General features: G+C 33.2%; 14 protein-coding genes, 2 long non-coding RNA genes and 1 pseudogene across 24 annotated transcripts; 13 read left to right on the top strand and 4 right to left on the bottom strand.

Annotated features, from left to right (window-relative positions):
* The first annotated feature begins 9,710 nt into the window (after positions 1-9,710).
* LOC108207627 (protein LONGIFOLIA 1) lies at positions 9,711-13,645 on the top strand. 2 transcript variants are annotated; one of them, XM_017378069.2, is made up of 4 exons: positions 9,711-9,989; positions 10,075-11,349; positions 11,591-11,834; positions 12,572-13,645. In XM_017378069.2, the coding sequence occupies exons 1-4, from the start codon at positions 9,858-9,860 to the stop codon at positions 13,153-13,155; spliced, it is 2,235 nt and encodes a 744-aa protein (XP_017233558.1). In that variant the 5' UTR covers positions 9,711-9,857; the 3' UTR covers positions 13,156-13,645. The 2 variants fall into 2 exon arrangements, with proteins under 2 accessions (XP_017233558.1, XP_017233554.1); XM_017378065.2 differs by having other exon boundaries at positions 11,591-11,843.
* A 2,839-nt stretch (positions 13,646-16,484) lies between these two features.
* On the top strand, positions 16,485-19,786 carry LOC108207566 (probable histone H2A variant 1). Its single transcript, XM_017378005.2, has 3 exons — positions 16,485-16,639; positions 16,784-16,934; positions 19,316-19,786. Exons 2-3 carry the CDS (start codon positions 16,806-16,808, stop codon positions 19,610-19,612), a joined length of 426 nt encoding a protein of 141 aa, XP_017233494.1. The 5' UTR covers positions 16,485-16,639; positions 16,784-16,805; the 3' UTR covers positions 19,613-19,786.
* LOC135148199 (uncharacterized) lies at positions 18,038-19,336 on the bottom strand. The gene is made up of 2 exons (XR_010286101.1): positions 19,077-19,336; positions 18,038-18,371 (listed from the first exon to the last, which is right to left on the bottom strand). It is a non-coding gene; the product is annotated as an uncharacterized LOC135148199 (long non-coding RNA).
* A 1,235-nt stretch (positions 19,787-21,021) lies between the features above and the next one.
* On the top strand, positions 21,022-25,877 carry LOC108204167 (pyruvate kinase isozyme A, chloroplastic-like). The gene is made up of 6 exons (XM_017373484.2): positions 21,022-21,733; positions 22,406-22,496; positions 22,584-22,777; positions 23,190-23,311; positions 23,594-24,072; positions 25,388-25,877. Exons 1-6 carry the CDS (start codon positions 21,194-21,196, stop codon positions 25,693-25,695), a joined length of 1,734 nt encoding a protein of 577 aa, XP_017228973.1. The 5' UTR covers positions 21,022-21,193; the 3' UTR covers positions 25,696-25,877.
* A 1,436-nt stretch (positions 25,878-27,313) lies between these two features.
* LOC108222226 (uncharacterized) lies at positions 27,314-35,805 on the top strand (annotated as a pseudogene).
* Positions 35,806-35,908: 103 nt separating this feature from the next.
* Positions 35,909-41,116, bottom strand: LOC108204171 (tryptophan synthase alpha chain). Its single transcript, XM_017373488.2, has 9 exons — positions 40,788-41,116; positions 39,387-39,533; positions 39,236-39,301; positions 38,867-38,975; positions 38,528-38,604; positions 37,568-37,645; positions 36,548-36,625; positions 36,234-36,293; positions 35,909-36,145 (listed from the first exon to the last, which is right to left on the bottom strand). The coding sequence occupies exons 1-9, from the start codon at positions 41,028-41,030 to the stop codon at positions 36,014-36,016; spliced, it is 990 nt and encodes a 329-aa protein (XP_017228977.1). The 5' UTR covers positions 41,031-41,116; the 3' UTR covers positions 35,909-36,013.
* A 3,618-nt stretch (positions 41,117-44,734) lies between these two features.
* Positions 44,735-49,892, top strand: LOC108204020 (transcription factor UNE12). The gene is made up of 6 exons (XM_017373282.2): positions 44,735-45,070; positions 45,282-45,380; positions 47,880-47,945; positions 48,241-48,306; positions 49,091-49,168; positions 49,247-49,892. Exons 1-6 carry the CDS (start codon positions 44,849-44,851, stop codon positions 49,457-49,459), a joined length of 744 nt encoding a protein of 247 aa, XP_017228771.1. The 5' UTR covers positions 44,735-44,848; the 3' UTR covers positions 49,460-49,892.
* Positions 49,893-50,435: 543 nt separating this feature from the next.
* On the top strand, positions 50,436-55,247 carry LOC108204017 (protein OSB1, mitochondrial). Of its 2 annotated transcripts, none has more exons than XM_017373273.2 (5): positions 50,436-50,929; positions 52,686-52,824; positions 52,953-53,028; positions 53,119-53,225; positions 54,953-55,247. In XM_017373273.2, the coding sequence occupies exons 1-5, from the start codon at positions 50,523-50,525 to the stop codon at positions 55,136-55,138; spliced, it is 915 nt and encodes a 304-aa protein (XP_017228762.2). In that variant the 5' UTR covers positions 50,436-50,522; the 3' UTR covers positions 55,139-55,247. The 2 variants fall into 2 exon arrangements, with proteins under 2 accessions (XP_017228762.2, XP_063938459.1); XM_064082389.1 differs by having other exon boundaries at positions 53,116-53,225.
* An 847-nt stretch (positions 55,248-56,094) lies between these two features.
* On the bottom strand, positions 56,095-57,400 carry LOC108204025 (auxin-induced protein 22D-like). Its single transcript, XM_017373289.2, has 3 exons — positions 56,994-57,400; positions 56,663-56,865; positions 56,095-56,550 (listed from the first exon to the last, which is right to left on the bottom strand). Exons 1-3 carry the CDS (start codon positions 57,161-57,163, stop codon positions 56,378-56,380), a joined length of 546 nt encoding a protein of 181 aa, XP_017228778.1. The 5' UTR covers positions 57,164-57,400; the 3' UTR covers positions 56,095-56,377.
* Positions 57,401-63,968: 6,568 nt separating this feature from the next.
* Positions 63,969-65,499, top strand: LOC135150173 (pectinesterase 1-like). The gene is made up of 3 exons (XM_064086317.1): positions 63,969-64,660; positions 64,761-65,206; positions 65,340-65,499. The coding sequence occupies exons 1-3, from the start codon at positions 64,163-64,165 to the stop codon at positions 65,497-65,499; spliced, it is 1,104 nt and encodes a 367-aa protein (XP_063942387.1). The 5' UTR covers positions 63,969-64,162.
* A 2,279-nt stretch (positions 65,500-67,778) lies between these two features.
* LOC108205391 (U3 small nucleolar RNA-associated protein 18 homolog) lies at positions 67,779-69,960 on the top strand. The gene is made up of 2 exons (XM_017375334.2): positions 67,779-67,919; positions 68,048-69,960. Exon 2 carries the CDS (start codon positions 68,057-68,059, stop codon positions 69,746-69,748), a length of 1,692 nt encoding a protein of 563 aa, XP_017230823.1. The 5' UTR covers positions 67,779-67,919; positions 68,048-68,056; the 3' UTR covers positions 69,749-69,960.
* Positions 69,961-72,441: 2,481 nt separating this feature from the next.
* On the top strand, positions 72,442-76,755 carry LOC108222218 (glutamate receptor 2.8). The gene is made up of 5 exons (XM_017396138.2): positions 72,442-72,807; positions 73,703-75,021; positions 75,126-75,438; positions 75,536-75,942; positions 76,049-76,755. Exons 1-5 carry the CDS (start codon positions 72,528-72,530, stop codon positions 76,553-76,555), a joined length of 2,826 nt encoding a protein of 941 aa, XP_017251627.2. The 5' UTR covers positions 72,442-72,527; the 3' UTR covers positions 76,556-76,755.
* A 310-nt stretch (positions 76,756-77,065) lies between these two features.
* Positions 77,066-80,645, bottom strand: LOC108213912 (uncharacterized). 2 transcript variants are annotated; one of them, XR_010286088.1, is made up of 8 exons: positions 80,301-80,635; positions 80,082-80,177; positions 79,900-79,987; positions 78,785-78,869; positions 78,639-78,702; positions 78,472-78,561; positions 77,157-77,401; positions 77,066-77,126 (listed from the first exon to the last, which is right to left on the bottom strand). XR_010286088.1 is itself a non-coding variant. In XM_017385699.2 (7 exons), exons 1-7 carry the CDS (start codon positions 80,409-80,411, stop codon positions 77,354-77,356), a joined length of 582 nt encoding a protein of 193 aa, XP_017241188.1. In that variant the 5' UTR covers positions 80,412-80,645; the 3' UTR covers positions 77,066-77,353. The 2 variants fall into 2 exon arrangements, 1 of the variants encoding a protein (XP_017241188.1); XM_017385699.2 differs by having other exon boundaries at positions 77,066-77,401; positions 80,301-80,645.
* Positions 80,646-83,023: 2,378 nt separating this feature from the next.
* LOC108205316 (uncharacterized) lies at positions 83,024-88,614 on the top strand. 5 transcript variants are annotated; one of them, XR_001803925.2, is made up of 11 exons: positions 83,024-83,238; positions 83,771-84,001; positions 84,162-84,361; positions 84,526-84,876; positions 84,973-85,173; positions 85,365-85,435; positions 86,148-86,284; positions 86,885-87,227; positions 87,497-87,637; positions 88,027-88,212; positions 88,335-88,614. XR_001803925.2 is itself a non-coding variant. In XM_064082376.1 (9 exons), the coding sequence occupies exons 2-8, from the start codon at positions 83,860-83,862 to the stop codon at positions 87,220-87,222; spliced, it is 1,440 nt and encodes a 479-aa protein (XP_063938446.1). In that variant the 5' UTR covers positions 83,024-83,238; positions 83,836-83,859; the 3' UTR covers positions 87,223-87,227; positions 87,497-87,844. The 5 variants fall into 5 exon arrangements, 3 of the variants coding, with proteins under 3 accessions (XP_063938446.1, XP_017230724.1, XP_017230723.1); XR_001803927.2 differs by lacking the exon at positions 87,497-87,637; XM_064082376.1 differs by lacking the exons at positions 88,027-88,212; positions 88,335-88,614 and having other exon boundaries at positions 83,836-84,001; positions 87,497-87,844.
* A 6,057-nt stretch (positions 88,615-94,671) lies between these two features.
* LOC108196780 (LOB domain-containing protein 29) lies at positions 94,672-95,973 on the top strand. Its single transcript, XM_017364218.2, has 2 exons — positions 94,672-95,144; positions 95,419-95,973. Exons 1-2 carry the CDS (start codon positions 94,866-94,868, stop codon positions 95,869-95,871), a joined length of 732 nt encoding a protein of 243 aa, XP_017219707.1. The 5' UTR covers positions 94,672-94,865; the 3' UTR covers positions 95,872-95,973.
* A 13,034-nt stretch (positions 95,974-109,007) lies between these two features.
* On the top strand, positions 109,008-111,797 carry LOC108210203 (uncharacterized). Of its 2 annotated transcripts, none has more exons than XM_017381507.2 (5): positions 109,008-109,163; positions 109,242-109,328; positions 110,220-110,423; positions 110,905-111,276; positions 111,590-111,797. In XM_017381507.2, the coding sequence occupies exons 1-5, from the start codon at positions 109,131-109,133 to the stop codon at positions 111,662-111,664; spliced, it is 771 nt and encodes a 256-aa protein (XP_017236996.1). In that variant the 5' UTR covers positions 109,008-109,130; the 3' UTR covers positions 111,665-111,797. The 2 variants fall into 2 exon arrangements, with proteins under 2 accessions (XP_017236996.1, XP_017236988.1); XM_017381499.2 differs by having other exon boundaries at positions 111,587-111,797.
* Positions 111,798-112,404: 607 nt separating this feature from the next.
* LOC135148185 (uncharacterized) lies at positions 112,405-115,082 on the top strand. The gene is made up of 2 exons (XR_010286076.1): positions 112,405-114,206; positions 114,289-115,082. It is a non-coding gene; the product is annotated as an uncharacterized LOC135148185 (long non-coding RNA).
* Positions 115,083-129,713: the final 14,631 nt, after the last annotated feature.

The following is a 129,713-nucleotide window of genomic DNA, read 5'->3' as shown; positions in this document are numbered from 1 at the left end:
CAAGAGAGACACTTGTCCTTTGCTCCCTAATACCAAGATGATGACTCATCTTCATCAGCCTATAAAAGGGGAAAGAAGAAGAAATAAAAGGGGGACAAAATAAAATGAGAAAAAGACACTGTGATGGCTACGGAAGGAGATGGAATTCTGGGCACCATCAGTTGGCGCCGCCGCCGGGGATCGACATGCTAACCTGGTATTACACACCACTATGTTATGACGACCTCACTGAAATTAACTTGCAGTACCATAACAACATCTAGGTACAAATTAAGCTAGAAATGAACCTTTGATCGTGTAGTCACTAGGCCATGATAATTAATATCGTGAGCATCACTATACCATGTCTCGAGAAAGGCCTCGTCGTCCTGCGTCCCATGCCAAACTGTAAGTATGATATCTTCCTAACCAACCAATCCATACCACTTTGAAGCCAGACAACTATCAGCCTTTCTTTAGTAAACCAGAAAAGCTAGGTCTTCCACGTCGGATCCTAATTATGCTCTAAATGGTTTAATTAGCCCCTGTAGTTTCCCACCTTTACTTTAACATAACGATCAAGGATTCCATTCACACCCATAGCGGGAAGATCTCCAGCTTTCACCACATCGACATACAAGTAAGGTGATTTTACTCTTTACGTAGTTCATTTTCCTTATTTCTTTCGTTGTTTCTTTCTCCATGCACATATTTTATTAGTTGCATTGCCTGCAATATTTTTTGTATATATAACAATCACGATATTTATCATAAGCATAGCGGGCTCTTACACAAAACTCGAATTTTATATTATTACGGCCAACCTTGCTGATACAAGCTTCCTGTTACATGTATTTATCTGCACATGCTTTTTCTTTTGTTCTTGTTGTGGGTGTATTATTTTTTTTGTTATGGTCGTATAGTTTCTGTCAACATTAATCTTACTCATCACACTGCAGTCACGGTTTTAATTTGTTGCTTGCTGTTGCTGTAGTGTGTGCGTTTTTTTTTTTTTACTATTGCTAGTTGCTTATTTTGGCGCTTGGTTATTCCATAACACATATTAATTTGACCTCTTATGCACTCAGTAGTTTTACAACCATTTTGTCATGTGTTAAGAATATACATACTTCGTTAGAAGCTACATGGCACTACAGTCTACAAGTTGATGACACTGCAGTCCATAAGTTTAGGTCAAAGGGTTTCATAAGACAGCTCGGAGGGTTCTTACGGCATGCTGTTAGTCTAGGAGCTTTCACATGAAGACCTAATGAAGAGGGGCACATGACATTTGCTTAAATAATCTCGTAGGTTGTGAAGTTGTAGCCCGTGTAGGAGATGTTTTGCCAAGTTATAGGCTAGCCAGCTTTAAACCTTTCGGTGCATCGTAAAGACGTAATCCTGTAGTATTATATATCATGGCAGTATGGATGTGAGAGTTTGTAAGGAGTAATGACAGGTTAGCTTTGGAGTTACGCAGGGATTAGTTCCAAAATGCATGCACTGTAGGGCAACAATGCCGTAGGAAACATGCTTCCCGTAGCCGTATTTCATCGTAGGCTTTTAAACCAAACTGCAATAACGTTACAACCAGAACAAAACTTATATTTCAAAAAAAATAATAAATATATTTGTACTCACTAGGCTAGCTACAGCCTTTGTTGTCTCACCAGAGCTACAGCTCTTTTTCCTCTATCCTTTATATATTCATGTATAAACTGTTTACATGATAGGTTTTGATCAAATTTATTTTGATTAACTACTATACATATACATGAACCGTATAAATAAACACACCTTTTATATGAAAAGGTTACACTATATATTTGATAAATAAGTAAGAGCTTTTACACAAAAGAGCTTCAGCTCTCGCTCACTTTTCTATCTTTCACCTCGGTATATATTCTAGCATAAATGGGCGGCTTTATTTATAAGCTTTAATGTAGTACTGGACATCGTGCATTACATAATCTGTTATTTATTACAAGTCTAAAACTATCAACTATTCAAACTGTGTTATATTTGTCACCTTCGCATATATTCAGGTATAGAAGTTTAGTTTACTACATGCATACATAGTCTTTCATCCGCACTATATATCCTCTTATAAACATGTCCAGAACCCCGCTGTCCCAGCTTGTTATCATCCGAAAAGTCGTTGGCACCACCTGCGAAGTAATACATAAGTTGTAATATTAACCACTTTTAGAAGCCTTCTTTAAAATAATAATTCAACCCAATTTACGACCAATTTGCGTAAAATATTATACGTGCCTATTACATAAATAACTGAACTAATAACTAATTCTAATTATGAGTTGCAGCAAAAAAATTCACAGCTCACTTCAGAAAAAACAATCCCCTGGTCATGCTTATTTGACTTTCTTGCCGACTACGTGGTCACATAACACATTTGTTTACTCCCTCCGTCCCGGTCAATAGTATACATTGGGGGACGGGGGCGCGACACGGACTTTAATGCTTCAATATAGTATAGTTCTATAAATTATTTTCATTTATACTTTTATACAGAAAAAGAAAATCTTAAAAATAAGTTGTAGAACTATGTTTTATAAGTGCCTTAAAAAGCGTGTCGAGCAGTGAAAAAGAAACGTATACAATTGACTGGGACAGAGGGAGTAAATATCATTCGTGGTTATTAATTGCTTCTTTTATAGTCGCATTCGTTATAATTATGTTCATGTAGTTATTGTCGAGCTCATATTTTTCATACTTCGCTAGCACCTTTTGTCCAGCATATGTACATTTCTCACACAAACACATAGGTCAATTTTATAGCTTTGTCTTAGATATTTATCCGCCTTTTATCCTCCTGGACAGTATTTTTGCATACCTATCATTTATACTGCGGTTAGCGTTGGGTCATTTATACTCTTAATACATTTTTATTGTGTCACTATATAATATTTTTTTTTAAATAGTCTATTTAATATTATATATGATTATTTTTATTAGATCACCACATAGTCTTGAAATCATTGATGTTATTTGTGTTAATCACAACTCATTCCTAACTATATGGCAGTTATGCCCCTTGCATGCTATCACATATTTCGTTCATCGCATTATTTTTTATGAATATGCTAAAATCCTAGGGGCATCCTACGCCAACATAAGTAGCATTGTTTCATGCTACGGCTACGGATTATCAAAACCCTAGGGGCATCCTACGCCAACATAAGTAGCATTGTTTCATGCTACGGCTACGGATTATCAAAACCCTAGGGGCATCCTACGCCAACATAAGTAGCATTATTTCATGCTACGGCTACGGATTATCAAAACTCTAGGGGCATCCTACGCCAACATAAGTAGCATTGTTTCATGCTACGGCTACGGATTATCAAAATCCTACGGGCATCCTACGCCAACATATGTAGCATTATTTCATGCTACGACTACGGATCACTAAAAAATCTAGGCATCCTACACAAACATATGTAACATCAATTACTGTCACGACTATGAATTAATTAAATTTCTATAGATCCCTCAATCATACATGTAGCACCAATTATTACTACGACAAACTAGAACTAGCTAGATTGCTATTTAGCAAAGTTAAAATATTAATTATGTGCACATAACATTAAAAATATTATAGATATGAAATTAGTTACTATATTACGACATTATAAATTTAATGCTACTGCCACGTCCTATTATTGTCCCATGTGTGCACCACTACTTTATATCACCATTTATGTCTATATATTATAATGTGATCATCACCCAGTATATTTGATTATTGCTTTTACTGTCAAGTTTTACAGTCACTTAGCAATTACTAGCTAACATTGGACATGTACCTGCTCTCTTGTCTTTTGCAACCCGGACTTCTTTATAATTTTCATTGCTGTTACACAGTTACACTTACCATTGTTTCGAACTAATATGTCGCCACCAGGTTTGAAAGCCAGTCTAGTTACACTGCTGCCAGCATAATTTTACGTGCGTTTACATTTAGTTCTCTGTGTATTTTATGCATTTTTCCACCTCGCTGATTCATTATAACACAAACATTTAACTTATATATTGAGATTGTGTACCTTGCTGTTAGTCAGAATCAAAAATAAATACTAGTAAATATTAACCATGAAGAAATCGAGTCAATAAGAAAAATTGATACAGGTTACTGTAACATACTAAAATAAGATAATGATTGTAAATCAAGCAACATATAGAACCATTTTCACTGCCATGCCATCTCCCTTCTTTTACGCGAGTCAGGTCCCCTGAAGGAAACCCTCTCGCTATGGCATCAAAATCTGTCCTACGGCAAACTCGTGTTCCTTATTACATGCATTCTTTATAGTTTTTTACGGCACACACCGTCCCTACAGCCCTACGGCATTACTGTCTTAAGAGGCTATGCGCAATACAGTAGCTAACTTGAAGATGTGAGGAAAAACATAATTTCTCCGTTCTTCTAAAAGCCTACGAATAAGAGGTTATTACTTTGCACATGCTTGTAAGTGATCCTAACAAGAAAATAAAAGGCTATATACATACTCATTCGAGCAGCTAATAGTGTTAATGAATCCATCGAGGCACCAGCTCGCAGAACCGAAGGCCAGAGAATACATCACCTAGTGCGACAACGACAATGAAGCTACTATAGAGCCTAAGGGGCAATAAAAGATACTAATTAACTATTTAGCAGAGTCCATCGAGAAGAACAAAGCATCCATATCCCATAACTATAGTCGAAAAGTCTTTATTCTTACATTCTTACTTCCAGTATCAATTCTCAATCATCCCGCATGCCCCCTGAGAGTCTATGCGCTTCTTTGTATACAAAGCTTCCTAGAGAAAGCTTTTATACATAAAGGGCTTCAGCTTTTTTCTTTGCACTCTACAGTTCTTTTCACTCGATGTAATGATAAATGCAATACAGAAACACACTACTTATAGACTATAGAATACAACCTAACATCATGTCATACATCACTCTTCATATTTATTATAGCCAGCTCTGCATGACCCTTTCACTCCTCATAGTCTGAGGCTCAGAGCTTCCTGTAGTTTCTTTAGGCTTTGAACAAAAACCAGAAGGCTGCTGCATGTCCTACTATTGGATGCCTGAGGACCCCTAAAGGGGCACCTCCTCATCCAAGGGGCATCTGATGGCTCGTAAAACCGTAGGCTCCCGGTACAGCAGCATTCCTTACAGCTCTTTAATATCCTACGGCAGATTGGTCCCTGCAGTTCCTCCCGCAAGCTTACTCCTCACAACACCTGCCGCAACCCCATGTTCCTACAGCAGCCATGTCACCTCCTTGTCACCTCCTCATCACCTCTTCGTCACCTGCTTCCACTTAGTCATTCCATATTTTACGGAATACTCGCCACCTGTCATCCTAACCTTTCCTTGTCACCTATTCTACATCTACAAGAGAGACACTTGTCCTTTGCTCCCTAATACCAAGATGATGACTCATCTTCATCAGCCTATAAAAGGGGAAAGAAGAAGAAATAAAAGGGGGACAAAATAAAATGAGAAAAAGACACTGTGATGGCTACGGAAGGAGATGGAATTCTGGGCACCATCAAATTAGTTAAAAATAAATTCTCGATTCAACAGCACGGTTCGGATTGATTTGAATCGGTTTGGTCGGTTTCGTCTAACCGTGTATACTTCAGGATGCACTGATGCAGTATACTACGCTAAAATAGCAAGACAAAAAAGGGATAAAGCGAAGGCATGTTAGCACGTGAAGGTGAGCATGCAGGCAACGGGAAGCCCATGGCTTTTGGCAGTAAAACGCTTCCCAAGCAAAGTGGGAAACACAAAGTCACAAACAAACGCTCTCCCTTTCTTTCACTGCATGCATTCTTCCCATATATTCTATTGTAGTATTATTAATCTATTACTCTCACACGAATATATTATGCACATCCACCACCATTAACACAGAGGACCGTTGAGTTCTTTTAACCATGCAAAGTTGCATGACCTTGTTTCAAAACTGCATCTACAACTCTTCTGCACAAAATCTTTTTTCTATTTAGATATGTTTGATATTAGCAGTTTTTTCTATAAATAGATAAAAGAGATTTTATCATCAAACTTGTCAAAATTATTAATATTTTAATATTACAATCAAAATATGTCAATATCAAAGATTTTTTTAAATAATTGTTATCTGATTTTATGACAATATTTTTATGGCATAATAATTTTGAACAATATTCGCGGAGTTTAAGCTAAAATCTTTGGGATCTTTTTGGGTGAAGAAGATAGCTCTGAGAAATTTTGTGGTATAGAAAATGAAAAGAATAGACAAGAATAGACTTCTCAATTTTTAATTAATATAAATAATGTGGTAGGCATTCTTTATGTTTGCGGATAAAGAACTTGACACATATTTTAAAATTCTAAGTATTTTATAAATTATTTTAAATCATTTTGACTAAAATTATATATCAAATTATTACATAAAATTAGTTTTAAAAAAAAGTGAAATTATAGTTTTTATATATTTAAATATATATCGAACAAATTGTAAATAAATTGTTGTCCTGTATGGTAGTATAGTTTTAATATGAAAAATATGAGGAAATAATTCCAGCTATATATATATATTGCAGGAAAAACCATATCCGGCATGGTTTAAAACTTGTGCATCTAAGAGGTTTCACTCAATCTGGTTTGCTCAAGTGAAATGCATAGTAAAACGCAGAGGCAATCGTAAATTTTGAACTAAGGGGACTCATCAAAGACTGTACATCATAAAATATTTAGCACATACGCTCACAAATCTATCTATAATATTAAATCTCATAGTGGGCAGTGCAAGAGGACAAATTGCCCCAATTGCTTAGAGATAGCGGGGGGATGCAGATGCAGTCAAGATATAGATTAACATATTAAGGAATGTGTGTGCAGCAGAAGAGAAAAGAACAAGAGAGTCGGTGAGAGATAGAACATGGGAGCTTCAGGTTGGAGGCTGTGCATATCAATCTTCTTACCCAGTACCTTGGAACTTGTGTCTTTTTGGACCACCATTGCCATCCTACTCATTTCTACTTGTATTATTGTACGGAAAATACTTGGTGCACATAATTGTGTACAAAACCATGTACATAATGACATGTGGCAGATTTTAATTGGATGGCCCCCTGCATTTACACCAATCATCCCAATTAAAACCCACCACACACTTGCCACATCATTATGTACAAATTTTCTGTATACAATTATGTGCACCTAGCACTACTCTTATCGTACTACTGCTTCATTATTACTCGTATGTATGTCTACTCTACAGTTTTTATGCTTCGTTTTCTTTGCAGTCACTAGTCAGATCAAATAAGTGCTCCAAGTACGTTTCATTTTCATTCATAAACTTAAAAGGGTACTTCTCTAAACCCTCATGTCCGGAAACCTGTTTGGCTCATGCATAGCCAGTGATTTCGGTTAATGAAAATTAGAATTTATGATCTCTGTGTTTGGTGTTTGAATTATCCGATCCATGTATTGATATTTAAATTGATGATTTTGCTATATAAAATGATAATCTCTTTTATTTTAATCTGGTAAGTGAATCATTCATTCATTTCATACTATATAGGATATGATTTTCATATCTTCATTCTCGTATTTTTCATTTCTGATTTTCATTCTCACGTAATATCTCAGAAGAATTCGTACCATAAAGGAGAAAGGGATGAATGCATTTTTAACTTTTATTAAAGCATAACATATTTTTTCAGAAACCGAATTACGTTTGAAACACAAGCACATAAAGTCGAAATTTATTTTATGTAACAACTTCGTTTCTTCACATGATATAGCCAGAAGAGACGAACCAGAATTGAACACATGACAAGAGATACCAAGAACAATGATGCAGCAAGAACTATATATGCGTGTGCAGAAGTTAGGAGCTTGAGAGTCATAATGAAAGCTGAGGCACGGGAGCAAAGGTCTGAGATGCATGCATTATGCATGGATTTGATGAGCGTAACAGTAGTGATGCACATGGCTCACTGAGTCAGTAACTGTAGAAGGGCTACTATGTATGGAAATGAAGCTACTTATGCACACTCATCATCAACTTCTTGACTACTGTTTCATCGTCTTCTTCGCTTCTTTTCAAGCTGCACTGAATTCAATATATGCAATTATGCAGCATGCATGTGAGCACTATCAATGTGTGATAATTATCTTGGTTACATCACTTTCACTTAACAGTCGTCCTTTGTAAAACATAGTAAACCAATTCAACTTTCAGCTACTGATAAAAAAACATTTTGGCACAAAATAAAAAAACACTATATATATGATTTAGCTAAGCTCATCCTTGATATATTGATCTTATATCTGTACTTATGATCGGTTCATATTTTTTTGGAATGAGATTCGGTTATATTACTTGATCAAAATTAATAGAGTTTGATAACCTGCACATTACATATCATTACATACTCAACATGACTGTTGACGACTTTACGAGTGAGCACAACGTAGATTAGAAGAGAAATGGAACCATTAATCTTATATTATATAATAACTAATTATATTTAGAAATTTAATAGTTTAGTTATTAACTTTTTATTGAGGGATTATCTATTAAATCCAAATCATGTCATATATAATATTAATAAATGAGAACTCTGAATGAATAATATTGTGGTGCATTTCTTAAATCGAAAATCAATTTTCCGAATAACTGAAATTTTCCGAATCAACATGTATAACAATTGGTTTTATAAATTGCAGGACGCTATGTTCTACAATATATTTAATATGCCCTGCGATTTATAAAATTAATTGTTGTATGCACATTGATTACGTTGTAGGATGTTTAAAAATATTGTGAAACAAAAATAAATAAATTTAAAAATAAAAAACTATATTTTATAGAATTTTAAAAAATGAAGATTTCAAGACTCTAAAAAGTGAGGACTCTAAAAAAACTTTACTCTAATTCCCCTGGACGTAACTAATTTATGAACACATTGCTGATACTTCAAAACATTTCATGCAACACTTGCACAGTGTTAAGTTAGTTTCAGCGAAACAGACATTCAGCAATGACACCATGACAGTATATGTTTCCATTTCACAAGCCACAGCGACACAAACCAACCCCTCCATTTCACCAAAGCAGCTGCAGCATTTTTACTTTTGTTTACATCCAATTTTGTAGTCAGTCAGTCACCTTAAACCACTTGGACCTGGTCAAACCTATTTATTCCCTCACTTTACTCCCCCCTCGTGATTCTCTTTTCTTCTGTAACCCCCGCATTAAATTACAACACTTGTGAAATCCGTAAAGTTAAAAGGGTTTGTCTAGTGTGTGCCCATGGGCACATGCTAAGCACAAACATTTATAAAATTGGAGGGTTTTGATTGGTGTGGTTGGTGTAATTACAGGGGGGGTCCACCATTATCAAAAGGGATGAGCCAATAGAAACCCTCCAAACTCATAAATTTTGGTGCTTAGTGTGTGCCCATGGGCACACCATAGAAAAACCGAAGTTAAAATATATCACCCAAGGGCATTATGGTAAATGAGTCAACAGTCTTCGTTCAATGTTTCGCAATTCAAGAAGCTTAGTCCACTGACACAAAATATCATCTAGCCTGCAGCTACAGTCCGCGAGGTTAATCATTTCCGTGAATTCCCACTTTTACCCTCGGAACTTGCATGCGATTTTATTTTAGTGTTGGGATTATGAAAGAGTAAAAAGCCTAACTAGACTCTCGCACTTATTATAGCCTCTTTTAAAGAGCGTAAAGCGGGAGTTTAGCCAAACGTTATGTGCGCTGTCAAAATACTCTGCTTAATATAGTGTGCGAGACCGTTTCTTCGGTTTGAGAGAGAAGTCGCCGAAATAGTCGTCGGAAAATGTCGACGGCAGTCGCAAAGGATCGGAATGCGGAGAATCAGATAGTCAAACAAACGGGATGTATGGCTGGTTTCTTCAAGCTTTTTGACCGCCACCAATTCTTATCCGCCAAACGCCTACCTGCACCAAAGGTGATACGAGAGTCTTGTGCACTTTTATTACGATAATTGAGATGTTTTGTTTTCTAAAATTATGTATGTGTATTTTTTTTTGCAGGATGTTGATGATTCGGATTCTGAGTTTGTTGCATCTGCTTCAATGAAGAAACCGGAGAAGACGAGAACACTGACATTTCCGAGCGCGGAGGTCTATAGACTTATTGAGCCACGTTCACCGGTGGTTGTTTCATCAAGGCCGGTAGAAATTCCACCGAAGTCACCGATTCCTGTTCAAATTTTTGAGATGAATGAAGGCGGAAAGAACTCGTGGAAGTTCTCTCCGAGGCTCTCACTCGATAGTAGAGCTGCATTTGATGCAGCCAAAGGTAGCCTTTACCGCAAAGAGGCGGAGAGAAATTCGTCGGATGATAACAGCCGAAGATCAACAAGCGTCATTGCTAAGCTAATGGGAATCGAGCCGATGCCTAATTCATCTTCATACGAACCAATCACGAAGCATGTTGAGCTACAAAGATCTGCATCAGAGTCCAGAGCTTCGCGAGAGATTTTTCAGTCGAGGCTAATTGAGAGTAACAGCAGTGACGAATTGAAAGTGAAGCAAAGGAATTATGTGTCGAATGATGACAACAATGCAGTTAATACTGAGAAGTTTGTTACGAGGTCTAATCAGAAGCGAAACTCTAAATCTCCGCAGCAACGGAAAAGCTTCTACAATGCTGCGGATATCTTTCCAGAGCCGAATCAGAAGTTGTCAATTTATGGCGAGATCGAAAGACGGTTGAAGATGAAAGGAATTGATGAACCAATGAAGGATCTAGAAACATTGAAGCAAATTCTCGAGGCTATGCAACTAAAAGGCCTATTGCATACTAAGCCTGTTGCGCCAGTCAGAAACAAAGATGAGGTTCGTGGTTGGAATTATTCAAGTTCTTCTGAACCGAAGTCTCCTATTGTACTGATGAAGCCTAATCGACGAGTCGGTCAGGAATCACCGCCAAGAATCCGATCAAAATCAGATAACCGGCAAGGCGTTTCATCAGTGAGTCCAAGGCCTCAACGGCAAAGCATTGATCGAAATGCGACTAGTCCAATTAGAGGTAGATCTAATTCACTAGTGAAGACAAAGCCATTGAGTATTGAAACCCCGAGGCGAGTGAATGAATCTGTAAATTCACGTAGAGTTTCACCTGTTAGTTCTCCGAGAAGAAATGTAGCAGATCAAACGGTCTCAAATAGATCTCCGCGAAACAGGAGGCCAGTGGCTCAATCTCATCCCAAGGATAAGAATAAAAATTCGGTGACTGTTGAAGATGAATCTTCGTCGAGCATTTCTGAAAGTACTGTTAGTACACCTTCTCATACTGATACTGAGGTAATTTTATTACAATGTCCTTACATAATTTTCTGTTTCCGCAAGTGGTTAAGTATAAAACTAGTCTATAGTTCAAATGATTTGTATGACTGAGACCGATGATTTGTATAATTGTGACGATAAATTGTACTAGTGTGACATGTTACTATAACAAGCCGTGATTAGTATATTGTAGCTGATTTACGTTTTTCATATTGTTACATTAGTTTTATTTTCGGCTAATTGTTTTCGGGGTTTGCAGAGATGTAAAAGAGAGTATACAGAAGGAAGGAGATTGTTAAATCGATGTGATAAGCTGTTAAACAGCATAGCAGAAATGAATGCAAGCGAGTCACAGCTGAGTCCAGTGTTAAAGAGCATAGCAGATATGAATGCAAGTGAGTCACAGCCGAGTCCAGTGTCGGTACTTGACTCATCGTTTTACAAGGATGACCCGTGTTCACCTTCACCTTCACCTGTCATGAAGCGAAGCATTAGCTTTCCAGGTACAGTAGGTAGCATTCGCAACTATCACTATCAAATTCAACTCCATTGCATTTTTGTTAGCTAGATTTTGTTACTACTTTGGCGTTATTTCACTCAGTTTGGCCTGGTTGACTGATAAGTAGCTACCAGCTTTAGCCCCCTCTATTTACCTATTAGGTATCTTGTCTGCTGTCGCTTTCCGTGAGCATTATTCTCTCCAGAAAAATTAAATGTACTCTATAACCTATCAACTATCAAGGAAGTGTTATGTATTGAATAAGATAAAATTTTGTGGCATTTTTCTAGATTTTTTTGAGCAGGTAACATGTTTTCGAATGCATTATGTGTTGCTGATGTTGGGCTTCAAACTATGATACTGATCTTTGTTTTTGTTACCAGCTTATCTCGTATTTTTCAACTTAAGTTTTACTCTTAATGTTACTCTTTTGAATCTCCTAGATATTGTATTCTGAGTGTAAAAAAACACACAACATAATTAAGTGATGTGTCCTGCTTGGTATGTTCTGAAATTGCTGGCATTTGGCAGTCCATACATAATTACGATGAATGTCTGAGTTCTGTATAATTTTCTAGAAACTTTGTCGTAAATATTTTTGACTTCTTTCTGGAAAACTGATGAATGCTATGCTTTCCTGTAAATTTAAAATTCTAATGATAGTTTAAGTTAAGTGTGTCATATTCTGCATTTTCTGAAAATGACCCAATTTACTGAGAAATTGTATTTGGGATGAAACAGTTGGGCTGGAGGAAGAAACAGGGAGCCCTGATTTTTCATCTGTCCAGTCTAAATGTGAAGATGAATTTGATTACTCTGATTTAATATATGTCTCCCGGATCCTTAAAGCTTGGACTTATGCTTCTGAAGAAGCCAGCAATCACATCTTCGTACACCTTGAAAAGCAGCATTATTTAAAATGCAAAGACAGCACCAAGTTGTCAAATCTCCAAAGGCGACTCATTTTCGATACTGTTACAGAAATTATGAAGCGCTACAGAGACTTCCCACCGTGGAAATCCTTTTCAACGAAAACCTGGCAAACTTCACAGCCATCATTGCAACAGATTTCATTGGAAATTCGAAAACTTAAAGAGCATCAATCATCAGATGACCTCTTTGAGGTAATCTGTGGGGTGCTGAAGAAAGACCTTGCTGGAGACGCGAGCAACGGATGGGGAGATTGCGCCATAGAGATGTCGGACGCTGTATTGGATATTGAACGCCTAATATTTAAAGATTTAGTTGGAGAATCAATCCGAGATCTTGCAGAATTATCTGCCAAAAGCACATACTTGGCTCCTCGTAGAAAGTTGGTGTTCTAAATTTAACAATTAGGCGGAAATAACACGAGCTCCATTGTGTGTAGAATTATTCTTAGGCCAGTTTTCGTTTTTATCACCAAATCAATTCTATTTTTCTCTATCATCTCAACTTGCTTGCTTTTCTATTCAAGGCATCCTGGTGCAATGCTTTCCGCAATTGTCTTTGGTTTACATTGTCCATGAGGCTGCTCGAAACACATACCATGTTGGTTCAAAACTGCACACCTCCTGTGGCTCTTGCTGCTCCTAGGCTCAAAAGATATCAACAATGTAAGTGTAAGCTTAGGTCTTTGTTTACCCTTCAATCATGAAGATCAGAGGGGTCAACGTGCTTCCTGTGTTTTTAGCTTCTTATATATCATTGTATTTTGCCATGTTCCCATAATTCATATTCCAGTAGAGAAAAGTCTGAAATAGTGTAGGGATGCAAAAGCATACAGCTGTGGTCCTTGTGGATGAAAATCTAAAATCTTTTCCTTCACCTCTTTCACTTCTTGTCTTCTTTCCTGGCCCTCTTATGCAATTATATGTTTGTTTGTCTTGGCGACTAAGTGATCACGCTGTAAGAAATCAATGATGCAGCAAGAACAGTTTCAAATTGGAAGGGAACATGATTATAGCCAAACACTTGATTGGAGAAGTGAACTATATAGACAGTAATGCTTGTTTTCTGGCACAAACACATGCAGATGTTATCTAGTATTTACACAGCAAGATCATAATTTAGCTGTTTTTCGGAGGTCAGTCGAGACTGAAGTCTAGTTTTGTGACGTAGTATTGATTTAAACCGCATACCCTCGTTAAAATACTGTGTGTGCATCTAATCGAGCCTACTCTTCCTGTGCATTACCCTGTTCAAGGACAATGAGCGGTACGAAAGAGTGATGGGAGTTTGATATTTTTTCCAAAGAATGTTCCAAGCTCTACTGCTACTTTAAAGTCTTTCTCATCTGCTGTCCAGCTGCTTGTTCTATTGAATATATTGAGTATGACGAGGGTGGCCCATAAAGATGTTAGGATCAACAGATTTTATTTTATTTTTTTGCTGCCAGATACTTTTTTGTCAACACATTCTATTCCAGTGTTATTATTTGCCATATTATCTATCTTGAGCTATTTGTCCAGCTTGATTGAAGATTCTATCATGAAAATTTCATGTGCTTTTGCCGCAACTGCAATAGTAAAATTACCCCACACGGGCCATATTTATATAGATTTAATTGACAAATTTATATTATTGTGTTCTTTTATATAAATCTTTTGATTTTAAACGTAATTTTAAGAGTGTTGTGTATATTTAAAATTGGTATTTTCTTAAAAAGAATTTAGATAAAAATATTTAGATTATTATTTTATTTAAATAAAAAATTTACACAAATATTAATATATATTATCATACAGGATGAACCAATTTTACGGACCTCATCTTAAATTAATGCAAATACTAATTATAAATAGCATATATGAAATATCTCACATGGAATATGTATACGTTAAAGATGTTGTTAATACATTAAAGGTGACTCCACTGAAAGTACCATTGGATGCTCATCTAGTCCTAATCAAAATCAAGCTTTGCCTAATCCTCATCCTTATCAGCAATTTCTGGGGAAACTCATATATCTGACAGTTACAAGGCCAGATATCAATTATGTTGTGCATATTTTGACAGTTTGGCCCAATTTATGCATAGTCCTACTGATGTTCATATGCAAGCTGCAAAAAGATTGTTGAGGTACTTGGCTGGTACCTGCAATCAATGGTTATTACTTGCTTCTTCATCTGCTGCTGAGTTGACTGCATTTTCTAAATCAGATTGGGCTAGATGTCCATTTACTAGGAGGTCCACTACTGGATTTTGTTTGCTTCTTGGAAAATCACCAATATCATGGAAAAGTAAAAAGTAAACAGTGGTGGCTAGGAGTTCAGCTGAAGCAGAGTATAGAGCAATAGCTCATACTGCAGGTGAGCTCACTTGGATGGCTGCATTGCCGAAAGATATGGGACTGCATCTTCCTCCTGCTGTTCTTCATTATGATAATGTGATTTCTATTTCAACTGCAGCAAATCCTGTGCAACATGAACAAACGAAGCATATTGAGCTTGATTGTCACTATATTCGTGACAAGGTGCATTCTGGAAAAATTGTCACAAAATATGTGCCTTCTGATTCTCAATTAGCAGATCTTCTTACTAAGCCAATCTCTGTCAAGCAACATCAGTGCTTGAGGGGGAGTATTACAGGGCTAGTAAGGTCATTAAGTGTAATCAGTAGGGAATGAAGTGTAAATGAACATTGAGTTTGTTACATTTTTGTTACAGAGTAGAGTGAAGCTACATGGCCTATATAAAAGCTACAAAACTGCTCATAGCAGTTAACACAAACTTTTATAGTAAATCATTTTGCAAGCTTGATTACATAACAGACAAAAGAAACAAATAAATTCTAAATAATTTAAAGACGTTCCTTTGGATAGTAAATTGGTAAATTTTCATCGAAGGTTTTCGTTTGTTACTCTGGAGGATCGCATCCGCGTCTTTATATATTTGGTCACAAATATATAATCATAAAATTATTAAAATTAAATCGCTATCACTTTTAAAATAAAATTTAAAAAGTGAAATTATCAAATTTCAAATAAGATATTATAACTCTGTATCTTTAATATTATACATGTATAATATAATAAATATAATGACTATATTTAACAAAAAAAATTATAAGAAAGTAATATATATATATATATATATATATATATATATATAATATTCAAAATTAACAGATACATTTTATTAAGATTTTAAATTTAAGATCTAATTTTATTTTATTTTTTGTCAGGAATTTAAAATCTAATTTATTTAGTACAAAAATAGAGATAGTAGAATAATATTCACTTGGGCTCAACTCAGCAACCCAAATCATGACGGGCCTGAGGGTATTTTGGGTCAAATGACTCAGATCCAAGGCCACTTTTAGTCTATTAGAGCATCTCCAAGGGTCTTATTTATATTTGTTAGCTATAATATGATATATAGATAATCATCTAAAATTATAGCTAAGAGGTTCTAGTTTCACTCCAATGGTATTATGTATAATTATATTATCTAAAATTATACATAATAGCTTTAGATGTTTTACAAATGTAGCAACCCCAATTTTAGTTATCTATATTTTTTTCTAAGGAGTCATGGTTGGAGTGTAGAATTTTTACCTATTATCTAAAATGTGCCACATAGATGCCATGTAGGTGCCACATAAACAATTTTACCTAAGAGGTCTAATGCCTTGGAGTTGCTCTTACAACCTTTCTAAATGTCTGATATCCAAAATTACATCTTTCCGCGCAAATCGACCCGCCAGTTAGGAACCCAAAAAATCAAAATTCAAAACCAAAGTAAAAATAAGACAACCGAAGTACCTAACTTAGTTCCAGATCTAAATTCACTCTCTCTCCTTGTACTCCTTGTCTCGTCAATCTACCAGGTTCTCTCTATCTCTCTAACACATACATAGAAATTGTTTAAATCCATAAATAACTCCTCTAAAAATTTTAACTTCATCCTTTTCATTAGAGTGGGGCTTAATTTAACAGATTTCAGCTTTTTTTTCTTGTACATGTTGGTTTAGTTTTTGATTTTGCGTCGAAGAAATGGCGGGAAAGGGTGGCAAGGGGCTTGTTGCAGGAAAAACCACGGCAGCAGCTGCCGCGGCCGCGGCTAACAAGGAGAAGGATATCAAGAAGAGGCCTACTTCTCGTTCCTCTCGTGCTGGTCTTCAGGTAAACACATAAATCTCTGTATGTATCCAGTGCAATTGTTTGTATAATTTTTTTAAATTAATCATTTATGTGCAATTTATTATTCGATTGTTACAGTTTAATTTGTCACCTTTGTTGTACATGCACCTGAATTTTCTAAATGTCAAGTTAAGCAAATGTAAAATGTCCTAAAACATTTACTTAATGATGATTTGCTGTCATGTACAATTATTATTTTATAATTTTAACTGTTAATAAAATTAAAAATTATCCATGGCTTATTTATTATCTGCTAAATTATACAAAGATATGTTGATAAAATGAAATTGTTTTTGCAGGTCAGATCTAGAATTTATTTATTTTGCCGGGACCATAGTAGCATAAGTTCTTTGTTTACTACAGATACAAAACGCCCTTCTTTCTGCTTGCTAGATACTGTACTTATTATTCTATATAAGACAGCCCCCATGCCCGTGACCTATTGAATTTTAAATTTTTGGGACCAGTGGTTTTAATTCAGAGTGCTTCTGCTGTAAAGTGTCAGTAAGTGCATTGACATAAATGTTTTTCAAAATGGTAATTTTCTTTTAACCTGCATGCTTTGATTTTGGTTTAAAAAATGCTTTAATGGTATCATATTACTTCTCAAAAGTGCGGGTTAAGGCCAATGACCACCGAAGCGCACCCATTGAGCTTTGCTTTTCTGAATTGCAAAATAATGGGAACTTTATTGTAAATGGGTGTTTTTGTTATATGTGAACATGATTTCGAAAGGTATTTTATTTTTTTTGACTTGTCTTAAAACCCAATACTACTAGTCTAGACTTTTAGTCATATTCACGCTCTGAAAAACCTAGCCTTGTCAATCAATCATTACAAATCCTCAATAAAGCACCAGTAATTCCCAACGTCTTTAAATCTTCAATGCACACAAAAGTGGATCATCTAAAACGGCAAATAATTGATGAGATTGAGGATGAGGAGATTCAATTTGCGCAGAATAAGCGTCTTGATCCCCGTTTTTGATGATGATTTTCATTATTTGAAAGTGAATAAGATATTGATGCATGAATATGAATTATATCCACTTCTTAATATTATTTAGTAGTTAGAACTATGCCTAGTTTTTCTTTTGATATTATAGATTGTGCTTAAGCTATAAGTCACCTCTTACACTTTGCTGTAGTTTTGGCCTTTAAAACACTTCTGCTGGTTATATATTAAGAATTAGCATAGTTTTCTGCATAAATTGGCAAATTGCTATGCTACATAATGCGAAAGTTCAAACAAAGGACTTCAGTTTTGCATTTGCTGGTGACAAATAGGTGTTCAGCATTCTGTGAATGTATGCTGTGTTTTACCAAAGAGGGCTGGAATGTTTTTCTTTGCTGGTGCAACACTTTCAGATTCCATTTCAAATAATAAAAGAGAAACATTTGGCTATTGACCAATGACCACCTGTGTTACTCCGACTCGCCGGAGTTGGCGACCGTACCCGTGTCGACACGACACGACACGGGACACGACACGGGATATGGGGCGGATTCGTCCATTGAAAATCCGACACTTCTTCTCCGTCGCCGGAAAAGTTAAAGGTCGTCGGAGCAATTTAAATCAAAACTCGTCAGAGACAAGTCACGTTTTGAGGAGAGGCGAGAAGATATTAAAGATCAAGAAGAAGAAGAATGAAGAAGAAGAAGTCTGAAGGAGATGAAGAGAAAAATGGAATGAAGAAGACGATGTGGAATTGTGGATGTATATGCGTGTATACAAAGCTGTACAGTACTCTATTAAATATTATAATGTATGTGGACTTGATTTAGTCCACATCCATTTTGAATATAATGAAGGGAACCAGCTGGCATCAAGTCTGTACTGTTAAAAAGGGTTTACTTTTTTCTTTTTGTAGAAAATGGGTTTACTTTTCACGTTACACTTATTTTTCGAATAAATAGTTTATTTTAAAAATATATAATATATTTTTAATTACTTATAACCTATAAAAAATATAATAATATTTAAAATTTGCCGTGTCCCCGTACCCGTGTCTGAAATTTGGACGGTGTCCCCGTGTCCTAAATTTTCGAGATTAACGAATCTGACACTCGGATATGTGTCGTGTCGGACACTCCGAACCCGAGTCTGAGTAACATAGATGACCACTACAATACTCATTTCAGAGGCTGAGAGGCACATAATTTTGTTTGCCTGTAATGATCAGCTTTCGGATTCAAATTTATATTAGCTATGTTATTGCTCTAAAGGACATGTTCTAGATGTTATTAATTCCATCAACTAGTCTTCTTCATCACATTTCTAAATAAGTTGATTTTTATTTGGATTGTTGCTTTCTGCTATTAATACTTTGCTAACTTGATTTGTTTCTTTGAATCTGAGTTTAGTTTCCAGTTGGTCGTATTCATCGTCATCTCAAAACAAGAACTTCTGCACATGGGCGTGTAGGTGCCACTGCTGCTGTGTACTCAGCTGCAATTCTCGAGTACCTTACAGCAGAGGTTCTTGAGCTAGCTGGAAATGCGAGTAAAGATCTGAAGGTGAAGAGGATTACGCCAAGGCATCTACAGCTGGCTATTCGTGGGGATGAGGAGCTTGACACACTCATTAAAGGTACCATTGCTGGAGGAGGTGTGATCCCTCATATTCACAAGTCCCTCATTAACAAAGCCACCAAAGAGTAAGTGAATTTGATCGTTTATTTGAACAGAAGTCTGACTCGAGACTTGTTTTAACATTTAAAGACAATTTCTAGGTTAATGTAGTTTGTTTGAAAGATTGTTGTAGTGTATATTTAGTTTCTTTATCTGAATTGTTTTCAGGGCACTTGTTCTTGTAAAAGATTATTATTTTGTGTCCTTAACCGCGTCTTTATTAATATCTTATCTCTTAATATTAGATTGATTGGGGGAAAAAATTCTTAATCAGTCTTTCAAATAAATTTGAAATAAAATCCTGGTTATTTATTGTGTTTAATATAACAGAACTAAAACTAATGAATTGAGCATCTTTAGAATGTACGATATGTAGTTTGCATTGATTCAAAAATAAATATTCTAAATATACGATCAATACTCTTAAAATTGTGTGTAAAAAAGACAAACATAATCCGTCTGAAAACACAGGGAGCAGTCGGAGCACCAGTTATCATCGTATATTCCATCAAAGATGAAAGCATTTGACATTTTTACAGAATTTGGCCATTTACTACTAGCCAACTGGAAGCTATACATGATAAAATAACAATGGAACAAGGAATATCCAATATAATATCCTGCATTTCTTGGCCTTAGTTAATGATTTTTTACCATGAAAACAAGACAGTCCCAAACAATTGTAATGGATTGTATGTTTAAATTTTTATTAAAAAAAATATTAAAAAACCATTATGAAAGTATAGTTTATAAGAGTCACTGCATATATAGTGAACGTAAATAACAGGTTGGGATGGAGGGACGAGTGAGCAGTGACCTAAATGAAAGTTTTTTATTAGTTCAGTGAGTTGACTACAAGTCAAATCTAGTTTTCTGATCCATTTACAAGCTTTATGAGTTGCATGATCCAATTGCAAGTTATTCATGAATTCAGTGATCAGTATATTAAACTGCATTCTACTAATTTAAAAAAAAAAGAAGAAACCCGTTTATAAAGATCTATTCTGATTTCAAAAACCTCCTATGACCTTTCTTCTCAATTATAAATGATAAAATCATCCATCATAATACATAGAAAATAATAACTTTGAAAACAATACAAGAAAAGAAATGTGGCAACATTTTTTGATACGCCGAAGCGATGAAAAAGAAACATATCCAACAAGCTGCGCAATTTATACACGTTTAACTAAATCCCTAAATCAAGAAAGTGAAAGAAGACTGTCAACCAAAAATATAAAAATACCCAAACTAGAATTTTACCTCATCTATCAAAAAATACCCGTTTGGGTTGGACCGGAACTAAAGCCATGTGCTGAAGCATATTCCTGAGTTGGAATGTTACTGATATCTACCGCCACAAATTCTATGAGTGTGCACAAAAAGGACACGTCATGTGGGGGCAGCCTCTGAATTTACAGCTTCAACGAACTACTTGCCGACTGGGCTTTACATTCATCTTTGGTCCAAACCACATGTCCTACCAAGCACTACCAACCATAATATACTCCAAAACCCAAACCCTCGTTTAACTACTCTCTCTCTCTCGGTCTCTCTCTCGCTTAAACCTCTTCCCGCCGTCGGCCGGAAACACATTACTCTCCGGCGACAATGGCGGCGCAATCCCTCCGTTTCTCACTCTCTCTCATCTCTCCAACACCAACAACCAAACAAACCCAAGCGAGCCTCATCTCTCCAAAACCCTACTTCCGCATTTCGAAACCCATCAAATACTCTCCGATCCGTTCAGAACTCTCGGCGCCGGCAACCAAGCCGTTAGTTTCTAACGGCGCGGTGGTTCTCAAGCCAAGCGCCAATGACCTAGAGCTAGGCCCAGTAATTGAGATTGATCGAGTGGTCGAGAGTGATTTGAAAGAGAATGGGTTTCGAGGGACTCGAAAGACCAAGATTGTGTGTACTATTGGACCGGCTACGTGTGAAATTGAGGATATTGAGGCGCTAGCGGTGGGAGGAATGAATGTGGCTAGGCTTAATATGTGTCATGGTACTCATGAGTGGCATAGGAGTGTGATTGAGAAAATTAGGAGGCTTAATGAGGAGAAAGGCTTCGGTGTTTCGATTATGATGGACACGCAAGGGAGTGAGATTCATATGGGTGATCTTGGCGGTGCTTCTGCCGCTAAAGTTGAGGTAGTTTTTCGCTAATTACATAATGTATAATTTTATGTCTAGGTGTGTGCGAAATTCCAATTAATGATTGGACTTACCTAAAATTAGACTATTGTGAGGAAAATGTGGGGAGGGGGCAAATGTCGTATTGACACTTGGACTATATTCTGTTTGGAGGACTGAAATGAAATATTGTTAACAAAATTTGTGTCGAAAACAATGATGCAAGATGGGAGAGTGTACACATATATGATCTGATTTATGAAGAAAATTTTCAGGAGTAGGTTTGAGGCTTTTATTTCAAATTTGTGGGTTTGAGTTTTTACTGTATATCATTACTATATTACCTGCAAAAAACAAAACAGAACAAATGTATTCATCTACAGTTAAGCCCTGAATAGCCTCGGTACGGGCAATTTTTGAATTTATCAATATTATTAATTTATTGAGATTGTATTGGGACCAAAAATATATATTAACTAATCGAGGTTCTACTGTAATTTTATTACTCCCAACCAAAGGGGGAATTAGTCTATCTTTCTTGCCCCTTTGGTTTACTGTGCTGAAGTATGACAGATATTAGATATTATACAACATATATATATGGTCACATCTATATTTGATAAAAGTTATTACATTCGAAATCTTCGCTTGTAAAACAATAACTCTTATTGGTATTTTTGAATTTTACAGCATGGTGATGTATGGACATTTACTGTGAGATCCTACGAGTCAGAATTGCCTGAACGCACTGTTAGTGTCAATTATGATGGGTTTGCTGAAGGTATAATATTTTGCGTGTCTCAATATATTTGGTATGCTTGACATTGCGTAGTTGTTAGTGAATATCTTGCTTGATTGATTGTCACAGATGTGTATATTGGTGATGAACTCATTGTGGATGGTGGAATGGCAAGGTTTGAAGTGATTCAAAAGATTGGGCCTGATGTCAAGTGCCTGTGTACAGACCCTGGATTGTTGTTGCCACGCGCTAACCTTACTTTCTGGAGGGATGGGAGACTGGTTCAAGAGCGTAATGCCATGTTGCCAACAATTTCTGCCAAGGTTTGTGGATTTACATGATTACATCTATAAGTTGGTAGAATGTATCTTTTTAATAAAATGTCACTTGTATGTTTTTTAAAATGAAGTGGTGGTTCTGCTGTACTGCCTTGTACATTTTCTCAGAAGTTTTAAAAAAGAATGTACCATTTAAGGCGTGACAAAAAGCATTTCTTTCAACTTTTCGAAGTCCAGCCCTGTTACTTCTTTTGTCTTCTCATCTTTAGTTTAAAATGAGATCTTTCGTACCTTTGAATTAATAGGAGTAGTTAACATGCATTGGTTAATACTTGTATTGGTGAATTTTATTCAGATTTTATAAGATAAAAAGATGATCACTTGCATATGCTTAAATTCGAATATTTTTACTCGGTCATGATGAAAATGTATAATATCAATGTTCCATTTGTTACAGGATTGGCTAGATATTGATTTTGGAATATCAGAAGGTGTTGATTTCATTGCAGTGTCTTTTGTCAAGTCTTCTGAAGTGATTAATCACTTAAAGAAATATCTTGCTGCAAACCCGAATGATAGGTAGGTAGTTTCTTGCTGACCTGTAAACTACTAACATAGCATATGTGCTGCTTAACATTTTTTTTAATCTTTTAAACTCTACTTATGGCTGATATTGTATTTATTAAGTATACTATGAGATTCATAAATGTGGTTTTTTAGGTGATAATGCAATCTGTGAGCCAATTAGACTAGTATGGATGACATTATAGATATTATTGGATTGCAAATGACCCTTATATCTACAAGTATCACTAACCTACGAAAGAATGCTGTGATTTTTATTTTTTTGTCGTGCTGCAGTGGCACTTATGTAATTTCGAAGATCGAGAATGTTGACTCTTTAAAGAACTTGGACACTATAATAGAGGCATCTGATGGAGTTATGGTAGCAAGGGGAGACCTTGGTGCTCAAATACCCTTGGAACAAGTACCATCAGTACAAAAGAAGATTGTTGAGATGTGCAGGGAGCTGAATAAACCCGTTATTGTTGCCTCGCAGTTGCTTGAATCTATGATTGAGTACCCAATTCCTACAAGAGCGGAGGTTGCTGATGTTACAGAAGTAATCAAGCAACAAGCAGATGCTTTAATGCTTTCGGGTGAGTCGGCCATGGGTATGTACCCATTTAAAGCATTATCTGTGCTAAGAAGTATTAGTTTGAGAATTGAAAAGTGGTGGAGGGAGGAGAACTGTCACAGGCCTCGCAAACTTCCGACTGCTACCTTTACTTCCCCAAATATTGTAACAAATGAGTTATGCACTGCTGCCGCCAGCATGGGTAAGTTTCTATGCATCTGCTTCTTAAAATAAACTTATATGTCATCCATTCTAAAAAACATGGCCGCATTTATTTTTTAGGTCCTTTTTCTGTTATAGAAATCCACTTCGAGAATTATAAAGATCATGGTTTAAAATGATAGTGTCCTAAAGTTTAGTGCTATAGTTTCAGTATTATGTCACTTTACTCATACTCCCATCCTTGCATCATTATAAGTCCTGACATGTCTTAACTCAGTCCTGTTTCCATAAACCTATTAATTTAAATACCTGATATGTTTAAATGTTTTGGTGGTTACTTGCTTTATTAATAATCAAGTAATCATCTGATTGAAATGCTTAATTTTGGTGCATGATGATCCTTTCGTCGTCTTACTCATTTCTAAAGATAGAGAAATTAAACAAAAGTAAATTATTGAAGTAAATTTTTAGATGAGTACCAAAGTTTTTTTAGGAGGAAAGTGAAAGTTGGGATATGATAAGGAATGACAACTCGTCAAGAATCCGTGAAAAGAAAGTGGGTTATTTATGAACTCATATATTTCGTTCTAATGTATCAAGTGAATGACTAACATATTCTGGTTTCACTTGAATCATTTGACACAATGTTAGGTACAAACGTATAAATTTATATAAAGTTGGCATTGAATTAAATGTTTTCTAGTTAAATTCCATGACACACATATAGCCGCGACTTGACGTGGACTTGTCCATAAAGCAAAATGATGATAAATTATCATATAATTAAAGGAAAAAAATTGCTAATATCATCTTATATTTTTAATTTTCTTTTTATTTTATCATCATTTTGCATTTTGCCTTGTGGACAATTGAACGTCAAATCCTAGTCAAATCTATGTCATGAAGTTTAACGGAAAACATTTGTTTTAATGTCAACTTTATATAAACTTAGCTAAGTTGTCCTAATTTTGTATCAAATGACACCAAAAATTTACCCATGATACATTTGATAGATTAGAACGAAATAAGCGAGTTGGTTGATAATCAACCCTCTAAAAAAACTGGTAGTTTTCGAATTGTTGAAAGATGGTGACAAATTTTCAAGAACTGTGGTTCTCTCCAATTCTTCCCACTTATGAGAACTGAGAAGATTGTTTCTGCGCTTTTCTCGTCTCATAAGAAAGGAGGGAGCTCGTCTGAAGAATAATATATAAGATTTTGGTTTATTTGCCTCTTAAATTAAAAGTGTGGAACACAAGACTAATCTTGATTGTTTAAATGTCATTTTTATGAAGAGAGATGATAAATAATTTTTTCACACCTTTTGCTGATAATGAGTATATTGGACTTTTCAGCCAACAAATTGGGAGCAGATGCACTGTTTGTTTATACAAAATCAGGATATATGGCCTCTCTCCTTTCACAGTGTCGACCTGACTGCCCAATCTTTGCATTTACGCCCTCAGTATCTGCGAGGAGGCGCATGAATCTGCAGTGGGGACTTGTACCTTTTTGCCTTAATTTCCCCGAGGATGATGACAGCACCCTTAAGAAGACTTTTGCTTTTCTAAAGGCAAGAGGGATGATCAAACCTGGTGATAAAATAATATCAGTATCGGATAAGCTGCAATCAATTCAAGTTGTAAATGTTCCCCGAGAATAGAAGCCGTTTTTAGCACTGTTTCGATAGGGAGGTCTGTTCGTACGTTAGAGTGCAATCCTATGTTAGGAAAGGTAATTACCATTTTTTTAACTGCATAATCTATATGAGATGGTGTAGTTGCGAGTTGGAACCCTTGTTTGAATGAGAAAAATAGCAAGCTAGAAGAGATGTTTCCAAGTTAACGCACATGTATTTTGGGGATGAAGTAGGGCTTTTCACCCCGTCTTGTATTTAGGGATGGCAGTTTTACCCGACCCGATGGATACCCGACCCGTTCCGACCCGATTGGGTCTACCCGAACCCGATTTTTTTGGATCTGGATCTGGGTCTTATTTTTAGACCCGAAAGAGTTTGGATCTGGATCTGGATCTCAGGTATTCCGAACCGAGACCCGACCCGAAACCCGAAACCCGATTTAAACCCGATCCGAACCCGAAACCCGATAAAAACCCGATGCAAATATTATATATATATATATATATATATATATATATATATGTATATATATTATGTTTAATGTAAAGTATATATATTGAAATACTATGAATTATAAGGTATATATGAATATTAACATTTTACTTAATTTTATATGCCCAATATAGAATTTATATTCATTTCATTAATATTTTTCTCAATTATTGTGCATTCAAAAATGTAAATATAATAAAAATATAAAATATAAATGATAAGTTGAATGATTGTATACAATTAAGTTACATGTTTCACGTGTTTATTATACTAAACGATACTTGTAAAAGCCTTTTTTATATTCCTAAATTTAAAAAAATCAATCATCACAATTTTTTTATAGATTTATAATTTTTTTTTAAGACCCGAATTAGACCCGGACCCGAACCGAAACCCGAAAAAACCCGATGGATCGGATCTGGATCTTCATTTTCTAGACCCGGACCCGGACCCGAACCGACCCGAAATATAATGGATCGGGTCTGGATCTCAAGAAACCCGACCCGACCCGTTGCCATCCCTACTTGTATTATAGGTTGCAGGCTTGCAGCTTTAAATCATTCATTAGATTTGGATTTTCAAATATATTATTAAATTAGCAAAAATCCCTTCACACTTGAATTGTATTCTCACCATGGATGCGTTGATATTCAAATATATTATTAAATATGCAAAATTCCTTCACACTCTGATTTTATTTTCACCATGGATGCCTTTATAGTTTATATGTGAGTACTGAGTACCACTATATCAGTCGTTAAAGTTTGGACTAAATTTTGCATTACAGCCAATAATTTGCATTTTACTTTTGTTGATCAGTTTGTGTAAAAAAAAAAAGTACTTTTAAGAAATCAGTGAGAAAGAAATTGTAAGTAGAAAATATTAACTTTTCTTTACAACTTTTATTTTTTTCCAACACTATGATAACTTACTCTTTTTGACGATCCCACTATCTTTGTCCTTTTGTGTAGAACATATTTTAATATTTTTATAAAATATAATTTCATAAGTTGTATTTGAAATATTTTTGTTTAGGAAAAAAAAAGTTTAAAATAATTTATGAGCCGGGTTATAAAAGAAGACAATTGTGACTAAAAGAATTGAGAATTGTAGTTATAAAAGATTTTAGTTGTATCTTTGCAACTTCCTGTAAAGGGCACGAATCTCCAGTTGCACAAACAAAGTAAGCACACAAGTCCAGTTAAACCCCAACAAGAAGAAACTACTAGACGAGAGATTCCTAACCGTGAGCTACCGTCATTGCTCTTCTTCATGCCCTTGTGTCTACACAATGCAATCAGAGCGAGTAGCTTTTTACATAAATGCACCTCTGCATTTTCAAGAATTAAGATATTATACCATTGATGAAGATAATCACCTGGGTTTTTGCCGTGTTTCTAGTTTTGCCGTCTTTATTCCGAACCGGGGCATCTTCGATTCTTGATTTCCGGCAAGCGTATGTATCCTACTTCTGCATTTTATGCCATTGAATGTGGTTATGATTCGCGCGTGCGTGTAGATTTATAGTTTTTGTCATGCAAAAGAAATCACTTTATTGTGCAGAAATAAAAATAATTTTATTAGAAAAAGTATAATTTGAAGGGAAAAAAACTCAGTAATTTTCTTACATAATACAGCATGCATGCATATTATGTTGGTTGAGTGGAATGCTAGTAGGTGTTGGGAGAGTCTAATTTAGTTCATCTTTCTCTATTTGCAAGTAGTCTAGTACTGAGAATATTTCTATCATTTCACTTTATGTTGAACATTGATGTACTTGTATCTTTCTGGTAAATTGTTTGGAGGTATCATTTTGTAAACTCTTGAAAAAATCTAACAGTGATTTGGATCGTCAATCAACAGCCAACACTTTATAAACTTTTTTGGCTGCAATTTAGGCCTTTAATAATAATAATCATCATCGTCTATTATGTATTTATGTTTATATCGCATCTGGGAAGGTATTCAGAACTGTCTGTCTTTTGTATGTTGCTTATATTTGTAGCCAAGGCAAACTATTTACCCAATAAAGATACAAACATATTTGATTGTCTCGATGGCAATACTATAACAAGTCACAGCAGAAAATGATCCGTATTACATTTCTGTTATGTACGAAGTCTTGATATTGAATAAAAATAGTTCTAACATCTTGATGTTCCGCGCAACTACCTAAACATGGGAGTACAACACTTAAAGTATTATTGTATTCCTGCTACCTGTCTTGCAGGTTTCCTATTGTAGAACCAGATTCTGGTCATACAAAACTTCGTCTTGCAAGGGCAGGACTGGAAGCAATCGAGAGGATAACGACTCCTGTTGCAGCTGTTGCTGTAAGCTTGTAGATACTAGTCATCAGTGTTATTTAGTTGTTTTCTGAGCCAAGACTCAGGATTTCACATTTTTTCCCTTACTGCATTTCTTGAGCAATTGAGCTGTTTTAGAGCTAGTTATATTAAATCACTGTAGAACCTTAAGTACAAGTTCAGTTTATTTTACTTTAAGTAGTCCTTATAGCCAAAAGAAAATACTTAGCATCATCTTCTTCTTACCAGTGCTATCCATCTTTCTCTAAGGTCCTCATCTTCTTCTTACCAGTGCTATCCTTCTTTCTCTAAGGTCCTGATAGCGAGTCCTTTTTTCGTGTTTCCAATCAGGAATGCTTAACTATGACTAAATTTTACATGTTTGGCGCTAAAAATTGAAATTTCACTCTGTAGTTACATACATTAAGGGTAAACAGAACTAAAGTATATCATCTTTGTGCATGGAGTGCACAAAATGTACAAACACAGGCAATACAATCAATACACAAGTGCTTAAACCAATAATTAGCATATCTGTTATTTATTATGCTTTATTATAACAAAGAGCAGCTAGCATTTAAGCGTCACAGTCAGAGGGAGGGAGAACGAAGTATTATTTATTAATTTTCTTGTAAGGGGTGTTCTTCACATCGTAGTTTATTTGCAACAGGTTATTGGCCCATATCGTTCTGGAAAATCATTTTTGCTTAATCAGCTTCTCTCTCTTTCTTGTGATGAAGGTGTGACATTCTTTCTATTTTCTCAAACTTACTTATTATTAACTTTATACTGTTAACTTTTGATGTATCTGTTTCGTAGGCAGTAATGCACAATGTCTTAAAATTTGGTTTCTGATTTGAAGGTTTTGGTGTTGGGCACATGCGTGACACAAAAACTAAAGGTAGATCCAGAATTATTACAACACGATATATCTACACAATCTTTCTTTGCATAATCAATGACGTGTTCTAGTTGTTTCCACAGGGATATGGGTATGGGGGATCCCTATTGAGCTAGTTATTAATGGAGTGAAAACTTCTGTATTTTACCTAGACACGGAAGGTTTTGAGAGTATTGGGAAATCTAATGTATATGACGACAGGTGATCTTCAAGTGACAAAGTAGTCCTTGATGTGCCTTTTAAAGGGATTTAATGTTGGGTCTTACTTTCTTTTGGTTTGGCATTGCAGGATATTTGCTCTGTCAACAGTTCTGAGTTCTGTGCTTGTCTATAATCTGCCCGAGATGGTTTGTTACTCTTCCCATTACATACTTCCATCCAACTCCCTATAACCCCTCTACTAATTTTACACTACAAATAATCGGCTGGGTTATGAAGGGTTATAAAATAAGATTATTTTCTGGACAACCTGGGATATACTCCCTCCGTCCCGTTGGATTGTTAACATCACTTTTTGGCACGCTTTTTAAGACCTCTATAAAATATAGTTGCATGAGGTTTTTTTTTATAAAAAAAATTCTGAATAAAAGTTTGATGTTTAAACTTTTATTCAGAAAAAAAATAAATTAAAAAAACATTATAGAACTATACTTTATAAGAGCCTCAAAATGCGTGCAAACAGTGAACGTTAACAACCCGGTGGGACGGAGGGAGTATTATTCTACGGAAACTAAGTGGTGATATTGCTCATGTGATTCGATATTAATGGTGGAAATTAAAAAAGTCGAGATCCATAATCATGCAGGTGGCATAGATTTTTAAAGACACTAACTACTAACTAGTATGTTTCAGATGACAATTTTTAGCGTTAAGACTACACTAATAACAAGTAACAGCATACGATAACTATCATGTTCAGATATGCCCAGAGACGGAGGGAAGGGGGGGTATGGGGTGGCCTTGGCCCCCCCAAAACCTTCCCCAAGCCCTTATATATAATCAATTTATATGATTCAAATTCATAATTTGTGGTATTTAGCCCCCCCAAAACTCATAATTTTGTAATATTTTGTCCTTAAAATTTTTTTAGTAAAATTTCGCCCCCCCGGAAATTTTTTCTGGTTCCGTCCCTGGATATGCCTACACATATTAAGTCTGTCACGAGATGTCTTTGGAAAAGGTGTTGAAGGGATAGGAAAGAACAGTCGAGCTTAAAATTGAAGTACCTAACAGAAAATTTTTACCAATATTTTTTGTGCTGAAGAATAATGAATGAGTCAAAGTGTGTTGTAATGTTGTTAACAACCAAGGCAACTGGACAGAATGTATATAAACAATTTAACTTCCTTTTTTGTACCTTAGCTTAAGATGGCAGTCTCTTCAAGTGATTTCAACATTGAACATGTCACCTCTTCATTTAATTGGAATAAGAAAGGAACAAATCCCTTCTTTATTATCTCAAATACCCGATGATGAAATTTTTAATGACAAAAAATCCTATGGAGCTCATTAGCAAGCGATGCATTATCCCACAAATACACATATCCTAGAGTAGGTGGTAGTTGAGGGATGCCCAATGAAGCACAGGTGTTCTTACCTGTAGCTGTTCTAGAATGCTGATCACCTTACGCATTATTGCACTTGGAAACATTTCAAAGATATTCACTTGTTTCTTTGTTAATTCTTTAGATTCGTGAAGCAGATATATCTCGGTTGTCATTTGCGGTAGAGCTTGCCGAAGAGTTCTATGGAAGGTCTTGCATAACAAACTCGTTTTTGCTCATATATGCATTGTAGTTATATATTTCGTTTACAGACCCATGTTCTTTTTGCCTGACAATGACTTGTTTAATGTTTTTGCATATATATGATTGTGACAAGCAGAGTAAAGGTAATTCCCGATTCATTCTATCAGTTTTCACCAAATAGAGATATATTATCCTGTTTCATGAGATTTGTTGGATTATATTTCTCGCAGGGGCAAGATATTGCCTTTGAACCAGCTAACCTCCTGTGGCTTATACAACGCGACTTTCTACGTAAGATTAAAGTAATTGCATAAAATTGTTACCAGTAAGCATTCACAGTAGCATCCAGGTTTTAGGGTTGTTGATTTTGTGATTCTTGGTTCTTGTCAGGATCCAAGGGGACCCTGAATTATTTGTTGTAAAAATTGTTTGTCAAAGAGCGGTTGCTGTAGCGCTGTCAACCTCGTTCCAATATCGTGTAGTGAAAAATATAAACAAACATTATAAAACAAAGATACTTCACTGTTTGAGCCCAACAATATTATGCATTAATTTCTGAGCAAAATTTTGCATATTAATATTTTACTTGTGACTTGTCATTTTTAAAATGTCAGTCCTTTGTTAATCTGACCATAGTCTACATCTATTTATTTTTTATGATTAAAATTTTAAGAGAACCAACATGTTACAGCTTGTGCCTCCAGTACTGTCTGTAAGTTATATCATCCTTTTAATGCACCTTCCATCAACTTTTTAGTGCACCCATGATCAAATTTTGCAACATATGAAGTTTGATCTATTTGCTGGCATTATACAGAAGGAAAATCTGTGAATGAAATGGTAGAAGAAGCTCTTAAACATGTCCCTAATTCAGATGGTTAGCTTTTCCCACCTATTGTATGTTAGTGTGAGGTATGCCTAGTATCAGTATTACAGAACAACAATTGTGCTTATGGGTGCTTGTCTTTACTGCAGGTGATAAAAATATTGATAAGGTATAATTCTCTCTGGAAACGTAAAATATCATGATATTTCCTGATAAACCACTTATTTTGGCATTAGGTTAACCAAATCCGTGATTCTTTAGCTATCATGGGGGGCAACAGTACAGCGTTCAGCTTACCTCAGGTTTGGGTTTGCCTTCTTCCTATGTTATTCTTTTTCTTTTTATTGTGTACTGAGGTATCGTACTATCAGGGCTGAGTATAATAATGTTTCAACATTCTATGGAGAGAGATTTATTTGGTGCTAACTGCTATGATATGTACTGAACATAATTCCCTTATATTCCAGATGTATGCTTTGGAATCGAGATCTGTCTTGCCGTGTTACTGTAACATTTTTTCTTAATAATAAAAATAAATGGAGAAGGGTTAAAGCATCTTCCTTTTATCACACAAACAAATACTATGTGAATATATAGTACTAAGAGCTCTTATATTGTTTTACCATGAACGGAATATCTAATAGTTCCATCATCAGAAATTGTTTTATTCCTAAAACCATGCTTTAATCAATCTTAATTAACTTAATGGAATATGTTATATGGAAGCGATTTTTGCAGTACCAAGTTTTCTGATGAAAACTTTCTAAATCATTTCAGTTAAAAAAAATTGTGAGCTTCACTTACATTTGATAGACTAATAGTCTAATAATACATGCAATGACGAGACTAAATTTTCTTAAATGTAATCTTGCAGTATGCAGTGGCAAAGTTATGTTGATTTTCATAAATGCATTACTTCAGTTTCTAGTTACTCGTTATTGATCTAATAGCATTAATCTAAACTTCTGCCAGCCTCACCTCCAGCGAACAAAATTATGTGAGATGAATGATCATGAGCTTGACCCAGATTATATTATGAAGCGAGAACAATTGAAGGAACTTGTTGCATCTATTATACGTCCAAAGATTGTGCAGGCCAAACCTTTAAACGGAAAGGACTTTGTCCTTTTCCTGGAACAGGTGGATTGTTTGATGTTTTTTTCATCTGGCCATTAACAATATTTATAATGATACAGCCTCTTAATGTAGTACAGAGTATTTTAACTTTGTTAGTTTTGTGATGGAATTAAACTTACTGGTGGTGACTTGAGCAGGAGACCAGATAACTTGGGTTTCTATATTTGCAGCCAGATAATTCTTGATGGTGATAGTGTATGTCTGTGAATATACCAGGGCAATGAGATTATCAGATTGCTAATTACTGAACAAATTTGTTTAATGTTGGTTATTTTATTTTTTATGGGCTAAAAGTTGTTGGTTTACTGGTGCATCTCATGCTTTGATTTTTGTACTTATAATTCAAGTTAGTTGATATGAGGCTATAAATACACTATTTTCTGCAGTTATTTGAGATAGTAGATTTTTTTATTTTTTTTTGACAGAAATTTGAGATAGTAGATGATTAGTATTTGTTAGGGATATATTATATGATCATGGGAAGTACCAGAGATACTAATAGAAGATTTTGTTCCCTACTATCCTTTCAAATTATCATTATTACTTTCAGTTTAAATATTTTGTGCTGTACATTTTTACTTGATTGTTAAAGATATTTTCTAGATTCTTGAAGCTTTAAATGAAGGAGAGATCCCTTCAGCTGGTTCTCTAGTAGAGGTTTTTAACAAGGACATCCTGGAGCGAAGCCTGAAATTGTACAACAATGGGATGGTTAAAATAATTTTACCTCTCTCTGAGGAAGCTTTTGACATAGCTCATGAAGGTTTAAGAGAAGTAGCAATAAAGGCTTTTGAGGAGCAACATTTTGGTCGTCGTCATGCTAATAAATCAATTGAAAAACTTCACTACGAAATTGATAAGGTATTCGCTGCCTAAACCTAGTTACAGTAATGAAACCATTGTTGCTTATAAATATCTCTATGCAGGTGCATAGGAATTTCATCTTGGCAAATGAATACAAATCTTCGAAATTGTGTGAGGGACTATACATCAGATGTGAGGAATATATGGACAAACTTCAAGTCCTCAGACTTCCGTCAATGGCAAAGTTCAATGCAGGGTTCCACCAATGCAACCAGAGTTTTGAAAAGGAATGTGTTGGTCCATCTAAAACAATCTATGAAAAACGGATGATAAAGGTTGTATACTGACCTATTTTCATCCATTTTATTCGTCTGTCAATATAATCCGTGTGTGTGATCCAAGGTCTACATACTTATTTTGTTTGTGCATTCACACATTTCTGTAGATGATGGGAAAATCAAAGTCTCTATTTATCAAAGAATATAATCACCGTCTCTTTAACTGGCTGGTGGCCTTCTCTCTTGTCATGGTTGTGGTGGGGCGGTTTATCATAAAGTTTGTTTTGGTTGAGATTGGAGCATGGATACTCTTTATCTTCTTAGAGACCTACACCAGGATGTTTTGGTCGGCAGAGTCCCTTTACTACAACCCGGTTTGGCAATTTGTTGTGGCGACTTGGGAGACCATTGTTTATGGTCCTATCCTTGATTTGGACAGGTACTAATTTCATTGTTTTCCTGCATTCTTATATCATTAGTCGAAGCAAATCGATAGCCTTACTTGGTGTTCATACGTGTGGTTCTATATTTTTTTTTAATAAAAATATTCGCAGCTTAGCAAAAACTAGGGAAAGCTTTCTGTATGAATTTTATTACCATCTGTATTGCCCGTTAATCATATAGGACTGTATGAGTTAATTTTGCACATCATATGTAGTGGTTAATTAGCAGAAAGAAGAGTATCCGGATATTAGGTGTTGGTCCTCACTATCACAAATTTCAAAAAAAAAGGTCCCAAATACAATTGTTGAAGAAGATGTCTATGATATATCCCTTTGCAATCCAAAATACTACTAGATTGTGCGGTGTTTATCCTCTTTCCTTTTCTTTTTTTTTTTGTCATATCCTCTTTCCTTTCTTAACACTACACGATCTCACGTTTTAAGACCCTAAACACTATTTCATGTATTGTTTTACTCCTAAAAAGTCGATCCGTGTTATGTTTTGGGGTGATTTTTAAGCCTAAACACAATACGATCTAGCTTTTTCTACCAAAAATCAAAACACTGGATTACCCGGTGTTAATAAATGATATGGACATTACTTGTGGAAATCGTGACACATGGGACATTTTCTCTTATCATACGTCTTACATGAGATTTTGGACTTGTGTATTCCTATTAGAGTACTTGCAATGTAACCTAGACTGGGAATGTTGGTTGAGTGTTTTACTGTGTTATTTTTTGTTCAAACAGATGGGCTATGCATGTCTGCATCATAGTATTGCTACTGGTGCTTTACTGGAGATGTTATGGAAGGTGGAAACACAGTTCACACTGGTCGCTACCTATGTATACCAATCTTAAAGCTCTACGGAGATCAGAATAGATGGATCGTCTTATGAACTCTGATGAGCACTAAGCTGTAACATCTAGCATCTAAATTGAGCATTTCTCTTGCACGCATAACATGCTGCCAACCCGCCATGCTGGCTTAGCAAGAAGTTGAGTATAATACCCAGGTTCAGATCAGCAAAGAACTGGTGATACACAATTCTATCAAATTCCTGCAATTCAAGTAGAAGATTTAGGGATATGTATCAGTGTGTTCAAAATCCACCATATATTCGGTAATAATGTAATATACTTCCTAATGGGGTCTGAAATGAAAGACCAAGCTTAAGAGGTCTGGATTATCCGCATCGAGAAATATATTCGGATTCCAAACAACCTAGAGAAAACACTGCCCTTCTCATGGACTGATGATGAATGTTGTCAAAAACATTTCAGAGTCAACCCACATAATTAATCAACATCCAAAATTTCAGCTTGCAATCTTTATTTGATCGGATTTCAGATGTAAAATAGTTTTACAAATTTTATGAGAGTTCATCCAGATTCTACAGCTTATCAAATCAATGCAGATTTCAGGGACTTGGTAAAGACTTCCAACTCTTTTAGTACTTCAGAAGGTTCTGCCTCCGCCAGCAATTTTACTATTGCGCTGCCAACAATAACACCATCCGCTCCCCACCCTGCTACCTGCATACAATTTATTTATAAAGAATTAAAAATTATCTCTGAATTTTGGCAATTTCAAGAGCCTTGTTATACAGAACTGGAGACCAACCTGCTTCACATGCTCTGGTTTTGATATGCCAAAACCAACTGCCACCGGCTTATTTGTTGCCTGTCAAAGGATAATATGGTATCTCAATCATGTCACTAATATATAGCAGTTTATCTCGCTTAATCAAGTGACTTCAAAATTTAGGATAATGGCTATATCACATTGTTCATATCTTGATGCTGAAGGAAACTTGAACAACAAATGAACCAACTGTTAATTAAGTAGGCATATCAAACATTTTTTATAATTCTGAAAAAAGATTTTTGTTATAAAAATGGATGGATCTCATCAAAGCATCACTTTGAAAGACAAACCTCTTTAATTTCCTGTAGCAGACTCTGAACCTTTGCACTTACAGATCCCCGAGCACCAGTGACTCCAATTGAGCTCACCTATGATACAAAATTACATTAATAACTACAATCAGCAACCACCAAAATAGAAAACAGAAACAAAAGACTTTTCAGAGTGGCAAGTTTAAAACGTAGGTTTTTCATTATTTTGGAAAAAAATGATGTTTATTACTCTATTGCCTGGCCTTCTGCTTCCGGAATTAATAGGCTAATTACTTCCTTCAATACCTTTTTTTCAAAAGTATTCTCATTGGTATAACTTTGACGAAGTGACCGTAAGCAACAAAGATGGAATGAATATATTTCATGGCACATAAGTAGGGATTAGTGAGCTCAGTAGCATGATATAGTTTGAGTGATACAAGATTTTTCTACAGATATTTGTTATTGAGTTTATCCTTTTATTCTAAGTCTTTTGCATAGATCATTTTTTTTTTTTTACAATGATGTTAATATTTGTTTGCAGGAAAAAAGTAATTAATTGGAAGGATTATAGCTTCAAAATGTCATTCAAAGTTGGTTTTGCATTATAAAATGGGTTTTTCGGGCTGCACCTGCAAGCTACATTGGGCCATAACTCGAGTTCTAGAAGTCCAATTTAGGCCATTCAATAGTCTAGGAAAACTTAAGAAATTAGCTTTTAACCAAGAATGGGCTCAACATAATAGGAATTATATGTCCAGATACAGAGGAGTAACAGCTAGCTTGAATTCTTTCTAGAATCCTATTTGATTTAGGAAGCTTTCTGGTATTCTCCAAAAACCTTTAAATACTTGTATACAATAAGGGGACCTAAAGTCTTTTGGTGATTTTGGCTTCAGATGATTCATCGGCATTACTTAGTGATAATGTTACTTTAGAAAACGAATCTGTGAGAAGTAAAACATAATTATTAAAAAAAACAAAAAACTTACAATTAAGAACACTAAAACCCCCCCGGAAAGGTCTCATATGGCACATCTATACTGAATGTAAACTTACCAGATATACAAATCCTTCTGAAACTTCCACAATCTTTTCCATTCTATCTTTAGGGGTTGTTGGTGTTGTGAGGAGTACCTTTATAACAAGAAAAGACAATACATGAGAGAGGGCAGTATATCAACAAATCTACAAATCTGCATATTATATAGACTGTAGAGGTCTCATATCATAGTACCTAGGAGTTCATGTAAATTGGATCTTGTCTACGGAGACGCGGAGACTCGATAATGGCATTACAAATCTTTTTTTTTTTTTATTTTCTTAAATAAATTGAAATATTTAAAGATCAAGCTGTGTAACCTACAAACTTAGGCAGACTGCAGCCACCGTGTAGTTAAGTTGATTCAGGAGAGACAGCTCAACAAGTAGATGATGCTAGTGAGTGACCAGTCGTAAACATTAATATGGTTAAACTATGCTTACAATCAAGCATGACAAAGAATAGAAGCCAACATCTAAAACACCTAAAAGAAGAAACCAATTTTCCTTTTTACGTTGTGCATTAACAATATTTGGATTAAAATGGGTGCCAGAGCTAATGAGTATAAAAGTAAACAAAAGCATGAAATGCAAATAAATAAAAAATAAAATTCTACGAGTGCAGTAGTGCTAGTGAGTGTTTTACCAGTTTTCACATGTAGATGTCTCATTAACGTAAAATTGTACTGTGTTAATTTAGAATAAAACACTATATAGATTAGTAATGGTTAAAGGAAGTATCCAATCCTCTATTATAGGTGGATAAATATCATCATATGTGTACTTAAGACACAGTGCCAGAGCACGTAAGTAGAACAACATACAATACCACCTAAGATGAAAGTTGATTCTCCTGAAACTAAATTGCTAGAAGATGCGGGACACACTAACAATTATTAAAACAACTTTAACTAATTGAAAATACTCTCTTTACACAGCAACACATCATCCAGATAAACTTTAGGGCTAGAAACCTACCAATTCAATATGATGTTTCAGAGCTTCAGATCTCAAGATCTCAGTTTCTTCCAGTGGGACATCTGGAACCACAAGCCCTGGAAACAATGTTTCATTATATTAAAAAAGAGAAGGTAAGTCATATTTTAACAAAACCTGGGTACCTAGACAATTATTAGACATTGCCTTCATATTTTTTATAAACATGAAGGTTATGATCCAAAACACCAAGTAAAGAACCTTTTCTTTGCAAAGTTGACCCACCTCACCTCACCCCAGCATAGTTTGTCTTTCAAAAAACATACAAGCCCACTAAAGTTGCAAAATCAAGAAAAGGAGCAGGGAATATGAATTTATTACCATGTACTCCGGCATCTTTCACAGTAGTCATGAACTTCTCAACACCCCGTTTCAGTATAGGGTTATAATATGTAAATAGTGCGATTGGACAAGATAGTTGAGGCACTACCTGTTGATATACTTAATCAATATAATGTTACATTCCATCATTGATAATTACAAAAAAAAAGAGGATTTTATTGGATGCATTAAAAAAATATACGGATTGCCAATATTGTGTTGATTGTTTAACCAATATATCCTTTTTGACTGCTTGACTTACAAACACAACATCATCATCTATATTGTATAATGTTAAACAGGTCTACAGGAATATGAAGGTTATGGGGAAAACAAAAGTATGAAAAGGAATATAAGCAGTGTCCCTACCTCTCTCAACATTGAGATGATTGCATCAAAGTTGGTACCTTTTGCAAGTGACCGTGTGGCAGCCGCCTAAGAACAAAAAAAACATTAAAGTGTCGGGTAAAGATATTTGAGACAGTGTAGATATGAAGCATTATGAATTATATTTACAAACCTGGATAACTGGACCATCTGCCAACGGGTCAGAATAGGGCACACCCAATTCTATAATGTCACACCCACAGGAATCCAACACCTTAAGTACCTCTGCTGTGGTTGCTAGGTCTGGATCGCCAGCAGTGATGAATGGGATTAGTGCTACCTTTGCATCAGAGATATACACATCAGATCAACACTTGACAGCAAATTGTCTTAACCAAGTTATAAGATAACAGCTTGACGAAACATAAATTTAGATAAAACATTCCGCAACAAAATAAACTCGACACGCTAAACAGTCTACCAAACTGGGAAATATATTCCCTTCGTTGTCCAATCCCAAAATCAAGTATACAGTTTCTAAAGTCCGAGTGCAAAACCATATTGAGGGTTATGCAGATTTTAGTAAAAAAAACTGAAATCAATCTGCAGAGTGCAGGGTCTCTAGTACTGCTTTCTGAGCTCAAGTTACAGTCTTCATTTATCTACCTCAAAAGGATGTATATTGTAATTCAACATAGTGTAAGTGATGCTAAGTCTAATAACTACAGTCTGTTGGTCTGTTACTGTATAACAGCCTTGCATATTCCCGTTTCTTTACTATTTTTTTCCAAGACCATTACAAAAAGAAACATATCATTAGAAATTCCTTTGAAAGACACTTATGTAATTATACAACATATCATTAGAAATTCCTTTGATAGACACTTATGTTGTGTTTGGTTGGGGAGAATGGAATGGAATGAGTAAAATTACTTGGAACTAATAGAGATAGGAGGGAAGTTTTGAAATAAATTTAAGTGAGTGCAAAATTGCTATGATGAGATTTGAGAAGAAATTGAGGGTAGGAGAGAATGGAGCATTCCATCTCAAATTGAAGGTATGATCTCTAGCATATAATGTAAGGAATGAAATGGGAGAAGGAATGAAATTTGTTAACAATTTCTCATAATATAGTTCATTTTTCATTCCATTCTTTCCGGAATCATTCACCCCAACCAAACACAACATTATGTAATTATACAACATATCATTAGAAATTCCTTTATAAACAGTCTAAAGCATTTTCCACCATAAACAAAAAAAATTAAAACGAAAACGAAAAACAAAGAGAGAAAAGATTAGAGCCATCTCTTCACTACAATCATGACTCTGCAGAAGACCTACATCCATCCTAATAATTTCCCATATACCCCTCTTGGGGATGAATTTCTTCATTAAGCTGTTTTCCGAGGCTTTTCGACATTTTAGATAAAATGCAATCAGAAAAACATACAAACAAGGCGGCCGAACAGTGGACTTATATTGGACTAAACAAGAGCTGACTATAAAATTAGGCATAACAAAACCCTAAACAATTAAATTATCTAAAACACGAATAATCAATACACAAACATAAACGTAATTATACGCTTACTTTTCCTTGTTGCTTTAATCTGGCGAAAGTTTCGGAGAGTCCAACAGTGCTGCTTCCGACTGAAGTGCTAAGAGCGGCCATGGGAGGCTTGTAAGATTTGGAGATGATAGATACAACAGAATGAGAATGGTTGTAAGTATAATTGGGGCAAAACAAGCTGGATTGATTGTGACGAAACAAATTGGATTGATTGTGGTTTAGGCTGAGAAATGGACTTGTATTTGCTTTCAGAGCAAAGGCCATTTTATCCCTCTGTTTTGGTCTTTTACCAACTCTTGTCTCTTTCAATTCACTTGGAATTCAACTGTGAGAATTGAACTTATAATCCTGGAGCCTGGAGGCTGAGCTGTTGGAGTTTATAACGGTTAATTCGGTAAATTTGATTCGGATTATAAAGATTTTTGGAGATAATAGTTTGTAACTTATAAATCCAGTATTATTGAAAACGTTAAAATTCGATAACATTTTCATAAAAGCATATAAGATTATGGTATTCAATTAACTTTTTTATATATTGAAACACTAATGATTCAAAAATTGATTTTCTTTTTTGCTATAGTGGTACTCAAGGGAGATGATCCCACATAAACAATTATTGTGAAAAATTTATAAATTGTAAAATATCATGAAAAGTAAAAATTCCCTATGTACACAATAAAAAATTTAGTATATTCTCTTTTTGTTATTAAGATAGTCCAAGTGATTAAGGACTTGGCTCCGGGAGATTTCCAAAAAGGAGATATTCAAAATATTCAATTAGAAGACTCTAAATCATATTAGAAAAGAGTTTGAGACCGGACTCATATTATATTTACTCTGTTTCTTATTTCATTATGTTTTTTTGACATTGTTTGACATACATTTTAAGACGCATATAAAACATAATTTCATAATTTTTTTTGTAATTTTTCTTTTTTGTGTAAAAGTTTAGATAGTAAATTATTATTCTGATGAAAAAAAATTCGAAATAATTTATCAAACTATATTTTATGAGAGTAGTAGAATGCGTGTCGAGCCCCCGTCCCTCAATGTAAATAATTGAAGGGGACGGAGGGCGTATTATTTTTCTAATAAAATATTATATTTTTTCATAATTTTATTTGTCAATTATTTTAAGTTGATGGATTGTACATTTCTAAGTAATGATTCGTCAAAATTAAGTTTTGCGGAGTCTACAAAATTTAGAAATACTGAATCCCAAGATTTGGACCGTCCATACAAGTCTAATCTCACTGTCAATATTAAGTTATATATATCATTTAACCTGTATTTTTTTCTAGATAGGTTTAATTGCATGTATATTAACAAAAAATTTATACTATTTCAGTCATATTCAAAGAACATTTACGTAGTATCCCCGTTTTCAGTGATATTTCTTAATTATTTTATATTCCACTCATCTGATTGAATTGTTAGCAAACTTTTTTGTTGTTGAAATAATATAATCAAACATGATATGTCTCGTGTTTTTCTAGTCAAAAAAAAAAACATGATATGTCTCGTAATTAATCAATCGCTCACAAACACTCAAATACGTGTGCATTCACCAACATATCTCGACCTAAATAGATGGTTTCAATTTAAATCACGGAATAAGAGAGGTTGTAGGACAACAAACAAATGTCAATTTATTTAACATTATGCATGTCTCATATAATTTGTAACTGTTTTGTTATATCCAGAGACACGGGATTGTTTTTTAGTATTTTTAAACATATATGATTACGTAATACATACAAAACAAGAATCTAATGTATTTTTTTGTTAGTACGAAACTATATCAATAATAACCACAATTTTAGTATTTATTCATAATCTAATGGTGGAATTAGTCTTCAGAGACTTTAACATTTTGCATATATCAAGAAACCCCGCAAGATTTGGTTCAGCTGGTTAAAGAGGGGACTCTCTTGGTCACAAGTTCGACTCCCGAAGGGGTAGAATTGGTGATTATGCCTCCGAGATCAGAACATGCCGCTTAAGTGCGGTTTATCTTGGTTCACGTTTGCAGGCTATTGCGTGAGCTCGTGGCAGCTGCGGGTTCCTACGTTAAAAAATAAAAGGAAAAAGAAATCCAATCATTATTTGTCATACCGAAATTCATTAAACTTGGCAATGATACATGTATGTTGATTAGTTAAAAAAAAATGCTTAGTGGTTGATTAGTTAAAAAAAAAAATGCTTAGTGGTTATATGTGAGAAATTACTTAATGCGAAAAATAACTTTTAATTAATGTGTTTGGATAATAATTTTGATATTTACAATTTATCAAGTATAAAAAGTTATTAGTATAACTATAAATTATTTTTAGAGTGGTTCTATACATTTTTGTGAAATTAAATTTCAAAATAAAAAACAAGTCATTAAAAAAGGTTATGATTTTCAACTTTTCAGATTTTGTCTTATAAGTGTGAAATTGATTTATAAATTATTTATAAGCCAAAATTTAGAAAAAAAGCCAAACAGGCCGATGGGTTTTTCCCCTGCAGAGAGTGGTTCATTTTACCTTTAAACGGGCAATAACATCTGAGAAAGCTGTAATGAACAGGTTTTTAGTTTTACTCATACTTTAACTAACTGAATAACCTAAATTCTGATGAGATGTTTCACAAAAGAGTCAATGGTTAATTAGACATCCAATAGTTTGCTAATATTTGAACAATGTCGTTTCTGTCGGTACCTTGGCAGATTATTTGGAATGTAAATTTTCATTTCTTTGATATTTCAGAACATAAAGATTCAGTTCTAGGCTCTTTAAATAATTACGATTGCTCTTTGATGGCACCACTTAATTGACTCGATCACTTCCATAGCTTTTAAAGATTATATTCAGAGTGAAATGGTAATGCTCGCCTCTGATCATAAGAATCCAGTATCTGAGAATGGAAATAAACCAGTGTGGTGCCGCGGTGGTGTGAGATAAATGCAGATGCTCCCAAAAGTTTGGTAGACCGCGACCTTATTGATCTTTATATCCTTGTTCAAGCACGTCGAAAACAGAGGTAAAATAGAACGGACTAGTTCCTGGAGATGTAATGTGAGAATCCGCAAGTATGTAGGTTCCATGGCCTGTACGGACACAGGTAAAGAAAGAGGTTTAATTTATAGTTCATTGGTAGTACTAAATTACTAATGCAAATTCGTTTGGTGCCCCGAGAAAATTTAAAAAATATATAGGCGAGTACAATTTTTTTCCTTATTAGTTTTTCTGCAATTCCTTGTGCACTAGACTTCATTTTGGTATTAGAACTGAACGATGAAGGTGACAATATTAAAGAGCACTGTACTGTTCTATTGTTGCTCCATTAGGTGATCTGCATATTCTGATTTGTTCTGCAGCTTCATTCAGCATATCCTCCCAACATTAAACCCAAGCGGGGAATGTTTCCAAATTCATGACTCCGTTTCTGGTTCAGGTCATGGATTTAAATTTCTTAATAAGATCTGATCTTGAAAAAATTCTGTTGCTTTGCATTAAGAACTTTTTCATTTCCTCATACTTGGTTGTTCCACATTGTTGCGAGAGCTTTATGCACTGGGTACGATCTTCGGTTAGCTCTCTTCCAATAAGATGCAGACAGCAAAAGACCATACTAATTCAACTCTGCTAAGTAGTACCCAGGAACGTATCATCACATAAACAATTTGACTCAAATTTAAAGCTGTAATGTTCCACCATATGTCCACTCTTTAGCCTTCATCCAAAGAATAAACAACATACGACCAAAGTCCAGCTAATTTTTTTAATATCAAGATGGTCACTCCTTAATTATTGGCTAGTCAAATGAGGAATCAACAAGTCCATGAAAATGATACTACAAACAACTCCTCACTAAAACAAAGTCAAACAATATGACGCGAAACTGATGTCAGCAACCGTCATCAAGGGTAATTCCGTAAATAAACAAAAAGCAAGAACTTTTACTATAAAAATGAGTTTTACGTATACAAGTAGAAAACCAGCATTCCGCTTTTTTCGACAACCATCACCACCATCATTTCTTCCTCTCACTCTCTCACTAGCTTTCTCTCTCTATACGTATATCTTGTAGCTACATGCATGGCTGACCATGCCGCCGGCGACGACTTTCTCGATCAAATCCTGGGGTTTCCATCTGACGCCGGAGCTCTTGTTCCCAGCTTGGCGGGGAACCAGTCGTCATCATCGCCGATGATGCTGCAGCTCAACTCCGCCGGCGGCGGCGTTGGGTTGATGAATGCATCGGGAAGTGTGAAAATCTTTCCTGATCATGTTGTTAATGATACTCGACTCTCTTCCTCCGTAAGTACTATAATATTTTATGATACAGTGGCGAAACCACAATTTTTAGTTAAAAATCAGTAGAAAATATATTTTAGGCCTCAATTCTTTAATTTGAAAACTTATCAAAACTTGATTTTAATCCCGTTTCAGAAAGATAAGTTCTAATCTCGATAAATGAATAAAATTTTGATGTATTTATATTTTATTTGTGGAGGTTTAACTTTTCTAGGGTTTCCAAGCTCAGTCAATGCCGCATCCACATGGCAGTGGCCAGAAAAAGAGAGCTAAACGAGGCCAAGCTACAGATCCACACAGTATTGCTGAGAGGGTACCTTGTCCTATTGGTTTAAGTTTTTTCTTAATAATTTAGCGGCATAAATTAATTACGGATTTTCTATTGTCTGCCCATGAGTAGGCACTAACAAGTACTACTTTTTACGTTTTAGATTTTTATTGGCTTCAATTGCATTAATAATGATGACTCCATATACAAAATCTTCACCAATCAAAATCTTGAACGCAAGTAAAAAATAGTTGTTAGTGGTCACACATTGGAAAGACCGAATGAATTATTGTTTTGAGAACTCTGTAGTAACATGGGTGGAGAGTAGCTCAGTAGCAGAGCTATCCCGCAAAATATAATTCTGGAGTTACCCATAGATTTATTCTTCTCTGAAAACAGGCCCGCCAGGGGAAGGCAACGGCGGCTGGGCCCAAATTTTGAAATATTACAAACACATCCAATTTTACATATTATGTGATCAAATCTATTTAGTTCATTCTTATGTTGATTTTATAATTAAATCTAGGACTTGCAGATTAGAGCTCCTGTCTTTCGGTTCGTCTTAGGCCCCAAATGCTTTGGAAAGGCCCTGCAGTACTAACAATGCGGCAGAATTTTGATTACTCTTTCTGCTCATTAATTTTATTAGATGTAAATTGGATTGAGCATGGGAACACTAGATATGGGTAAACCGTATAACTAAGATCCATCATATATAAGTAATTAGTATGGATGTAATTTCTATTAAATTTTAAAATAAAACATTCCTCATTGTGGTTCAGTGACGTGAGCATGGTTCTCTGTTTCATCAGACTAGGCACTGGAAAAAAAAAAATCTGCTACGGGATATTGCCATCTATCTAGAGTGTAGACATAATTGTAAGACTTGTAAACGGGTTAAACTTGTAAGAGGCTATTAAGGATCTTGGTTAGTGAGTGCCTGCACTATTAAATTCCTAAGGAATTTACTGATTTTGAAATTTGTAAGCATCCATGTGTTATCTATTTTCTCATTTTTAATTAAAAGTCTGTAAATGCTCAAAGATATCGTACATGAATTATAAAATTAGGTATAAGTATATAAGTTACGACGACATTTTTTTTTTGCTAATTGATGACACACGCACACCCAAAAATTGAACTCCTGACCTCCTGCAAGGGGGTATCAGAGCTCAACCACCGCACTAACACCTTGTTGGCTAAGTTATGACAACATCCCTTGCATTTTTCCATATATTTGTTTCTGTTTTCTTATCTCAATGTTGCCCAACTTTATATATTCCTACTTTGTCTCTCAATCCATAGTTGGTTTAGAAAGTCAGGACCACGCTCACCTATTCCCTATGGCCTATTGTAAGATAGATCAATTACTCGTTAATGAATTTTCAGCTTCAAATGACAGAAATGTCAATATCTGAGTGCATTTAGTGCGTTATCATGTATCAGAAGATTAAGAAGCATACTTCTTGAAGCTTGTTGCTAACGGTATTGAAACGTATCTGGTGGATTTGGTGCCTTTTTTTCAATTCTAGGAAGAGGTGTTGATTTTCTACTACGAACTACACTCCAACCTCCCAAATAATTATCTGAAAGAATTTTATTGATGGATCCAGAAGATGTCTTAGCAAAGAAAAGTGACTTTAATAAAGTCGAGTTTATTTGTAGTTCACAAATGAAAGAATTGGTAGGAAGATTTAATGTCAAAAACATGGGTGCCCTACTTTTGAATTTTTTTGAACACTGTGGGAATCGTCATAATGTTGAGGAAGTTGTGTCAGTCTGAATTATGGAGAACTTCTTTTTGAAGTATATAAGACTTGAGGTACTAAAGGGTGAGAATGAAGATGCTTGGATTTTACCGGGGAAGAGTATGTTAAAAAGTTTAAAGAGAATGGTGATGAGAATTTTAGCTACTTATAAGTGATGCATACATTGACCAAGAACAAAATACTATAGGAATGACTCCTGATAATGATTATGGAACTGTAGTTCGCATTAGAAAATCAAAACGTCCATCTAGATTGAGAAAAGGGTATCAAAGCCACAAGTGACTCTTACTTTTTCCCCTGTTGTAGCAACTAGCAAGCTTCAGAAGGTATTTTTATCTTTTGATATTTGATAATGCTTTTAGCATATCTCTTATTTGAAGTTGTATATTCAGTAATTATTGGTACATTTATTTTATAAAGGGGAATAGGTGATCATAGTTCTGACTTTCTAAACCAACTTTGGATTAAGAAACAAGGTTGGAAAGGAGGATGATAACGAAGGTTATTCCGAAACTTTGAGATAAAACAGCAGAAACATATTAGAAAATGCTAGAGATTGCTGTTGTAAGTGTTGCACCTACACAAGAGATGAATAAGTAATTCATTAGGATATTTACGCACTGGAATAAAGGAGATATTACTCAGTTCAGACTTCAGATTGTTAGAATTAATTTATTTGTTGACTTCTAAATTCGATTTCTGAGCTCCGTTAATGCATCTCCTTATACATCGCAATACTATCATGATTCATGATCTAGTATTTCTCTTGCCACAGTTACGCAGGGAGAGAATTGCAGAAAGAATTAGGGCACTGCAAGAATTGGTTCCTGGTGTAAATAAGGTTCGTATCTTATCTCTTTAGACTTTCATGATCGTTTTTCAGTCTCCCTAGATTTCTAAATGAACTACTTGCACCATCATAGCTTTCAAGTAAGACCTGGCCTCTTAACGCATACACACTCACGTGTTTTTTTGGTTTACCAGAAGTATAATAAAAACCTTTAGATTTTTCAAGCTAGTATTTTTTTTATCCTTGTTCATCTGTATTAGATTTGTGGTATACCTTTTGAACATGCATTTCTAACTTCCATAAAAATTAAATTGATAAAGATAATTATCATTTCATTTCTTTGCAGACTGACAGAGCTACCATGCTTGACGAGATTGTGAATTACGTTAAGTTCCTAAGGCTTCAAGTGAAGGTAAAATGGTCCACTGCTCTTTGTAATTAGATTACACTGTAGTATTCTTGTCAGTAATTTATAAGCATGCCAGAGCAGATCAAGGCATTACGCATTAGTTAATAGCATTAAAATGATTTGTCTCTGTCTTCTATGTTTTAAATGCATAAATATATGTGCTTGAAAACTCAAATCATGTAGTATATAGTTATTTCTTATTATGTAACTGTATTAAAATTTGGCATAGCACATTAAACATAGCTCCAATATGAGGCCACTAGTCTTTAGTATTAATTCACTTTCAGAAATGGTTCTTTGTTGATTCTGAACATTTTTGTTTTGTCAGAGTATTGACTAATTAAGTAATTATGTCTTGTAACATGGCCATTATTCATCTTTATTTTATTCCATTGTCTCTACGGAAGGTCATGGGTTGGTCCTTATACATTATATCTGATATCAAGGTTTTATCTAAGATTGTTAAACTGCTTGGTTTTTTATACGGCCCAAGACGTGGAGCAATTCAAAATTGTCTGCAAGTGTTATTTAGCATCTTGCATCTAGGATCATAGTTTTTGTGTTTAAAATTCCATAGTCTCTTGCCTCTTTCATATTTTCCCAAGTATGCCAGTGGACATTACAAGGTAGTGGCTGCTCATACCTTGGGGGAAAAAATGACATTTTCACCGCGTGACTGCTTTGCTGATGACTGAAACAGAGATGTTATCTTGATTCAATTGGTCACTGTATGGACGACTTTCCTTGCTTAATGTTCGTAGCTAGACTTAATTTGTTTACTTTGCAGGTGTTGAGCATGAGTAGACTAGGTGGTGCTAGTGCCGTAGCACCACTCGTGACTGATATCCCAATCTCTTCGATCGAGGTAACAAGATGTTTGAATTGCTGTGAAAAATTATTCTTTCACTTATTTTTCTTGATCAGTGTGAAGGTCTATGTGCAGGAAGAAGTCGGTGAAGATCAAAGAAACCAACCACTATGGGAGAAATGGTCAAATGATGGCACAGAGCGGCAAGTAGCTAAGCTCATGGAAGAAAATCTTGGAGCTGCTATGCAGTTTCTTCAATCTAAGGCACTGTGCATTATGCCTATTTCTCTTGCTTCAGCAATCTACCACACACAACCTCCAGACTCCACAGTCCACCCCTCTTGTTAACCCCGAAAGTGATCATCATTCTTAAACCTCAAATGACAACATCTCTTTGGGCATGTAACTAAAACCTCTTAATACCAACATTTTAGCAGTTTAGCTACGGTGTTTCAGACACTCTGTCACTTGCAATCACAGTCAGGTCCCTTTCAAATCCCTTAAACTTATTATTAAGGTAAGGTTGTCAACCCTTTCAAAGCTTCTTTGGAAGGTTCTACTTCTAGTTTCAGTGATGGGCAGTGTAATGAACTAATGACCACCGCACTTTGATCGTGGAAAGTAGCTCCTATTTTTCACTTATTGGATAATGGGGTACTGCGGTCCTTCTAAAAGGTCGTAAATACTTGTGTAAGTGTATTATTGTTTGAAACCAAATGTAGCAAGGATTAACGGATTGAAAAAATATTGTTGGAGAGGATACAGACTATGAACTTATGCATTTGTTTAAATGGTTGCACGTTTAGAACCGAGTTGATTCAAGAAATTGAAGAGAAAATAAGTGTAAGGAACGCATTGTACAAATACTATGAATGCACATTCGTTTAGTAACAAGAAAAGATGATTAAAGAGAGAATATGAAGAACTAATATTTATAATATATATTTAAAAATAACTTAAAAATCTCTTGGACATGCTTTAACATATCATCCTCAAGTTAAGTTGAGAGCTTCAACAAAATCAAGAATAAAGAATATAACCATGAATCTGCATTTTTTGACTTTTATTAATATAAATATTATGAATCGAACTTTTTGATAAAAGCACAAAACAAGAATCGGATAATTGAAAATAACTAACCTATTTTTAGATCTTATCAAGTTATCGTCACCAAAAATGTGGAATACTATGGGCGTTAACAGACGGCTAAAAATTAAAATAATTTTTTTTTTGTCAGGAAAAATCAAAATAATTTTGATTTTTAATAGTTGGGATTTGGAAGCATTACAATTCTTTATGGGCCGATATGGCACAAAATAAAAACATTTAGATCCAGACCTATTAAAAAAAGACCCGACCCAAAAGCACCTCCTTTCTCCTCTCCCTCGGCAAGAACATCAAGAAACCATCAATGGCTGCGCTACACCAAACAGTGGTGTTAGCCAAGACTCCTCTCCAGTGGGCCCCCAAACTAACCCACAACACCTCTCTCCTTTTCTTACTCAACTCCAGAACAAACAGACATCATCAGTTCCCGCGCAAAACCTTAACATGTTCCAACCAATACAGCAGCAACAGTGGGAGTACTAGTAGCCACGACAACATTAATAACGGACAGTACTATGAGTACGAGAGACACGCGGCGCAGACGACACAGTTCTCGAGGCCAACAGAGATAGAGTGGAGGAAGGAGTTGTGTAATAGTGTGCAGCTGATTGGGAATGTGGGGACACCTGTTCAGATTAAGAATCTTAGTTCTGGGAAAGTGGTTGCTTGGTCTAGACTTGCTGTTAGAAAATCTCCTACGGATACTGCTTGGTATTCTTTCTTGTCTTGCTTTTCGGTTCTTTTTGTTAAGACACAACTTGATTAACTTGAATATGGTCTGAAATGTGAATGTTTTATTGAAAGTTTGTTGCTTTGTTATTTTTATGCGTTTAATTTTACTGGATATGTTGTGAACTTGTCCGAAATTCGGTGTTGGCAAGTCTAGTTTTTTTTAATTTTGTGTATGAGGCTTATATATTAAGTGGTGCTATGTAGATATGATTAATTTTAGGTATAGATGTTGGTTGGTTGGTTATGTTGTGACTGCTACTCAGAAACTTGATGCTTCAGAGCTGATTACGTTATGTGTTGTGTTGTTGAAGATAGAAGAGTGGAGTCTATGTTATTTTAATACAGGGGTTAGAGGTCGATTTGTTTCAGTTACCGGAAAAAAAAACAGATGTGTGATCAAGGGATATTAAAACTGAGTTCCGGACTTGTAGGCTATGGCTTGATCAAGGGAACCTACTAGGGTGGTAGTAAATGTGAGTCTTGACTGGAAATTGCCACAATTTATCTACCTCAACATCTGTGTAATCTATATATGTACCTGATGAAACTTAGGTAAACCTTAGCGGTTGTCTGAATAGATTGTTATGGGAGAATTAGCAGTTGAGTTGTGGTTGGAGGATAATTGCTATTTCAATGCTTAACCTACCAACCTGTTCTCGAATTTCCAATAAGAAAGGAATTTTAAGGACTTGCTTTTGCTTCCTCCTGACTCTTTTAGGGAGAGAAACAGAAGTATGGGTAGGATTTTAGAACAACTTTATCTACTTTCCAAATATTCTCGCTTTCTCTCCGAGCCCGTGCTAGCTTATTCTAAACATCTAGTCATGTAAAAAATTATGTGTTAGTTTTGAGATCTTCAATTTTCTTCTGTGCAATCATTTTAATTGTTTGAATATCAACAACTTGAGTCATATACTTATTCTTCATCAATGCTTCAATTGTGTAGCACAAAGTCTTTCATATATGTTTTCCTGGACATTTGCAACTATAAGCACACAATTACAGAAGTGGTTAAAATGATCTTGTTGATTCCTAGGTTTAAAATTAAATAGTAACCACAAAAAAGGATAAGTGTGTTCACTAGCCCTTAAATTATTATTTTGCTGGCTGCTTCGCTGCTGATTGTAGCGTCTCCTCTTGTACCTTACTAAGAGCATCTCCAAGGGTAGAGAGCCTTATAATATCCATGTGGCACAAGTTATAGAGAAATTGCAAAAAAAAAATTTATTTCTTCCCGTTTAGCTAAATTTTAGATAACCGCATTTCATTGGCTATATCTGTTGAACCACTATTCCCCTTGGTTAAAATTTTAGCTATTCATTATTATAGCTAACCCCATTGAAGTATCCACAGTTCCCCTTGGGTAAAATTTTAGCTAATCATTATTTTAGCCAACAACCAGTGAAGATGATCCAACCAGGTGAGTCATTTCTAAGTTCTACTTTGTTTACGTCCTTAAGTGACATCATGTTTATGGTATGCACTAGCATGCATATCATAGTCTGTTATCAGAGACATATTTATACCGTTCTCCGGCTACTTCTTTCATGTTATTTATCTTTTTAGATTTCGATTATATTAAAGATAACTTGACATTTGTGCTTTAAGTGGGCCACATTTGTTGCTTATACAGCAAATAGGAAGATATCTATGTCTGTTGTTGTTTTGAATTACACGGTCTCTGAGGTTAGGTACATAGATAACATATGTTTAAACTAATTGTGCAAGCTTTCAGGATTAATTTAACATTTTGGGATGAGCTGGCTCAAATTGCCTATCAGCACGTAGAAAAAGGTCAGCAGATATATGTTTCTGGTCGTCTGGTGTCTGATACTGTTGAAGGCGATGATGGAAAGCAGCAGACCTACTATAAGGTTCTTTATCTTAATTATTTTACCTGAGTGTTGCTTCAATATTGTTATCATTATTAATGCTACTTTTTCTATCCATGTTGCGTGAATGCTAATTACCCAGAATTCTTATGATTTGTTGTGGTCTGTAGGTAGTTGTTTCACAACTGAATTTTATTGAGAGAAGCGCCTCGCCTGTGGCATTGTATGATGGGGACTCAAATTCAGGTTTGTCTTTAAATTAAATATATTGGTCTAGGGTTGTTCTAGAAATATTAGCTTCTGTGTACTATTTACACTTCTGCGTCCTTATAGCAGGTAAAAGACCCAAAAACTATGCTGCATCCAACACGGGATCAGTTGAGGAACTATGGCAAGCCTTCTTTGTCAATCCAGCTGAATGGTGGGATAATAGAAAGAATAAGGTAATTATTTGAGTCGGTTGCAATTCGGTGTCCATAGTTTGCACGGAGTTTCAAAATGGTGGTTATAGTTTCAAAATTGCAAATCGGTTGCTAAAATATTTAATAAATGATAAAAAGGTGGTTAAACTTTAGGATTTACAAATCGGTGGCCATGATTTATGACGACTTGCTGAGTTTTATAAGGCAGGCAGTATTTTTGTAATATAACAAATTAAATTCCAATTATACTATATAAATTTTAAAATATTTTGATAACACACAATTTTATTTTGAAGTCAAAAGATTATCAAGTTTGTGTGCAAGTCAAGTTCGATTCAATGGTAATAATATAATTTAAATCAAATATTTCAAAGTTGATTAAATAAGATGGTTCAAACTTTACCTGAACAATATTTTTGTTCAAGGAAAATTGTCTAGATTGAATAATGTTTTTGCATGTAGATAAATATTTATGTTTGTACGTGACATTAACATTATTTTTCTTTATTAACTTGCTCTGTACCCTTATGATTATTTCATTTACTTTCTATATATATATATATATATAGAGAGAGAGAGAGAGTCTTACTCCAATAGAAACCTCCTTATCCTGGAAACTAAAAACCAAACTGAAATATCACTAAATCCTAAAGCAAATACCACTAAATTCTTAAACAACCCCATCTTCATCTTCACCAAACCCACCTCCATCTTCACCAACCCCACCTCCACCGCCACCACCTCTGTCGTCGCCTCCTTCATAACCACTACCACTTCTATGCCGCCCGCCCCCTCCATAACCACCACCTCCACCTCCATTATTTCTCTAACAACACAACCTCCACCTCCATCTTCACCAGCCCCATCTTAATCGTTGTTTCAACCTCCTTCAGCCCCGTTCATACTTCTTTCTCCACCTCGACTCAACTTCAAACGCGGAGCCGCCACTATTCTGGCACCGCACCAAAACCCTACTTGAAGCCGCCCAAACCTCCGCTACAATCATCTTTCCTCCATCTCCACCTTCACCACCGCCATCTCCACCACTATCACCACCATTTGAATCGAAAACGTGAACGGATCTAGAGATTCTAAGCTGAAACATATCTGGAGATTAAGTTTTCACTAATTCCTGCAACATAGATCACTAAATCCTAAAAAGAATATCACTAAATTGTACTGAGAATATCACTAACTTGTATTGGTTTCTAGTTTTTATTTTAAGATTGGTTTCTATTATATATATATATATATATATATATATATATATATAGACTTTGTTTATATATATATATATATAGACTTTGTTTATATCAATTTTTTAAATAATCATGTCTTAATAATTTAATATATTTATTAAATTATTAAGACGTGATTATCTATTAAAAATTTGGTATAAATAAAGTCACCGAATTGTTAATTACAAATTGTAGCCACCATTTTGAAACTTGGTGCAAACTATAGCCAACAATAATGCATTATGCATGCTTCTTTTCTTATAACTTGGTCTGTGTTATGGCAAAAAAAAGAAATGCATGCTACCAGTTTCTAGTCAGGTTTGAGAAGGCCAAGAGATAGATTAAATCACAACACACCTCCATAATCTACTAGTTTTTGACCATATAGTTTTTAGCTCATGTAAAAAGAGTTGGACCTAAATTGCACCAGAACTTGAAAAATGGCTTTGTCAAGTGAACAATTTCTCCAGTCAACATATTAACATGGATTTTCTTCAATGTCATTACCAGAGAAGTCCTAACTATCCAGATTTTAAGCACAAAGATACTGGAGAGGCTTTATGGGTCGAAGGCAGGAATAACCCACCGTGGGTGAAATCTCAACTCTCAATCTTGGATACAAGGATGGAATCGTTTCCTGAAAGAAACACTGGTGTCTCAAACTTTATAGTTGGTGACGATTTCTCACCTTTCTAAACTCTCCTTACATCTCTTCCGTAAATTAGATTTTTTAGAAAGATATATTTGTAATGTATATTCTATTCGTGTAGAACTTTTGGAGTGTTAGTATCCTTTCTATTTTCTACTTTGTGTACCGATAAAATTTTCTTATAGGTGACTATAGACCACAGTAGTTCATTTGAAATTGATACATGTTCCATATACAAGTTAGATAACAAGTATGATCAAAACTAGGCGGTGTAATTGGCTTCATAAATTTTATAAGAGGTTCAAGTCCAAAGGATGATATCAGCATCCTGCATATGTCGAAATGAGTTAAATATAACTATAAAGACCCCCAGAGAAGATAAGCTAATAATATATAATGCACTTAAGGCCTGATCTTACACTAGAACGAGATATACGCTTTATCTCAGGTGCTTAAGATCACATAATGAATCAGTAAGATGAATACAGTTAAAAGGATTGTTTCGGAGATGGAATTGATAGGTCTCCTCCGCAAATTGACCTAAACAAGCCTTCCAAGAGCTTTTCTAAACATGAATTAGGTTTCACAAGTTCTGTACCCTGTGGTGAGGAATCTTGGATTGGTGATAATTAAGTGCTGATTTGATTTGGTAACCAGTTGGAAGCATTTTTGTATATCATATCATCAACTTTACTAATCAATTCCTTCCCCTTCTAATTTTCTGATGGTATATTGAATATAGACTTTCCATGTACTCTACTGAAGCTTGTGATCGTTTAGGGGTTGTTTCTTTTGTTGAATCTGATATTGTTGTTGTTTATGGAATATTTAACATGGTTTTGCTGCGGATAAACAGTTCTACCAAGCTGGGTGATCAATTATCATTGTTTGAAATACTATTGATGTTCAGTTAGGAGAAGGGATATGATTGCAATTAGTTTCCTATACCACCAGATTCGTTAGTTTCTTTCATTCTTTTTAGAACTACAATAAGATCTAAAACTTGCAGTAAACATACTGTATTTCCATGGAAAAGCCGAACATAATTACATCTTAAGGGGCAAACGCCCAAAAGAAAAGACTCGCAAGATAATTTTTACAAAGTCTCAAACAATTGCCTCTGTTTCTGGGAGTATGTCATGTACTTTTCAGAACATGATTTACTGGTTCGTGACCAAAAAAACAACCAGCTTCGAGTTGGGTGGAATGTATACTCTTTTAGCATCGATATTCTTGAAGAACCCAGGCTCAGGAGTGTGTGTATAGTTGCGTGTATGCAAGTTACATTACAGACATCCCAATCCTTTAGCTTCGGAGGCTTTCATAATCCTCATCCTTCTGCAGGAACCAATAAACATCTCCCATGGAACATCTCCTGCTAGCATCCAGTCCCCGTCTTTATCTTCGTAAGTTAGGGCATCCTCAGATCCATTATATCCTTCTTTTTCACAATACACACCTGTATCAACAACAAACAACCATCAGGACATGAATAACAATCAATTCAACCACAGACTTATGTAAGTCTGTTTAGAAACACCAGGGGTATGTGAATCAAATATTCTTCTTACCTATAGTGCACTTGAACATGTTTTCGAAGGCTTTTAAGAGCTCAGTGTAGTTGTTGTACACCTTAAGATCGATCTTTCTGAGGAACGGAGCTCCATCCATGCTCACTTTAACATACATCCCGCTGCTATCTGCCTCCGTCTTCTTTTGTCGCAAAACATTTTTGCGGTAAGCTCTGACTGGTGGCCAACCAACGACTTGTGTCCTGTTAATTCGTGTGAAATAACAATGTTAATATGTGTCTCAAGTCTAAGCCAAGTTGATGCTACCTAAGCAAGCATATTTTTATTTCTTATCCTTGTCTATAATTTTATAGAAATGTTGATTACTCACTTGGTTGGGGGGACAGGTGATTCTTGATGATCTTCCTTTTCAGCATTCGACAAATTATTATTCATCTCTGATGAAGCTCGCTTGTTGTTACTCTTCTTCACGGGCTCATCGGATCCTGGTAACCCTAACCTGAGCTCAGTTGCTTTCATAACATGGCTTTCTTGCTCCATTACTAGCTAATTCTTTGGTTTATGTAGAAAGTCTTTAAAATTTGTGTGATACGAGAACTTGTATGTTTTCTCAAGGCTGTGTTGGAGATAAAGAGTTGAAGGGTTGTGTTAGATTGTGTGTGATTGCAAGTATGAGGAATGATGAGATGATGGAAATGAAGTTGGTTATATAGAGAGGTGAGAGGTGTATAAACAATGATAAGGGTTGTGGACAATATCTAGGTGTGTTATTCTCTTGGTGCATAAATTTCCCAACACGAACAAACATTTTGTTACTCACCCGCTCTATTCGCACGCACTCTTTAACGTTCTTTAGGCCTGCAATATTTTCCTCAATACGATCCTGATGTAAATTTTAAATTCTTTGAATTTTTCCGTCAATCAAAATAGGATGAATATTTTAGGATCCAAACCCTTATCACTACATCAATATACATGAAATAGCTACTTCCCTAACATCTGCACAGAATATTGCTCTGATAGTACAATTTTTTATCAAACGCTTATATTATATCAAAAAAGTAGTAGCTACTTACTAACAAGACACAATTATAATTTTTATAATGCAGCAGTGAACAACACGTTCGATTTAGAATGATGAAGTTAAGATGGAGTTTTGATTTAAGGAGATGCTGGACACATATACTAAACTTATACTATATTTAGTGTTCTGGATTAGAATTCATTTCAAAATCCGTAATATCAATTTAGGGGTGATGAAGTTTCGATTTAGAAAGATGTTGGATATCTAGACTATATTTACATTATATTTAGCATCACGTTCGATTTAGAATGATGAAGTTTTGATTTAGAGAGATACTGGACATCTAGACTAAACTTAACTATATTTAGTGTTTCGGATCAAAATTCATTTCAAAATCCGAAAGTTCAATTTAGAGATGATGAACTTTTAATTTAGAAAAATGTTGGATATTTAAATTAAACTTACTCTATATTTAGTGTTCCGAATCAAAATTCGTCCCGAAACCCGAAATTATAACGAGTCCGCCAAGCGTGAAAGATAAGGGGTGATATGTACTTCACGCAAGGAGTAAACGTGTGGGGAATAAAAGACACGGTTGGAAAGAAATAAAGAGAGATACAGCTAGGTGTGTTTGTCACACGAGTAGCCATGAGGGGACAGATGACAGACAGACATGTATGTATAACTATATACACAACCCTACTTCAACTATTTTATCATTCAAGTCTGTGGTCCGGGGAACCCAACGGTTCAGATTGATTCTCATTGTTTCTTTAGCATCGTCTGATCAGCCAAGGAGGGAGCAGTTTTATAACCATGTGAGCGGGACCCTCTCCATGTCGGAAGATAGAAGCTAAACATCTGATGTGTTCAGTGGGGCCTAATCTTCGGTTAGATAATACACTCTCTTTATTTTATTAAATCGGTTTACATGTTTTAATTCCGTTTCGAGCATATGGTTACCCGTAAGTTTTAATATAAAAAGTATGAACGGTTGGTTCGGCTATTTATTAACGCATTGCGTTATTTTTATTCTATTAGCCGGTTTAGAGCATCTTTGGTGGGTGTGTAAATTATTTTTTGAAACTCAAAATATTTGTAACAATTTCAATCATTTTTTATATTTGTTTGTCATATTTTTAAAAGAAAGGTTGAAGAGAAAAGTGAATGGAATGGGAGGAAAGTGAATATTATATTTTTAATAATAATAATAAGTTAAGAGCGTGTAAATGCTCTTTAGAAGAGAATAAAAAGAGGAGATTATTAAATTTTTAAAAAGTCATTAAGAAGTCTCTTGGAACATTAATTTTGTACGTCATTTTTAAAATTAAAGTGAAGATCTTGTTCGACAAGTTTATTGAAAATGTTGAAGTTAAATGTATGAGAAAATTGGAGATTTGGAGATTTGGTTTATAATAGAGGTTTTGTCAAACATTAGTGTTTTGATAGTTTATGAGTTCAAATAATGGTTTGTATTTAAAAACAGTAATTATTAAAAAATTACTTAAAGGAGTTGCGAGAGGATTGACATTTGTTCAATCGAATACAAAAATGCTAAACAAATAGTTATTTGACTAATTTAATCACTATTGACATTACTTCAAATAACTAAGTCAAAATAGATCCGCGAGTTAAATACTAACCTAATTACTAACCACTAATTATCAAATAAGATCATTATTATTATAAACAACTTAATCTTCCTCACTTGCAAAGTAACAATACGAATAAAGTGAAATTAGGTGGGATTAATATGAATATAATGTCCACGTTGACACGAGTAATCTCTCCATGTGCACAACTCATAAAATGGGTGATGACTTGATGGGTCGGATGTTGAAGTGAGCCCAAGTCAGTTGTATATTTTTGTACGGGTGCAATTTTGCAAGGACCACGAGAACATGAGGCTCCACAGCCTTACTGTATTGGGTCCATCGTTTTGTGTTGTCTACTCCATCCCCGTCCCTCATTCTTGTGCCACTCATATTTAACCCCACATATGCTGCCTTATTATCTTTACTTCTTTCACTTGCATCATATTTACAAAGCTAATATAAACTAAACTTGTAGTTTTTCTTATTATTTGATTAATGTGACGTATAACTTCGGTTTATGTTCGAATAAATTTCAGTGGTAAACAATTGAACGCATCATCTCAAATGACATGGAATAATCTCTTAGTCTTATAAATTATTTAATTGGTGAGTGAGTGTCGATTCAAATCTCACACTATAAAATAAAGAAGATTTGTATTGAATACAAGTAACTTATAAATCTTTATTAATATGTGTTGTTGTGAAAGGAGTCTAAAAATAAATTCATATGCGTTTTGACCGCATCTCAGAACGAATAATATCATATTAAATACTCCCTCCGTTTCAAATTAGATATCCACTTTAAAAAAATCACACAGTTTAAGAAAAGTGGATGTTCACAAATTAATTGCATTAAATGATCAAAATATGTGGAGTGAGATTGATCTAGGAAATATAAATAGAGATATGTGGAGTTGAATTGACTTTGGAAATATGATTTTGCATCGAAAGTTGAAGTGGACAAGTAATTTGAAACAATTTTTTTTTTTGAAAGTGGACATGTAAATTAAAACGGAGGGAATAATGATATTAAATAAGTATGATTAAATAAGTATGGTACGGTTAACATTAAATTTGTGTGCATTAGACTATTGCATCTTATTCAATTAATATTTTCTGAAATGATGACCAGACTCGACTCTGTATTGGTGTCTCACCATGTGCATAATTCATAATCATCAAATTATAAGTCTGACTTTCATGTCTTATCATCAAAGATAATTTCATGAAAAAATCCTCTGAAATTAAATTCCATATATCTTACTTTATAAGTGAATGCACCTCTTTTCCTCAGGTAGTTTATGATAACATACTTATCCATACGAGGGAAGATAGAGAATACAAATATCGGTAAAGAAATGTGGGTATGGCGGGAGGAGAAAAAAGGTTAGTTTTGGAGTTTGTATAAGCGGAGAATAATCCGAAGCACCGTGCGAGAAATTAAATGTTGAATATGAAATGTGGACCGCATGAAATGTGATGACTGATGAGGTTGAAAAATGGACTCGCCAAAAGAAAAGGGCTTGGCTGTACTTAAAAGAGGCCCTATAAATTCTTACTACTACTTTTCAAATTGTCTAGTCACAAAAGAAATTATTCTACCGTAGTCCGTTCGTCACTTGGGCCAGCACCCATGTTCCTTCATTCTGCTCCACCCGCAAATGGGTCCACTTGTTTTGGTCTGCTTGACGGGCCTTCATTCCAATTATTCAAAGTCCTCGTGTGTGCGAGCCTTCTATGTCACCTTCCTATTTCTCACACAGATAGATTTGCTCTGTTATTTACCTACGAATTCCTTGTTTCATATTTTTCAGCGTCATAAAAAATGAAAATCCGTCTTAATTGATAAATACATAGAATAATAATATGGTTAAATTTGTATCGGTACAAAGTCATGTGTTAATTCCCCACTTTCTTAGATTATTATTATTTATTTGAAAGTATTTGTTAGATTATTATAAACGACTCGCACTCGCAGGATTATATTTCAAATATAAGTTATTGGCTCTCCGTGGATGCTATAATTTGAAGTTAGAACCACACTATTATACAATTAATTAATTATGAAAAAGAGTATCTAAAGTGCACCTTAAATTTGCAACGACAAATCAATTGCCCTAGTGGCTCCCTCTAATACACGAGACTGTCTCGGGAGCCTGTGTGGTTTTGCACAGAACACATGACAAACTAATCAGAAGCAGCTGAGGCCACAAAATGAGCAAACACTTGTTCACTAAAATGCTCAGGACAGCTCCAGTCCTTTGGCAACACAAAGCTGTTTTAGCAGCTCATTTTCAAGTCATGGAGCGGTGTTTGTACAAAAGGAGGCATGCAATGACAAGTGCTGGAAGAAGAGGAGATTGTGGCAGAAAATCAGGACAATTCATCAAGACCATCATCCACAAGGACCACAGCCCTGCCCTATTTAAATCTGGTGGCCAATTTTTTTGATAAGGATGAACTTAATATTTTCTGTTAAATTAGTCGTTTGGTTAGAATATTTAATTATCTGTTTTAGAAATGAGTAGTGATAGTTGCACATAATTGTGTACAGAAAATTTGTACATAATGATATGGCAAGTGATGTGGAGGATTTTAATTGGGGTGGTTGGTGTAAATGCAGGGGGGCCATCCAATTAAAATCCACCACATATCATTATGTACATGTTTTTTTACACAATTATGTGCACCAAACATTTTCCTTTAGAAATTGATGATCAAAGGGCGAGGTCATCGGACGGATTGAAGGTGAAATTGATGATTAAAGGGTGAGGTCATCGGGACGGATTGAGCATGAAAGAGTGGGAGTTCATGCCCCCACTCACATGTATATTTCTACTAAAAATCCTCATCAAATAGTTTCCTTGCTCATGGTTAATGTGTTGTTCCTTTTCGCAGGAAGTGCATGTATGCTTTCTATGAAATATATGAAATAAATAGTTGGTCAAACCAATCCTGTATATATCATGAAATACCTTTTAATTTTCACCTTTTCCTCATTTTCTTTTTCATATTTTCCAAAAGAAAAAATATATACAACAGACATTACATGTGACAAAACTATCATGTTATACTATCGTTGATATGAATCATGAATAAACACAGGGCATGCTACATGTCCAGAAGGTAACAGAAATCGTTGAATATTTTCACGTATTCTGTTTTTTGTTTCTTACCGCCAGATGTGCACTATATAATATATATCTGTATATTTTCTTGTATTTTTTTTTGACAAAATTTTATATAATTTATATCACAAGATAGATGTTTATATTGTTATATTGTTTTGATAAATAATATATCGGGTCTTTTGAAAAGCACACTCCTCTTCTTTTAATTTTTCGTATCAAACTTTTTTTTTCATAAAAATGCTATTTTTTAAATATTTCTTACAGAAATATAATTTACAATCAAATATAATTGAATGTAATCAAAAATAATATCACTTTTTCGGAAATAGTCAATTTGGATTATATTTGATTACAAATTTTATACATATAAAAAGTTGCATTAGGTGTTTTCGGTACGAATCATATTTTCATATATTTACAAAAAACTAATATTGTGTTTTGGTTAGAGACAATAATATGAAATGGAATAGAGTGAAATATGTAAATATAAAAGAAAATATAATATGGATGTGGGAGTTTTACGAGAAATAAATGAATAAATATGAAATTGTTCTGATGACATTTGAGAACATATAGAAAGAAATAGGGCCGTCCACAGTTGCCCGTGGCCGTGAACTCAGAGTTTGGGGTAAGAAATAGAATTTTTGAAAATTATTCATAGTTCAAATTCTGTTTCATTTCTTCTAAATTTATTTTCTTCTATGTTCATTTATCCTAAACACAGCACAAAATCATAAAAGAATTAAAAAAAAAATATTTTCATTACTATTTCGTTCGAAGTGCTGAAACCTGACCTGAGTTCATAATCCCAATTCCCACCTCTCCGAATCATCTTTCCTAGACTTGTTCTATTGCAGATGCAGCCTCAACCTATTGATTTGATACAGAACAACTGATAATTCCTCAGCTTTTATTGCATCTTCCTTTTCAGCTTGATTTCAGAAGATTTGAAATGCGATAATATTGTCACTTTCAACCGTCACCTTGAAGATTTTCTGTTCTCAGAAGCCCATTTATGGCTTTTTGAATAGCCCATAAATGAGCTTGCAGTGGCTTTGCGGAAATTGCAACAAAAAATAACTAGATACTATTTTTTTAATACTATTTGCAATCCAAAACAATTTCTTTCTGTAAAAAAATAGAGTTGCTATTAATTATACTCCCTCTGTTTTTTGTTATAGGTCACTTTTGACTTGGGAACGTATCTTTAGGTGGATTGACCGACTAGTAAAAATTATTATTTTTATTGTGATTTAAAATTTTGATTATATATTTTTATTCAGAAAAAAAAAATTCAAAACATCATATATTAAAAAACAGAGTGAGTATTTGATTTTGGTTGTATATTAGTATTTTTACATTTTTTTTTAAATATAAATTCCATCAAAAAATTTTAGAAACGAATATATTTTTCATAAAATCCCGATCTTTTTTCCGTGTACTAGTGATAGGTGTTGCCGCACCACATTAGTTTTTGAAAACGAACTTTTTTTTAGTTAATGTTACACAATAATTACTTAGAGAAAAAAAAACAAATAAACTAGAGTTTCATTTGTACAGTCTTACTCTTACAAACGCACGCAACACGTCCATACTGCACACAACATGTGTAAGTCCAAGTCTCCATGCATATATGTCCAAACATGGCAATCTCATCGCCGCTCAGTTTGATTTCATCAATTTTCAACTCAATAGCCGATAAGCACTACATTTGAGCTCATCATCTCTTCTCTTATGTTTCATCTCTCTTTCACAACTTCACTTCACATTACACTCAAACACTACTCATATGGCCAGTCTTGTTGCATTATTTGGTGCAGTTCTGGTCACAATCCTTGTGCTCTTGGTTCCTAAAGTTGTAAGTGATGACTTTGATTCAATTCCTTCAGATAAATCACAGTTGTCTGCGTGGTTCGATAAAAATGTTGCCCTGGCCAGCGTGCGTAAAGACTTGGATCCGGCCTTAGCCATGGCAGAATCGAAGCAGCCAAGAATTATCTATGTGAAGCAAGATGGAAGTGGAGATTTCAAGACAATCAGCGAGGCTATCAAGAGTGTTCCCAGAAGTAATCCGTGTCGCGTTATAATTAGCATTGCTGGAGGGAATTATTTTGAGAAATTGTTGGTGGATCGTTACCAAACATTTGTTACACTCTATGGAGATCCGAATGATGTTCCGGTTATATCGTATAATGGTGATGCTAAAACATATGGAACTACGAATAGCGGGACTCTGACGGTTGAAGCCACAGCTGATTATTTCATGGCTGTTAATCTCAATATTGTAGTAAGTTAAAACTTTGATTTGTCTATAAAACCTGCTGATTCGGATCTGTTTCCGCCACTGCTGAATAATATATTTATTCAATTATTTTTGAATTGAGTAGAATACAGCGCCAAGGCCGGATGGGCGACCTCTGGCACAAGCGGTGGCATTGAGAGTGAGTGGCAAAAATGGAGCATTCTACAACGTGAAACTGCAGGGGTTTCAGGACACGTTATGTGATGATGCGGGGAACCATTTGTTCAAGGACTCTTACATCGAAGGAACTGTGGATTTTGTATTTGGCAACTCGAAATCTTTGTATTTAAATACGGAACTACATGTATTGGATGGAAGACAAGAAGATGTGATCACCGCGCATGCAAACGATGATCCTAATGCAGATTTGGGATTCTCGTTTGTGCATTGCTCTGTAACAGGAACCACCACAAAGACCTACTTGGGTAGAACCTGGAGATCGCATCCTAAGGTGATTTTTTCGTATACTGATATGGGTGATGTTGTTTACCCTCAAGGCTGGTCGTGCCTAGGCAGACCACAGTATGCAGAGTAAGTTGCTCATTAAGTTTTGGTAAATATTTGTTAGGCATTATGTATGTAGTAAAATTTTGATGGACTTGATACATTTGAACCCAACGAGTAATGTATGTGATATTTAAATCATTGATGTTATTGAGTGCAGAACTGCATATTTTGCGGAATTTGAGAACAGAGGACCAGGAGCGATGCCAGAGCAGCGCGCAGGTTTTGTAAAGAAGTTATCTGATGCTGATGCTAAACCATTCATAACTCTTGGGCATATTAATGCATCTGGATGGCTGCTTCCTCCTCCTACGCTTTAAGGATTCCGGTCTCCGGGCTTAATAATGTTAATGTAATTTGTATCGAAAATATAGTGCTTGTAGAGCTTAAGGCATGTTGTATCTCCATTTGCAATACTGTAATGTACAAGTACTACGTACGTGTTTTCATAGTTTTTGGCTCTTCTGATAGATGGTTTCGATATTCAACCAGTGGATTACCGGCTAATAGTCACTGATTTTAGAATATCAAGCAACCTTGTGTTGTATGGATTTAGGGAGTCACCATAGCCTTGATCGTGTCATTTCATCTTGTCATGTGCTGCGAAGATCATCTCTATGATCGACTTGACAATCTGTGATCATTTGAAGTGTACTCACCGTCTCACCGGCACTTGGAAACATTCCTCTATTGCATGCTACAATTCAATAGCGAATGCTCTCGGGCCCTAAGCATGTGAATATGTGATGGTACTCCCCTTTATCTAATAATGAGGTACAGGACTCTTTTCATGAGAGACAGAACAAGAACAATCCCTCAATTGACACTTTACCAGTTACTCGACACCTTAAAACTGATTAATACAAAAACACCATGATCTGTTCTGCTTCCCATTTTCTTTTATTGGTTTATTCACGGTGGGATACATACAAGAAGGGACAATAGCACTTTTCTAAAACAATTTAGTAGTAAAACTATAAAAATTTTATAAATAGATTTATTATGATGGTAATGTATGACGTAAACTTTAGAGTTGTGGCCAAAGTTTACGCCGATTTTCAAAAAGTTGGTTGAATTCTAAATTTTGAAAAAGATGGCCAAACTTTGGCTCCGCTTTTTAAAAGTGTGGTTCCCGTTAAATATCACTAACGAGAGCCTAACAGGAGCCACATTTTTAAAAAGCGGGCCAAAATTTGACCACTTTTCTGAGAATTTAGAACTCATTTTTACCCTTCAGTCCGTTACTCCGTTAGTGACGTTTAACGGGAGCCACACTTTTAAAAAACAGAACCAAAATTTGATCATCTTTTTAAGAATTTAAAATTCTAACCAACTTTTTAAAAATCGGTATAAATTTTGGACACAACTTTAACTTTACTCGGATCGGATCGACCTTATATGATTGAAGAAGATGGAGCAATGCTACTTACTCTCATAAAGCCATAACCTAATGAAATGATATGGGTGTTTTCGTTAGCATGGACAAGTAAAAAATTTATAAATACTCCATGGAGATATGTGCCTGCCCCTAACATTCTCAGCACCACCAGAAGTCCGAACCTGTAAAATAATTTTAGATAAAGAAACCGAGATAATTATATAATTGATGGGTATTTGTTCATGGATTTTCAATTTATTTATAATAGATTCTTAACTGATAAATTATATTATTTTATTATCTACATTATTTTATTTAATGATATATTAAATTTGTATATTTATATCAAAAATTGAGCCACTAATTAAAAACTAAATGTATTCTTCGGACTAATAAAGTAAGCTCACATAACTTATGCATATTTTTTATTATTCAAAATTAAAATTTTAATACAAATTAAGCACCGGTGAATAGAAGGATTTGTATTCAATATTTTTGAAAACGTCGTTCCTTAATCCTCTGCACGGTTGGATAATTCAATTTGTGGGTTTATCGTCTGTTGTCCGTGAGACCTGAGTTCGATTTTGACTCATCCGAATTAATTTTAAGGCATATTAGCTTGCATTGGGTTCGACTCCGACTCATCCGAGTTATCTGAGTTAATTTTAAGGCATACAAGCCTGCATTGGGTTCGACTCTGACTCATCCGAGTTAATTTGTAAGACATATAAGCCTGCATTGTCAAAAATGAACGTATTACGAGGATCTTTGATTTAGAAAATATTGTATAAATTATTCAATAAGATTTAGTAAACCATGTATTAGAGGGAGAATTTTTTTTTTTTTTGTAATTACTATTCGTCAAAATTGTTTATTCTAGTTCTGAATCTAATGATGTTTCTTAATTACGGGCTCAACAATTCATGATTGTAAAAATCCGGAATCAAAACTAATCGACTGACCTATCGATTTAAGATTTATCAGATGTTCTTTGGATAAATTGAATTTTTTAATCAAATCAGAGTATAATCGATAAATAGATGAATTTCTTAAATATTTATCAAAAATTAATAATATTTTATTAATAAATCAAAAACTTTTTTAGAATGCTGGCTCAACTTCTTTATTTATTTTAGGAACAGTGGTACTTAAATCTCTAATTCACAAAACAGAGGTTGTATCCGGGTCATACTAATGGGCTAGTCCCTAGTCTTGTTTAGCCCAGGGGCCTCGTTCCGGATCTAGTTTCTTAGCCGGGCCCAATACACGAGTAGCTAAATTTCATTAGGGTTTTTAGGGTTTAACGTTGAGATTCAGACATTATTCTAGGACAACAAAGCTTCAGCTTGAGCTTCATTCCAGGTAACCTAAACAATTGTACTGTCTTTCTTCAATCATCTTATATATGTGTATACATGTGCATAGAACTGTGTAGTTTAAGTTCTGTAGTAGTATTGAATTTTGTTTTATTTGATTTGATTTTGTTTTAGCTTTCTGGAATGGGTTTAATTTCACAAAATAGTGAAAAGCCTAATGGGGTTGATAAGAAAAAGAGTAAAAGGAAGGTTCTTGATGAAGGGGAGAAGGTGGTTGAGCAAGAATCTGATGTGGGTAATTTAGGAATTAAGAAAAACAAGAAGGAGAAGGTTGAAAATGAGGAGGTGATAATGAAGGAGGAGATGGAGAGGAAGAAGATTGAGAATCTTTTGTTTGGGTCTTTGCATTTTCCGGTTGAGTTTGGGAAGGAGGAGGATGTCGAGGAGGGGGGTATTGGAGGGGAAGTGGATGATCCTGCTTTGTTTTTTATGGATAGGTCGGCGGATAGTCGTTTGTCGGTTTATGAGGATGATGAGGAATTTCCCGGGGAGAGTAAGGTGGAGGATGTGATGGAGGAACGGAAGTGTGTTTGGGTGGATGATGAGGAGGAGAAGTTGAGTGTAAATGTTGGGAAAGTTAATAGGTTGAGGAAGTTGAGGAAGGAAGAGGGGGAGAGTGTGATTACGGGTGCTGCGTATGTGTCGAGGTTAAGGGCTCAGCACGAGAAGCTTAACCGAGGGACTGATTGGGCTCGACTTGATTCGAGGGAAAAAGAATATGATTCTGGTGAGGATTCAGATGAGGAGTCTGGGGTTGCAGTAGCTAAGGGTTACAAGGATGATGAAGATGTCAATGATATTCTACGAAGTAATCAAGATCTTGTTGTGAAAAGCGGTGGAAAATTAATGCCTGGACTTCTTGAGTACTCGAAATTAGTTGATGCTAATGCAGAGGAACCTGCTGCTGGCCCAATTACTTCGGTCCAGTTCCATAGAAATGCACAACTTCTTTTAACTGCTGGATTGGATAAAAGGCTTAGATTTTTTCAGATTGATGGTAAAAGGAACACTAAAATTCAAAGCATATTTTTGGAAGATTGTGCGATACATAAGGCCTCTTTCTCACCTGATGGGTCTCAAGTTTTTATATCCGGAAGAAGGAAGTTTTTCTACAGTTTTGACTTGGTGAAAGCCACGGTAGATAAAATAGGCCCTTTGACGGGGAGGGAGGAGAAGAGTTTGGAATATTTTGAGGTCTCACCCGACTCTAAGACGATTGCTTTTATCGGCAATGAAGGCTATATTTTGCTAGTTTCTGCCAAAACGAAAGAATTGATCGGAACATTAAAGATGAATGGGACTTGTCGCTCTTTAGCTTTCGCTGAAGGTGGGCAACAATTACTAAGCTCAGGTGGTGATGGACATATCTACCACTGGGATTTGAGGACAAGGACTTGCTTCCATAAGGGTGTTGATGAAGGTTGCATAAATAGTTCATTTCTTTGTACATCCCCGAGTGGGAATTTGTTTGCTGCCGGTTCAGATAGTGGGATAGTGAACGTTTATAACCGCGAGGATTTTTTAGGGGGAAAGAGAAAACCTCTCAAGACAATTGAAAATTTAACAACAAGAGTTGGTTTTATGAAGTTCAATCATGATGCTCAGATATTAGCCATCAGCTCCAGTTATGCGAGTAAAAGTCTAAAGCTGGTTCATATTCCTTCATTCACTGTTTTCTCCAACTGGCCTCCACCAAATAAAAGTTTGCCCAATCCCTATTGTTTGGATTTCAGTCCCAATGGAGGTTTCATGGCTTTTGGTAATTCTGCAGGAAAGGTGCTACTGTACAAGCTGCATCACTATAATCGTGCATAGAATGAATAATGACGGTTCTTTGCCATGCTCTTTTGCCAAACTATAGGAAAGACCATTCGACCAGCTTAAAGGTTATTGAATTTTGTTTTTGGTGCTCTGCATCAAATTTCATGTTGTTTTAGATTTGCACCTATTTGCAGAATAACATTGGCTGTTATATTTGCCCTCAATATTATTCACAAGTTTCTATGAAGCTAGATTTTAAAGCTCAACACTATTCAGTTCTTATTCGTTTAACGCATATTCATTAAAACTGGCTACATGAATTAGTTTTGTTGGGGGTTGCGAATGTGGTCTAGTTCACAACTCTGTCTGTTAACTGGAAAATGGCGATGTTATTGATGCTTGGATTGATCAATTGGGTGGCGCTGGCTTCTCCTGGTCATAATTTGTATGCATTTAATCAGGTTATCTAGTTAAATTTTTATTGTTTTAACCTCTCAGCAACGTTCGTACTTAATATCTGTAAAATGGTCTACTACAGCCTACATATGTGTTTTGTTATGGTAATGTTTGTGTTTAATTTCATATGGTTTGTTCGCCTTGATGTATGTTGAACGCTGTAATTTTGGAGATCTATTATCTATTTTCGAAGTTTATAGTATCTAAAACTTGGTAAGCCTTTGTTTGAGGAGTGCGAAAATCTATTTTTTCAGCAGGTCTGAGCATCTGTAAAACGTGAAGAGATTTACGATGATTTCAAGATTTTATGTTTTCTGAATATCAAAATGCCATACAAAATTACAAGTGACATCTTTGCATTCAAGGAACTCGTAAGTTGCTGCTCTCAAATCAACATTAATCCCAGCAGAGTCCTAACCGGTTCCCTAAATATATAATAAAATATGTATCTTTCAAGGGATTACTACATTTTATTGAATGAGAACTCCAACAACATTCCCTATTTACATTCTCTATTATTATAATAATATTATATTCAACTTGTAATAAGAGAGAGAAAGGAGGGAAAGAGCGGGAAAAAGGAAAAAAATGAATATATTATTCCTCAAAATAGTATGAGGAATGGCTTCACAATCTTTAAAAATGAGGAATGAATGGAGCATCTTAACTTTTTAAAAAATTGCTAGGACTCTGATGGAGTTGTGTTTTGTGTCATTCCATTATAATAGCTTAGGACACAGTACAGTTAAACTACTTAGCACTTCACTTGAGACTTTGAAGGGGTCTGGAACATGAAAGCTTATTGTGGAGTTGCATATGCCATTTGGAAAATAAAGTTTAGTCAATGCTCCCTCTGTTTACAATTTTTTTTTTGAATAAAAATATAATACTAATATTTTTATTTATAAGAAAGAAATTTTAAACATGTCAGGGCCCTACTACATAACTGAATAATGTGAAATGCATGCAGACTGAGAAATGAAAAATGTATGCAAAATGAAGAAACAGGCAGAGCAGCAAACGCATGTACAATATATTTGGCTGTCAGCAAATTACAAGAGATACAAACAATTTATTAAAAAAGCTTAACCAAATAAAGAAGTGAAGTAGCAGAAATAAAATATCCAGAAATTTACACTACAATGCAGGTATCACAAGAAAAACAATGTAAAAAAGGAGTATGTGCATATTATATCCAGAGACCGGAAAAACTAAAGTAAAGCGGAAAAGAGCAGAATGTGCAAGCAGAACAAGCAAACAATCTTATGAACAAGAAAATAACACAGGGATTTGCCTGCCCTTTGCAAAATGAAACACACTAAATGTTTATTCTTGTAAATATAAGTCCTCCATCTTTTCTTCGCATCTTTAGTGTTATTTTGTTAGAATATAATATGATCTTGATAAGCCCTCCTCCCAACACTTCGAGGTTTTAGGAGAATTGGACACTTCACGTGAGCCTCGGGTAAGAACCAGGTCAATATGTCTGTTACACAAGAATTGACAAGAATCTTAGAAACCAAGGTTGTAAGAGTTCCTGTCAAATTCTGAGTCTCGCGCTTTTGTTTCCAAATACGCGCAAGGAGTTGAGAACATAATGTTAGCTGAAGCCCGAAGATAATTACATAAAAATATAAAAACTAAAGAATGAGACATTGAGAGATACAAGTAGCTTATATGGTTATGGCCTTTTCGGGTATAAGTAGAGTATTCATATGTCATTATGCAAAGATAATGACAGATGAATATATTATGCGAGGATAGATGTTAAGTATTAGATCTTAGTGATGGAGCCTTATGCACCAGCCATTACTGAAAGAGCCCCCATTAACAACTGCAGAGCTTCCACGTTCTTGTATTTGATTAGATTCGAATTTTTATGTATTAAAAATATGAATTTTATTGTACAGATACTGTATAGACGAGTTAAGCCTATCAGAAGCGTCTAGTTAAAGGCAACTGATGATTGACAAAGAATTGTAACTGTATTAGAAAGCTTCTGTGCTATATTTTTAAGCTACTTGACATTGACTTGATTAAATTCTTTTAATCTTATGTATTGCACAATGTATCCTCAGACTGGAGACTAGATAAATTTGACTTGATCAACCAAAAATGCAGGACTTGTAGTAGTTGCTTTCGCCAGATTGTATCAGCTCCCGAAATAATATTAAGTACTCTGTAATCGTCGATAGGATTTTAAAATAGAATCGATCCATGTCAGCCTGACTCTAATTAACATTTGAAGTAAGTAAAAAATCGTAGAGATCCATTGACTTGTACAAATTCAACTTGACCCTGTAATGTAGCTACTAGCTTCTCTCACAGATTAGTATATAAGCTGAGCATAATATGACATGATTTAGTGTATAAGTTGATGCATTTAAAGAAGATGGCATTGTTTTTTCTGTTTATTCATCTCCTGAGTTTGCATGCCTTTTTGTGCACATCGCAATCTCAGAGTAATCCCCAGAGGAAAAATACGACATTTCAAGTCGGGGTGCTTCTTGATTTGGATTCAGCAATAGGAAGCAGTGGCTTAAGCTACTTGAAAATGGCACTTTCTGATTTTTATGAAATTCATACAAACTATTCTACCAGGCTTGCTCTCCATGTTGAGGACCCAAAGGGACATGTCGTTGATTCTGCTGCTTTAGGTATGTTCTTCTCTAAATATTGATCAAAACATTATGATCCATATTATATATGCTGTATGCAGCTTGCATACATTTCTACTTTGGTTAGCTCAGTGATTAGCTTGTACTCATTCCAGTTACCAGACACGTATCTTATTAAACTTCACAAAATGTCAATCTACATGTTAAAACCCTTAACTTCTGATTATAATGTTTTGTCAAACCTCTTAACATGTCCAAACACCTTCTGCATGAAGCTTTTGTTTGATTTCCTAATATTTTCAAGAAAAAAGAATTAGAAGGAAATTGTACCCGCAGAATGAGCACATCGCCTCCCATCTGTAGGAGGCTGATGCTCTGATAGTTATTATAAAACCATTCATAACTTGGGGATAGAGATTGATGTTCTTCCTTTCCTTCCTTTGACAGACTATTTCTATTATATGGTCAAAGAAGTAGGGGCCATATGCTTTCAGCATCTGAAAGGTCTTACTCAATATCCTTATACATTTTTTAAACTAGGTCAACAATTAATGACATACTGAAGTTTTAACAATTTTTCTAAATCATCCATTAAAGAACAGATATCACAAATTAGTGATAGGAATATGTACTAGACACTGATGTCTTGAACTAATGATCATAACTATAATCAGCATAAAATTCTCCTGTTGGTGAAAATATGATTCCAGCATGCTAGGGCTGATGACTTGTACATTAAAAGAACAAGGTATTCATATGGCGGTCTCCCTGATATCTGAATTTAAGGATATGCTCAACTGATTCTTGGCAGCATTTATAAGTGGATTCCAATAAATAGAACTTATGTAATTTGAAGTTATGTAGTTTGTTGCTAAAACAAAGAACTTTTTTAAACCTGTATAAGAACTTTATTCTATTTTTGCATGTTTATCAGCTCTGAAACTTCTGAAAGAGGTAAAGGTAGATGCAATAATTGGTCCACAGAAGTCTTCACAAGCCAGTTTTGTGCTAGATCTTGGCGATAGAGCCCATGTACCAGTCATTTCTTTTTCTGCAACAAGCCCTTCTCTACGTCGCAGGACTCCATACTTCATTCAAACAGCTCAAAGTGATGCTACTCAAGTAGGAGCCATTGCTTCTATAGTGAAAAAATTTCAGTGGAGAGAAGCAGTAGTTATATTTGAAGATACAGATTATGGGCATGGAATGATTCCATATCTAGCTAATGAATTTTATGATAATGATGTGCGGATTTCATACAGAAGCATCATTCCTCTTCAGCCAACTGAGGATTTTATTCTAAAAGAGCTATATAAGATGATGACTATGCAGACAAGAGTGTTTGTGGTGCATATGTCGCGTGCTCTTGCTGTTCGCCTCTTTCTGAAAGCACAGGAAATAGGAATGATGAGTGAAGGTTATGCATGGATTGTTTCTAGTGGTATAATGGATATGATCTCCTCACTGGACTCGCATATATTGGAATCAATGCAAGGTGTACTGGGAGTCAGACCTCAGATTCCAGAGTCAGAAAATCTTGATTCTTTCTCTTACAGGTTAGGAAGATTCTCTGAGAACGCGTCAAATATCAAGCAAAAAACAAATCTAAGCTTCACTGGTTTATGGGCATACGACACTCTCTGGGCACTTGCATTAGCTGCAGAGCGAGTTGGATATACCAACTCAATTTCTGAATATAATCCAAGTCATTTAAATTCAACAAACCTATTTGATTTTGAAACCTCTGAAACGGGTCCTAAAATTCTCAGAGAAATGTTGGTGACGAGGTTCAGAGGACTCAGCGGTGAGTTCAGTCTTGTTAATGGACAAGTAGAGCCTGCATCATACCAGATACTCAATGTAGTAGGAGGGGAGGCCAGAGAAGTAGGAACCTGGTCTCCGAGCCATGGTTTATCTAGGACGCTGAAGAAAAATGGTAAAACTTATCAAGTTCCGAATGATCTTGGGGGCATCATATGGCCAGGAGAATCAACACATCCTCCCAGGGGATGGGAAATTCATGTTGGAGGAAAGAAGCTAAAAATTGGAGTTCCAGTCAAAGATGGTTTCACAGAATTTTTACGTGCAGAAAGAGACCTTCAAACCAATACAACCAAAGCTAGTGGACACTACATTGATCTGTTTGATTCTGTCATCAAAGCATTGCCCTATTCAGTCCAATATGAGTATGTTCCTTTTCTGATTGGAATTGATGGAACTTACAATGATTTTGTGCATCAAGTCTTTCTTGAGGTTAGTTTGATTCAGAGGTAAACCTTTAATATCAAAAATTCTATTTCAAATTTTAGAAAGTGGATTAATGATCTTTTTTCATATTTTGTTTTTACATGATACAGAAATTCGATGCTGCTGTGGGAGATATTACAATCACTACAAATAGATCACTGTATGTAGACTTCACAATGCCTATATCAGAAGGAGGAGTTTCTATGATTGTTCCGATCACATACGAGGATTCAAATAACAAATGGACGTTCTTAAAGCCCCTTAAGAAGGATCTGTGGTTAACCAGCATTGCATTCTTCATCTTCACCGGTTTTGCTGTTTGGGTTCTTGAACACCGGATAAATACTGCTTTCAGAGGTCCGCCTTCCCAGCATGTCGGCATGATCTGTTGGTTCCCCTTGTCCACCGTAGTGTTTGCTCACAGTTGAGTGGTGAATATTGTCAATTAGTTATGTCTGTTATCTTGTTTAGTCCTTATATCTTGTTTAGTCCTTATAGTAGAAGAATTTGGCTTGTGCAGGAGAGAAAATAATGAGCAACTTTGCCCGTCTGGTTGTTGTGGTCTGGATATTTGTGGTGCTCATTTTAAGCTCCACTTATACTGCTAGTTTATCATCAAGATTGACAGTACAGAGGCTCCGACCAAGTTACACAGATGTGGAGGAGCTTATTAAGAACGGAAACTACGTTGGCTATCAAGCAGGATCATTTATCCCCGGCCTCTTGAAAAGTTTGGGTTTTGAAGAAACGAAGATGAAATCTTACAGGTTTGCCGAAGAATGCAGTGAAGCTCTGACTAAAGGAAGTAAACAGGGAGGCATATCAGCATTTTTCGATGTCACACCCCATGCCAAGCTCTTTGTATCCAAATACTGCAACAAGTTCATGGAAGTTGGACCAACTTACCGAACAGATGGATTTGCATTCGTAAGTAGTCGTAAAACTTGAGTGTTCTGAGCTCTGCATAGATAAGCCTGACAAGAAAGCTTCAACTCACATATAATACTGATAACATTTGTGTGTGTGTCTGCAGGTTTTTCGGAAAGGATCACCTTTAGTTGCTGATGTCTCGCGAGCCATAATCAGTGTTACAGAAGGTAAGAAGATATCTATAATTGATCCAGTGTGTCCAGAATCAGGAAGCAATATGGGATCCAACAGTGTGAGCTTGGAAAGCTTTGAAGGCCTGTTTGCAATCACTGGAAGTGTCACAGCAACATGCCTTGCTGTATTCTTGTTTCTTTACCTATACAAGAACAGACTGTTTCTTCAAAGAATTGTTGCGAATTCAAGCTCAACTACTTGGTCAAAAATCTGTGCAGTATGCAGACATTTTGACAACAGAGATCTTTCTTCTTTTCCTTTTAGCCGGAGTACTCATGACAGCAAGTTTCGACTTGACAATGGTAGCACCTTGTCGCCTTCAACTGCGGATTTGGCAACGAGTTCTCATGTACAGCTAGCAACTCGTCCAATACCAGTGGCAACTGAAGGTGCTAACCATGAGATTACTCCGCCAAACCCTCAAGATGTTGTATGAGAAACTAAACTATTTGTTCATCTTAGTTTACCCTTAACTACCTATCAGTGTTTATCTTGTCTAACCGCAGTAGAATCATGGCAGTACTACTTTTTTTTGAGGTTTTTTGTTTTTATTTATTTTGGTTTTTCTCTTCTCTCATTGATTTGTAGACTCTGGATTTGTATATATGAGGCTCCATATGTTCTTAAACTTGCATACGTTCCTTGAGTCTTTAAGGAAAGTAAATACTAAAATCAGTAAATGAAATGAATTAAGAAGGATTGTTTATAAGAAAGCTAGTTATACTCGTCCAAGTGATTGCTAATTTATATGTTTTTTACATTATATAACTATATAAGGAAAAATGGTATATAATATATGATTTAAATAAGAGTATTACTATTAAGAAGTCACATAACTCTATTAAGAAGTTACATAACTCTGAGCATGAAGAAAATCTTGATAGTAAAGTATATACGTATGCAGAGCTGCAGAGGGCAACAACAAAAACCAAATAAACTCCAGATCTCTTAAATTCATCTATGATAGAAATTGAAACCTCCTCTTACAGTTTAGGATCAGAATCTACCTCCTCTTACAGTTTAGGATCAGAATCTACATGTCATGGCTAATTGGTTAAACGGTGTCAGCTCTGACAACTAATACCTATGTTTGTGTCAACAAATAGAAATACTGTATTCGAACTTGAAATTCTATTTCATAAGCACAAACTAAAAATATATTAAAAAGTATGAAGCTCTTCTAATTAATCTGTAACATATAGCTCCATCCCAGCAAAACACTACTATTGCAAGTCTATACCCACCATGAGACTGGACCTAATCCATCAGCATCAAGTGAACCCTGCCAGACATATTAATTTGGTAAATCACTTGGATAAGAGTAACTGTCAGTTGCAGCTCAAAAACATCAACATATATATACATACACTAGCATAAAGATATTATTTGCAATGTATGAAAACCATCTTTACACAAAACTTAACCAGATAATCTACACATAGATTGCCAGTTCAACAAACAATATATAACCCCGATTACAATGCTTTTTTAGTGAAAAAAATAATTTTATAGTTCTATTCAAATTTAAGCATTGATAGCCAAGATTTTCATACTTCCTTTCTAACATAAATTTAAGCCTTAATAGCCAAGATCGTCAAAGATCCATTCTAGCAATAATTTAAGCTTTAATAACCAAGATTCTCATAATTCCTTTCTAACATTTAACAACACATATTTCTAATAGATAACCAATAAGAAATATTCAAAAACTGAATTTTTCCTGATTGAACAATAACACTAATGTTTCTAATCAGATTGTGTAGGTCGGAGAATTAAAACAACAAACTTGGTCATGTGAGACAGTGAGAGGGCTGCCTTGCCAACAATTTCCTGCGACACATCGAACCCTATGTTAACTTGACCATGGTCATGAGAGAGGGCTGCCATATGTAAAATTCCCTGCTCCGCATCGAGCCCTATGTATGACGCTATTCTCTATAGCAATGTTACTATACTTGTAGCCTAACTATTCACAGGATGCTCTGTCTTCTCTCTGTATTTTTTATTATATTTCCTTAATGAAAGAAAGTCCAATGTTTATAACGGTGTTGCATATCAGAGTAGTCTGAGTATTACCTGCATATTCTGATACTTTCTAGAACTTGAAGATCTCTAAGTAGTATTTATCTTGTCTAACACAAACATTAATTCTAGAATAATTTAATGCTGAACTTCATATAAACAAAAGAATTATAAGCCACCTAAACAACTACAACAGACCTTATATATCTATAATATATGTGATGTGTCTTTCTGACAATTTAAAAGGAACCAACATCTTGTAAACCACAGAACTTCCTGAGAAAAATGAAGATAAAAAACAAAACTAGACAAGACTAAAACGGCACTTACAGTAATCACCATGGGTGCAAAGCGATGGGACTCTTTATCTGCTTCAATTGGTATAGGAGGATAGCTTATATTGTTCACTCTGAACCTAATCTGCAATAGAAGACCTGAAGTTAACATATTTTCCTTTGCACAGCAACAACAGTTTTGGTAAAACTTTCACAGAAAACCTCATCTACTGCCTCTATGGGATAGTTTTCTTCTTGATATTCCCATATCCAGGCAACTTGATTCCTGAAAGAAATAGTGCTTGTTTCATGGACTGTAATAAATTCTATTTAAGAATTCTTTCTTTTTAATAAATAGAAACACTCACTTGTTAACTGCGTCTGCCTCAAAATGGCAAGGATTTGGCATTAAATGGACAGGAACATATATGTCATCAAAAAATCCAAGTGATACTGTAAAAACCAATTACAAAGATCAGATAGGCAAATGGAGAGGGGCAGTATCTAAATTGAACTCAACAAAGTAAGCATATAAACTCATTTGCAATCCAGAATAAGACAAGACAATGTAAAGTTTGAACAACAGTCAACCTCCATATAAAAATTGCCCTCACTGTCAACATAAAAGTTTAAGAAAATCTTACAGATATTTAGTAAGGAATTATATATACCTGTCTCTTGTAGGATAAGATATTATAATATTAAAATCCTACAGGTGCACAAAGAATAAAATTAAATGAATTTTTAATTATAACCGTAATGGCAGCTTCAGCCATTTAGACATGCTCTTTGGATTGACTAAAAGTTATACCCACAACCACGTCTAATTGCTTCTAAATACAATATCAAGTCAAATTTGGTAAACTTATTTTCTACATATAAATAGTACACAAGAACTAAAGAAGGAAGACAACTTTCTTAACTCTACTTCTTAGTATGCAACATTGGATCAGAATGATCATAACTCAGGCGAGGTTTCCCTATTTATAGGCCTCTACCAAATGGGCTGCCTCTCTTTAGAGGGTCATTGTATATTGAGAATCTAGTCAGTTCAGAATTCAGATACCTACTAGCTACTAATACAATCCCATATCCAATCTTATATGTTAAAATCAAATAGAAATTCTTCTAGGTTGCTTCCTTGTTGCAAAAAATCGTCATCTTCAGGTAAGTCTCACAGTACTTGGCAAGCAATAAATTTGCAGTTTTGGGTGGAAGTGACGCCCAACTATGAAACAATGGTCTATCCTCGTGACTAAGAAGCATCAAAAATCTTCATGGAATCAAATAGCTTCATAGGCTTAGTGAAGTTAGCAACAGTCATAGGAATTTTAAAGAAAGTTCCAAGCATTAATATTATAACAAACTATTATGACTATTACAATGTCACACGTACCTAAAACTATACTACCAAGTAAATTACTATATGCATGCATAAGCCATTAGATAATTAAATTAATCAAGCAGAGTATAAAAAACATACGCCGTAAACCATTAATAGTGGACTCCGATAGCTTAGCCGAAATAACCTCCCCAACAAACGGTCGGAAAACCACCAATCTAAACTTCACCTGTTAACAACCACAAACATTACATCAAAATCCCACACTCTTGTACCAGAACAAAGTAAACCCATCACCCAAAACATAAATATTAATATGATACCGTGTAGGTGGATGCTCCGTCACTTGGGAACACAAACCCGCCATCAATAGACTTGATATCGTAAACAGATACAACAAGACCCAAATTAGCAATAACCTGTACAAAAACACATTCATCACTCATTGAGGCACATTATCAAACAATTGGGTTACAAATATAATAAACACAAAATATTAATTTGAAAGTGGGGGGGGGGGGGGGGGGGGGAGAGAGAGAAACTTTGTCTAAGAAGAGACGCTCAAGCTCTCCTTGAATGGCTTCATTGAGAGGGAGGTTGAGGAGACTGGGTGGTACTCGCATAGTGTGGTCGATTTCACTCAAGTAGAACATTCTGTGCAGATACTATGTAGTATTGTGATATTGTATTACTCCGATGTGTTTATCGTTTATACCGGAAAGTTCTCAACTTACAGGAGATTTCGGAACTCGACAGAAAGTATATCGACACGCCGGCGTCGAATGTGGAATATTTATGCAGCGCTTGTCATGTACAGGGCGGGGTGTATCGAGCGCGGTCGGGTCGAGCCCTATCAGGCTCCTAGACTGCTTGATAGGATTTGGCTCAAAGGTTCGAATTCGAATCAAGTCATCAAATATCGATAAAGTTCGAGTTCGATTCGATTTAAATGCATAAAATATAAATAAAAAATTAAATATTTTTATAAAAAAAATTATAATAAAAATTAAATATAATAGAGCTTCGATAAAACTTGTGAACCTTACGAATCGAGTAATTTGAAACTCAAGTTTGACTTCGTAAAATATTCAAATAACTTGAGTTCGACTTGATTATAAACTCAAATATATTACGAATTGGTTCGAGTAGCTCAGAACGGTTTAACTCATTTCTAGCCCTGCATAGAGCGTATCAAATCAAAATTTCCAAACCCCTGTGTACAACGTACCAAATCAAAAATTCCAAATCAGGGATGAGTACGGAGCACTTCGGGGTCGGGATGTGCTATCCTCGAATTCAACTCCCATCCCCGACCCCGCCCCGAATTTCGAACGGGGATTATTTTCCTCCCCGAACGGGAAACAGGGATCCCCGCGAGGATTCAGGTAATTTTATTTTTTAATAAAAAAATAATACTTTATAATATATATTATACTTTTTTATAAAAAAAACAAATTACTAACTCCAGCTATACTAATAAAATGTTAGTATCTCATATTTTCAACATCAAATCATATTAAAATTGATTTATAATATAAATAAATGACAATTCTAATATTATAAAATATATTATATTACAATATAATTATAATCGATCAATAAACACAAAGATTAAATTTTAAAATTAAGAAAATTACAGAAGATATCTCTTTTTAATAATTTATTTAATATAATACATATAAATATATTATTATTTTATATATGCGCAATCAAGGGCGGGGGACATGAATCCCCGAACCCATCCCAGTCCTCGAATTTTTTATATAACTTTCCCGATCTCCGCCCCCGAAAAATTCCCCAAATCCCTGACCCGAACGGGGCGGGGATTGGATTGGGGTCGAGCGGGGCGGTGTGAATGCTCATCCCTACCCTGATGTCCGAGCTTTTAATTTACTAGTTGCGATTTTCACCGACTAAAATAAATATGAATATTGTGGCCTATCTTAAATTTTATATCCATTTCTTTAAACAATGTTATTTTAATTGGATGGATAACATGTATATCAACATTTAACTCCAACAATTTGTCTTATAATTATATCGTATAATTAATATAATATTATATTTGAATTATTATTGGAGTACATGGAAAAAATGAGAGAGAATAGATGTGTAAAAAGAGAGGGAATTTTTTTTATATTAAAAGAATTATAATAGGACATGTCTTATGATATCTTAAAAATGAGGCACTTGGTGGAGTATTAAGAGCAAGTCCAACAATGTACTAATAAGTGCCTTGTAAATATAATTAAAAAAATAGAGTATTAGTGATTTTGGACATAATCATACTATATCAACTCCAACAACTTACTTTATTATTGTGCTTATTATTAAAATAGTAATATATTTGAATTATTATTGGAGGGAAATGAAAAGATGAGAGGAGATAGATGTGTTGAAATGGAAGGAAAATAAATTTTTATTGATAAAATTAGTTTAGGGAAAAAGACATTCTTTGTGAGAATCCAGAATCTGCCTAGTATTTTAAAGCACCACTAAAACATTATTGAACACTTATTTGTTTCGAATGCCTTAGATTCTGATTTAGGACATCAATTAAAATACTATCATACTTGCTCTAAAACAACACTAAAACATTATAACACCTTTTGTTTTTGAAACAAAAAATATCATAACACTTGATATCTTAAATTCTAGTTTAGGATCTTAAACTTTCTCTAATATACATAGATTTCTTAATAAGTCATGTTCTCGAGTTTATTAAGAGAGAAAGCAAGTTTTGGAGTGAAAGTATGATATATTTGCATTTACTTTCACTTGCTTTCTTTCTTTTAAAAAACTGGAAAGCACAAACAGGAGTAAAAATTACTCCCTCCGTCCCTCTCATTTCTTTACACTTTCCTTTTTAGGTGTCTCATCCAATTCTCTACATTTCAAAACTTACCAAAAATAGTCAATGGGTCCCGCCACTTCTCCACTTTTCTTTTCTTTTCACATTACTTTTAGTCCACTATATTCTTTTTATACATTAAAAATCAATGAGTCCCACCACTTTACACACTTTTCTTTCTCTTTTCCACTACTTTATACATATTTCTCAACCTCTGTGCCCAACCCATTCGATAAGAAATGGGAGGGACGGAGGGAGTACATAACTTTACTTCATTTTAACTTGCTTTCCTCCCTAATTATTCACTTACTTTCCTCTCTAATTATAACTCGGGAGCAGGCCTAAACTTAAAAAAAAAAAAAAAACAAAATCTCAATTTCCGGTTATGTTTCCTTTTACAAATCTGTCAAACTCTGTGGCCTAACTCAAAGACTCTTAACCCGAAGCAAGGAATAAAATTTACAAAATTATTTTGTTCTTTTCGATAAATCGCAAATATTCTTTTTCCTCGCCTCCTCTTGTCGGCGATACCTTAAGTCCGGCGAGCACCGTCGGCACTCTTTTTGCCGCCACCGCTAGTACAACTCCTCTTTCTCCATCTACTATGAAGCGTTTCTTATCCACTATTGGTACTAATTTAACTCACTCTTCCTATTTTTTTACTTTAATTTGTTAATTTTCTAGTGTAATCTACTCTCTCTGTTTGTATTATTGTGTGCAATTAATGTAATTGTTGGACTCTTTCATTGTCTTTGTTTGTATGTCTATAATATTTTAACTACTTGAGAATTTGTTATTTGAACAGTGTTAACGGTTAGGTTTTAAGCGAGAACAATTTTTGAGCACTTCTCGAATTTGGAGAACAATACTGTATGTGTAGAAAGTACCGATAATTTTTTTGTTGGCACAGTGTTTTCCCGCTAAAACTGCTGTTGTCATTTGATATACATTGGTGTTGGTTTAATAACAAACTCATTAAACCTTTAAATTACGAATGATGGCTTTGATTACTTAGACGTGTGATTTGTATATTCGTGAATGCTGATTATGTTCAACTGCGGACCATAGGAGTGATTGCTAGCTGGTTTGTAGACTAGATTGGCTCGTCGGATTTATAGATTGTATGGTTTATGAAGTTAATGTTATGTTTTGTATGCGCAGATTTTAGGTTAGGTAATAATGAGTTGTCTAGGAGGAGTGTATATAATGTTATTGCTCGATATCAGTCACAAGGCTCCAGCATTGAGAAGATGAAGGCTTCTGGTTCTGATGACGGAAGAGATGTAGCTAAAGTGGAAAAGAAAACAGGCTCTGAGTGGAACGTGGAACTTGATTGGTTTAGTAAGACACTAGAACCAGCTTTGCAAATGTTGAAGCGGGCTCTTCCAGCAGGTCTGTTCATGTTTATTTTTTATTGCACGTTTCGAATGGTGGCTTTGATGATGAAATGTTAGCTATATGTTGCAATATGCCTTTTTAGATCTTGTAGCTATTGTTATTTTGTTTTCTAGTTCAAGAGAGATTATGTAGGCTTATGGATTACGCTCTGCAGGAAATGTGTTTGAAAACAAACCCCCACCAAGCAGTAGAACTGTTTCAGAGATCATCTCAAGCATTCAACGAAGTAAAATTGGAGTGCAGGATTGGTGTTTTAGTGATCTTACACTAGGTTTATATCTTTTATACCTCCGCCAAGCATCTACAGAGCCATTTCAGGATGTCAAGGGGGTGCAGATTACATGTGATTCAACTGTAATTACCAACATTCTTCAAACAAAATTTGTAGCTCCTGTCACCTGAATTTTCAAAATTATAGCTCCCATTCACCTATATATTCATCTTTCTTTCAAGTCTGTAAAAGATCTTTTTAAGTCATTTTTTTACAGTACTTAAATAGAATGATTATGCTTTTCTAGGTTGAGGATCTTATATATCACACTGAACTTGCAAAAGGGGCTTACAAGGATAGTGTAGCAAGCATTGCAAAAAACACCATGCTTCGTGAAAGCAATGTACTGAAATTTGTTAAAAACTCGAGTGTTTTGAGGCCAGGATATTATATTGGTGTTGACATGCGTAAGAAACTTGTGATCCTTGGAATTCGTGGAACTCACACGGTCCAAGATTTAATTACTGACGTAGTTTCCTCAAGCCATGAAGAAGTTTTATCGGAAGGGTTTTCAACCCATTTTGGCTCAGCTGAAGCAGCTGGTTGGTTTCTTAGTCACGAGCTGGGAACCGTTAAGAAGTGCCTTGAACAACATCAGGTGGTAAAATTGTTAATATTGATGTTATTTCCAATTTACTGCTCTTCATTTCTACATGTATTTGTTTATCTGAGTATCAGACTAATACATTAACAGGGATTTAGGTTAAGGTTAGTTGGTCATTCACTTGGAGGTGCTACAGCTTCTTTACTAGCAATAATGATGCGTCGAAAATCAAGCAAGCAGCTGGGGTTCAGCCCTGACAGTATATCAGCTGTTGGATATGGCACTCCACCTTGCGTCTCCAGAGAGATTGCAGATGGATGTTCTGATTATGTCAGAAATGTTGTAATGCAGGTTGGTATATCATCGAGTAATCCTTGGATTAAAAACAATAAATGATAAATTTGGATTATTCTGTATTACATACAAAGCTAAGTTTCTGTTTTACACAAATTTTATCCTTCTTTTCCTATCTTCCGTTATGAGCAAGTTATTACGTAAGAGTTAAGACTATGCAATAATTTATACTTAACTCTTATATGCAGGATGACATCATTCCAAGACTAAGTGTAGCTTCTCTCACAAGGCTGAGGAATGAAATTCTTCAGACAGATTGGTAAGAAGAGTAGCTAACACACACACACACACACACACACACACACAGAAGCGTCTCGGTTGTGCTAAATCTTGTTCGAGAAAAGAACTTCCATTTTTGTGGTTGTATATGATGATGCAACATCCTTAAATGATGTCATGTTTTTATATTCTTAGGGGTGTAAACATTTAGCCTATAATCTTTACCGCATATGATTATAAATTTTCAGCTTTTTTCTGTAGTGGATGGTGTATATTTTGCGGTAGTAATTGGTCGAAATCTTGTTAGTCGTCATGGCTGAAGTCAGAGAACAAGGTCCTATGTATACATGGTTCAAGCATCTTTACAGTGTCACGGCCGCTAGGGGATGCCATCTCACTAATCTAGACCTCTCTCATTGTGTTAGTATCTTTGCTCCTAGTTCCAACCTTAGTTTTTTTTTTGGTAGTTCCAACCTTAGTTAGCACAACTTAAACAAGACAAGCCTTTACATTAGAAACATAGAATGTATTTAACATCCTGCCTTTTCGTATTCTTTAAAATATCCTTTTTCCTGGCATTATGTTGATGTAATATAGATTGCTTTAACATGCTTAAGAACTTTTAACTACTGTACTTGTGCGAGGGAACTTTTTCCCATTCGACTGAGCTCTTCTCCTGAACTGAATCCTGGGAATCTCGTCAACCTAGGTTTCCACTGCGTCGGAATCACATTGTTTGTTGTTTTGAACAGGATGGGTGTTCTTGAAAAGGAAGACTGGCGAAGCGTTACTGATTTGGTTACAAACGCAAAGCAGGTCGTTACTTCTGTTCAAGACGTTGCTCGGAAACTAGCAGATTACGCTAAGTTGAGTAATTCAAAGTTTCTGGGTAAGACCTGCCTCTTCACTAGTTCGCTTGGTTCCTAGTGTTCTTTTGTTGATGGCTGATCTCTTTACATGTTATACGTCTTTGTATTACCAAGTGATGTTTGAATAAGTTTCTTGTATTAACCTTTATAATTACTTATAGTACCAAAGGTAAAATTTGTTGCAGTAGCTTATTAAGGCATATGTGTACCAGTTTTCTTCCACAGCTTCACATACTACCAATATTGCCAAGCGCTTTTAACTTCTAGATGTACTAGATCTGTTTTCAACAGTTTCCTTTAATTTATGGACTAGTAATTGCAGGGTAGACTAAAGAATATAATAACATTCCTCTTTAGGTGTCATTATACTATGGAGTATCTTACTAGTTGGTGTGACCCTTAGTAAAATCACCAAATAACATGTTTATTAAGTCGACCCACATTTATACTTACCAGTATCGATAGATTCATCAAAGCATGGTATGGATCTTGTTATATACTTGCAACAATGACAAATCAAACATTATGTTGCTGTTAATTGTTTGGGCTTCTTAGTTCTTACAGTAGGTTTATATGCAACTGCCGAGTTATATATCACTCTCTGTTTGTATTGGAAGCAGAGATTCCTGCTAGAAAGGATTCACTTGGACTTCCCAGTGTCCCGGCAACTGCAGTATCCTCAGAAACAGTTCCAGTTCTGAAGAAGAAGGAAGATGTTAGTAAAGTACCTGATGAGTTGTTTGTACCAGGTACTGTCTACTGCCTAAAAAGGCATGTTGATACAGACACTAGTACAATCCATGGAAAAGCAGCGGATTACTTCACACTCTGGAAAAGACATCCAGGTGAACATTTTCAGAAAATTCTGCTGTCAAGCAACATACTATCAGACCACAAGTGCGATAACCATTATTATGCTTTACGAGATGTACTTAAAGGATTGCCCGGGTCTAGATGATGAAGGTACATGCATGTTTCTATATAATATGAATTAAGATTCTTGGCTTAATAATTAAAAAATATGCCGTCCTTCCAGTTTTAATTTTCGCTATATTAAGATTGTCTTCTTTATATTGAGATTAAAGGAGTAAGCATTTTTTTCTTTGTTATTCTGAATTTTTAGTCTGTCATTAGTATCAAAGCTATTGGTATTGTTCTGAATTTTGTTCTTTTATTACTTTCTAAGCTATTGGCATCAATCATTTTTATTAAAATGTCCGTTATTGCTCTAGTCCTGCTTGCAGGAATCGGGTAAAATTAGGTTTTTGCTGTTCTCTAACCGGTGGTTGAGCCTGCATTCGTGTTCAGTGTTTGCATATGCGAGCTGACTCTGTATAGGATGTTGAAGTGGATTCTTTGTCCTCCCTCTGTTTGTATGTGTGGTGATCCTCAATAAATTTTCTTGTGGGAATTAAAAATTTGATATCTCTTTACGATTTATTTGTTATCTCCAGTCAGGTTGCGATTTTGAGTGTATATGAATTATGGAACTTCCAAGTTAAGAGATCAGAAAATATATTATTCAGTGTGTAGATTAACGTAATTATACATCGGTTCCCATTAAATCATTTGTTTATGTATGTAATGGCTTTTTTTTGCTTTAAGAATGGCTTTTATTAAAAGTTATTGATGTGATTATATGTAGTAATACACCAAAATTTAGATAGTATATATTTACTGTATGCATCACGAGTTTGACTGAACTTTAATGCAAAATATATGATCTCATGACGCATGCCTCATTGTTCTTCGATTGATGCAGCGTCGACTCTGGAACACAACCAGGAGGGAGCTTTATCCCATGGCTTCTCCCAAACATATAAGCGTGGCTTCTGTCATTACAAATCCTAATCAATGGAGCCTTGATCTTGATTTGACAGCCTCATTTTGTCCTCAACAAAGCAATTCCATATGTACTATATTTATAATCAGTCATCCCTATATCAAGGTTTGGACTTTGAAGACTGGCCTCCTGTTCAAACTACATCCTCATTTTATATATGTCCATTACTTAATCAATCAGTAACTCTCCTTTTTCCACTTCTAAACACTTGACTATTACTTTTGTAGGTAGAGTTCTTCTCCGCTGATTCTTGAAAACGAAGTTTACGTCAAACTTCTAACTATTACGTTACAAATATAATCGGTGATTCTGTCCCTACAGAACTCTTGATTTAACATATAGTTCGAAACTTGTTCATTCTAGTACCCGAGACGATGCTTAACTATAGACTAGGACGGGTTTAGTTAAGCACCAGACGTGTATTCGTGTCTTTTGTTTTTGATATTTTTTCATAATTTTGAATTATCATATTATAGAAAAATTCTTCAAATTCTGAAAATATTTTAATACTTTTCGGGAATATTTGCTTAGTGCGCTAGAAAAGGCCCATGCGTCACAATTTTCATAAGTAATGCACAAAATATTAGAGTTAGGAAAAATGTTTCGGGATAACGCTTATTAACGATAACCTAGTGTTTTGATTTTTGGAGAAAAACATTATATTGTGTTATGTTTACATTTGAAATCACTATAAAATGTTACTCCGAAGATGATCTGACGTTTTAAGATTGAAATGCCACTTGAAATAGCATTTAGGGTTATAAAAGGTTAGACGGTCTGGCGTTTAAAAGTGTAAGAAAATAACATCGCATGATCTATCATTTTGGATTGTAAAATGACGTTTAAAAGTATAAGAAATAACACCGACCTATCATTTTTGATTGTAAAATAGTGAGTTGGGATCATTTTCTGAGACATTTTTATAAGAAGAAATGCAGTGAAGGATTATAGACCCTGCCCGAATCTCTTCTTCTGGAACTACGAACAAATCCAGCTTCTTGCATTCAAATATTTAAACAGCTGCAAATCACCGTTTAATTAATCCTAGATATAAATAATTAACGGAAGCAAATATCCTCACACGTGCGACGGTCCCACGTGCATTCTCCATGTCGGCTTGACCAGTCTGCACTCAACATAAATCCGCATCACTCTCCAACACTCTTCATCAATATTCCGTTGAACCAAACATGACGTTACCCACTTCCGTAATAAATATATTTTTCTAAATTATCACATATTAACAATTCAACAAAACTGCGAACACAAGCTCAAACTGTCTTGTTTTATTCGACTCGTTTCTAGAACACGTTATTACGTTCTTTGTTTCTGTCTGATTAATTTCTTGCGGCCTTGAGAAGCCAACTAAACATGACAAATTACGTGTTAATTAAAAAGGCAATACAGTTACTAGTGCTTCGTTCAAATGAAAGCAAGTGAAGTTACATCAATCCGCCGCTTAATTGCATAATTAAACGATAATTATAACAAGCGAATATGCGGATTAAAGTGAGTCGCGGCAAACACTTAATCAAGAAGTGACTTGAAACTTTTGTAAGACGGAAATAATATAAAGTGCTTCCCAAAAACAAGAAAGATGCTCTTGGGTGAGTCCAAATTACACTAGTCATCAGCTACTTAAGTATTGCTACTACTATTTTTATATGCATGCATTTGTGATTTGTGTTTAAATAAAATAATTATAGAATAGACCTCTATTTTATCGCGTTCTAGCTCATACTAGCTAGCTGAAAGGAGCTTGCAGTGAAGTGGGGTTTTACGTATAGCTAAAGAATTGCTAGCTGGTGGCCGGTGCATAAGTACTGATAGATTTTATTGACTATACCGAAATCAGCTCTGGAAACTTGTAAAAGGAGGAATTAAGCTTTAGCTCATCTAAAATCTTAAGTGTCAGAAATATATATATTTTAACAGAATTGATCTTTTCAGAAATCGACTTTTGATATCATGTTAAGTAAGCTGTTCATCTAAAATTTTAATATATTAGAGAAAGTCTTTTACTACTAAAACAGATATTGTTGAACATTTTGATATACAAAATTAGGTTAATTGAGTGAAAAGAGCAGTGTTAATTGCTATAAGAGCTATGCATGGTTGAGTGAGTAGAGTAGCCTAATTTGCATCGATCAAAACAAAGGTTAGGTAAGAAAATGACAAGTTCATATTCTCTCTTGTTTCATGAATCTACAGAATTGAAAGCCTTGTTTGTTATAGTCTTGTTTCTCTATCCAGATCGGAAATTCTTCGTTATTGGGATCGATTTACTTCTGTATTAATAGAGAATAGATATAAATATATATAGTTCGGCTGTATGCATGGATAAACTTATTAAATAGATGGATGATCAGACAAAAGTTATAGCACTGTGCATGCATGAGTGTACGGAATAAGTGGATTCTCAGAACATGGTGTGCACTTGATCAATGATCATCAGAAAACATATATGTGTAATCAGGTGGTTGTGCCAGGAGTTTTCATGGAACTTTATGTATGTAATATTTTATATGAATAATGTTGTTTGATTTAACTAATTTGCTCAAGACAAATTACAATACATTCTCTGGAGAAGGCTGCTAAATGTGAATATGTTATTAGCTAGCTCATCATTCTCTTTACATTATTGAAAAATTTTAATTGGTATAAGATGGCATTGGTTAACATGCCTTCTTGTCTCCAAGATCAATACCTCTTTTTTGATTAAGTGGCCAACAAGTACACATGTTTAATGATATTTAAACTAATCTTTTCCATGCTTATCTTACAGATTAGCTAATGGCCTCCAGGTTGGTGTTCTGTGGCTTGCAGGATACCTCTTTTTGCTGCATTAGCACACCATGGATTGCATTGGTTATCATCGCTAAGACCGTGTTTGGTATATCAAATTTGTGTAGAACAAGAAGTGTACTTCTTCCACATGGTTTGGCTAATTATGAATCAAAATGTATTAATTAATTAGTAATTATACATATGATTAATGAATAAAAAATGAGATTAGAATAGGTGGGGGGCTAAATGCACAATTGGAAAGGTCTACATGTTGGTGACAAAAGAAAGTGACTTATAAAGATTAATCTAAATTAAACATACTTGTGATTATTTAATGGATAGATACACTGTATTGCTCGACAAGCTGTGACCTCCGGAACTTAAACAAATAAAATAATTAAAAAAACTGAAAAATCTAATATGTCCAGCTGCTAAATTCCCTTGGTCAAGTGTTCTATTCCAGTAGTACTGTCACTATCTTGTGTGCCTCTCCATGAAGTGCCCCCTTTTCAACAATATTTAACTAGGATCGAGTACTAACTACTAAGCCTTTAAATATTTTACAACTTTGGCTGATAAATTATATGGCTGCAGCCTCCAGCTTGTGTTTATGTGTTTTAATGGAGTATTACTCGTCTGCTCCTGTAATTGTTACAATTGGTAGGTAAACATGCACAAGAAGAAATAAAAAAATGTTAGTATATATTTATATATCTTTGACGTAGCAGGCTGTTGTGCGGATTAGCTTGGTGTATAGGTAGTAGCTAGACTTCGTGATTAGGTAATTTAGGTTTACAGCATCTATGTTTACTACTGGTAAGTTTGATTTTTGTGCCAAGTTGCTCAATTTTCTCTTATAACGTGCCTTTTGCCTTGCAAAGGTGTGACATGCAATGCAACATGAATCATTTCGGATAAAATATGATGTTTTCGAGAAATTATATAATGGGGCGGTTTATTAATCTGTTCAAAATAAAAAAGTAAATGAATAGTGACAAATAGGTTATATTTGTAAATTATTAAAATATTTGAATTGTCAGTTATTTAAGTGTACTTGAATAATTAATCAAAATATTTGGTCATTTGAATAAGCAGAATTACCATTAAGATAAAATAGAAAAAAATAGTAAAGAAGAAAACATAATTTTGCAATTTCTTACTTTTCTTAACAGAATTTATTGAAAATATTATCATTTCTTTACACGAACTGATCACAAGAAATAGAGCCGCCAACTTCTCAGGCCAACTCCAACCATAGATCCAAATTTGGATCACCAAATGATCTAAATTTAGGACGGGATTCAAATTCTATTCCAACTATATGATCCAAATATAGATCCAAATTCATCCATCCTTAAAATATTCATATACTTTGATTTTAAATATTTTAAAAAATGATTAACTAATTTCATCATTAATTATAATAATATAATTAGTGACTAGACAAAGATAAAATATTACAAAATAATTCGAAAAAGTTAAACGGTACATAAATATAAATTAATAATATTAAAATGTTGCGTTAAAATACTAATTCTCAGAATTAGTATATTTTTCCCACAAATGCTCAATTGGTGCATTTCGAAATTCAAGATGAACAATATTATCTTTGATTTCTCTATATCGATTGATAAATTGTTGAAATTTTATGTATTTTGAAATTTTATTTTATAATTAATAGTTGTTTTATTTATATTATAATCTTAATTAATCTATCTTTAATAACATCAACAAAATCATCAAATAATAAAAGTATAATATTTTAATGTTAAAAAGATTTGGATCAGTGATCACTTTTTAATCCACGGTTGGAGTGGTTTGGGGCAGACTGCTCCAAATTTGGATTTTTGGATCACAGTTGGAGATGCCCCCAGTACCTGACATGCACAATAACTACTTCAGTGTCGATAGAAGATATATTTTTATTATGGGTTTTCTATTGTGTGCCCATGCGCACACAATAAGCACAAAATTTAATAGTCTTTCATATTTTGATTGGCTCACACTCCTTTAATAATGATGGCTCCCTACATTCACACCAACCACACCAATGAAAACACACCAATTTTATGAGTTTCTGTACTTAGCATGTGCCCATGGGCGCACACTAGGACAAACCCTTTTTATTATATATCGAACATGACTATAACGAAGGAGAAGATGAGGCATGTAATAAAATTAGAAACCTACATAAATAGTACTCCCTTCGTCCCCTCAATTCTTTACATTTGAGCGGGACACGAAAATCAAGACAATATATAAAAAAAGTTCTCCCTTCGTCCCCTCAATTCTTTACATTTGAGTGGGACACGAAAACCAAGACAATGTATAAAAAATGATTAAAATTAGATGAAAAGTGAGTAAAGTGGTCGGACCTATCAATATTTAATAATAGATTTGAGATAGTGGAGGAAAGTAGTGGGTGTAATAGTAGTTTTTATTGTTAAATATGAGATAGTAGGGGAAGATAGTGGGTGTATAATGAGAAAAATTTACTATTTATATTAACGTAAAGAAATGAGAGGGACATTCCAAAATAGTAACGGTAAAAAAATGAGAGGGATCGAGGGAGTAGTATTATATTCAGACAAGATGCATATATATATATAGTTGTGTGATTTTTGAACAATTATTAACAAAGTGTACGTGCGTGCATTCTGCTCAGTGTAACAAGAATCAGATTCTCCGAGTAGCTATAATACGTTGCACGGATGACTAATTAAATGTGTCTTCATGATCATGAATGATGATCGATCAATACTTTTATATAGTATGTGACTACCTGCTGCTAGTATATACTACTACTAGTACTGTACTTTATATCTAAATGATAAAAGTATATCTAGCTAGAAATTAGAATGTCTGTAAACTTAAGTTAGGGTATAAATATACGGGCAGTAATTAACTTGAATCAAGACACACTGATACTCGTGTGCAGCTACGAGTGTTAATATCAACTACGAGTATGATTTGAACTGATAATTATACGAATTGATATTAATACAGCTGTGGATAGAACAATAGGATCCGTGTATACATAATTCGTCCTGGAAAAAAATATTGAATACTAGAAAAGAAGAAGCCTCTGGGCTTCTATTTTTTCCCCAATTCCCTCAGGAGCTTCCATTAGATTTTACGGGCAGAGAATCAATTACCTTCTTTACTTTATTTTTATTTTTTCAATAATACTCTTTCTCTGGTAAGAATTTCTATTTTTTAGGATTGTTTGTTTGTTTGATAAGATTTATTTTGGATGAATTTTGTAACTTTTTGTTTCCAATTTATTTGGGTTTTGTTTATTCTCATATTTTGATAGCCTGTTGTGTTGTTTTTGTGTATTTTGGTGTGATTTAATGTCCATGATGTTAAATTTGACCGATTTTCAATAGTTTGATTTAGTGATGAAGATTTATATAGGATTACAATTACGGTTGATAGCTCAAATTGGTTGTGATGAAACCCATACATGTACATACATCAACTTCAACAAATCGCTTGATTGTATTTTCGTAAAGACTAGAAAAATGAGCAATATGATTCGTTTTATGTTTGTTCGACTCCATTGTTTTTTAGACACGGTATGGCTTTCATTAGTGAAGTTTCCATTTAAAAAAAATACACCTGTCGATGAACTAAGCAGAAAACATGAAATCAGAAAATAAGCTGAAAAGATCCAAAATCACCAAGCAAATAGAAATGGGGTTTGGTTTTCTGTTACCTATTTTGTCCTGCTAAACGGAATCTAAATTTGCAGTATAATAATTTTGGTTAAAGCTTCTGATAGAATTAAGAAGAAAACTACAATGAAATTTGTAGGCCAATAAGGGAACCACCTGCAATTATTTATTCTTCACATTACCTTCCACCTCTACCCCTCTCTAGTTTATATAAACATGATCATCATTACACTTCTTGCAACAAGCTGAGAGCTAGGTATCACCAATCAAACCAAGACCTCATTGATCACTAAGATGACTGGAACTGGTTCTCCATGCGGTGCTTGTAAATTCTTGAGAAGGAAATGTGCAAGGGGCTGTGTTTTTGCACCTTATTTCTGTCATGATCAAGGAGCTTCTCACTTCTCAGCCATTCACAAAATCTTTGGGGCAAGCAATGTGTCCAAGCTCCTTGCTCATCTTCCACTCAGCGAGCGTGGTGAAGCTGCTGTTACTATCTCTTATGAAGCCCAGGCTAGAGTTCAAGACCCCATTTATGGCTGTGTTTCCCATATTTTCGCGCTCCAGCAACAGGTGAACTTAATTTACTTCATTTCAATAATAAGAACAGGAAGCCTGGGATAAATCTCAGATATCTTATCTGAGATTATTATGTATAAAAAAACTGTATTTTGATTTTGGTATAGTATATTTTTTTATCTCATTGTTTTCGTAAACAAACTATTCTCACTTGAATCAGTACTTATAGTTTCAGGAAAGTTTTTTCTCTACAACAAAATTAAAATTAAGTTAAAAAAACGTTGTGAAATGTGAGCTAATACATTTTGTTACTTGGAATAATAAGCAGGTTGTGAATTTACAAACACAACTATCAGCATTGAAAGAGCAAGCAGCCCAGAATTTCGCCAATGGCTCTGGAACAAGCTTCACTAGTGCAAACCCTAACGATCACATGTCATCTTCTTCATCCTACGGGACAATTCCTTGTAATTACAGTACACAAGATGCTCAGAGATGGAGTCATTCTGAAACGGCAAGCATGATGCCTCAGTTTGATGATCTGAACATAAGTGTGAAAAATGACTGCTGTGATGAAAATGCTTATAACATCAATTCGGAGTCTTCAACAAACTATCATCTGCAGGAAGCAAATATATCATTCCCTAGTTTCGAAGGGGTTTCTAGCTATTCCATGGATCCCATCTATGCTGATCATATGCAAACAAACAATCAACAGTGGTCGTTTCGAGAAGACGTTGATGATCTTCAGTCTGTGGCCTTCGGATATGTTCAGTATTAGTGTTCTTGAGGAAACTATTGTTGTTTGAGCTGCTTGCACTGCGAGGCCGCGCAACTATATTAATATTAATAATAATAATATATATAGTGAAAAATTGTTAAACTCTTTGGTATCTAGCTACTATCTATCCAAACAACAGTGTTCTTTATGAGCTACATATATATATAGGTTAGAGATTTAGTACTCATACTATTTGAGTTATAAAATCGTTGATTGTGTGCTAGTGAATTTTAACAATGTCTTAACATAAATATAGCTTATATATTTGCCTCAAGCTAGCTAAAATATATATCACATATTTTGTACATCAGTGTGTAACGATAACTAAACAATAAGCAAATACTACTAGATACTCCCTCAGTTTTTATACCAGTTTAAATAAACTGCACACTTAAAATAATAATTATCTTTTTTTGAAGAATAAAATAATTCATTTTAAAATTTCCTGAAGGAAGTACTTCTGTTCAAAATTACTAGTTGAATTTGACTCTTTTCTAGTTAAATAGGTAAATACGAGTAACTGAAATACATAAATATATTCATTAATTATATCATAAACGTTATACCAATAATGTATATGTAGTTTCCAACAAAATAAATTTTCAGGGTTTGAGAATTATAAACGAGCAATTTACAATTTTCATTCATAATTGAACATGATTATAAGAAGTAAAAAAGGTCACTAAATGAAATGGAAGAAATATACAGAACAAGATAAAAATGATACTCAGTCCAACCATTATTTACGTTTTCCTTTTGAATGTCCCATCCAATTCTTTACATTTTAAAACTTACAACAAAATAGTTAGTTGATCATATCACTTTCCACTTTTCTTCTCTCTCCACGCTATTTTTACTCCATTTCTCCCTATAATTAAAAATCAATGCAGGATGGTGGGAGTACAACGTAAATTTGTTAATAATACAATCTTCTGAATACGAGAATATAAATTCGGTCTTTCTAATGTGTGCCCAAAAGCACACAATAAGGGGAGCCATTATCATTTATTATTCCTCCACCAATCAAACAAAGCTATTTTTATTGGAGTTAGGGACTATTGTGTGCCCTTGGGCACACCATAGAAAATCCCATATAAATTTGCAGGTGATCATCTGGCCCCTGCCCAAAGCATAAAGATGGAATGATCAAGTAAAGTGAACACTTAGTGCCGTAATGTTTGAAAGTTGTGTACTTGTCTTGGATGTTACACTAGTCAGTAGCACTAGTCGTCTTAATTTGTTGGAACTGAGTTTAATGTCTTAATTTTTGAGTTGCCTTCTACACTTCATTTTTAAGTATAAAATGGGTACTTGCAGACACTTTACTGCAGGAACGGCAGCCGTTTACTTCTCGATTTCCGATACCAACCACTTTAGACTCTGTGTTCGTTTATTCTGGACTCTTAAAAATGTGTGCAGTTGATGCTGCTCTGCAGCAAAACTGCACATAAGTTTGGTATGTTATCTTCAAGGATGTGCTGTATGATAGCAATAAAAACAAATATAATTAATTATTTTAATAATATTTTATATTATAGTCCGTTGTAGTTGTTTTAAGTATAGAAAAAAATATAGATAGTAATTATAATTATCTCACACCAAAAGGTATATGGGATACTTTGATATAAGTTTTTTTGAAAAATTAAATTTGTAATTAAAAACATTAAGAATTTTGTAGAATAAGTTAAATTTGAAACAAAATACACCGATCATTAAGGACATAATTAATTTGATACTAAATTATAACAATACCTGCACCTCTTTTAACATAATAATTATTGGACTTGCTCTCACGAAACGCACAGGAACGAAGACCAAAAAGGTTACAACAGTTGTACTATTGAGTTTTTGCATATGTACGTAATTAACTATACCGTGATTTTTTTAAGTAAAATTGTAATTTTCAATTTTTTAAGGAAAAAAATCAGAAAATTAAAAGAGTATCTATTGTCTCTAATGACGGTCAATCTAATAAGACAAATTAGATTCAATTGTAATACTCTTTTTGTACAATTTTAACTTGTATTTGTATTTGACTGTTTGACACGTATATTAAAGTGTATAAAATGAAAGTTAAATTCAATAAAAATGTTAAAATTTTAGATCAAATACGACTTTAGATTCTATAAATAAATTTTATAAAAAAATAATTATGTATAGATGTGATATTTTTAGCATCTTAAAATATGTATTAAGAAATCGATATTAGTTAAAATATAAAATGGGACCCTCTGCATATAAAAAAACAACATTAATTAAAATAAGTTAAATACATAAAATTTAAGGTTTAACATATGTCTACGAGCACAAACTACACAAACAGATTTAAATTTAACCGCATACAATTGCTTATCCATGCTCAATATTCTGGAAACTATTAAAGATGAACTCGTGTGAGTAATAGCTTTATTTAGACAAAGTCAGGTGGATTAGAAGTATGGACACAGCTTTAAACTCATATGAACACCGTATGTAGTGAATGTAAGGGACACTTTGTCTATTGATTTGAGTACAGAGACTAAAATTATAATTTCAATTAGTGCATAATTATGCAAGGAGAGAACTTATGTTTATTTTGCTAAGCAAGGAGAGAACTTATGTTAGGTGCACCTACTCATTGCAATTCGGAGCATAAATTATTGCCATGCTATCTCTGCCTGATTCTTTTTCCCAGGTAAGCGTTTAATTTCTTCAATTACATATCGTCAAGGCTAATCCCTCGTGCGTGGTTCCAGGATTTCAAGACATCGGTTTTTTTTTGGTTCATGAGAACATGCTAAGCGCGGAATGCAGAATTTTATAAGTTTGACTTATTTTTAAAGAATTTCATATCCTGATAATGATGGACCTCTACATATACAACCACCACATCAATTAAAATCTACCAAACATATAAAATTTCACGTTTAACATTTGCACATGTCACGCACAAGACAAACCCTTCGAGACATAAGTCACCTGCACGTACCACGTACGAACTGTAGGATGCTAGCCACTGTCGCGTGGAATAAACGCGTAAATGAACAGTGTGATGATGTTCGAGGTTGAGTTTGACATATAATTGGGGCCCGAGATCAAGTTCATCTAGTCATAACTTTTATATTTGAAACTCAGTTTTACAGAAATTGGACAAGTTTGAATCCAGTTTAAAAACTCGAATTAATTTGACTAGATAGTGGTAAAATCTCAAATGTGATACATTCTGCTAAAGTTTAATTCAGATTTAATATATTTTTAAATATAAACCAGGGGTTTAATTAGACTTGTGAACCTGGAGCTTTGGCTCGACAGAGATAAGTCGAGATTCAGCTGCCTCAATTATCGTTCGTTGCTGATTCAAATATTTTATTGGACGATCTCAAATAAGATAAATTCATTTAAAAAATATTATTTGTATCATTTGCGTGATAAATTTATAAGTTAAATTTTTGATGTATAGTGAATTTTCATTTTTGAAATAATGTATATTGAATTTTAAGAAGTTACAAATTCTAATCATTTATTTTAATGTTAGAAATTAAATTGTATAGAAGTATATACAATCACATTAAAATAGATAATATATGACTTTAAAATAGATTAATTTTCATTTAATTTTGATTTATATGATCACTTGCACACACACATATCATGATGCTATGTGTAAAGTGGGGAACCCAAATGAACTATGTCGTAGAAACATTATGATAGTTGCATACAGAGGGTTGAAGATGTTATATTATGGTTGATGGCTTGATGCCAGAGGGTATAGATAGTAAATTAGGGCTGTCAAACGGATAATTTAGATACGGATATGTCTATATCTGTATCTTTATTCGCAACTCTCGGATTCGGATACGGATAATATCCGCTTTATTTCGGATACGGATAATATTCGCTTTTTCCTGGATACGGGTGCGGATATTTTGGACGGATGTCGGGTATTTTTGATGGTCATACTGTATTGACGATGATTTTCGAAAAAAATATTATGACTAAGCTCAAATGATATTCTTATATATGTATAAAGTATTTTAGTATTTGTACAATTATATAAATTTTGTATAAATGTTTAAAGGTGGTTCTCAGTAAAATTATAGAGGTAATTATTACTCAAATACAAATCACTAAAATACAAATTAAAAATACGAATCAATAGAAGCCACTCATAAATGACATCACCCACATTCTATAGTTTATCACCCACACTTTGTATATCATCATTCATATAAGACTTGCGCTCATCCCCACTCAATCCACCACAGTCTCACTAAAATCTCGTCAAAACTCCGAATAGCGCTAAACAGTTTTAAATATCAAAATCAGACCCCATCATGATTCCTACACACCCCATCCCGACCCTACTAGACCACATTTAGGTCATGTCTAGGCCTATTTTGGGGTCTATTCCCGACCCCATAATACTTCTCATTCGGGTTAAATGGCGTTTTGGTCACTCAACTGACCGGAAACTTGCAATTGGGTCATCTAACTCAAAAAACTTTCAGTCACGTCATTATACTCTTAAAAATTTTCATTTAGGTCACTGGCCGTTACACTCCGTTAAATATTTGACGGAAAGCTGACTAAGCGCCATGACTTGGCTTAAATAAATCCACCGTGGCATGTACAGTCAGCTGAAGCGGCATTTTGGTCACTCAACTGACTTCAAACTTGCAATCGGGTCATGAAACTCCTTCTCATTCTATTTGATCATATTGTGGTGTATTTAATTACAAACCTACAAACCTACAAATTTCACTCAACTGAAATTTTTTGATCATGAAACTACAAACCTACAAATTTCACTCAACTGAAATTTTTGATCATGAAACTACAAACCTACAAATTTCACTCAACTGAAATTTTTTAAGAGTATAATGATGTGACTGAAAGCTTTTTGAGTTGGATGATCCAATTGCAAGTTTCCGGTCAGTTGAGTGACCAAAACGCCATTTAACCCCTTCTCATTCTATTTGATCATATTGTGGTGTATTTAATTTGTATTTTGGTGATTTGTATTCGAATAGCACACGTGTGTGTATTCTTACTCCACTGAATACAAAAATAAAACTGTTGAAATATAAGTATAAGATCCACCCATTCCATCTAAAACTTTAATGTGCTAGAGGAGGCCCCTTTATGGATCTTATACTCATATTTCAATACTCTCCCTCACTCGAAATCCCATTATTTGGGTTGAAGAGTGGATCACGGGCGCCCATCTTTGAGGTATAAATTGCCTTCGTGTATATTCTCGAATCCGAGACCTCCCGCAAACCTGAGCTCTGATACCATGTAAGGAACCATCCCATCTAAAACTTTAATGTGTTAGAGGAGGCCCCTTTAAGGATCTTAAACTTATATTTCAACAAAAATATTTAGCTTAGAAACTAGAAATGAAGATAAAATGTTTAGCTTATAAAACAGAAACTAAGTATATATTGCTCGAGATATCATTGTAATACTTTTTAGATCAAAGAATATGAATATTCAATGTGTTAAGCGATCTGAAAACAAAACGACTATCTGTTTAGTTCGTTCTTTATTTCACAATCAGATTGTAGTTGACAGTTCGGGGTTTGTCCTGCCTGGATTTGCGCGTTGTATTAATAAAATCATTTGTTTGTCAAAAAAGAGTATATATATTTAACATAAATGTAATATACATGGTATTGTGTAAAATAAAAGGAAGAATTTTGTAAGATAGGAAAGACGTTATGTAAATTTTAAGTAATTTTAACTTTGGAGGCCCAAGTCAGATTTTATTAGATAAATACCTATGTGAATGCGTGCGTGAAGTGGATAAATAATTTATTTTTAATTTTATATATTTAGGTTTTCAGAAAAAAATTATATACTAATGTTATAATTATTTATTTTATTATTATTATTTGTATTAGTTACATTAAATTATTACTCCCTCCGTCCCATTCAATTTTATAAGTTAATTTTTAGCACGCTTTTTAAAACTCGTTTAAAATATAGCTCCATACTATTATTTTTTCAAATTCTTTTTTTTTCTGAATAAGAGTTTGATACTTAAACTTTTATTCACAAAAAGAATTTCAAAAATATATTATAAAACTATACTTTACAGGAGTATCGAAATGCGTGCAAATAGTGAACATATACAAATGGCCGGAACATAGGGAGTATTAGTTATGCATGAGTAAAATATTGCTGCATTTAAGTTTATTGTTGCTTTACACAAAGTCTTGATTTTATTTTTCTATTAAAAGATCAAATTTTCTTCATGACATTGGGCTTACAAATACTTTGAGATCAAGTATCCATGTCACTATTTACTATGTTATATTGGGTCGTGGTCCGCGGCCAACGATGGTTGTGAACGAGTTATATAGCATATGATATTTAGGTTTTTAGGAAGAATATTCAGCGGACATGATTATAACATTTGCTTAACACGTACAACGCTTTTAACGCTTTTTAACCGCTGTATGGGGAAAACGACACATACAACGGTTTCCCACATACATTGATTTTTAAGCGCTGAACGAGTCCCCATATAGCGGTTAAAAAGCTTGTATGTATTAAAAAATTGTTATAATCCTGGCCGCTAGACGACACAGCGTTCGCTATCGACGACAACCCTATTATATTGTAGTATGTGTTTGTAGGCGATGGATAAATAATTATATTTAAGCTTGTGTATTATTATTATCGATATTTATTTTATATTAATGTATTTTTCTTGATTATTTTAAATTGCCTCTTGATAGAATATATTTTTATATATATTCTATATGATTTTATTCCCATATTTTTTATTATTTTGCACTGATTTGGATATTTATTTAATAGATTTTATTGTTTTATTGTAGGAAATAAAGAATTCCAAGTTGAGAAGGATTTGAGGCTAAAATAGCTATTTTGTAGCTAAATTCTATTAAAATTCGGATTTATTGGGTTCTACCCAATTTCTACACTGTTTGGCCCATATCTTGAGTTCCAGATGTCGGATTTGGATGATCTTACAGCCCACGCGAAGCCCTTGACATTTCCTTTAATTCAGAAGTGTCCAAGATGCAAAGTCCAACTGGAAAAGCCCGAAAACTGGACAGAACAGAAAGCTGCGAATTTTGAGACTAAATCCTACTTGGTTTTGGAGTTTTATTTATATATTAGTTTTAAATATTAAAAGACGGGATATTATTATAGAGATAGGGTTAGTTTTATCATTGTACACTTTTAGATTAGAATTAGGGTTAGAGAGAAGAGAGGGAGGCCATGACTTTTATTGATGTGACACTTTGAAGGTTAAAGATCCTCTTCTTTATTCTTATTAGTTTTATTATGTCTTTTGATTGTCTTAGTTGTTTTAATTGTTTAATTAGTATCGAGTAGTGTGTTCTAGGGTTTAAGGGAAAGCCATGTTTGCACTATGATATTGGCATGATTTTACAGTGACTTGATTTGTTGTGGTAATTCTGATTGATATGTTTTAATATTGATTTGTGTAATCGGCCGATATCATGAATTGATTCTATGCGAATAGGAGTATAATCGAGAGATATACTACTAGAGGCACACATACAATTAGCAGAATTGAATTTGAGTGCGAGAGCATCATTGGATTTCTGAAAGCGTTAATACTCGAGAGAGATTAACCTTGCTTTAATTACCTGATTAATCGAATTACTAAAAGTGATTATACGTGTAATCATGTTTCGAGAGTGTTGATACTTGAGAGAGATTAACATACTCTTGTTATTTGACCACTTTAATTGCTTTAGCTTAGAGCCAGTCATTGTGTAAGCATGGTGGACCTGATTGCCCTGGATTTTTAATATATTATTTTCTTGTCTTTTTAGCTAGTGTTATTTAGTTGTAGTAGTTAGTTAAAAATATCTTTGATAATCGTTTTGATCTAGAAACAATTGAGTATAACTGAATAGAATTGAAAGCATCTGTCTCCTTGAGGATACGACCCGCATTTGCCAGTCTGCACTACAACAGACACCGTGCGCTTGCGGTTAGTTATAATTTAACACATCACCTCTCCAAGAAGGAAGGATTCAACAGCGATATTCTTCGGCGTCTGTCCAATTTCGATTGTGTTTGTAGATGCCGTATGGCTTTTGATCAATGAATTGATTCCTTTTTATCAAAAAAAAAATTACTATCGATTATGCATAAAATACTGACGCATTACGTTTAACGTTGCTCTGCATAATTTTTTTTTTAACTTTTTGTTTAAATATCTCGTTTTACATGATACTGGGCTACAAATCCTCGAGATCGATATTGATATCATTATTTACTATTTTTATTGTAAATATATCTAGTCGGTTACATTTATATTTTATTTTTTGTGTGATTTTTCCAACATACCTTTTTTTCTCCGCCATGCCTCCTTTTTTTCTCCGCCCTTTCTCTCTATTTCCGCCCTTCCTCTCTATATAAACAAAATATATGCCCATATAATAATGCTAAATGCATATGATTATAAAAGAAAACACAATCTATGATTGAAGTACTGTGTTATGTTCGATAAATGTACAGTTTCGTCTCTATTATTTTCTATTAAACATGCCCAACACTTATCATTCTAATTTATGTGAATCGCCTCGGTAAGTCGTCTTTTATATCGTAATGTAGAGAATGATTATGTGAATTGATGTATTCTAATTTTGTTCAGACTTAATTTTAAGATACCCCAACGCTTTTGTGAATATTTTTTGAATCTCAAAAATTTTTGTATCAAATTCCCATATTGTGTGGACTAAATCAAAAACCGATTCGATTTGGAATTTGGTTTCACAATATGCGTTTAATTTATAGTTGGATATCATATATGGAATCAACGTAGATTTTAATTAAATTAACATTTTAAGTGAATCAAATTAAATGAAAAAATTGTTAGATGCTCCAAAATTTATTCACAATTTTTTCTCAAATTGTTCCCAAATTTGACTTAAGTGAAATTTTAGATTCCATTGTATATCAAGATAGTTTGATGAGATATTAATTGTAATTTTTATAGTGGTAAAAGGAACATACATTTATTATAATGTGTTCCCCTCGAAATACACAAATAATAAGTTTTATGATCTTCGACATTAATATACTAGTATATTATTTTTTTGTTTTAATTTATTAATTTTTGAAATGTGTTTATGCAGCAAACAATGAAGAAAATGCTTCAAAATAACAACAGTCACGTGAGTTCTCCTTACAACAAAAATGGGTCGAGCTCATGTGGAAAATGCTTCAAAATAACACCAGTCACGTGAGTTCTCCTTACAACAAAAATGGGTCCGGTCACGTGAGTTCTCCTTACAACAAAAATGGGTCCAGCTCATGTGCAATTATTTATTTATCTAGATGATGGTTTCTTCACCATTTCGAGGAGAAATTTGCCTTCTTCAGCAAAATTAACCAATTATAACTGCAAAACTCATTAAAGTGAAGAGTCCTTTCTAAACTTTTCCGTTAATTGTATTGTGATGATTAAAAATTATTATTCTGTTTTATTATCTGTACATATATGACCACTATATCAATTGACATCAATTTTTATCAAAAAAATATATTTAATAATATACATAAATATTATGTAAAATCTAATTCAACCAAATACTACTAATATAACAACATGAAAAACATGGCCCATAAAACTAAAAAAAAATAGTACATATAATTGAAATTGGTTTCACAAGATATATTTACATATCATATGTAAACTCATATCTAACAATGTAATATCTTAATAAGAGTCATGAGTGTGTGATATGTTTGGTATTCTTTATTTATATTCTAGTTCTACTCATCAGATTTATTTATTTATTGGCGTAAGTAATTATAATTGAGAATGAAAAATCTGAATCATATCTAAAGAATACTTGACCTTGTTATAATACAAACTCAGATAAATATATTAGACTAGAACTGCTAATGGTTCACGGTGGTCTAATATAATAAGCGTACATTTTAAATTATTAATTTGAATAATTTCATGTTATACTCTATGAGTTACAGCAAATCTTACAACTTCCTCAATGAGCTTACAAGCTCAAAAACAGAAAATATGATATAAAATAAATTTCAGCAATATTATAATAATTCCCTATAATGATTAGGACATTGCAAAATTACTAGTAATCTATTATTTGTAGGTAAACATTAGTCGTTTCCCATTTCATTTTTTTTTCAAAATAAACATTTCATTTCTTTTATTTTGCACACTGTTGATCTGCATCATATCATATTCCTTACATTTTATAAATTTAACGAAAAATGAAAATAAAAATTGTTATTGAAGTTGACATAATCGATCGACATATAAAATAATGATTGTAAATTACTAGAACATTTTATTTTATAATATTAATTATGTACAGAGATATTATCGGACTTGCACCTGTGAGTTATTAAAAATAAATTTGACCGATTATTTGTGAGTGATGAAATTGACTTCTAGAATAAATTTAAGAACATGAGTTGTTCGAAATATATATTCAATCAACTTGTGAGTTTCTATTTTATTTTTAACATTAAATCAGTTTGATAATTTTAATATAGACAATTTTATTTTTAACTTCACGCCACGTTCCAACTTATAATATAAAAAGCATTATTAAGTATAAGGTAAAAACCCTGACTTTTGAGTCATCCCATGTAATCTAATTAAAAAGACACACGGTTTGTATGATCACATATTTATATATGTATCTAAAATCAAAATTAAACTTGATTAAAAAGATTGCATACTGGTAATTAAATTTCTTCCAAAACCAAAAATTATTTCCTTTGTCGCGAACTCAGCGTTAGCTCCTCCGTTGGACAAAACACGCAAGAAGATTGTAACTGTCTTCATGCACAAAACACACAATACACTCTTATAAAAAAAATATTGTCTATCGAATTGAGCTCTAAATTTCTGTTGAGATCGTTCGAAATATACCTGCACATAGAAATATTATTTAATCAAGATCGCCAAAAACTATAAAATGGCGAAAATGGAAAGCCTGATAGGGCTGGTTAATAAAATTCAAAGAGTTTGCACTGTATTGGGTGATCATTGTATTGGGTGATCATGGTGGAGTTTGCACTGTATTGGGTGATCATGGTGGAGAAGGAATGTCTCTTTGGAAGCTCTTCCTTCTGTTGCTGTTGTTGGTGGTCAGGTTTTTTTTTTGAAAATAAATATTATAGGTATCTAAATCATTTTAGTGACTTATATATCTGTATGTATGTCTCTTAACATTCGATCTTATCTCTACGGATATTTGTATTACATGATTATGTTAAAGAAAATATTGTATCACATTGCATTTATGTGTAAAAATCACTATAAAACATAACATAATTTGACATTTTAGAGTGAAAAAAGTAAACAAAAAAAAATTAATAATCACAAAAAAAGAACTAATAGAAGAGTAAAGTAAAGTCTCTAGTTTCATGTTATTAACAAAAATGCAACTAAAAAAATATTGTTGGTTGTTCTTATAAAACCTTCAACATAAAATGTATCAAATGAGTAGAAAAATAATAAATAAGTTGCTTGATAAATTATGTTCTATCCTCTAAACGACACATGGGATGAGTTTAGCTCCTTGTATTTATTTGGTATGTAATATATTAATATAATATAACTAAGCATGGATTACATGGTTGACGGATTGGATTTGACCATATTCATATTTATTTTTGATTGGACCAAATAATTTTGATCTGATTAATTAGTAGATCGGATTTTTTAAATAAGTATTCACATCTATTATTAATTACGGATCGGATCGGATACCCCATTTATTTAGAAGCTATGTTCTTATATTATTTGGTAATTATAGACTTTTTTAGGAAATCCTGTACTTTGACTGAATTATTTGTAATGATACTCGGGTGGACTTTTATTTTTGGAAAAACCAAATCCAGTTAAATCATCAATATATAGTTATATAAAGGAGAAAGTTCTGTTTTATTTTTCTAATTTTTTGAAATTTTTGAATGAAAAATATAAAAAGAAAAAGAGCTTATTGCACTTTGTAACCCCACACTTTGGTTGATTAGCAAATCAGACCCCACACTTTGAAACGTGACAGTTTGTAACCCTACATTTCATTTTTCTTTCGGTTTGTAACCCTCCGTTAAAAACAGCTGTTAACTTTAACTGTTTGAGAGGTAACAGTGTGTATATTAGTTCCTAACAGCTACTTTACCCCATGCGACCCCTCAAAATTTATGTATTATATTTTAAAATTATTTCTGAACACACATAACAATATATATTAAATTACAAATAATTTTTAAAATATGTATTCATTTTAAAATTTTAAAATAAGTTACATCATTTATGTAAAAATAAATAAATTTTCAGATTCTAATTCTAAATACTTATTTTAAAAATTATTTTAAATTGTTTTACATCGTTATGTGTGTTTAGAATTAATTTCAAAATATAATACATAAATTTTGAGGGGTCACATGGGGTAAAGTAGCTGTTAGGAACTAATATACACACTGTTATCTCTCAAACAGTTAAAGTTAACGGCTGTTTTTAACGGAGGGTTACAAACCGAAAGAAAAATGAAATGTAGGGTTACAAACTGTCACGTTTCAAAGTGTGGGGTCTGATTTGCTAATCAGCCAAAGTGTGGGGTTACAAAGTGCAATAAGCTCAAAGAAAAAATTACCTACCTTAATAAATATCAAATCAGATTTGATTTTGATACTGAAAAAGATTTAATTTTTTCCAATAATATGACCAATTTTTGGAAGAAAGTTTCAAAACTAACATTTTCAATATACCAAAATTATAAAAGTTACCTATCTTGATAAGTATCAAATCGAATTTGATTTGATACCGAAAAAGACTTAATTTTCTTCCAAGACTACGACCAATTTTTAGATAAGGCGTATATCAAAAACAAAAAATATTTTTGATAAACCGGTCTTTTCTGAAATCAACCCTTATAAATTGAGGTCTGACAACTTTTTGTGCTTATTTATCTTTTAATACAATAATGAGTTATATCTACTAACCGCTATCTTATAGAAATAAAAATATAAAGATATTATTAGACAATAGAAAATGAATATATAAGCTATTATTTATACTATAAAATAAAATAAGCAAAAAAAAGGGATATTAGTATATTATTATTATTATTTTGACAAAGAGAAGCAATTTTATTACGACTTGAAATCAATTAAAGGTTTGGGGTCAAGTTTTTAGGCCCAACTTACAACCCGCAGTTGGATTTATAAAAACCCTAGTTTTATCCGAAAATTTGATCACTGAAAACCCTGAAAGAATGGTGATGGGCAAGAAGAATGAATCTGAGAAGGTAAAAGCTTGAAGAAGATGTAATTTAGCAAAGGAGTTATCTGGGGACTAACAAATACTAATTGATTGCTGTGTGCAGGAAGAAGAATCCAATGCTTCCCCTGGAGAAGAAAGGAACAGAACTCGCGGTGAAGCTGAAATTAAGGCCAGTCAGGAGCCTAAAATTGTATGTATGGGTATTTATGATATTTTGTCTAATTTCAATTACTTTGATTTACTCTTTAGCTACTCGGCTTATATCTTGTGTGATGAATTTCTAATAATTAGTCAATTTGTAACGTGTATTATGTCAAAGCTATTTTTCGTTTGCACTGTAGTTTTGTTAGTGACTTGATATAAGAAACATGGATAGATTTGGAGAAACTACCGGGGGTGTATTCGATTGAGATTTTAATGCATTGTTTTTAGTCTATGGATTTTAATGGATTGTATGGGATTTTGATTTTGTGCGGATTCTTGACGAAATGTCGCAGAGTTGATAAGATTTAGGTACAATGCTTCAAAATCCCATTGAATTTGGTGGGATTTCAAAAAACTTAAAATACACTGGCCACAAAATCCATCATTTTATGAAATGAAAAAAAATCCATCAGCATTTGAATACCATCAGATTTTAATGGATTTCAAACAATCCCAATCGAATACCCTCGGATTTTAAAGCATAATTTAAAATCCCAATTGAATACCACTAGATTTTGTAGCATAATTTAAAATCCCAATTGAATACCTCAAGATTTTAATGGATTTCAAACAATCCCAATCGAATACCCTCGGATTTCATGAATGCAAAAAAATGCTTTAAAATCCCAATCCAATACACCCCTCTACATGTATTTAAAACTTTTTAGCAAAATGCTCATAACTATTATGCACAATTTAACCAAGTTGGAAGTAGTATTGAGGTGGTCTTAACCCGATTCTGGTTTATAAAAGCCCTAACTTTACCAGAAAATTTTGATACATAAGGTGAATTGAAAATTCTAGGAAAAAGCTTAAAGAGCTCTGAACAAAGCATTTCTATTCAGACTAACAAATACTAATAGATTCCTGTGTGCAGGAAGAAGAAGAAAGTTCAGATGACGAAGGACCATTCCCAGAACCATATCCAGTCAAAAGGATTCCCGTTAAATACTATTGCTGCTCCTCAGACTCTTTAGACTCCTCAGACTCCGACTCTGAAGAATCCAATGCTTCCCCTGGAGAAGACAGGAACAGAACTCGCGGTGAAGCTGAAATTAAGGCCAGTCAGGAGCCTAAAATTGTATGTATGGGTATTTATGATATTTTGTCTAATTTCAATTACTTTGATTTACTCTTTAGCTACTCGGCTTATATCTTGTGCGATGAATTTCTAATAATTAGTCAATTTGTAACGTGTATTATGTCAAAGCTATTTTTCGTTTGCACTGTAGTTTTGTTAGTGACTTGATATAAGAAACATGGATAGATTTGGAGAAACTACATGTATTTAAAACTTTTTAGCAAAATGCTCATAACTATTATGCACAATTTAACCAAGTTGGAAGTAGTATTGAGGTGGTCTTAACCCGATTCTGGTTTATAAAAGCCCTAACTTTACCAGAAAATTTTGATACATAAGGTGAATTGAAATTCTAATTGACACGGCTTTGAAAGAAAGGTGATGGGTAGAACGAATGAATCTGTGAAGGAAAAAGCTTGAAGAGCTCTGAACAAAGCATTTCTATTCGGACTAACAAATACTAATTGATTCCTGTGTGCAGGAAGAAGAAGAAAGTTCAGATGACGAAGGACCATTCCCAGAACCATATCCAGTCAAAAGGATTCCCGTTAAATATTATTGCTGCTCCTCAGACTCTTTAGACTCCTCAGACTCCGACTCTGAAGAATCCAATGATTCCCCTGGAGAAGACAGGAACAGAACTCGCGGTGAAGCTGAAATTAAGGCTGGCGAGTACCCACCCTTGGACTACAGTCAGGAGGCCAAAGAGCCATCCCCAGGCCGAATGGTTCCCCGTAACGTCCCTCACTCTGACTCCTCTGACTTCTCGGACTTCGAATCCAAAAACGTCCCTGAAACTCAAGCAAACAAATCCGTGCTCGCCAACGACCTCATGTCTGCTTCATCTATTTTGGTATTAGCCGACCCCTCCCTTTTTCTTTTCTTCTCATGTGTTTTTGTTTCTAAAAATTTACATTTGGTATCATCCTCTACACATTTGTAGTCTCAACACGTATACAGTGTTTTCTACTATGAGTTTATATTGTTAAGTTTGTAAACATGCTGCTAGTTGACGCCCAAAAACACCTTATAATGGTCGGATATTGTTCCTATGCTTGTTTTTTTCCTGTCTAATATTCATTGTAGTCTAATTGGTTTATGGTTATAATATATTGTTGCCCTTGCACATTTTCTTTGTTTAATTTAACTTTCTTCACTGGTAGCAGGTTAAATATGGAACTAAACGCCCGACAGAGGCTGGTGATGAGGATTTTAAGCGAGCAAAGACTACTCAAGAATGAATGAATACTGCATTCGTTTTATGTTTGAGTTCTAAGAAGACTAATGCGCCTGTGCTGTTATTTATTTTGATGTTAATGTACAACTCGGAATAAATGATATGCATAATTTATGTATATATTTATTTACAAACCATGTTTGCATTTATACTACACATAATACATGTCACTAATACAAAGAGATCACCGCAAGAACCTCCCGATTAACCGGAAACTTAAACTACAACAACCATCTTTTCATCATCAATTAACTCATTCGCTCTCTCATTCCCTCTATTATTTTACTAGTTTTTCAATAAAACCAAGATCTAATCTTGTTTATTTCCAACCAACAATCATATTTATATACTATCATTGGCAAGAGAGGAGAGACTGTCAAGAAGCTGTGTGTCGAGACTGGTGCTCGTGTCAATGTTCTTCCTGGGCTTGTCACTTTCCTCATCGCGTTGTTCAAAAAATAGGTATGTGGATTGTGCTCGGGAGGTGTTTGATGGAATGACGGAGAGAAATGATGTTTGCTGTATGGCAATCCATCTATAGCCAAGTCAACCAAGCTCGTCCAAATCAGGAGGGGAGTAGAATCAATTTCATATAGCGCACAGCAGCGTGCGGAGATGACTCATGGCAGGGGGAGAAGCAGTGAAGAGGGAACTCTCTCTTACAATGTCAAAGAACGACTACAGCAAATGTCATGTTTAACTCTCTGAAGGGTCAGATACAACAGTAAGACGAGGTATATTCTTATTTTATCCTTCATATGCTGAGAAGTGTTAAGTTGATGTTGCTATTGTGATCGGTTAAAGATTTCTACCTTGTCTTGTGTTTATTTCCCACTTGTCTTCTCTCCCCTATTATTCCGGTATTACTGTTAAGTTAGAATGCAATGATATGTATAATCGGGAATGCTGATGGTTGTTTTACTCATGATAGATTTATAGTTTTTCCATTTAGATTCTCGGCAGGTACCTTTTCTTTGAGATTCCACTCATTCTATTTTCTTTTCAATTTAGTTTACCCGGTTAGATTGCTTTCTATTCTTTACTGTTTATTTAGCAAGGTTAAATAGTCAGAATCTCTTTTTACATGCCTCTAATGTAGATATATATTTATTCTTTAGAATTAGTATAGACTAATTTATTTCGAGGAAAATGTGCCATGATGTTATATGACTCATGGGGGCCATGATGGATGGCAAATTAGTGCCTTTAAGAGGCAATGTATCATCATATATGATGGATGAGATCTCTGACATATAAAACATGTTAAAGTAACCAGTTTGACAAAAAGAAGGGTGATGGAAATATTAGGTAAACGAATGGTTAAAGCCATGAAATTTCACTTATTATTTCATTCGTAACTGATATTTTTACCAAAGTGCTAGGAATAGGTGATGTATACTGGAGGATTTATGGAAACTACAAACACGATTTTAATATAAAAGCGTGAAGGAATATAAATTAATTCCCAATTTACGCCCAGAGGATTCTCCGGAAATCCCAAATTATAGTATGAACTCTGAATAGACAATATATATAAATTTAACACATTAATAGTGCCGAGTAACTATTTGGTAAAGTTATGGTATCTTCAAATAGAAGATGCTAATTATACTCTAACCAAAAGGTAACTTAATCCATTAGTAATTAGATATGATAGACATAATTGTATCCCTTAAATTCTGCAGCGAAAAATTCCTAATAATAAGTAACATGATTGTTCAAATATAAATTAATTCATTTTTAGCCAGGATTCCACGGATTGGCAAGATTGGTCAAATCCTTAATTATAGCAGGCTCTTTTTTTGACAGATTTATAGTAGGCAATTTGAATAAACTGTTTATATATTTAACACATCAATAGCATAGAAATTAATTCCTTTTTAGCCTGGAGGATTTCACGGATTGGCAAGATTGGTCAACTCCTTAATTATAGCATGCACTTTATTGACAGATTTATGGTAGGCAATTTGAATAGACTGTTTATATAATTAACACATTAATAACATAGAATTAATATTTAGTAGCATGATAGAAGTATCCAATAATACCAGATCATAAGGTTTAACTTAATCCATTAGCTATTAGTTATGATAATTATAATTGAATTCCTTAAATCTTGCAGTGAAGACTGCATAGTTTTAAATAACATGATCATGCTGTGGAACTGAAAACTATATAAATGACAGGCTGGCACGATAAGAACTACTCTAAAGAGGGTGCTAATTCAAATTAGTATCTTATTAACTTATTAGGAGAGATCGCAAATTTAGAAATAAATATTCTTTAACTTAACATAACTGATAGGTGAGAATACTACTTCCAAAGCAGTGAAGTTTAACTTTCTCCTAATTTATATAGGAAATGTACCTTTCCCCGGTAATGTGTACGTTGGAGTCACTGTGTGTGCTCAGCTTAAGGTATATAACATCTATTATGACAATAGATATAGACTTGAATTTACAAGTAATTATTGGGTGTTCTCAAAAAATGTTTGCAGGAAATGGTAGCATGATTGTTAACTATAGACTGAGAGATGCATGGACTAGGTATTCTGGCTGCTTGTATTTTGTAACTCTTATTTTATTGATTGCTGAGAGATGCATTATTTTGGATTGGGATATACTTCAGGTTAAACACAGAGATGGATATATACTGTTGGGATATCAGGGACATGAGGAGTCGAGAATGAGGTTAATTATTCAGACAAAGAATCTCTGAAAATGTTTAGTCATTCAATAGAAAAATCGCACAGGACCTGTATAATTAAGTTTGATTAACTGCTTGATAATATACTGAGGCATATTTGTCAAACTTTAATTGTATGATTCATTGTTAAATAGTAATGAGACTTGGCCAAGTGAAAAGTACATCATAATTGTTAAAAATAGGAAAATATCCTTGAAGTATTTTTAAGTATCTAACCAAAGGTCTCCCTTTGGTTAGATTTTTCTTTTTATTTTTTATTTTTTTATTTCTATTTTCTTTTGATATTTATTATTTCTTCTCTTATATCTTGTAAAATTATATTGATGCTGAGATTTTAATAATTACTAATATTTTTAATTATTAATAGTGAGATTTTGTTTCTTTGTTTCAGGGATGAGAAAGAAATAGAGTGGATCTAGAGCGTGGGACGTTTTATTTCGGACATTAAGTGTTATTGTCTAAACTTCCGGAGACATTTTCATGTCTTTCGGTTAGATAATAAGCTTTTTGAATGAAAGAAACTCCTCGGAGTAGCGGCGTTTTCTCGATACGAGCAAGTGCATTTCTGTTAAAAAAAAAAAAAAAAAAAAACCATGTTTGCATTCATCATTGTCAAACTTCTGAAGTTGAACTACAGCTTGATCTGTTCTTGTGATATAGTGTATAGAACATGTAGTATGTTATCAATGTATGCAATTGGGGAATCTGTTGGATTATTGCTGACCTTCTCTTGTAGGGAGCATAATATGGATGTTCATACTCTTGCTCGATCACCTCCTCCATTTTCCCTTTGTCCAACATTTGTACTGAACTATCTTGTTAAACATGGTGATGGTATTTTATTTATAAGAAGCCCTAATTTGAAGCGAAGAGTAAGTAAAGGAGAGTTGTTAGGTGGATACAATACAATACTATTTACATATGCCATCTTTAAGAATGTTATTAGTGGCAGAATTAGGCCTAAGATTATGCAGAAACATTGGATTATGTAATAAAATGGCGAGCTTACAATAACAAAGAAAAGCGTACTCGACATGTTAACTTTACCAGGAGCAATTCTGTTTTGCTTATGTGCTTTAGCGGAACTGGAATATGCGGAAACGAACATAATGAATGTTTGATGTTCTTATTCTCTAATATTAAACGTCCTTTAATCATTCATTTTAGTTTGTCATTCACATAAATGTCCTTGAACATTGTTTAGCCAATGTTGTGGCTGTTGCTGAACCCAAAGAGGAAAGGCTGACCTGGGCTTTGACTGTAAAACCAAAGCTGGCAAAATAATTTCTAATTATAATGACACTGATATCGTTGGACTAATGCCGGGGATGAGGATGAGGCAACCATTAATACTATTGACGCTGCGAATTGTTGTTTTAACTTTTAGTTATCTGTGTTTCTTTAAGAAATTATTTCTGTTATAATAGATGAATGGTGTTTCTGGATTTAAGGATTTAAAAACTTATTAATATAATATTTGAGCATCTATGTTGCGCTTTGTTTATGTGTGCCTCCAACGTTTAAATTTACTGCCCATTCTGGTATTGTCAATCCCTCTATTATCTCAATATATCCTTTTCCTTTGGTGGGTGCTCAACTAATATGGGTGCTCGAATATACATTGGGGTCGATTTCTTAATGTTCAATGAAAAATTTATTTATGCACCGGTAAAAATGTATTGACCCAAATATGTTTATTAACTTTTTTAAAATTATTTACTTAGAATGTATATTATTCTAGCATAAATCCATACTTATAATAAATTTAAATATTAAAATATAACCGATAAAATATGAAATATTATAAGTGACATTTACATGACACGGGTTATGAGTTAGTATTTAACATATTATTGAAAATGATATATTTTGTAATAACAATCTAAATGTGTATAAATAAGATAATATATCAATCTCGATATAGATCATATATCCATAAAGTGCAGTACTCATATTATATTGTTATTGTAAAATTTACTTTCGACAAATATTTAATATTAATTTTTATGGAGGTAATAACGATGTAAAGAGAAGTATAACATTAAATATCAAAATGTTGAGTTAATGGAGATATATATTGGATAAATATCCAAAAATTGAGAAAATGACACGTGTACATAATAATGATGTCATGTGTTTATTATATTATAATCGGAGACAACACAGTTTACTATATAATTTAAAAAATAATTAATTTAATTTCATTCAAGAATATACATTCGGTCCGATTTCTAATTATTATTGTAGTGAAGTTGACTATTAAGATCTCATTCAACGGTGTTAAATAAAAATTCTAGTTTATACATCAATAAAAGATGTTAACCCATACATAATTATTAATTATTTAAAAATCTATTTTACTTAAAATGTAATTATTCAGTTTGTTTTATGAGTATAAATATATTATTTTAGTTTCTGGAAGTTTGTCTCTTTTCCTATTCGTATTACTCCATATTTTTCATTAAAAAAAAAGCGGATATAATATATTAAAGAGTCATTGTTCAAGTTTGCCTACAAAGTATACAATATTAATCCATAATTTTACAAATGTTAAAATTAAATGTGACAGATAAATCAAATATAATTTTTAGTGATATTTTTTCATACTTTTTATAATGTGATTATATTTATATTATAAGTTAAAGTGGGTTAGTTTGATTTTGAAAACTTTATAAAATATAAGTTTTAAATGAAGTGGATGGAGTATCTTTTAAATTTATATATCATATATTTTTTTGTATAAGTATGATTACAATTTTGAACAAAAATTTGAAAATGATAATTTTTTTTTTTTTGTCAGGATCTACATACTCGTAGATGAGTTGTATCATAGATACAATAGCCGCATCAGGGATTACTTTCATCCAATAAAGTTTATCATCTAACCGAAAGATACGCAAAGATATCTCCGGACGTTTAGATAATAAGACTTTAAAGTCTGATAAGAAAACCCGTAAGGTCTCTCTCCAAGATCCTGAAAAACATAGCAAGCAAAAACAAGCATAAGAATGATAAATTAAAGAAAAAAAATAGGTTGGAGGAAAATAAACCCAACTATGACATATAAATCCTGATAAAAATAATTATAATAATATAACATCTTATTCAAAAATAAGAATTTTAGAACTAACAAAAATAAGATACAATTATGAAAATTGATCATGTCTAACCAAAGTAAGAACTTTGGTTAGACACGCAATACTAAATAAATCATAATACATACTAATCTTTCTTATGAGAACAAAAATACATAAAAAAACTTAAGATTTTTGTTAGGGAAATAAAGAAATCAAAATTAAAAAATATTTATATCCCAATCATCGTAAATTTATTATTTAATTATCCAATTAGTCAACGAAAGGGTTATCATAACATCACAAAGTAAAAGAAATAATATATTCTAAATTTAATACAATGAATCTAGTCATCAATATGACCTAAAATACCTCTTAAAGGCACAATTATGCCATCAATCATGGCCCCCCAAAATGGTACTTTGACTATAAAAGTCACCAAACAAGCCATAAGACTTGACTGCTTAATCAAAATCATTTATGAACAATAAAGAAAATTAAATGATATGTATAACACATTTGCACAATATAAAACCGTCTAATTAACAACATTTATTTGAAAATATTCAAAATTTGAATCTTAAGAACTTTATAAAAGGAATCAATTTTCAAAATAAGAAACTAATTGATTATAACATATATCACTCAAGAATATTCAACACATTTTGAAAGAGCATTAAAAACACATTTAAAACATATAAATCACAATAATTTCTTGCCTAAAGTTTCACTATGAAAGTAATGCTAATTTATTAGTTTTTCCAAAAAACATCACGATATGAAGATCGTAAAAGAAGATCCTTAATAACTTAAAAGTGAAAAAGACCGATATACAAAATTTGTATAATATAAAGTCATGAAAATACATGCAAACTAATATATTTTATGGATATATCTTTTGATGATCTAAAGCAATAACCAAAGATAAGAATTTAATGTAAATTATTCGTACAAAGATTATAGAGGCAACACGAACAAATAATCATATATCTCACTTTCAAGAAACTTATAAAAATGCACCTTCATACACACTAAATCAAGAAGATATAAATCAAAAGAAACGATCCAAACCTAATTTAGTAATAAAAAGATTCACAAAAAGTCTCAAAAGGATGGTTTATAAGACAAATAATACATACTAAATTATGAACAAAGATATAAAAAAATATAAGATTTGACGGTAAATCGAGACTAAATTCATGATTAAAAAGAGGTTTTAATAATAAGGATATGAATTTCAGAAAGAACATGACAAAGATCGTCTTGATTTCGAAGTGATTTTTCAATCTTGAAGAGAGAAAAACTTACTTGATACTATATAACTCAACTGAAGATCGTATCAGTGTCTTTTCACTTTGATGTAGCCTGTGCCAACAACCAAAGCAACAAATACCTTTGTAGCACCAGCATCGAGACTATTGTATATGAGCTCTTCCACCACCCTTGTGAATCGAACACAAAAAACCCATAACGAACCGAACTCTTCCTTGAATCATGCTTTTTGAAAGGGTAAGGAGTATAACCAAGAGTTGAACCATTGTTGATGATTAGTTCAACAAGATCTGAGAAAAATTAAGAACAGAGATGTAATCGGCGGAAGCGATTTGAGAATGAAATGATTTGAATATATGTAATAATGAAATGGTTTGGGAATGAAACCTAGGGTTTTGAATTGTGAATTGTGTGATTGGTCACACACACTGTGTGTGTGAGTGTTGGGGGATGAAAATGATAATTTAAAAAGTTTTGAATGTTCGTAATTTGTAATTAAGATTTAGATGAGAAAGGATTAGAATGGAAGAGGATTTATATTAGTCCTGTACTCCTTCCATCCCACAATACATGTCTTTTTTGGGAAAAAAATTTGTCCCATAATACCTGTTCACTTTTAGTTTTCAATGTAAATATATTAACATTATTCCAAAATTATCTTTCTTGAACGTTGTATAATAATTAACGAGGGTTGAATAACAATCTACATTCATGCATTTATTAGGGCTACAGGTGAGAAAATATTACTTCGTCCGTCTCTTTTTAGTTGTCACATTTGGTTTTGTACCGGTCAAATTCACCAAAATTTGACTGAAATTTATTAATATTGTATTAATTGATATAAAAAAAATGTTACCGGAAATAACTTTTAATCTATTTTAAGATGTCATTTTCAGTTTTTTAAAATAATAAAAGAGTGTTTTATAATTTTTGGTCAAAAATTAGTCAATGAACAACAAAAATAGAAATGTGACCACAAAAAAGGGACGGATGGAGTATCTAATTAATGTTTCCTTAATATGCGTAATTTTTTCAAAAAAAACTTGTATTATGTGACACAGAGAGTAATTAAAAAGAAATTCTAAAATATGTGAGAAATGAGGATGAGAGGGAATTAATAAAAACTCTAATTAATGAGAAATAATTAATGAGAAAGAGAAAATAAGTTAATTAATCAAATAGTTAGTGGAAGATGATGGGACTAACTGAAGGAAAAGTTGACATGTGGCAGTGAGATGTGAGCTGGGCTTTCTTTCGGTACTGTCTCCGTCTCCTGTTACTCCCACCATCTTAAATTAGATGATCTCGTTAACTTTGGGCATATAATTTAAGATTTATTGACCGCATAGCTACATAACTTATTTTTAAAATTTTATTTTTGTAAATAAAAATAAAATGTGAAATTTTCATTTACAAAAGAAAAATTGAAAAAATAAATTTCGGAACTAGACAGTCAATGCACTTGAAGTTACGTGCTCATAGTCAACTACCTCGTCTAATTTGGGATGGAGGTAGTATTTTATTGTTTTCCTTTATCACGTTTGGCAATACAAATTTTTGATCGTTAATGTCTTTAATTTCGTATTAGTATCAAATATAAGAACTTCATTGTATTATACTACTCGTGAATACGAATTCAACAGGATTACTCACGACTGTATTTAATGTTATAGATAAATTAGTAATTTATCTCATGTTATAGACTATCGCGATTCGCGACATATCAAACGGGAAAAATAAAAAGAAATGGAGTGAGTAACAGTATAGATTATGTAATTTGCGGTGATCACAGGGTAATTAAGTACTCCCTCTATTCCTCACATTCTTTACAGTTTTTTTACACTGCTCGACATGCATTTTAAGGCACATATAAAATATAGTTGTATAATTTATTTTTAAAAATTTTCTTTGTTGTATAAAAATATAAACATCAAACTTTTATTCAGAAAAAAAAAGTTCAAAATAATTTATCAAACTACATTTTATAAGAGAATTAAAACGCATGCCGAGCTCCCGTCCCCCAATGTAAACAAATGAGGGGACGGAAGGAGTAATACGTACCTCTTCATCCCAGATTACACGTCTTTTCCACTTTTTGTCGTTTGCTGATTAAGTAACAGAAATAACATTCTTAGTTATTTTCTTACTGAGGCTCTATATTTTCATGTTTGCTAAACAGAGAGTTAGAACCTGAGTATAATGCATCCATTTATTGTCAGGGGACATCTTAAGTACAAATTTCCTCAGAACATTATTTGTTGAACCAAAGTTTCTGTAAATATATTGATAACTTTATAATTCCAGAAATTATTTGTAACGAGTTAAATATAATTATTAAATTTTATTATCAGTTTTCATGATTTGTAAAATTGGATATCGGTTCGATTGTTGATAGTCTAATCGAATATCGAGACTTTAAGAATAAAACTAATCTAGTTTAACATAACAATATAAAATTGATATTAAAATTTATGATATGTGTAAGTTATGTTAGGAAGCAAGCCAATACAGTAGCTCATTCCTTAGTTAGGGTGCCCTGTTTGGTTAATAGCTCCATTGTTTTTCTGTCTCCTTCACCATGTGTGTTGGAAGCATTAGTGTATGACTCCAATTTTCATTAATAAAACATCCTTTGCTCTCAAAAAATTTATGATATGTGTAATATTCGGTCCTGCCCGCATGAGTTCAAGGGAGAATATATCCATACCCGATGTTGGCCGTGAAGAAAACGAACCCAAAGGTGAACACTCATGACTCAACACCTCTTACTTGCTATATTTGTTCCTTTTTCCGGTTCTTGAGGCCAACTCCAGCTGTGGCCTGAGAGCATTTTCAACTATGAAAAACTTTAGTTGGCTTATCAAAATTAAACATTATAGCCAATGTTCACAAAAAAAAGCGCTCCAACCATTGCAAGGCTTTAAAGAACTCAAAATAATTATAATAAATTTTGCTAGAATATAATAAAAAATTATATTAAAATTTTTAGAATACTTATTCGATTAAAAAGTTTATACTAAAATTTAGTTGTTACCTTGTAGAAATAAAAAATATTATAAAATATTTTCGATTAAAAATATTTACTCGATATTAAATCTTATACTGTAATTTGATCAAATAGTAGAACATAATATTTAAATATAGATCATATGTTAAAATTCACTATAAATTTTAAATTTTTAATGATGATTCCTTCAAAATTATAATATAATGTTGAAAAGAATATTATGTTTAATATTCAATTTAAAGTGATATATTGAAATATTTGAATGAAAACTTTTTTTGTCATATACTTGAATAAACAGTTAATAGAACCTTAAAATACTAAATGCTTAATACTTAGGCAAGCAATTGATATTTTATAATAATCCTAAAGGTGTTCTTATACAATCAGAAAATTTGTGAATGAAATGTTTAATCTAAATCCAAAATTTCAAAAAATGTATTATTTTAAATTCAGACTTTGATTTCTATCTTACTAACTCAACATATGTGATTGTTTTAGAAATTTAATCTCCAAAAGATTCATTACAGTATTCTTCCAAATAATTTTTCATTTATTTTACTAAGTAGAATTTAATAATATATCATTCATTAAGACACGTTAATAAAATTGAAGAATCCACGATCACCTTTGAAATTAAATAATCGAAAACACTTTAAAGAATCATAATTTATAAAAAAAATTCATTTGACATAAACATATAATTAATAATTAAAAATATTTAAGAGAATCACAAATAAAGTAATATAAAAAAACATTTCGAGAATTTATCGAAACCATATAGTAAATTATTCTCCAAATTACATCACCATGTTTTAATTTTTTTGATTTCACAATGTATTTTATTTTTTAAATGAGATTCTTTAAAGTGTTTTATTAGCATTATATATCTCTTTCAATAGTTTTTGCATAACAACATTATCTTGGAAAAGTAGTTGAAATACGAAATTTTCTAAAAATTATAGAAATTTCTTAAACATAATTTTGAGTAAGTGTTACCTTAATAATATTAAAAATATACTAATTGTTTCACTAGTATCATATTTCGACTATATTATAACTGAATATAATTATTCTATTATATTTTATATTGCTTTTTAAATCAATATATATTGGCTTATCAAAAAAAAATGTTTTTATAATAAAAGAAAAATTCCAATAAAATATATAATATAATTTAATTATGTTCACTTTATAAATAAATTTGAATTTTTTGTTATATTTTATTTTATTAATATATAAGTTAAGATTAGCTTATTGATGCATTAAACTTAGACAACTTGAAAAATGTTTAATTTAAATTACTAATATATATTATTTAATCTACTGTAATGAATCACTAATGTAATTTATGGTAATTTATTAATTGTAGAATTTTTAATTTATGTTAATAGTGTACCCAATCTTCATACAATTTATTTAAAAAATGTAAGAATAATGTAAAATATGTATCATTGACGTACATATAATGTATCATTAATGGTAATAATTCTAAGATCTCAACATACATGGAAACAGTTTGAATAGTATATTATATGGAACTGTAACGGTGAATTTGATGGCAATAAAGATACAATCTTTTTAATTATGGAAATGCAATTAACAAAATCGTATGACTGATATGTATATAATGATAATTACAATATGTTAATTAGATCACTGATATCATCAATTGGAATCAATTAAGGGGAGTAAATTATATTCATTATCTCACTAATAAAGGAAAGTTCTGTAATAATTCTGCACTCGATAAACGTTCCATGTACTGCCCGTGTACATAAATTGATTGTATAATACATGGAGTATATCCCATCTCATCACAAGATCAAGACTGATCCAACGGCTGGATATCACGTCTCTCATGTTTCTCGCTAAGGCTCCGTCTCTTTTGAACCTCCCCATATATATATATATATATATATATATATATATATATATATATATATATATATATATGAGTAAGATCCTAAGAGAACTTTTTTATCGAGAGAACCGATAGAACTAGCCTATCTACCGTAAATCAGCCATTCTAATCCAATGGCTACTATAATTAGGAGATTTAGTAAATATTTATTAGCAATTCAATAAAGGGTATAATCGGACACAGATGATAAAAAATCTTTTGGGGAAATATTTATTTATGATCATATATACACATGATTTGGTTAACATAAATAATAAAATATGCAATCAATTGTTTTCCTTTTTTATATTCTCCATATCTGAATCAATCAACTAGAGCATTTAATGTATAACAAACTTTGAATTTCAAATTTCAAATTTTCAAAAGATTCACCATGATAAAAATATTTAATTAGCAGATATTCTTTAAAATATTATTAAAATTTTTATTCATATTATTAGCATGAGAAATTTACTATAAAATTTGAAATGATAATTGAATTTTTTTAAATATTCATTTAAATAAATTTCTATTCTACGATTCTACATAATTTTGTTGAAATATCAAATTATTTGAGAATTTTATTATAATAATTGAAATTGAGATTCTTTAAAAATTATTACAATACATTTTTAAATAAAAAATTTTAATTTAAGATAAGATTATAACATGATTTAACTTTATAAAAATACAACAATGTCATGTTTGCTAAATCTATACTTTATTCTTTACTAAAGATTCTTTTAAAAATTGTATAAATATTTAGTTTTCTAATAAAGATTTTTTAAAATGTTGTATAGATATTTAGTTACAAGACAAACTTGCAAAATCTATTGTACCACTCAATCAAAATGTAGATTTTTTAATATATTCAATCATATGTTTTTCTTATTAAGAGTTTTATAAAGTGCTCTTTGAATATAAATTAAGTTAGTATTCTACTTCAATAATAGAATTGTGAGATTCTTAAAAACAATTACTTAAATATAGTTCATTGTATTAATATTATTTTATATTACTTATAATAGATATTTTATGTCAATTTTATAAAAAAGATTTAAAAAATTTGTTATATATCATTCTACGATATGAGCGAACATTTTAAAGAATCTCAATGTCATATCGATAAAATCCACATCAAAATATATCCTTAGCAAACTGATAACCCGATAATTATATTTTATAATATATACTAGAATCTATTACTAAATGTTATTTTTATAATTAAAAGTAAAATATAAATAATAAAATATATAAATTTTACAAGAATCTTTAAATGTACATATATTAGAATCTCAACATAATATAATATGGAGTTATGCAACTAAATATTAAGATATATTAGAATCAAAATGAAGATTGTTTAATATATTCACTTATATGTTTTTCTTATTAGGAATTCTATAAAGTGTTCATTAAATATAATTAAGTTAGTATCCTATTTCAATAATAGAATTATGAGATTATTTAAAAAAATTACTTAAATATAGTTCATTGTATTAATACTTTTTATATTACTTATAACAGATATTTTATACCAATTTTATAATAAATATTTTAAATATTCTACTATATATCATTTTACGATATTTGAGCGAACATTTTAAAGACTCTCAATTTAATATTGATAGAATTCATATCAAAATATATCCTTAGCAAACTGATAACTCGATTATATTTTATAATATATACTAGAATCTATTATTAAATGTATTTCTATAATTAAAAGAAAAATATAAATAATAAAATATAAAATTTTTACAAGAATTCTTTTTTGACAAATATGGCTTATAGCTTTGCAAATGAGTATCTGTTCTACAGAACTCTTACAAGAATCTTTAAATGTACATATATTAGAATCTCAGCATATTATAATATGTAGTAATTCTACTAAATATTGAGATGTATCTTATTATACATTATTCTACAGTATTGTACCGAACATTTTTTAGAATCTCAATTTCTATTATTATAAAAGAATTATTAACTAATCAGTATATTTCAATAACAAATGCTTAAGAGAATCTTTTACATACATTATTATTATATATTATTTCAAGAGTGTTTTTAAAAGAAATCTAATACACAAATATTTATTTAGGAAATATTATTTGTCAGAATATTCTCTTAAGTGATTTAAATAAATGAAAATCTTAATTTATTATATTTCCTTTTAGTAATGAATAATTTGTTAGTAATTGGATTCCACAACTGCTGATTTAGGAAAGAATCTTTAAATGTACATATATTAAAATCTCAACATATTATAATATGGAGTTTATTCTGATTGATTTGTATGAAATCAGATGTAATCAAAAACTTCCATGTTTAGTAGATTGTTTGATGATCACATTTAAATTACTAAGCAACATGCCCAATGTACTGAAGATTATTACATCAATGCCATTAAATATATAAGTTTTAATTTTGAATACAATCACAATATATCTATGGTTACTATTAGATCTCTCAGTTCTCTTGATAATAAAGTTTTCCCTCGAACCTTACTCACATATATATATATATATATATATATATATATATATATATATATATATATATTTGGAAACCGGTCCACAGCCACCGGTGGACAGGGTCCGGTTTCCAGCCACCAGATCACGTCCCTCCATTTTGTGATCCTACAGCTAAAAAAAAAGCTCCCCGCAATGAAACATTGCAACCCCGCAATGAAACATTGCGGGTATGAAAGACCCCGCAATGTTTCATTGCCGGGAGTCTCTTTTTATTCCCTGGACCCTTTTACCCTTCCTTTACATATCATATGCCTTGTATAGTTTATTATATTAAATTGTTATCATTTAACATTTTTAAATTAAACTAAAAATATTGTTAAGGTTTGTCAAAAAATATATATATATATATATATATATATATATATATTGTTAAGGTTAGAAATAAGAGAAAATTTTGATTTTTCTTAGTACAATATATGAATAATTTTCTATCTAATTTCTATATATTTTTATCTTATTAAGTATTTTATGTCATTTTGTTATACTAATAATTTTACTTATTTGAATACTACTGCTTGTTTCCTAAATATATCGAACACATGTTTGAACTATGTAGCTCACATGCTCTTTTAAGGTTAATTAACTTTTTGTAGCTAAAGTTGAATTATTTTATTACAAATTATTCACTTTTTCCAATTCTCTTTGGTACTGGTAGTGTTTTCAAATGTACTCGAACATATTCAAATCAAAGATAAATATCGAAATTATGAATAAACATCATTTAAATTGGTTGAATATTAGTAAGAACGCATATAATTAGTATTTTTTGCTAGAATTTAATAATTTTTGACAAATTATTAACTTTTTCCAATTCTCGTATGTACAAGTAGTTCGAACAAATACAAATCGAAGAAAAATATCTAACTTATCATTAAATGTCACTTAAATTATTTAAATATTAATAAGAACACATATATTAATATTTTCTAGCTCAAGTTGAATAAATTCTTACAATTTATTGAACTTTTTCAAATATTTTGAATAAAATAAATAATCTTATCTTCCCCGCAATGAAGCATAGCGGGGATAGTTTACCTAAATTTCACACCCGCAATGAAACATTGTGGGGATTATGTACCCCGCAATGAATCATTGTGGGGTGTTATATCTTCATTTGAAAGGTGAAAGGTGGTTGAGTGAGGTGGATAAGGTATTTGTTTTAAAAGGCACCCGCCATGAGTCATTGCGGGTAGTTTACTTTTTAAAAGACACCCGCCATGAGTCATTGCAAGTAGCTTACTTTTTAAAAGATACCCCGCAATGAATCATTGCGGGTGTATGTTATACTCCAAGGCACATAGCTCACGATTCGAACACTGCACCTTCCGGTTCTACGACATTGTGAATGATAAATAATAAATAGATTTTATTGTATATTGAAATTGGTAATTTAACTTAATTTTATTTCTTATTAATTTGACATTATGAATAAGAATGTTATTTTGCTATATATTTATTTAAAAATTATGGTTATAAAAATTCAATTTTATATTAATAACAAAATAATTTAATTTAATTAATAATATAAATAATAAAATATTTTTTAATTTTAATATTAGCTCAAATGATTTCGAATAAATAAAACAATTTCATAAAAAGAAATTAACTTAATTATATAATATAATTAATAATATACTTTAATTTTAATAATAATTCATATGATTTCGAATAATAATAAAACAATACCAAAAAATTAAAAACATACTTTAATTAATAATATAATTTATTTTAATAATAAATCAAATGATTTCGAATTATAATAAAATAATTTCAAAACAAAAAACATAAAATTTAATAATATTTTATTTAAGTTTTTAAAAATTCAAATGATTTCAAATCATAATAAAATAATATCAAACAAAAACGTAATGTATTACATTAATAATAAAAAAAATCAAACAACAAATAATAAATTAAATTCAAAAAATGAAATGGGAGAAGGTGATAGAGTAATTTTGTTGTTACTGGTAGGTAAAAACATTAATTACGATCCCGGCAATGTTTCATTGTGGGGAGTAAAAGTTCTGTGCAATGAAACATTGCGGGGTGTATTGGTACCCACAATGAAACATTGCGGGGAGTATTAGTACCCGCAATGTTTCATTACGGGGATGGGAGATGGGATAGTCGCAAGTCTACAAATAATTTCGTTGCGGGGTGATATAATGTATTAGTATAATAATTAAAATTAAAATTTTAAACAAATATAACATATAAAATAATTAAAATTTTCAAAAAATATTAAGAAAAAATAATTTTGTAATTTAAAATTATAAACAATTAAATATTTTAAAATATTTGTGATATACAAATAATTTAATATTATTATACATTCTAGTGATATAATTATTTTGAATAATAATATTTAAATTTTAATTATATATATATATTGAATTAATGAAGATAATCGTATATTTAAAATGAATAAAAATAATTTAAAATTTAAAATGAAAGTAAAAATGTTAACTAAAACTAAAGTAGTGGAAGGATAGTTTAGGGAAGTAAAATGTTTCAGAGTTCCCCACAATGAAGCATTGCTGGGACTGAAGTACCCGCAATGTTTCATTGCAGGGACTTAAATACCCGCAATGAAACATTGCGGGGTCTTGAGTACCCGCAATGTTTCATTGCGGGGAGTCTTTATCATCCAACAGCCCAGATCTGGTGGTTTATATATATATATATATATATATATATATATATATATATATATATATATATATATATTTGACGTAAATATAATATACATGGTATTGGGTAAAATAAAAGGAATTTTTTTGTAAAATAGGAAAAACGTTATGTACATTTTTTGTAATTTTTACTTTGAAGGTTACCTATGTGAATGCGTGCCTGAGGTGGATAAATAATTTATTTTTAAGATTTTATATTAAAGTTTTCAGAATTTTTTTTATATATTAATGTTATAATTATTTATTTAATTATTATTTTTGTATTAGTTATATTAAATTATTACTCCCTCCATTTCATTCAATTATATACGTTACATTTTGACGCGCTTTTTAAAACTCGTCTAAAATACCATAATATTCAATTGTATACGTTACGTTTATCGTTGCTCTGTATAATTATTATTATTTTAACATTTTGTTTAAATATCTGGTTTTAGAGCTACAAATCCTCAAAATCGATATTGGTATCATTATTTACTATTTTTGTTGTGAATATATCTAGTCGGTTACATTTATATTTTATTTTTTGTGTGATTTTTCCAACATACCTTTTTTTCTCCGCCCTGCCTCCTTTTTTTCTCCGCCTTTCCTCTCTATTTCCGCCCTTCCTCTCTATATAAACAAAATATACGCCCATATAAAAATGTTAAATGCATATGATTATAAAAGAAAACACAATCTATGATTGAAGTAGTGTGTTATGTGTGATAAATATACAATTTCATATCTATTATTTTCTATTAAACATGCCCAACACTTATCATTTTAGTTTATGTGAATCCCCTTGGTAAGTCGTTGTCTTTTATATCGTATAATGTACAGAATGATTATGTGAATTGATGTATTCTAATCTTGTTCAGACTGAGTTTT

The sequence above is a fragment of the Daucus carota genome, chromosome 1 (assembly GCF_001625215.2).
Source record: "Daucus carota subsp. sativus chromosome 1, DH1 v3.0, whole genome shotgun sequence".
In the NCBI taxonomy this organism is placed as follows: Eukaryota; Viridiplantae; Streptophyta; class Magnoliopsida; order Apiales; family Apiaceae; genus Daucus; species Daucus carota.
Note: the sequence above shows the minus strand (reverse complement) of the source record. Positions and strands in the feature narration are given on the sequence as shown.

Coding starts and splice junctions, on each gene's coding strand:
- LOC108222218 (XM_017396138.2), top strand. CDS start 72,528: ATGCATTTAAAGAAGATGGCATTGTTTTTTCTGTTTATTCATCTCCTG. Junction 75,022..75,125: donor TGCATCAAGTCTTTCTTGAG/GTTAGTTTGATT, acceptor TACATGATACAG/AAATTCGATGCTGCTGTGGG. Junction 75,439..75,535: donor CACCGTAGTGTTTGCTCACA/GTTGAGTGGTGA, acceptor TGGCTTGTGCAG/GAGAGAAAATAATGAGCAAC.
- LOC108204017 (XM_064082389.1), top strand. CDS start 50,523: ATGGCTGCGCTACACCAAACAGTGGTGTTAGCCAAGACTCCTCTCCAG. Junction 52,825..52,952: donor AGCAGCAGACCTACTATAAG/GTTCTTTATCTT, acceptor TGTGGTCTGTAG/GTAGTTGTTTCACAACTGAA. Junction 53,226..54,952: donor GGGATAATAGAAAGAATAAG/GTAATTATTTGA, acceptor TGTCATTACCAG/AGAAGTCCTAACTATCCAGA.
- LOC108207566 (XM_017378005.2), top strand. CDS start 16,806: ATGGCGGGAAAGGGTGGCAAGGGGCTTGTTGCAGGAAAAACCACGGCA. Junction 16,935..19,315: donor CCTCTCGTGCTGGTCTTCAG/GTAAACACATAA, acceptor ATCTGAGTTTAG/TTTCCAGTTGGTCGTATTCA.
- LOC108204171 (XM_017373488.2), bottom strand. CDS start 41,030: ATGGCCTTTGCTCTGAAAGCAAATACAAGTCCATTTCTCAGCCTAAAC. Junction 39,302..39,386: donor CAGATGGTCCAGTTATCCAG/GTTTGTAAATAT, acceptor TTTTGTTCTTAG/GCGGCTGCCACACGGTCACT. Junction 38,976..39,235: donor TCATCTCAATGTTGAGAGAG/GTAGGGACACTG, acceptor GTATATCAACAG/GTAGTGCCTCAACTATCTTG.
- LOC108207627 (XM_017378065.2), top strand. CDS start 9,858: ATGTCGACGGCAGTCGCAAAGGATCGGAATGCGGAGAATCAGATAGTC. Junction 9,990..10,074: donor AACGCCTACCTGCACCAAAG/GTGATACGAGAG, acceptor TTTTTTTTGCAG/GATGTTGATGATTCGGATTC. Junction 11,350..11,590: donor CTTCTCATACTGATACTGAG/GTAATTTTATTA, acceptor CGGGGTTTGCAG/AGATGTAAAAGAGAGTATAC.
- LOC108205316 (XM_017375235.2), top strand. CDS start 83,214: ATGAAGCGTTTCTTATCCACTATTG. Junction 83,239..83,770: donor GCGTTTCTTATCCACTATTG/GTACTAATTTAA, acceptor TTGTATGCGCAG/ATTTTAGGTTAGGTAATAAT. Junction 84,877..84,972: donor AGTGCCTTGAACAACATCAG/GTGGTAAAATTG, acceptor ATACATTAACAG/GGATTTAGGTTAAGGTTAGT.
- LOC108196780 (XM_017364218.2), top strand. CDS start 94,866: ATGACTGGAACTGGTTCTCCATGCGGTGCTTGTAAATTCTTGAGAAGG. Junction 95,145..95,418: donor TTTTCGCGCTCCAGCAACAG/GTGAACTTAATT, acceptor AATAATAAGCAG/GTTGTGAATTTACAAACACA.
- LOC108204020 (XM_017373282.2), top strand. CDS start 44,849: ATGGCTGACCATGCCGCCGGCGACGACTTTCTCGATCAAATCCTGGGG. Junction 45,071..45,281: donor ATACTCGACTCTCTTCCTCC/GTAAGTACTATA, acceptor TAACTTTTCTAG/GGTTTCCAAGCTCAGTCAAT. Junction 48,307..49,090: donor TCCTAAGGCTTCAAGTGAAG/GTAAAATGGTCC, acceptor TTTACTTTGCAG/GTGTTGAGCATGAGTAGACT.
- LOC108213912 (XM_017385699.2), bottom strand. CDS start 80,411: ATGTTCTACTTGAGTGAAATCGACCACACTATGCGAGTACCACCCAGT. Junction 79,988..80,081: donor ACGGAGCATCCACCTACACG/GTATCATATTAA, acceptor GGTTGTTAACAG/GTGAAGTTTAGATTGGTGGT. Junction 77,402..78,471: donor TTGCACCCATGGTGATTACT/GTAAGTGCCGTT, acceptor TATGTCTGGCAG/GGTTCACTTGATGCTGATGG.
- LOC135150173 (XM_064086317.1), top strand. CDS start 64,163: ATGGCCAGTCTTGTTGCATTATTTGGTGCAGTTCTGGTCACAATCCTT. Junction 64,661..64,760: donor CTGTTAATCTCAATATTGTA/GTAAGTTAAAAC, acceptor TGAATTGAGTAG/AATACAGCGCCAAGGCCGGA. Junction 65,207..65,339: donor GGCAGACCACAGTATGCAGA/GTAAGTTGCTCA, acceptor TATTGAGTGCAG/AACTGCATATTTTGCGGAAT.
- LOC108204025 (XM_017373289.2), bottom strand. CDS start 57,163: ATGGAGCAAGAAAGCCATGTTATGAAAGCAACTGAGCTCAGGTTAGGG. Junction 56,866..56,993: donor TCACCTGTCCCCCCAACCAA/GTGAGTAATCAA, acceptor ACGAATTAACAG/GACACAAGTCGTTGGTTGGC. Junction 56,551..56,662: donor CATGTTCAAGTGCACTATAG/GTAAGAAGAATA, acceptor TTGTTGATACAG/GTGTGTATTGTGAAAAAGAA.
- LOC108205391 (XM_017375334.2), top strand. CDS start 68,057: ATGGGTTTAATTTCACAAAATAGTGAAAAGCCTAATGGGGTTGATAAG.
- LOC108204167 (XM_017373484.2), top strand. CDS start 21,194: ATGGCGGCGCAATCCCTCCGTTTCTCACTCTCTCTCATCTCTCCAACA. Junction 22,778..23,189: donor TGCCAACAATTTCTGCCAAG/GTTTGTGGATTT, acceptor CATTTGTTACAG/GATTGGCTAGATATTGATTT. Junction 23,312..23,593: donor GCTGCAAACCCGAATGATAG/GTAGGTAGTTTC, acceptor GTCGTGCTGCAG/TGGCACTTATGTAATTTCGA.
- LOC108210203 (XM_017381499.2), top strand. CDS start 109,131: ATGGTGATGGGCAAGAAGAATGAATCTGAGAAG. Junction 109,164..109,241: donor AGAAGAATGAATCTGAGAAG/GTAAAAGCTTGA, acceptor TGCTGTGTGCAG/GAAGAAGAATCCAATGCTTC. Junction 111,277..111,586: donor TGTCTGCTTCATCTATTTTG/GTATTAGCCGAC, acceptor CTTCACTGGTAG/CAGGTTAAATATGGAACTAA.